This window comes from Gavia stellata, chromosome 2 (genome assembly GCF_030936135.1).
Source record: "Gavia stellata isolate bGavSte3 chromosome 2, bGavSte3.hap2, whole genome shotgun sequence".
Taxonomy (NCBI): Eukaryota; Metazoa; Chordata; class Aves; order Gaviiformes; family Gaviidae; genus Gavia; species Gavia stellata.
Genome location: NC_082595.1, coordinates 75,928,555 through 76,072,733, shown reverse-complemented (window position 1 = coordinate 76,072,733; position 144,179 = coordinate 75,928,555). Strand labels below are relative to the sequence as shown.

The window sequence follows — 144,179 nt, the reverse complement described above, 5'->3', positions numbered from 1 at the left end:
AAGGCTACGGGGACCCGTGGTGCTCTCCAATTCACTAACGGAGGGTGTCCTGGTTTTGGTCAGAAGAAGCTGGCCCAAAGCTTGATCCTTTCTACAGACACGTCCCAAAGAGTCTCTTTCAAGTGGCTCTAAATCAAGCCTGAAGTTATAGCTGTGTAAACCTCCGGCATGGACTCTCGTGGGTTGTAACTGATGTCCAGGATCACTCAGACAACATGGGAGAGGCTGAAGCAGTGAGAGCCAGCCCAGATGTGCAGGTGGAAATGGAAGGGTGCCACAGGACCACCTCACAGGACCCCAAGCAGCAGCCCAGGCACCCTTAGAAAGGGTCTGGACTCTTTCTAGAGCCTGAGTTTTTTTCACCAACAAACAATTTTGCGGCTTTACATGTGTTGCGGTCATTACAATATTCCTGCCTTGTGTCTTGGACCTTAATTATACTTTCAATCTTCCTTTCAATCACTTTAATGAATTCATTATTTATTTCTCTCAGATATTCAAAGGACATGTCTGTCAGACGTAGATAAAATGGAGCCGAGGTACTGGATCGAATCATGGGCCGTGATTGAAACGTGGGTGGGGGGAAAGGGAATTTAGGGAATGTCCTCTGCGAACTCTGCCAGGCCACTTGAGCATAAGGCCAGAAAGTGAGGTCTGGTCCCTTTCATTTACTAACAAAAATATGGCCACTGAGTCCAAAATGGTCATTCTCAGTACCTCCCAACGGCTGGGGCTGGGGATCTGGCCTGTTTGCAGTCACTTCCATCATAAATGTCCGGTGTGAATTTTGGACAACGTGCTTGGACACATACTTCATTTCAGTGACAGTTCGGCATACCAGGCATTTCTGCAAATTTAAGAAGTGTTCATCTTTGGCTGCCAACGCGCATTTCTATAGATCGACCTCTTAGCTCTAAAAATTTCCATGCTTCTTTCTGTGAAGATACTTCCTTATCCCGTGGTGGTCTTGTCTGGATGAAACATGTAAGTGAGCAGAGGTACTGCAGCAATAGGAGGCTCTGTTGCATAACTATTGGCAGCTTAAATGATTTATGAGTGCTAAGATAATGGACAACTCATTTCAGATGCTATCTACATGTCCTGTGTTTGTACACAGTGAGGTAGAGGGGATCTGGGATCTTAAATGTTGTAAATCAGGCAAACCTAAGCAGATTTACTTACACAAGTTGGCCATTTGGGTGAAGGCCATTATGTTTTATTTATGCGTTTGTTTACTTATTTCTGGAACTCATAAACGCTATAGGTCACTCTATAATCATTGTTACAATAGATAATAAGTGGTACTTAACAGCTGGTGGGAAAATCACATCAATACTTGCGTATACGGGGCCATACTGTGAACTAGGCTGAGGAACCAATCTGGTTAATAGTAATCCATTAAAGAAGGTTCATTTAAGACCCAGATCAGGGTCATTTTATGGTCCCAAAAAAGCTGTGAAGGTAAAACTGAGGTGACATTGGAGCTGGGAGCGCTCAGAGACAAGGCAGGACGGGAGCCATCAAAGGGAACCTTTGTCAAATGGCAGCCTGGCAGGCAGTATAGATGGTGCCTTCAGTAAGTAAGTAAGTCAGCTGCTAAGTTATGGGTAATCATTGACCTAAAATGTGTTTTCAGTAAACCTATACGTCTATCTACTGTAGGCTCAAGCAATTTAACCATACCCCACATCAGTATCTGACTGGTGCAATCAAACCTGCCCAGGCACACTGCACTGGGAAAGGATTTGGGGTGACATGTTACAGAGTTAAGAGGCAACATGTGAAAGGGAAATTAGCATTTATTCAGAGCCAACTTTAATTTGTTCAAAATAGCAGAGGTTTTAAGTTCTTAAGGCTTCCCAGCTGTTTAATAAATTTTAAATGCTTGATGATGAATTAAACATTCCGAGATTTTCCCTTTCTCATATTGATGTAGGTCTGAGGGGAGACAAAAAGTTGGATTTGATGTCATTGTTATGTAATTAGACTTATTTGGCCTTTCATTAGCCCGTGCAATTGCTCCCTCGGACCTGTCCATGTAGCGTGATTTGTAATTCAGCACAGAATAGGTTTCCTTGGCTTCACATAATTGCTCAGATTTTTATTTGTCAACAATTGTAGATCCCAAGCATTTTCAGTTCTGCATAGACAGGCAAATGCTGCTTAAAATAACCCACATCCTGCAATTCTTCCCTCAGGAGCTTATCCATGAACATTTTCAGTGTACCGATTAATGAGACCAAGCTTCCCCCTCCCACTCGTCTGATTAAAATATTTAAAGGAATACTAGATAAATTCAGATTGTCTCCAAATACTAGACATGCTCCTCCCTGTATTAGCTGACTCTTGCTCATCTTGATACAAGAGGGAGAGGAGATTTCAATAAAACAGAAGTCTGCTGCTGTCTAAGTCAGGAATGCTCTCCTCCACTGAAGGGGACAAGCTTTAATATGTAACAGATAGGTGTCAGGTTGGACCAAATATTATGAAACAAGCGATGAAACAGGCAGCAAAGCTATTATACCCTGTCAGTTAAAGAAGTATCTGTTGTAACTGGATTTAAAAAAAAATTAATAATTGGATCTGCAAAAATGGCTCAAAAGTCTGTGATTCAAGTGCAAAATGGGAAGTCCCAGGGTGAGAATTTAGGGGTCTTGGCATGAAATCTGTTAACCTCACCGTTTGTATATGATAAGCATGTCTGACGTTCTGTAATGGGATGTTACAGCAGGCATCAGGCACTGCCCGTTTCAGATGCTCGTATGTGAATCACACAGATTCTTCTTGTCAAAGGCAATGATCTCTCTTCATGCGCTCATTGTTTTTGATACCAGCTGCACTCTTAAACACAGGACTAATCTATATATTCCTAGGAGGGGTATAAAATTCATGAGAGTGCCAAGTGAACTGCATCCAAATGGACCACTCTGATGCTGATAGTTAATAATAAAAAACATTTCCTCTACAAAGATGACTTAGGAATCCTAATTTTCATATATATGGACACGAAATCAACAGGCGGACATGTGTGCTATGCTTGGCACATATAAGCAGGTATGTTTGGGAAAGCATGAATACAGAGCAAGAAACAGTGACTTCTGTTACAAGTACATCTCCTGCAAATAAATATCCGTATACTGACTTTAAACTGCCTTTAATTGTATGGGCCTCTGCATCCTTTACAACCTTCAGCCTCTTGAAACTCACTGTGAACCACCATCCCTTCATGAAAGCTGTGAAATACTGTTAGCGACATTTTGGCAATGAGGAAGAGGGAGGTTGAGGACTGAGTTCACAGAAGCAAGCTGGAACTGAAACACAGCTGACATCCGTGCCAGGGGCACCCTTGTCGTGCCCCAGGTTACGTGCCAAGTCTCCAACAAAGCTCAGAAACAACCAGGAGCCTCCCACAGCCAAAAGCACCTCCGTGGCAGAATGGGTACTGCTCGGCAAGCCTTCCTCTGCTACGCTTGCAAGCAGATAGTACAGCTTTGCCGCAGCCCAGGAAACCCGTGTGTGAGGAAGGGCTGGGGCTGAGGTTGGGCTCCAGCCCCTTTGCACCAGCCAAGTAAAAAGAAGTGAGGCGGGGGAAGCAAGTGCTATAGAAAGCAAGAAGTAGACTTTCTTATGGGAAAGCTCTTCCTGTGTTTTAAAAATTTTTATTTTTCAGTACCTCTAGTAAGAAGATTAGTGGGAACTTTAAAAAGAGCTTTCAATCCTACGATTTTCCTCTGATTTTCCTGCTAAGAAAGAAAAGCGGTGTGTGGGAAGAAATGCTGCCGGGAGGTGTTTCTGATGGAGTCAGTGGTGTCCAGGAGCAGGACGCAGTTGCTCGACCACAGTGTAATAATCTCTCTATCAAGAGAAAACCCTGACAAGACAGTATTGACCAAGGAGGGAAAGTTTAAAGCTGTGCTAACAAATGCTGAGTGGGAAGGAGACAGGCTGCTTGCTCGGCAGGACATCCCCGTGGAAGAGGGCACATCAGATGACAGTGACACACAGGTGTTGCTGCGCAGGTCTGGGGCTTCTCATCTCCCTGCAGATACGTCCCCTCTGTGGTAGGTCCTGGGGTCCGCAGGGCAGGAGGGGGTGGCAGGAGGATCATGGGCAATGTGGGTTTTGATGCAAGCGAGCTGAATGTGAAAGTGAAGGTATTAATGGTCCTACCAGGTTTGGGAGCTTGAGGTGTGGACCTCTACCCTGTTACTGTAGCTGATGTGGCACCGAGCCTTTGCCATCCGCCGGCCGGCTGAGCCGCTCTGCAGCACCGCAGGCTGCCCTGGGCTTTCAACACAGCCCACCCACCAAAACGGATGGGAGGAGGAGAAGTGAAGGGAGAACGGAGGGTGAGAAGAAAAAGCCAGGAGAGGTTCATTGAGAGGAGGTGCACGGCAGGCAACGGAGTAATAGGTACACGACCAAGCAGGCAGACCAACCGAGCCGCATGCGTGTGGTGTGCCTGGTACAGCTCCCATCCTCCCGGGTCAGGAGAGGCTGCTCTGATTAATCACTTCGCCAGCACGTAGGAGAGATGCTAAAGAACTTTCTCCTTAATCCGCAAGCAAAGCACAAATAGTTTCTGATGGAAAACAGTATTAAAATTGTTGATTTTTACAGAAAAAAATAACCTCCATTAATCAAACAAATGGCACGCTCAGGAATTGAACAGTGTGGGAGAGTAAGCTGATTGCAGGAGTTGTCGATTCCCCCTACGTCTCTCAGCATTTCAAAGTGTACATAATACCCAGCTTTATTATTTGCCGTCCCTTTAAGTTGGAATTGAAATGCAATTAAAATAGCACTTGAGAGAGCCATACATTTTAATTAATGGCCTACATTGCTGAGAAACTGGAAAACAAAGAGAGCATTGCCCACTTGCAATGAGTAAATCAAGACAGATGCGTTCCTGGGCGTCCATACATCAATATGACGACATAATCTAGTAAAGCGAGAAACCCATCTCTGCTGTAATATCACTCGTTTTGCTTCAGAAATTCAGCCCAACGGGTGCATATGATAAGTTGAGTGCCAGCTAAACAGCCTCAGTTTTTAAAAATGGGACAAAATATATCGAAGGGGATGCGGTTCTCCCGCAGGGCTCCAAAACCAAAAGGAGCACCCTTGAGACTCAGCCTGCCAAACTCCCCTCCCCACCGTGCTGCTTCTCCTTGTGATTTCCAGCTCCCAGAGCTTTTCCCCTGAGCTGCCAAATTGGTGGCTCTGATGCAGCAACTGCAGACGGGGGTGACACCTACGAGTGCTGTGAGAAAGCTGTGAGCACCGTGGTGTGAAGTCTGGGGTTTGCCCCAGCTCAGCAAGTTTGTTGGAGCCTGGGACACCACACAGGTTAAGTATCCTGGCTAATCCCTGATGTTCCTAGCAGCACTACTCCCACAGACAGCTTGGATGCAGCATCCCTCTTTTGGAGGGTACCCAAGTTATACACATATATGTATGTGTGTGTGTTTGTGTGTGTATTTATGCCAAAGACTGGTACCAGGCAGGTTTGCAAGCATAGGTGCGGACTTTCTCTCCCAGTCCTTAAGTTCACGAATATTGTATGTGATAATCGTCTTGTACATAGCATTTACCTGGACATGTTGACACACTGAAAAACAAATAATGCCACTAATTTTGCTAAATAAGTAGTAAAATGGGAATTGGTTCACATGATGTAAGTCACAGCGACTTTCAAGCGTATGTATAACCACCCACACATCACCCACCAGTTCTGATTTTGGCTAAGGAGCAGGGGGGACATAGAAGAGATTTCTTCAGCTCTTTACAAGGGGAAAACCAAACCCAGCCAAAACAAAAAAGGTCAAACTCAGTAAAAGCAGAAACTGAAATGGGAGCCTGCAAAAAAGCAAACCTAGCAACCATTTAAAAACACATTTAGAGACCTTAAAATTACAGACCACAGAGGTAACAATTTGCAGTGGACAGCATTTTTTTAGGTAAATCAGTCTTTCCTGGACTAGGGAAACTCCAGGAAAAAGTGGCAAAAGAAAGGCACTTACAAAGCAGGATGACAGAGGAAATTGGCTGTTGTCAGTATGAGATAATGAGGCTTAACAGAACTAAGCTGAGCTGTCCTCTCCCCTTGTTCATTTCTCAGTTAAATCTGACCATTTTGGAGAAGACGTGGACAGCCTTCGGGGCTATAATCCAACAGCAGGCTCCGATCTAGGCACCCTCAGCAAAACGCAGAAGGGACTGGGATAGAGAAGTGAGAAAATGCCACTTAACAAGTCAGTGGTCCTCCTGCATTTCTAATGCTTTAGCCAGTTTTGGTCACCTCATCTTAAAATACATGAGGCTGAAACTGATGGGCTCCAGAGAGGGGTCAGCAAACAAGTGAACACAGGGAAAACCCTTCTCACTTCCGACTCGAGGTGGAGGCAGCTGAAGGCTTTCCTTTCGTCTTGAAAGAGCAGTTCGGCTTTTGACACTTGTTCAGTGTCATGGAGGGCTGCAAATCACAAACTGACCTACCATCCACCTTTGACAGCAGTACTTCCTCCCCTGAGCAGCCTCCTAAGACACACCAAGGCAGATCAGCCAGCTGCCACAGCCAGGGACAGCAAGGGGTTTGCTTGTGCAGCCTTTGACAAGATCGTGCGCTGGTAGAAATCAGCTCAGAGAAGAAACTGCAATGCTCTGGATGTAAGGAAATGTCCAAAAGCTACCAAGGACACCTAAATAGTCCTTATTTTATATCCATTGGTTGAGATGTATGGATTTTATGGTGAGCGAATGTGGAATATCTGCTCCTCTCCTTAACCATGAAGCTACAAAGTCAGGTTTTATTTGTGCATGTCCTCTTCATTTTTCCCTTCTTGGGAATACCCAGACAGTAAGTTGCCAGTGTTGGCTGATGGGACCATTGCTTCTTCCTGTGGCCGCTGCTTCTTCAGATGGCTTACACCGCGTTACTGAGCAATCCAGCCCAGTCAACCCATTTAGCGCACATATCTACAACAGATATCTACATCAGAGGAGCCGTGGGCAGGCATAAGCATCCCTCTGCCTGGTCTGCAGGTCTTGAGTAGGCAGGAGACAGAGATCTACGTGTCCAGATCAAAGAAGTCCTCGGCACAGCTGTGTGTAGGAGGGGAGTTGCATGTGCATTGGTTGGGGGGATTGGGGAGAAAGAAGAAGCACCCTTTTGCCAGCCTGGCTTCTATCAGCTCTGCCTTTTCATTAAATATGGTTGGAAAATATTTCTCAAGTGGAAAACAGTTGTTTGTATGTTTTGTTTATTTTTTTTGTCAGCATTTAATAGCTCTTTTTAAATGCATCACCAAGGCTTTCTAACAACTGGCAGTCATAGTAACATGTGCCCACTTCAGAGTGCATGATTTATCCCTGAGATCAGAACAAGGTGGGTGGCCCTGAATCCACACCTGCGTATTCACTGGGGAAGCGGGAAGCAGCAAAGCTGAAGAACTTCATCTTCTGGGAAGTCTGCTTGAGGATGTAGATCTCCTCCTGAGAGCACCTTAGCAAAAACTGGAATATCATATTGTCACTCAGACTTGTGAAACGAAGCCCAAACAGGCCCCTTACCAGCCCCATCTTATTTTCTGAGGTGTCAAAAAGCCGGAATGGGGGAGATGCACATGAAAGGTTACTAGTGGCTGAAGCAAAGGGACCTAATTAGAGGCCTAGGTAAGTGCACTGAAGTGAAGGCAGGGATTTTGGATGAAACAAAAAGACACTGATTAATTATTAAAATAATTAATGTGTTGCTTTATAAACCATGATGAACCACATATTTAGGGTTATGCTGTATTCTGAACTTTGATTGACTCACACAGTTATGTCTTAACTGCCAACTTTTATAGCAAGACAAAACAAACACAGTCGATCTGAGTCCCCAAATCTATGTGCTATCATTGACACCAAGGAGAAAATCCCCTTCTCTAATGATCAAAGACTGAAGGTGAACTTGAACTTTCCAAGCACCTGAGGTGCAGTTTGAATAAGACTTCGTAATGAAAAATGGCATGAGCCTTTGGATCAGGTGATCAAGATGACATACTAAAAATAAAGGAGGATATCTTCCCTTCTTTTGTCATCTGTCCACACTGCTGTGGGCACTCAGACCTGACTGCTTTTCACCTTAGAGCACCATCCCACTGTCTGTCTTCCGCACGTTCGCTGCTTTTGTCCTGCCTATTCTGGAGGTGAAAACCGTGAAAACCAGCTGGGGGTGTGACTGGTAAAGAAATGGCAAGTTCACCCAGCTGGCGTGCTAGAGACGTGGGAAAATTGCATTATCCCGAACTGAAAGTGGATAAAATCTGTTCACCTACAGTTACCCTTGACTATACCTTTGCTTTGTTCCTGAGTTTTGAATCCAGTCTGCAGGTGTATTTAAGCAGAGTGTTTGCAATGCAACATAATTGGGAACAAGCTAAATGTGGGGAAAAAAAATAAATTCCCCAGGAAGCTACTGGAAGATCTTCACTTTCAGGATTTCAGCATTTAAAAGCTTTCCTTAAGAGCTACACCGTGTTTTCTGGCAGCAAGTCCTTACAGTGCTCCCTCACCCATGCTCATAATTAGCACTGGTCATTTTTGCCGCCGCCACCTCCAGCCCTCTCAGATATTCTCCCCACCGGTGTATTCCCCAGAGGGGGCTCTGACAGAGATGTAGCACAGGTACTGGAAACAGGTAAAGCCATTTTACAGTTACGTCTCTGAAAGAAATGATCCACACACCCAAAGCTACTCGTAGTTATTAATTGGGGCTTGCTAATTAACAATGAGAAGAGTAAATTTTTTCAGGAATTCATCCCTCTTTTTTGTTTGTAAAGCCAGACAGCTTGAGTGCCTATCCTTTAAAGATAAGCTTTCAGAGGACAAAACAGGTCCAAAAACATGAGCTTCTCAAGATTCAAGATCTGGTACAAAAGAGAAAGCCATCGCTAGACTCAACTGGCAGGACAGTGACCAAAAATGTTTGCATCCCTCCCCACTACAGCCTTCCTGTGACTAAAGCCACTCGTGGTTATAAGGCACCATGGATCGGATCCAGCCTCAGGAAGTCCCAATGCTATTGACTGATTTCTGGAAGGAGAGGATGGATACCCTAAATGTGCCCTTTTTATACACCTTCCCTACAGACATGCTGTCTCTTGGCAGAGCCCGGGCACTGAGCTAGGTGGACCTTTCTCCGGTCTTTTCTAGGTTCCCCTCTGGTGTGGCAGTACCTATGCTGCTGTAACGACCCCCAGATTTTCTTCTTGCTGAATCCAAAAGTGGCACCCGCTCTCCTAGATGTTGCATGCTAGTCTATGTTGGTCTCAGTTTTGCCTTCCTGTTTGCTTATTGCTAAGAAGGATTTCAGGGGTGCAGGCAAGCCTCCTGCCACCCATCAGGAGCTTTGGGCTTGGTGCCCGTGACCCATGGCCACTGGCAGCACTTCTTCTTCAGCATACTGCAGGTTAACGGCAAAGCAGCCAAGGCTTGGGCTGCCCCCGGGAAATTGGGACATCCAGGAAAAGAAGAAAAAAGAACTCCAGGAGGATTAAGGCAAGACCCTGCAGGACTGACCCACTGCTGGGGCGGAGGGTCCCTTTGCAGAACTCCGAACGACTTTGATAACACCTGAGGTTTCCCCGTGGGGCAGCTGAGGGGCTGAACAGGTTAACTGAGAAATACCACACTAGATCTTTAAAAACCGTATTGGTGGGCAGCCCTGCGCTGTGTAATAGAAAGAAAACCCAGCACACGGCTGGGTAATCCTGTGATATTTTTAAGAAATCATGCCCCCTGCTGATTTAATTAGATTTTTTTTAGCCTTGGCTCTAAACCTGGTGAGAACATTCAAACATACTGATTAGTGTTCAAGGTCAATAACTCAGATGTCCTGCTGGATAGTAAAAATCTTCTCTTTCAACACTGAAATAAGATGCTTATTATTGATTTTTTGGAAGCAGAAGGCAAAAGATGAATGGCATATCCTTGCAGGGCCAGCCTTTCTGAGACCATGCCTAGCATTTTACATGCCCTTTGTAGCATTTAATGGGGAAATAAAAGCCTGGAATAATAATAATATGAACAGAAATTTATGACCAGGGGATTTGCTCGGTTTATAAAGCCTCTGTCGATGTTTGTGACTTACCTGCATGGTAAAATTGTCTCATTTTCTAGCCTGCCTACAAAGGACAATAATTGGCTGCCCATTTAAAATGATCATAAGTGATCAGCACAATAAAAATAGATCACTGTGGAATAGCAATCACTGTTATGAGACGGTTGTTTATACGCCAGTATTCCACATCAACTCTCTCAATGGCCAGCAGTATAAAAAAATGCACATTTTTTCAGAAAACCTCAGTGATGCCTAACCAGCTAGCATAGAGGTCACCCCCAAAGCAGGTCAGACAGCAAAAGCAGGAAAGAAAGAAAACCCAGCAGTGTGCTGTCGCAGAGGTTCGAACTGGGCTCCCAGCCAGCCCCGCACTCCAACCCCACAGCGGGACTGGGCACGGGCTCACACTCCCCGCTCCGCTCCTGGGGAAAGGGCCACCAAACCTCCATTTCCCATTGCCCCATTTCCATCTGGCGGTTTGGGGTCGCTGGAGGTGTGGTACAGACATGTTCCTGTTGGATTTAAGCTAGTCCAACATTTCTTTCCCCTCAAATCCTCCTTACTGTGTTTTCTGGTCCGGTATTGTGCTCTGCTATTGTTAATGCAACTATCAGTGACATTTTCTTTTGGCTTTCCTCTCCCAGTCACTACACTGCAAACCTGTCTTCACTGGAAGGTCATTGAGTACCCTCTAGTGGATATTTTTGGAAAACATAGCTCAGCTCCTTATTGGTCTCTGGACACTTAGCAGCAGCTCTCTGGAAAGCCTTGTGTTTATAGCTAAGATACACAGGGGATGGATTAAAGTAAGTACAGCACGTGCTAACGGTTGCAAACTCTTACAAGAGCTCCTTCTCTGTAGTTAAATCAAACATGAAGGGCAAACAGGATGAAAAATCAATACTTCAGAAAGAAACTGCTTGAGTTTTTTGAACTAGTAGATGTGGACAAGGGCAAAAATACCTGTAAGGAAAAATCAATCTGCCAATAGCGTTCATTTTCAGTTTTTGGAATAGCCTGGGATGGCATTGGGCCTCCGCCTTATGGCATCCAAGGGTAGGCTGGAAATCATGGCAGGAGCTCCTGAGAGGAGCAAGGATATATTCCCATGATTGGCCTCCTTACCCTTTATTTATTAGCTTTATTAATCATCCCTTTTTTAAAAATTAGCTAATGCATTTGCTCTTTGCTTTCCCTGAACTGTTTGTGGCAGCTTAGCCTTCACAAACAGCCGCTCACTCACTCCCCCTCCTCAGAAAATGGGATGAAAAAGGTCTTGTGTCAAGATAAGGACGAGGAGCTCACTTTCCCGTTACCATCACAGGCAAACCAGACTTGACTGGGGGAAAAATAGTTTAATTTGTTGCCAATTAAAATAGATTCAGATAGTGACAAAGACAAACATTAAAATGATACCTTTCTTCTTCCCCTTTTCCTAGGCTCAACTTTGTTCCGAACTCCTCTACCTCCTCCTGTCCCCAAGGCTGCACAGGAGGATGGGGAATGGGAGCTGGGGTCAGTCCATAACAGTTCCTCTCTGCCGGTCCTTCCTCCTCATGCTTTTCCCCTGCTGCAGTGTGGGGTACTCCATGGGCTGCAGTCCTTCAGGATAAACCTGCTCTAGCATGGGTCGCAGAATCACAGAATCACAGAATGATAGGGGTTGGAATGGACCTCCGGAGATCATCTAGTCCAACCCCCCCACCAGAGCAGGTTCACCTAGAGCAGATTGCACAGGAATGTGCCCAGATGAGTTTTGAGTATGTCCAGAGAAGGAGACTCCACAACCTCTCTGGGCAGCTTGTTCCAGTGCTCTGCCACCCCCAAAGGAAAGAAGTTCCTCCTCAAGATTAGATGGAACTTCCTATGACCAAGTTTGTGCCTGTTACCTCTTATCCTGTCACTGGGCACCACTGATAAAAGACTGACCCCATCCTCCTGGCACCCACCCCTTAAGTATTTATAACCATTGATAAGATCCCCCCTCAGTCTTCTCTCCTCCAGACTAAAAAGACCCAAGACCCTCAGCCTTTCCTCATAAGAAAGATGTTCCAATCCCTTAATCATCTTTGTAGCCCTTTGCTGTACCCTCTCCAGCAGTTCCCTGTCCTTCTTGAACCGGGGAGCCCAGAACTGGACACAGTACTCCAGATGTGGCCTCACCAGGGCAGAGTAGACGGGGAGGATAACCTCCCTCGACCTGCTTGCCACACTCTTCTTGATGCACCCCAGGATGCCATTGGCCTTCTTGGCCACAAGGGCACATTGGTGGCTCATGGTCACCCTGTTGCCCACCAGGACTCCCAGGTCCCTTTCCACAGAGCTGCTCTCCAGCAGCTCAGCCCCTAACCTGTACTGATGCATGGCGTTATTCCGCCCCAGGTGCAGTACCCTACACTTGCCTTTGTGGAATTTCATAAGGTTCCTCTCTGCCCAACTCTCCAGCCTGTCCAGGTCACGCTGAATGGCAGTGCAGCCTTCCGGTGTGTCAGCCACTCCTCCCAGTTGTGTGTCATCAGCAAACTCGCTGAGGGCACACTCTATCCCTTCATCCAGGTCCTTGATGAATATATTGAACATGACTGGACTCAGTACTGACCCCTGGGGAACACCACTTGTTCCAGACCTCCAACTAGACTCAGTGCCACTAATCACAACCCTCTGAGCTCTATCAGCCACTTTTCAATTCACCCCACTGTCCGTTCATCTAACCCACACTTCCTAAGCTTGCCTATGAGGATGATGTGGGAGACAGTGTCGAAAGCCTTGCTGAAGTCAAGGTAGACAACATCTATTGCCCTCCCCTCATCTATCCATCCAGTTATGCCAGAAGGCTATCAGATTGGTCAGAAAACAGTCCTCAACAGCATGATGGATATCTGCTCCGGCTCCTGGAATACGTCCTCCCCTGCTCCCTTCCTTCTCCTCCTCTGACCTTGGTGTCCCCTCTGCTGTTTCTCACTTTTTCCCTCCTCTTCTACCCATCCAGCATTTTCTGCCCTTTCAGATACAACTTACTGTATAGTATTTTCACTAAAGTGTTGTATGGTACTGAATCAAAAGATTCACAGAAAACCAAGTATCTGCCTATGTAGAATGCAGACAAATAGTCTCCATGCCGAAAAACCTTCCATGCCTTTCTCCTTTTCATCACAGCAAGCAGCATTAGTTTCTGTTCCTGTCATCTATCAGTCCAATCCCTCTGTCAGCAGTCTCATTGGTTCGCCTTGGGTTGATGTCAGACTAAGTGTCGTACAATTACCAGGCTCATCTTTATGCCTTTTTAACAGTGGCTTAATGCTAATACTCAGTAAGGCTTCAGGAATTTCCCTGGTACACCAAGATGTATTCAAAATGAAGATGAGTGGGCCAATTATCTCCTAGGCAGATCTTCCAGGCCTCCTGAGTATGTAGCAAGACTTAAAGCTATTTATGTCTAATACAGATTTTTAATGTCCTCAGTTATAACTTAGCAGCTAAAAACCATGACTTCTCTCATTTTGCTTGAATGCTTCTTTCTAAATGCATAACAGAAATATTTATCTGGCTTTACCTTTCCTCCCCCATCTCCTTCATAGGGAGTTGCTGCAGCTGCTGCCCGCTGTTTTTCAGGGATATCCGTCAGGCTTTGCCCTTTGCATGTCTCATTTCTCCCCAGGACCACAAGCTCCATGCTAGTCTGCTGCATATTTCACAAAAATACAGTACCTCTGCTGGCTTAAAGGGCTTCTGGACCCCTCCTGGTCATACGTTGTTTGTTCACCTCCCTTTTTTAACGTCATCTTTCCTCGTGGAGCTTTTGGCCATGGCTCCTGAAGCTGAACCTCATGCGCCATTCTTACGCCAAATGTTGGTCGCTGTTGAAGCTTCAATTTCTGAACCACCCTGATGGGTGGAGTTTTGCTTTTGCTGGGAATCACCATTATTTCCAGCAAGTAGCTGGCTGTCCATTTGTCATGATTTAACAGTAAATCAGACTCTCTCTATATACATGTAGCTAAAAGATGGGCCAGTTGAGCCCTGAACCCTCTCTCTAACCTCCTACTTTGGATCCTCCATAGTCCACCCTCTCCACTAGCAGTTGAGACATCTCCAGCTTCCTTCTGCCCCATCCCTGGGTTGGTCAAGGTTTCCAAAGGGTCTGTGACCCCATGGAGAGGAGCCCATGCCGGAGCAGGCTCCTGGCGGGACCTGTGGCCCCATGGGGGACCCACACTGGAGCAGTCTGTTCCTGAAGGACTGCACCTGGTGGAAAGGACCCATGCTGGAGCAGTTCGTGAAGAACTGCAGCCCGTGGGAAGGACCCACATTAGAGAAGTTCGTGGAGGACTGTCTCCTGTGGGTGGGATCCCACGCTGGAGCAGGGGAAGAGTGTGAGGAGGAAGAAGCACCAGAGATAATGTGTGATGAACTGACCGCAACCCCCATTCCCCATCCCCCCTGTGCGGCTCGGGGGGAGGAGGTAGAGAAATCGGGAGTGAAGTTGAGCCTGGGAAGAAGGGAGGGGATGGGGGGAAGGTTTTTTTTAGCATTGTTCTTATTTCTCATTATCCTACTCATTGTTAATTAGCAATAAATTAAATTCATTTTCTCGAGTTGGGCCTGTTTTGCCCATGACAGTAATTGCTGAGTGATCTCCCTGTCCTTATCTCGACTCATACGCCTTTTGTTATATTTTCTAGCCCCTGTCCAGTTGAGGAGGGGGAGTGATAGAACGGCTTGGTGGACACCCAGTATCCAGCCAAGATCAACCCACCACACAGGGATGTGCCAGCTCAAGCACCTAAGACACAGTCTGTTTTACAGAGCAAGCAGAAGTGTTTGCTTCCGCGTGATTTCAAGCACAAGCAGCAAACACGTCTAGCAAAAAATAAATGGGCTTAGCCAGCGCCTCAAAGGGTGTGAGCTGCCACCCATGGTAATTTCAATGTGATCCCTGCCGCCTTCCCCTTTGCAAAAGGCCACTTGAGTGATTCACGCAATTGTCTACCGACGTTCCTGGCTTCTCAAACCACACCAGTTAGTCTTTGCCTTGGACCCAAAATTTTCAAATCGTTTTTAAGAAGCTTTTTTGTGTGTGTGTTCACAGAGCCTTCTTTTGAAAGAGAGGCGCTCCCAGCCTGCGCCCCGAGAGTCAGGGCTGGCAGCGGGAAGTGGTCCTCCTCCCCTGCCTTACTCACCTCGCTCACGCTTGCTTTTCCCCGAGACCGCTCCCCGCGAAGGGATGGAGCCGTGTCCTCCCTCCCCACGGGCGAGAGTTGAGACACTGAGCCGCCGGGAACTCTCCGGCTCTCCCAGCAAGGGGTGCCTTGCCCTTTTCTCATTAGGCTACAAAGTTATAATGCTGGTATGCAGTCAGGCCGCAAAGTTACAATGCTGATCCAAATGGAAAGCCAGGACGTGTGGGCACCTCCTCCCTCTGCTTTATTGCCATGTGGAGGAACGCTGGGGGCTGCAGGAGCATCATGCTTCCATACCCTCCCCTTCTTTGTGCTGGATCCCCCCGTGCCAGCCCAGCCACTCACCGTTTCAAAGAACCTTCAAAATCTCCCCTAAAAAGCATTACGATTTTTTTTTTAAATTAGCACAGATGGCAGTGACTGCTTTTTAAGAGGAAGAAGGAGCTCTGCATCTCTCCAGCCCTGCGAGGGGAGCCAACGGGGGCTGGCACGGTGGGTGGGCACCGCGCTCAGCGACACTTTCCCAACGCCTCCAGTGACTGATCCACTTGGCAAAGCAGCTCTTCTGGTTACCTTCAGCTCCTTAATCCTTTTTCTTTCCCCTTCTAGAAGTGACAACTTTTCTGTCTGCACCTCCATTGCATCACCACGCCCCTCTACAGTTGCCCTGCATGCTTTTTGCCTAACAGCATGTAGTTAATTAGCTCAGGTTTGTAATAAAATATGACGCCCATTTAATAGACTGAGTCACCGGTAGAGCCAAGCAATACTAGCCGATGGGAAGGATGGCAGGGGAGATAACGCAGGGCTGTCAGCAGGCGAGGGGCAGGCCTGCCTTGCACAGCCAGCGCTCTGCAGCGGCCGCCTGGGCGACACCAAGACCAGACCTGTTCATGTTTCCTCGTAGCTTGGCGAGGTTTTGGCACGTCTTCCTGCCTTACCCAGTGTTTCTGTGGTGGGAGCCAGATCGGTCAATCCTTGCCACAAGCAATGGGCATGAGCGGAGGGTTAGGCTGGGAATCAGGAAACAAACAAAATGGGTGGAGCAGAGAGGTGACTGCCACCCCTGTGGGGACACCCATCTTCTGGATGACGGGAAGGAGGCGGACCCCACTGAGTGGATGAGCCTTTCATGGGGAGTCACCGGCCTTGTCCCTGAGCTGGTGCTGGCATTTCAAACATTGGGCTGATTTCTATTCCTAGCATTTTTCTTTGCCAGCTGTGATGCAGTCACATCATTAGTCTTCATTAGGGGGTGATAAAATACATATGTGAAACCCACAGTAAAACCAACTGATCACCAGCACTGTGCTTTATAAGCTGGGGAGTTACAGAACAAAGCAATTGTGTGGCATTATAAAAAAAAGAAAAAAAAAAATCTCCCTCTTGTGGCTCAGAGATCCTCAAAGCTAACGAGTTGTCCTTATGCAGCTGATAAAGGCTTTAGGGCTTGCATACAAAGAGCTAAACTGATGTATTAGGGACCGCTCCTTAGTAACACCAGGAAGATGTTGGGGGTTGTACAAGTTACTTCGCAAGAGTTGCAGAAAAATACAGCAAATTAGTTTCATTTTAACATTAGAAATACAGAAAAGAGCCTGTATAGACTCAACTTAAGAGATGATACATGCACCTTGACATGTATTGATTGACAAAAGTGAAAACTGCAACATCATCATTTCAATAATGGGGGTGTCTGGGTGTGTGTATCCAGACACACATAGCAAAAGTAAACACTCTCTGATTTTATGGTTAACACAACTGCAGTTGTGGTAGAAGCTTTTTAAGCAAAATCATTTTAGCTTTGTTTCATACAATTATGAATATCTCCATATGACTGCTTTTCAGCAGTTAGGAAAGGCTTATCTAGAAAATTTTTATGATGTAAGCTAATTACATCCCAAATTAAAGAGTTTATTGTTAATGAACAAGATAGTGGGAGTTGGCGTTTGCTTTCAGCATTCAGCAAAATTCCTATTTAATGCTGCGCAAACTAATTTGCTCTCTTATCCCAGACCAGAAACTGCAAAAGTTGTGACAGTAGAAATGGCGCATTGCAGGATATTCATTGCTCTGGGGACGGGCAGGAGTGCAAAAGCTATGCCCGTTCTCTGTATGGCCATGCCCAGGGAAGCAGCAGTGGCCAGGAGACCTTGTTTCCAGTCCCTCAGTGCGACGAGTCCCGTACAGAGCTTGCAGACGCAGCAGCAGCCTTGTGTTAGCCTGCCACGGCTGTGGAAGGAACAGGATCAAAGGAGAGAGTCATCGCTGCCCAAGTCCTTGCAAGTCTTGTTTCTGGTTGTTTACCATGTATTCCAACCACTTTGTGAACGACTTATTTTTTATTGGAAAAATTATTAACAAAGAGCTAGCACTAACACAAATTACCTACCCCACTTTTTATTGTTGAATAATCTCCTTACTTTATAGTGCTGCCAGGAGGAATAACGCTATTGTTAAGGCATGACACTGCACTGCAGAAAGGGTGTCTGCTCAAAACCTGTTCAGTCCTCTCTCATCCTTGCCTGTAGCCACTGGAAAACATACAAGCCTCCTGCAGTTAAACAGCACAGTAGCCATTCCAGGTAAACTATAGGTCTTCTCTTTTGGTTTTCTTTCACTGTTAAAGTAAAAAAAAACCAAAACAAACACCCCAAAGCTAAAAACCTGAAAGGGGCCTTTTACTGATGTTGAGAATCTCCTGAAAGAGCAGCTGAAAGCATTTGCTTTTGGTGGTAGGTGGACACTAGAAAAGCTACTTTAAGATTACCCATCAGTGAAATTTTTAAAGCCAAGGAGGTGGAGCCGCAGAAACGCCCTACCTATTGTTGTCAGAACATTATTTAGCTCTTCCTTAGAAAACATCAGCAGTTAGGAAAGGCTCCAAGTTTTCATAAGGAAATGCTGTAGTCAAATGCATCATCAAGCTGGCTGTGCCTTCACCATCGCTCACCTGTATCCGTCCCTATGGAGTGTAATCCTCTAACAGCTTGCAGGTTGTGCAGAACCTGCTAAATCCAAGTGCCACCTAGAAAATGTCTTGCAAGTGGGTGCAGTGTCCAGCTATGGGAATTTTCACCTTCTCCACTAAATCACATATAGGGGAAATTCAGCACCTGCTATTTTTATTTATTTACATATTTAAATCACTGTTCAGTCAAGCCAGTAAGTCTCCAAAGGTAAACCAGTCCCAAGGAATAGGAATGACGAGTGACGAGAACATTGTAATTTTAGAAGGGGGTCAGGGCCAAATATTCCTATGATTTCTAATACTTTCAACTTCCATGGGACACCAGGGCAACCCCACTGGGTGTGTATGGATTCCTCCTTGCTAACGTAAAATGCTGCTTCTGCTCCAGAATTTCCAGCTTCAGGAACTGAAATTCTGGCTCAAGTGTTCAGACTACATTATAACAGCTGAAAAAAAGAAATCAAGAACTACAATTAGCCCACCCCTCATCTCCGATTGAGTGTATCATTTAATCTCTTTTCTAAAGCATTCTTCACCACTGTAAAGGCTACTTTATCTAAGCAACAAAGAGAAACAGGTTCCAGCTGGGGCTTTAAGACCTGAGATACTGCTTTTCTCAAAATAAATAGCACTACTAAGCAATAGTGATGACATTTCTTAATTTGGTTTCTTCTGCTACAAAAATAGCAGAGGGCACAGAAAGAACAGTAAGTAATAACCTCAGTGAGCACACTTCAGGGATTTTTCTTCTTTACCTTATTCCTCAATGCTGACGAAAGAGATGACAAAGTTGTGTTGAATGTAATGACTTAAAAAAAATATTATTTACATCAAGGATTTAGGACACAAAATAGCTGTTGGTTTTTTTTCTGAATTCCTGGTTCCTAAACATAACTTTTGACGCTAATAATGGCATATATCTCTATATCCTGGCCTAGCCACAGGGATGGAAAAAAGCTGTTGACTGTATCTACTTTCTGGCAGATTATGGATTTTTTTAAATTTATAATTCAGATCCAGAATACACTGCTCACCAGGTCATAACAATGTCGATAGCTAATCTTGGTGTCTAGCATTATGCTTACAAAGGGAGTTTTGCTCAGTGAAGGAGATACTGTACAGCATTCTGTGCCTGTTTTAACAAAGAACCACACTGCCTCAAGATGTTATGCTGCCAAAATTGCTACACCAAAATTTGAGAACAGAGCCCAAAAATCACTTGTCCAGCTAAAACAATGTGTTATTTTCAGCACCCTTGCAATTCAAAAGCAAGCAAACCACTAACCCTTTGTGCATCTGTTTGTAACCCAGAGTATGTTCCTACTCCCCGTGAAAAACATGCATCAAGATATGATGCGAAGAAAATATCAAGAATATTTTGGTCAGATTAAGATACCTACATAGGCCCCAGTCAGTTGTTAAAATTCCAAAGAAAACACATTACAGACAAGTAAATGAATTCCTTCTATTCAACGCATCGCCTACTAGAGTTGCTCAGCAGCGATCTTCTAACACCTGCAGTGAACCACTGAGAGCCCAGTGCTGCTCCCTGGTAGCAGGACCAAACACTCAAAAAAAAAAAAAAATAAAATCGAAAACTCAAGGTGTTGAAAGGATGAGAAATTGCCTCAAACAGGTGCTAAAAAATGAGCTGAACTATACTTTTGCAAGGTAACATGCGAAGTATATAAAAGAAATACTACAGGCTTGCATAATTTAGAATTCAAATTGTCGTCCTAATGGTCCAGTTCCTGACAGTGCAAGGATTACAGTAAATTGGTACCTCTATAGCTTTCAACGGGCTTTAGATGAGACCTTCGAGATCCAAGGGATTTATAATCCTGTGAGACAGAGAACTTATGCTGTCTGCTTATCACTATTGTACTACAGGTGTATTCTGTAGTGCTGGTGCAACCAGATGCATTCAAGAGTTTGAGCTACAAGTGTTGCACATACAATCTCATATCTGAGCCCTTATCAAAAGCATAGGTAATAAAGTGTCAGAAAGCAAGGGAAAAAAATAATCTTCCCATGCACTTATCTGCAGCACAAAGTAGGTTTTTCTCAGTAAGGGATCTGCCACAGCCAACGCTGTTTAAGTTCAAAATACATAGCCACTTCTCCCAGTGTTTTACTAAAATAATTATACCTTCTTTGTAAAGTCATAAAAAAATCTAAATAGAAAAAAAATTAAATTTTTTGGTACTTATTTTTCTATTATTCTCTGAATATCTTAGCGTGCAATGTGAGGTCTACATGTTGAGTGAGCTCTTATAAATTCTTCAAGCATCATGGAGTGTCCTTAGCTAGTGAAAATTCTCACTGAAATAAGTGAAACTCACCTAGAGAACACCAAAAAGCATCAAAAAGTCAGGATGAGAATTTTTACCTGTGCAAGAGAAATATTTGTACTAGTTACCTGACTTTGAAATAAAAAACAAAAGTCAGATTTATATAAAAATCCATTTTTTATTAAACTCTGATCACAGAAGAGAATAGCTCAGTATAAAATCTCTAACAAAGTGATTTTATAGCGCTGTAAACTCTCCATCTCTCACAGCCATGAGCTCTGGTTATGAGTGTACAATACGCCTTCGTATCATAGAATACAAAACTGAAGTTTGTCCTTGTAGCCCCGTTTTTGTCAAGCAGGAAGACAAAAATTTAATAAAAGCTGATCCTTTTTCTAGCTTATTGTATCCAGAACACCCAGTTTGTACTGATGCTTCAAGACCATTATACGCCAAGTATTGTTACTAGTCAACCTGCTCACACTGTGCAGCTGCTATTAGGTATTTCAGACTGTAGGAGAAGTCACTTCAAAAGCCCCAGTGACAAATCCCAACAGTAAATTATTTCCTGAACACGCATAGCAATCTTCATCCAAGGAGCCACCCTAGCAGGGCAGAAGAGCAGAAAGGCATGTACCATGGTTAAAGACAGCAAAGGGGAAAAGAAGGAAGTTTTCAGTAAAAAACTAGCTACTACATAAAGCCTCACTTTCTGAAGAGATCCTAAAAGTTGTTTTTTTTTTTTTCCTATTTAACTAGAGTACTTCCAGCGCATTTCGTTTATGTCAACCAACTAAGAAGAACTGAAAAGCATGCTAGGCTTTCTACAAATACTGAATCCAGAGCCACATTTTCTTCAAACTCTGTAGCTCAAGCTGTCAGTGGAAAGCGTTCAAAGACACCCTGCCAAGTTTGGTGATTTGAGAGTAGGCCCAACTGCAAAAAAAAATTCCTCTTTGGCCCAAGGAATTCTCCTGCCCCTTCTGCCAAACGTGTGGAAACCAGGTCAGACACCAAATCCCAGATGAGAATCTGCTGTCCAGTAAAGAAAATTTGTAATGGGCTAGATGGACCCAGATTGCTGTTCCCTGTGCCCAAGAGCAGCATTTGAGAAGTCAGTTTACCAAGGGATGCCATGGACTTGAAATCCTTGACTGTACAACACCCCAGAGTCCATTTTAACATTTTACTCACTTGTAACTACTACAAGACTTTTGTATGAATTACATCCCACTCTGGAATAATTTAGTAAGCAAGCATCTGACCTGAAGACACATTTACAAAAAAGAAACAAAGCAATAATAGGAGCTCTGAAAAATAGCTGCTTTATAGTAATTTTCATCTTCACAGAGCTTTGCGTTATTGCAAGAAGCTCCTCAGAAGCTCTGAAAAAGATTATTAAACAGAAAATACAGAGTAAATATTAATTATTTGTGAGTCCTGCCAATGCAGGACTACGACATTCGTCATTACTTCCACTACAAGCACTTGTGGTTAGATAAATAGCTCTATTTTAATTTAAGACAAAGCAATTTTTATGTACTCCAGAATGTACTTATGCACAGACTACTTGTATACTGTTACAGCATCTATAAATAATAAATACACAGCAGTAACAGTTATAGAGTGGTCATTAAACTCCTGCAACATCTAGAGGCAAGGGCAAAAACTAGAGGAGCAACTACACATGTTCTCTAGCTTTTGGGGCAAATGATTTCTTGTATTTCTCTAGTTTTCTTTCATAAACACACTCCAAAAGATACCAGCATAAAGGTGGTTTTCTCATAAAACAAGTTAATACGATACCACTGCAAGAATAACAGTTCTTAATCTAAAGATAAGGACAGACAACGTTTATCTTTGAATCATTTCAAGAATCAAAGATTTCTTCTCATTTAGCAGACTAAAACCTACCCGATACTGATTTGACAGACAGCAGTGAGCCATACGAGCTCGTATCAATTCCCACATATTGAATCAAAATGCAAATAGCTTTTTTCCCCTCAAAGCTGTACTGACTGTATGGTGCTCTGGCAGAAACTACTGGCACTGTTCTAATACTATCAGACCAGCGTGCACTAATCAGGCCCTGGACAACTGGCACCGCAATGATCAAGAGAGCCACAATCTTGCCCATCAATAAGCATCTTTGTAATTAAGTCAAATGTGATGTCACTGATGCATCAGGCAATCAACAGAAAAGTGTGTGCACATTCATTAGGATATGCTTGAGACTTGTAGGTAAAAAGACACTGAAGGCACTAGTCCACAGAAAGAAAGTACTGCCTTCAAAACTGTCTTTGTGTACATACTTCATTTATGTCTAAGACTACAGTGTGTGTTCACCCAACCTTTTGTGGTAACTCCAGTCATTTGAGCTGAGCAAACAAAGCAGTAATAAAACCTTTCCCCCAATCCCAATTTCCTGGACATTAAGCAGCAAGTGATACAATAAAGAAAACCAAACATGAAAAACAAAAGATCCAGTCTATTCTATCCAATCATCTGATGAATCTAACTTGATCACGCTCTTATTTTTAATTACTGGTGGGGAATAAGTATTATGGAAAAGATGCCTGGACAGAGTGCCTACCACCAGCATATGTTAACCATCTAAGGGACAAATCCTGCTCTGAACACATAGTGTATTTTCTGATTCCAGGGAGGGTATAAGCAACAGATTGAAGCAAGAGCTGCAAATTATGCAAGAGATAACTGACCACACCATATTTTGCTACGATGGCAGACTTGATTCTCTACTACCTGACATCCAGAGTAGCTATTTGCTTCAGTGCTAGGAGTGCAACATGGGTGGAACTCAATATTACAAGGTTGATTACAGAGATCATGCTTGGTGGACTAGCTATGAAGGAACTTAGTGTGCACAGCAACATGGAACTGTGAATTACAACTACTGCCAAAAATGTTCCAGATTCTCTGGGATGAGAGGCATCACATTAACACAACATGGTGTCCAGCAAAAACTAAACCACGTGGCTAATTGTATTCCTCACTGTTAATACTTTCAAGACCAAACAATCTAGAGCCTTGAGTGGAGCGTGCAGAGTCTCTTAACCACCACCTTCTCAAAACAGATTGATCGAGAAGGCATTACATCCATTTTTCACTTTGCTGATCCTTCCCTCCCTCTCCTGCATATCCAAGGCACAAGCCATAATGGGAGAGAAGCAACGGCCAATTCCATCCAACGCTTTCAGGTTATCCCAGCCTTAAGATGGCGTTTGGACCAAATCTGATGCCAATACATGTGCTGTACAACCAGAATATATTCCAGGAAACTTGTTTTCTGTTTAAGTGGACATACTATTTTCAGTCAATTCCCTAAGGGTGACTTCAAAGCCACTTAGACTACCATTTTGAGGCAATATCCAAAATTAGAAAGTCCCCATAACCTTAAAACGGGAGGATGTGCCACAAAAAAGTTTTTCTCAAACTTTTGGGCTACATAACAGATTACACCAACACAACCTGTGCAACACGGTAAAATTAGCAAGCATCTTGAAGCAAGATGGGACACAGAAGAACATTCCATGGAATGTATAAAACCAAACTCAAACAGCATGAAAAAAGTAATGTTTATTTTTACTGTTTACAAAAGCATGAACACCTTACGCAAAAGCAGCATCCTGAACCATGCATTTCCCTCATCCTCCTGGGATATTGGCAGAAAGCAAGTATTTTCTCTGTTCTTTAGGGTGAAACGTACTCTGCTGAGGTCAATGGGAACCACCCCACCTATTTCCACAGAGCTCCAACTGCTTACGTTAGCAGAGAGGCCGACTCATCAGACCACAATGCAATGAGATGTCATATGTGTGACTTGCTTTAGGTGCCAAATTGAATCGGTCTGTACTTCTAACCAAGATAAATACACTATCCAGATACTTAATAAGCTCCCCCTTCTCTTCAATTTTAACTGAAACAGATCTAATTTTAAATACCTGTTTAAACATTATGACTCTCATCCCACACTAACTTCATGCAAGGTTTAACTTTATGCACCACGAACAATTTTACTCAAGTTTTTAAGAGACGGCAAGTATGCTCATAAGCTATTTTAGGAGTGAGACCTTTCAGCACAATAGCTATCTACTCCTTTCTTACCTGCCTCCCCAGCACACGGAGGTCAAGCGCTTACTCTGAAGAAACGTGCCCTAAGGTTAACCTGAAAAAAAATGTGCAGCATTTTTATTTTGCCTTCATCTTTTTCTCCTGATCTGGAGCTGGAAGTAGTTAACGGTCATGTAATCAAATAGGCCATGCTTTTCAACCTACAGACATTTATTTATTTAAAAATACATTTATTTAAAAAGTGTTTTGTTAAACAGAGAATTTGATTGCAATGACTTCAAAGACTTACCTGAAGCAAGTTACTCGTACTGTTTCCTAAAATGATCCTTACTATAAAGCAGCGTAATTCCTCAGCTCCTCTGAGTTGAGGTCCCTCCCCTCAGAATCTACAACTGATGCTTCAAAATATTTATTACACTGGGAGAAATGGCTCTGGCTTGTCTGCCATCCTACATCTAAAATGACTGACAAATACTATTTATGTCTGCAAGACTGACATCGGATCTATGGATCAATGAAAACTGCTTCATTTTACTGCTTGAGCTGTAGGAACTGTTCTATTAGCTCCTGCCAACTTCACATTAAAGAAATATAATTTACTTCACATATTGAAAGAACCTGCTAAGAACCCATATATATATACACACACACACAATGTATGTGTACGCATATACACACACATATATAGATAATTTGTATTTATTTTACACTGACACAGGGCTAAAAGAATCCAACAACTGTCACTGCTAGAGATGAGGCTAATGAAATAGTATTACTTACATGGCATCAAATAATTATGAGACTCTGGTCCAAGAGCTTCAGAACTGTTAGCTAAAAAGTATCTTTCATTGGCAAAAATTTCCAAATGGTTTGAATTTCACTTTTAAATAAATTGGAAGCATTTAGAAAAAAAATACCATGAAAAGTAGATTTTATAATTTAAATTTCAGTTCTGTGTATAGCAAACACACACATTATACATATATTTTATTACTTTCATGGCAAAATTATGAGTTGCCTTGGACTCGATGACTTTAATGAATCTGGCAGTATCTCACATATGCATCATCGCCTCAATTTTGAAAAAGATAAAGCTGTACAAGTTCAGCCCTGTATTTCTGTATTCTGTATTCAGAAACAGAAGTATTGCACTCAAGACCACGCCTACAAAAATGCACATTTAATAAGGCCATTATATTCAAGATCATAATGGGACTCAAGTCACATGAACAATCACCTAGAACATAAATAGACCTAGGAAAGCCATATTGCAGAAGATGGACTCAAAATAGCAGTGTTCCAGCAATTTAATAACTGATTTTGTTTCCATGAAATGCCAGTCTCTCAAACTGGTTTTACCCACAGGGCCAGGCCACATGATGTGTATGAATGTATGCATTCTCACAATGCATTGTTTCATTTTTTCCTAAAAGTTACCAAGTGCCCCAGAGTTTGAGGGTAGGATTCTACTCAAGTTCTGCCAATAATGTTCAAGTTGTTAACAACTTTCAGCAGCTTCCATGCACGATGAGGGGAGAGAAGATTTGATTTTCAGTTATTTAAATATTTGCCAACATGCACGACATAATTCTTACTTTACAAGGTGTAGCAAAGACATAATTGAACCTATACTGGAATACTTCTCAGTATGCTCTTTCAGAGCTAGATCACATTAAAAGTATCAGTTTATCTGATCTGGCTTACTGAAGGAAAGACAGAGCAAACAACCGATTTAACACAAGACAAGGAATGATACAGATTTACAAGTTAGCTGCCCACATCCCATGGCAAATAGAAAGAAGCTACCCTTTAATCAAAGTGGGGTAAGCTACCTTGAATTTACAGTAGGGTAAGTGTATTCACACCAGCCATTACCTTGGAGTAGCAGGTGTGCTGTAAATCTGCTAGCTTGCTTTGTAATTATTTGCTCCTTTAGCCATTCCAGAGTTACCTAGTCAGCCAGCATTTTGGCTTGGTTAAGGGTAGTGGTATTTGTCCAAGAAGGAAGGGTAGACCACCATCCCTATTCCCCATGCCACACTACATAAATACACAGTTATGCAAATGCAAAAAGCATCAGTACAAAGGCTGGAAGAATCACAAGATACAGCAGATAGGAAACTTAATTGTCACATGCACAGCAGTTCAGCAGAGACATTCTTTCACAATCCTATATCCTGCCATAAAATCCACAGTGGTGGAGATTATGGATGAACTATCTTCCAGCTGAATCACCTCCAGCATTAGGAATTATTTCTGAATAGAACAGATTATATCCACCTCTTTTTTCTAGGACCTGTTTTTTGGGTTTAGACAGTTTTTAGTATAAAGACAAGAGACAAACCTGAGATACAGATGTGACCTGTTTGCATATTATAAACAGACAAATGGATAATTGAGATGTAAAAACTATTAAACATGTCACACACTTTACACCTACAGCTCCATGCACTTTTTTCCTGCAACAATGATATCACTTGCTAGATGCAAGTTTGTCACTAAATATTAATATGTTTTTGACCAGAGCTGGGAGGAATGCATTTAGACAGCAATAACGCAGCTCTTGCAGTGATGAGCAAGGAACATGGGAGTTCAGGTATATGGTTTCTAATTCCACCCCGTCTTATATTCATTGCATGCCGAGCAGCTCAAAACATCTCTCTTAGTAATCACATTATTTGGAAGGAGAATAACTCTTTTCTTATTTTCTTCACAAAAGGAGCAGTAAGAAGTCCATTAACTTATCACATAAGATGAAAAGCCATCTAAAAGGCTTCTACTTATTTTAGCACTTTTGACTAAAAAATGATTAGCAGAATCACTTTGTCAATTAGGTTGAAAACAGCCAAGAATATTTTGTGAATAGTGTTTCAGAAGCCCATCTCTGACATTCACATTAAAATGGTGGCCTGACTACTAACAATACTTTGTGTGCAAGTGTCTAAACAAGTAGAGTTTTGACGGGTATCAAGCAGTAGCAGCATTTTCAACATTTTGTTTGCTGCATTCAGTACTTTTGAACTGAATTCTCTCTCCCAATAAAGTGACCGTCTTGTAGTTAGCATGACTATGCATACACACAGCATTTCTAAATGGAATTACATATTGTTGTTTTCTCTCCACCGTAATATTATCTCACCATTTTCAGTATCAGTCAGCACCACAGGTTTAATGCAGGTCACGGACAACAAGCCTACTTTTACTGCTTGCTTCAAGCAATGTATTGTTTCATATTTATACATTCTTAAAATGTTTTCTTCACTTAGCTATGCTAAAAGTACCACTCCAAAATTTAAGTTTACATTGAAAAAGGTTATTGATGACTTGACCAAAAAATACCTCCAAAAATCCCTTTTACTCCCACAGGAAATCATATTTTCTCCTGAATTAGTGTTAGCGGATATTTATATTAGAGGACTCCATATTTCAGAAACCAGTTATTTAATGCTCAATATTCTTTCAGCAGATGAAGAGGTAGGTATATTTCCACAAGAGAAAAAAAAACACAAAAAACCCTGTAACAGACACTCGAGTAAATCAAGTAATGTCTGAAAAGTCAAACTCTGTTCTGACAGCACATAAACATAATGTGTCTGGAGATAGTCTCTAAGGAGGGCAAGAAAAGTTGCACGTTCTGATTAGATAATACATCATAATTTGAAATTTAATAATTTTCTGGAAAGAAAACACAACTATCCAAATGCTACTTCCTTACCCTCCCTCCCCCAAAGAAATGTGGGTGCCAACAAAACTGCCTGTATCAATGGTAGTATTAATTTTTGGACTGCTAAACACGGAATCAACTGCAATTCTTCCTTACATTCACCAACACCAGCAGTCTACAAGTTTACACAGAGACCAGATGCATGATAATTACATAATTACAATACAAATTCAACTTTAGTGTTGTTCTTAAAACAAACTTCATAAATAATGAAAATATCTGTGTTCTAGCTCTTCAGTAACCTAAGGTTAATTGGTACAGATAGGGTTTTTTTCTTCCTTTTATAAACCAAACTGGAGGTTCCTCACTGCCAACAATGGTTAAGGCCTGGATCAAGTTACTCTCCTTTTGCTTTTCCCTTTTTCTGCCTTTTTCCATTTTCCACCACTGCATTATTTTCTGGTTTGCTTACTCCATTTGCAACAGCACCATTTGCTATTTTGCCATTCTTTACAGGTTCCTTGGGCAGCTTATATGTCCGATAGTAGAAGTTACCAAACAGGAAAATGAAGGTGACAGCATAGAAAATTACACTCCAGTGCATCCATTTAGGGAAAGGACAATCAATATAAATAGACAAGGCTGTGTGGCCAATAGTCACATGGAACTGCACCTGAAAGACAGAAAATATAGAATCAAAAACGTCTGGATATATTCTGTAGGTTTGACTGCACCAATATATGCCGATGCATTAAGTTGATGAAAACTGCTAAATTGGGATGCAGTAGGGAAGATGTATTTGGCTGTCACATCATGCATGCACACATATGCTTGACCAGGGACATAAAATTTATTGCAGTACTTGGCACCAGTTTTCAGAAATAGGAAAATGAAAAGACATTAAGAGATCTGGATTTTTCTCTACCTTTTGAACAGGTTTTTGCAATTCATTTGAACTAACCAGTAAAGTAGTATTAGACTTTACACACACCTCTTATCTATGCTGCGTATTTTTTTAGAAATTAAATAAATACTTCCATCTCTAGGAAATATTCTAACTTGAGCTGTGAATATCAGACAGCTAAGAACTTTTGGAAGGAGCAGCATCTGTTTCAAAGCTCTGCAAATGCAAATCCACTCAGAGGCAATACCTTCTGAGATAAAGACAGAAATTTTACTTACCAATTGCAATATGGTCAAGTATCGTTTCCACCACAGGTATTTCTGAAATTTAGGGCCACAGGCAGCTAATCCATAATACATGTACATAATAACATGAATAAATGCATTCATCTGAGCTCCAAAAAAAGCTGTCCAGGAACAGAAGGGAAGATTATCATATAATTTTGCAAAAGAGAGAAGTCTTTCTTAGTATTATTCATATGATAGTAAAAATTACAAAGCACAGGACGTGCCAGGATTCCATTTTTGAAATATTCAATAGTATAGTATAAACCTGACTGCCAACATGTGCTGACGCAAACAGCTGTTCATGGAAGCCATACACCACATCTTTCATGGAACTACTTATGCAAAGGCTTTTCACGAGATTTTTGTTGAACGGACATAAATCACATGGATGTAGTGTAACTACAACTGTTTTGCTAAAGGATTATTAAAAGCTGTATTTGATAATGTAAAGTATGAAGTACCAGGTTCTGAACTTAAATCCTTTAAACTGTATTTAAATCCACAAGGTTCACTTCTCAGCAAGAAGTCAAGGAAACTCATGTGGAAGTCTGATTTTTTTTTTGGCCTATTTAATCATACAGAGCAAAACTTCACTTGTGGGTATAAGACGTTTAAGGGCATTGCTGAGTGAATTTGTCTAAATTGCTCATCTTTAGTTTACTTATTTATGACTGAAAATATCCAGCATTCTTAAATATATAAATGTATACTGTAACTTTTTCCAGAATGATCCATGCTGGAAACAAAGATGACAGTTCTCATTTGCATTAAGATCTCTTTGCTCTGAAGAGAGTAGCAGCCATTTAACAGAAACAAATTATGTCTTGTTAAGTATTCTTATACTGCCAGAGAGGTTCAAAAAGGCTCTAATGTATAAGATCAGGGCAATACAGACAATAGCTGCTGACATCAAACTGCTCAGATGCCCCTGTGGTCTAGACCCAGTTAGTTATAATAGGGTCTAGTTTATAATAGATCTGTCTATGTAAGCAATGTGCTACCAACTAGAAAACAGAAGAACATAGATCTACCCACATTTATGCAGTAGAGCAACTGTTGCTTTTCCTTTTGCAGGGACTAGAAACTAAAAGGCAGTGCAAGAACACCAAAACTTGAAATAAATTTGGAAATAGTTGCAATTGTATTGAAAACTACTGATATTTAGCATGAAAAGGCAACAAGTGAGAAGTCATTTTGAGATATCCAGGGAACTTCTAAGCAAGACTACAAGTAAGCATCCAGTTGCCAATAAACTTATTTTATGGGTGCAGTAGCCAATAAAGATCATGAAATGTCTGGTTGAGTACCTGCATTCTGCAGATTACTTGGGAGACACTCAAGGATAGTTGCAGATACTAATTTTAAATATTTCTTCTTTTGAATATAAGTAACCATTCAGTACAAGATATGTATAGTAAATGAAAGCATAAAACCTCCATGCATTAAGTATTAGTGTGGTTTGAGAAAAAAACCCAAAATATTACTTTGGTGTGGTGTTTACTATATGTTACTTTCAGTGTCTTCAGCCTACAAAGCACATTACAAACAAAACGAGATATTTTCCCTGAACCCTCAGCTCTGTAGAGCTTATAATTTGAGAAAGACAAGGCAAAACAACAGGAACAAGGGTATAATGCAGGCAAGGGAGGATGTGGCAAGTACAATGGAATAAAATTCTTTGATGGGGTCTTTAGAAAGGAAGCAAGGAAAAAAAAGGCTGATAACAAATTATAAACTTGTGTCATTATGAATAGGCTTTAAAAGTTAATTCACAGATTTATTAGCTCACCTTCAAGGGAAGGTTTCAGAATTTTATGCATGCCTCTTTATAAAAAAGAAAGCAAACCCCAAACTCAGATACAATGCCAAAATAACGCCTCCATTAACTTCATTACATATGCACACAGATTGTGGCCTGTAATTAGATTTTGCAGTTCTCCGTATCTGCAAAAATTTAAGTTAGGCGAGACATGTTCATCTTTCTATTTCATACAGAACAAGGATAATTTTGAAGACATAACATCAGGCTTGCAATTGATGCCCATGAGGAAAAAAAAAAAAGTTTTGCAATTCATTAGATTATTGCCCTGTTATCTTTTCCTCCCCCATGTTTCCCACAGAGGAAGACTGTATGCACTACAGCTACTGCACTGCTTCAGTGCTATTTAAACAGTCTTGTATATTATAGTATTAACTCTACGAAAACTTTTTCCCATTGCTCCCAAACAATAATAATTCTCCCTTGTGTCCAGTCAAAAGGGTATGGGAGGAAGGGAACTCACCTTGTCCACCTGCAACCCACTTAATACCAATCCACCACAAGGTGAACATGGTGAAATGGTGATAGACATGAAGGAAACTAATTTGGTTAAATTTCTTCCTCAGGATGAAGAATACTGTATCCAAATATTCAATTCCTTTAGAGACATAATACCACCATAAAGCAGCAGCTATCTGCATGAAAAAAAGAAAAGACAGAAGTTTTAGTGAGTCCAAGCTGAATAGAATCAAGTTATCTCCACCAATCTTCTGCAAGAGAAGGATACCTCTTCCTTCCCCAAATCCTGGTATATGCTGAGGTAGAGTCATCAGACATCTGATGGTATGAGAACAACAACAAAAACAATACTCCACTCATCTATTCTGGACATTGAAGTATCATTCTGAATCTACTGCTTACAAATCACAACTGCAAAAAATGTAATTAAAAGCTTTGCCATCTCTGAACAGTTTACCAGTTAAACATAGGGAGTCTGTGTCCTCATTCTCTATCCTAAGCTTTGCGGGAGAAGACTACCACAGGACTTCCCATACTAATGAGGCAACACTTTGATGTGGTCAGAACGATGAGGCAGGAACATTATGATAAAATGAAGTTGCAAAGGTTGAAACCTTATAAAAAATTCTTTCAATACCACAGGCATATGTGTGGGAAGATATCAAATCACTTTTACAAGCTTGGTGCGGTACAGATTTCACATCCCTTAAAGAAATATTCCCCTCAGCTTCTTCTGGCCTGCTCAGTAACCCTCTCCAGAAAGCAGCATTCCCTCAGTGGCTCTGTGCCATTCAGGGAATAGAAGAAATGAGACCACGTGAGTCACACAAGCTGCAGAGATATAACCCATCTACCCAACAGGGCAGTGCTACACACCCAAAGTCTTTTTCTAATCCACCCATCACAGTGAATCTTGCCCAAGATGCAATATAAGTATGGCTTCCTGCTGAAATCAGGATATTGTTGTACCAGGTAAAGCCCAGAAGCTCTGTGTAGCAATTTGCTAATACTATGATACGGGGGTATGGTGGTGGTGGGGACTCCCTTCCAGATCCCAAAGCATAGCAGCAAGTCTAGTTCCTGGCATCATAAGTCACCTAGCTTGTAATGCAAGGGTGGGACCAGAACATATTCCAGATGGTGAATCACATAGAGAATGAAAAACAAAACAAAAAAAAAGAGTTGGAAATGGCACCACCAGCAAGGAGAGCAGGCAATGTCACAACACATCTATTTGTAAGAAGCTCACCTGGTCTTTCAGGACTCATCTGATGGCAAATCAGACTTTCTTACCTTAACATGGTGTGAAATAACCACACCAGCCCCCTCAGTCCCCAGGGGAGACAGAAGAGGAAAAGTTAATACAGCAGTAGTTTCCCTTCCCAAATACACACATACTGTTAGACAAGCAAGAGAAAGGGGAATCAGGAGAACGAGCAGTACAGAGCAATGCTACAGCCCTGCATGGTGTTTTTCTCCACCTCTCCAAACTATTGGGGAAATGAATGCATCTCTCCTCAGAGTAAGTTTGTCACAGCCATAATTGGACCGGTCAACATTTTAGGAGAGATTACAGCAGAAGCAAAAAAGCAGCAGAGTAGCAGAAGAGTGCCGCAGATCTGCATTGCAGACTCTGCAGTTTCCCAAAGGGACTGCACAACTTACTGTTGCCAAACTGCAGACTTCCATGTATCCATTAATGAATACCCTTCTCAGTGTCTGGACGTGATTTAGCCTACTTCAGGTCTCAAGAAGAGGAGGCAGATTTTGTCAATTTTATATAAAAAGATACTAATATCTGTCAAAGCTGGAGAGAGGCTTAATGAGAGAAAAGTGACTCCCACAGATCCTGGAGTTCCCAGACACACAGGCAAGCTGCAAGAACCATCAATACGTATATGTGTTGCTCAATAACCAGTACAATTCTGTCTCTGGGACAGGTAGTCAGGTGTTTAATAACACCCACATCAAGGCTTCGTCTCACACCCATGGATTAGCGTAACAGTCCAGCATCTTTTGAAGATCTTTGCTAAAGCTGCATCTCTTAACTAAATTAAGATAAGCATCTTTTCATCTCATGAGTTAACAATAAACACTTTGGACTGTGTCCATAAAATGACAAACCAGCACTACAATATTCAAGCTCTTTGGAGGTCTTTCCTTCTGAGAAACTTTTAAAGAATCAATAGGTCAGCTAAAGCAAACTGCCATAAAATCTCTTATAAAGCTGATGTGCATTTTGTTAAAGAAACAGTGGAACAATAAGCCAGATAGCCAATAGGCAAATAGTCAATTTACTGTATGACATAAACCAAAATACAAGTGGAGAAAAAAATCCAACAAAACACCTTATGTTTTATGCCTAAGATGCCACAAGTTCACTATATGCTCCCGGACAAGTCATTTAACACACCTCGTTCCTCTTCTTTTGAATTCCACCTGCCTTGCACAGAAAGCAATTACAGCCCGTGGATCAAAATCAGCTCAACTTTTGATCAAAATGCTTCCCATCACTTAAGAACAAAAAGAGCCTCCATTTCTTTGCAGGATTATACCTACTGATTTTTGTGTTCCTGGAGATTATTTTGCCTGACAGCTCTTTTGCTCTCTTCCTATCATCAATTTTACTACAATTTATTCTCAAACCTGATAGGTTTCATGTACTGACGATCTATTTGAGTGCACCAAATGACTTCTGCAGATGTTTTGTTCATTAGATCATAGGTGCAGAAAAAATGAAACAGATGTTAAGTCATTTGCCTGAGGCCAGGCATGCAATCAGTGACAGAGGGCAGAAATAAAGTAGAACAATACACCGATATGCAAGCTATGTCAGAAGCAGATGGCTACTATTAAATTTCTGCAAAGCATCAGAAGTTAGGATCTAACCTGTGGCCTTTCTTTGGACACAGCATGAAAGAAAGGTTTAGCTTAGAAGAAAACATGTATTAAAAAGGTATATTCCTGAAATGAAGAGTACTAGTCACAACCATACCTTTTCTGGCAATTTTCATATGCTCCAATCTAAGTCTGTTAAAACACCATATGGCACAGAAAGATTACATTACAGCCTAGGATTAAGGGGGTCAACAAGAGGTCCAATCCCATGACCTCTGCCTGCTGAAGGGTTTTTGAACAGAGGGCTGTTTCAACATGGGACTCCATTCCTGCACCCTCCTTCCGCATTTCAGGTTGGAGACAGTTATCCATTAAGGGGTTTGAAGGGACAGATACTTCTTGGAAACTTCTTGGAAGTTAACAGTAACATGAAAAATTAAAGTGGCTTTTAAAGAGAACTCTTTTCCCTGCTTCAGTTATAGAATTTTGTTTACAGGACCATGAAATCTATTTTGTTAAGTCAAGTTCCCTTTTCATAGAAGTTTAAAGTAAATTATTATTATTATATTTATTTCATAAGAGGAAACTACTCAACCTCTAGACATAAATACAAACAATACAGATTACAATTACAATACAGAAGAGAACCATAGCTCAGTTTCATGATTACAATCAGCACACTTAAAATTAGGAACTAACTAATTCACACAGCCCTAGACTCCTAATTCTCAGCTCTTCAGAAATGCTAATAAAATAGATGAACCTTGACCTGAGAAACAAGGACACACAAATGTAAGCAGAGGGGCAAAGTGACTAGTCACAGACACTAACATGCCTTAAGTTAGACAGTGTTAGGAAATTGTTCACTCCAAATACTGGGGCTTCCAAATGAGTACTACAAAGCATGGATTTAACACCTCAGCCCTTTGCATTTATTATTTTGACTCCTAAGCTATAACCAAAAAAGTTCTTCCAAGATGCAGCTGCAGCTCCTTCAAAATCCCTTCTTGGGGATTTCTTCCCCCTTTTCTTTCTTGTCTACTATGAACATTTTATTTTTTTATATAACCAATTACAAAACACACTCCTCAACTTCCTGCCAGCAGCCACTAAGGTGGCTAGTTACTACATCCAGGAGATAAGTCCTTTAGAAAGGAGTTTATTTCTGCAAATATTTCTGCAACTGTGGAATCTAATTTCCATCCCTGCTCACTCCAGTCATCCATTGCCTCTTGTAGAGCAACAGCCAGGGGAGCATGGATGAGATGAACAGGTGTAGGTAGGTTCAAAACAGTAAGTAAACTTCTTCATACTATGTGTAAACTACCTACAGAATTAATTGTCAGTGAAAGCCGGAAGCTTGATAAAGATGAAGAAAACGTACAGACAAATTCATGGAAGAATATCCCCTTAGAAACTGGCAAAATGAAAGAGGCTATGTCTGACTTAAGAGGTCTGTGAGCTACAGGTTGCTGGTGTTGCTAGACTATACAGGGGAAGTGCCACCACACGCCCTCACACTGTTCCCTTGAAATCACCATTGGCTTACTGTCTTGACACATGGTGAGGGTTGCAGAGGAGAGGAAAGACATTCTCTGGCACCCAAGATAGCCAAACTTTTGGTTTTGGAACTGTTTACTAGCTCCCTGTACTCCCTTGAGGAACAAAGGATGGTTTCTTGACCCCTCATTTTGAGCAAGAGCTTTGGTCAAAAGGGGCCACTACATGGCAACATCACAGTGGCACATTCCCAAAAAGATAGAAACAGAGGTCATACCAGGGCTTTTATGTTGCCATTTAGATCACCACGCGCAATTAGTTTCATGTTTCTCAATATTTGTTCTAGCTTTCTGAGCCCCACAAGGAAGTCATATGAAGCCCATTGCCTTCCAGAGCATGTTCCATAATGCTTTCCGGGCTCAGTCCTGTTTCCATTTGAGTTAGTCCCAATCTCCTTTATCTGACTAATACAGGACTTATGTACTCATTCTTTTACAAACAAAGTTATTGCATTTGTAATTCATTCTACTGTTGCAATGCAGCATTCCTCTTTAGAGAAAACACGGTGCCAATAGATACGAGACATTTAGTATCTAGATCTGTTAAAAGGGTGTGAGAGATGTGCTACAAGGTTTATCAATTCTAAACTCAAAACTACAAAAAGAAACCCACATTTACTTATATTTTAAAATTGCTTTTGCAAGTTTATATTATGAAAAATGATGGTGAAAGCAATCTGGAGGAGGTTTTGTTTTGTTTTTTTCCCTATAGTGTGAAAAACCAACAACATACCTTCTAAATGCAGAGCATGATGCACTGTAAAGCAGGCCAGAAATGCATCCCAGACTCCTTAGTTAGACAAAGTACACTTGTGGAAAATCTAGTTTTCTACTTGCAACTTATTTACCTAAATTGAGAACTCATTCAAAAGAACTACCAGATAATGATCAAGATAAGGGTCTTGACTCATAACATACTATACAGTTGCTGCAACAACTTGAGAGAACTCAATTTTCCCTGCTTCCTCAACTCTCAGTTGCAAACTGAACATGTTACAACTTAAAACTTTATTTCTAAAGTTTATGCAAATCCACAAGTTTTTGCAAAAAACTTAAAAAGTTGGGAAATCCAAAGAGTAGATATGGCTAGAGCAACCTTTCTTTTCTGGACATATCACATGCAATAAATACATTGTGCAGGTCATTTTGCCTTTATTTAATTGTAAAATAATGCTTTGTTTGTCGTAATGAACAAAACAGAAGATAATTCTTTTGAGCAGGTCTGACCCCTTCACAGCCTCCCACAAACAACTGCACCTAAAAGCAAAGCTATGAAACAGAATTTTTCCATACTAAAAGTCATTACCTTTTGTACTTAGCTAATATAAAAATTCCTTCAATATATGCCATACCAGTCCTCAATGTCATCCAGCTGAGTACAAGGGCATTCTATTTTGTTTATCTATTGAAGAAAAACCCTATCAAGCATTTGTTATACTTGGCTAGATTTTGTTTTTAAACAAAATTATGAACAGAAATATTCTAGTGACTGAAATAATGAGTGCACAGTATTGGCAAAGGTGAAAGATAGGCGACTACCTTAAGGCCAATAAAAATCTACACACAGAGTTGTTCTGCAATATCAGCCATTATACGTAAGGTGTAAGACTCAAACCTATCTTTCTCACTACCACCCCTGCCACACGCACAAGCTTGTGAGTAATACTACCCATGAACAGTCACCTTGTAGACAGACATTTTTCGAAATGTATTATGAGTATTAAGTGTATTTAGGACCATAACACACTTTCATTACATTTTCAGGAACATGTTCTAATCTGTAGATGAAACTTGCAAGAACAGCTGAGAGTTTCTCAGGTGTCAGCTCTGCTGGAAGATAAGGTTTAGTACATGAACTAATCAACAGCGTTACGGAAATTAACGAGCATCTGCACTTTGATTTTAATTTGAATGCCTTCCAAAAAATACACATTTGAAATCTAAGCTTCTGCAATGAAATGTACTGATAATACATTTGCCAGAAGCCAGAAAGACCTCATGAAGCCAAATATGGCTAAAGGAGACAAAAAGTTGCCTCACCAGTATGTGTGAAGTGCAACCACAGTATATGCTGACAAATCTTACTTGCTTTCACCTACCTAGAACACTACACCTTTACTGTGGTTACCTTGGTATCATAAACTTCAGCAAGGTTTAGGATCTAAAGTATGTATACAAAGTTTATCCTGGATTGTACAACTGTGGATGAAGCCAAGGATGCTATCTTTACTACCCTTACTTGCAGCAGTCAGATGAAAAGTTAATGCAAATACTCTGATGCACTTTGATTAAATCTGCTATGTGCAATGTAGTCAAACTTGAAGCGATCTATGAGAATATAACGGGATACAGTCATGGCTGACAGCAGAACTTTGGAAACACTATTTTCAGACAAGACAACCATTATGTAGCGCTATATATTACACACATTCATACACAAATTCAAAAAAGGAATACTCACCCTAACTTCATAAACATTATCTGAATAATCCACAGTCTGGCAGACATAGCTGTACCCTCGAGCTCTTGATGACAAAAACAGCTGAAAATATTAAAGTCATACATGAGGGGAAAGATGCTACAGAAAACACATTCATAACAATTATCAGCAAATTTCTTGCTACATCAAACTTACCTGAACAGAAATATTTAAAATATCCTTATCAGTCCTGAGAGTACTACTGAAGAAAGCCAATATTTAGTTCTAACAACCTGTTGTTACACAGTACCTATTTTTTTCTTGTAAATTAAAAAGGAAGTACTCATTTCTCCCTGCATGTATCTGTCCAGATAATTAGAGCCCTGTACAAATTGGTAAGAATTCCAGTATGACCTTAAGCTATTCAAACATGAGTATTCCCTCTGACAGCTGTAGCTTCAGAGACAGAAAATAACCAATTGCTTTCACTATGGATGACAAAAACACTATTCCCATGATGGATTAGAAAGAATTCTCTCCCATAGACTGGGATTAGATAATTTGGATCTACTATTCTTAAAACAGTATACCAATCAAAATCCAGAAAAAAAATCCTGAACAGCCAATGCTGAGCACTCATAAAACATATTGAGAGAAACTGGATGAAGAAAAGTTCCCCATTTCATGCCAACAGAAATGGACTAAAGCACATGAAGTGCTCCTGTAGGGCCACTCCAAATAAAGCATGTTGCAATAACCTGAACAGTAGAAGATAACTTGACATTTGAGCAAGTTCCCATAGGAAAGAACACTTGCCTAGCACTGTACAAGTAATACTTCTAATCTTGCCATTCCTAAATGTAATGATCCAAGGTTGTTTAAAGCCAGGTAATCCCACCCTGTTAAGGATCAAAAAAGACAGTGGAGCAGACATAACCTGTAAATTGTGATCTGTAAAAGTAAAGAAGCATGATACAAAAAGATCTCTGAAATAAACATGGGTAGGCACTAACTATTCTTACTGCTAACCTGACTTCCATCTCATTTAGACTGAACTCAAGTTTGCTTCAGGATCTCAACTTGCACACAGCACTAGGAGTGCAGACATATGCCGAGACAAGTGTTATCCAGATAAAACCAACATACAAAACCTTGCGAAACTCTGGACTTCACACGTCTGCTAAGGAGGGAAGTAAAAGAACTGTCCAGAGAAATGATCCTAAGAAAGAAATTGAACTACTACTGCATCATCTAAGTCCATTTACAAACTGCTGTAACACCACTACTCTCCAGTGTGGTCCCACACAGGCACAAACACATTTGATAGTATCAGAGAAAAGCAGGGAACAGTTTAGTCCACACTGTTACAGAAACTAACCAATCTCTACTGCGACGTACTGGGTAATTTGACCAAGGTTCACTTGCCAAAAGGCAGTACATTTAAATAACATTTAAAGGCATTTCACATTCAAATTCTGTTCTCAGCAATACCTGGAAACTTTACAGTCATTCACAGAATACAAGCTGTGCATCATTTTACCCATAGCAATTACACTACTCATGTGAATTACAACAGTGGCATACTGGTATCATAAACATCACACAGACTGAAGCAGAAGTTGCCCGGTTAAAGGGAACAATTGAAACTTGAACATGTTCTTCCTATCAGTCTCTAAGATCAAGAAAAGACACTTCCTGTAAATGTTGTATCCATAGCCTTAACATCCATTGAATAACAACCTACCATTTGAAATAGAAGGAAACTAGAATCTTTGTTGGTGTCTAAAATTATGAGCTTTCAGCCTATCAGCAAATGCATATTTGCAGTCCCATTCATTTTTATGTTAATTCAGTGATTTCGAAATGCCATGCAAACACATGTGTTATCCTATAAGCAACACAGGTTTGAAAATTAATTGATCAGAAGTCTGGTATAATTCAGCTTATGGATAAAACAAACCAATTTAAAAGAATAAGTGATAAAGACAGACATGGCAAAACCACTGCAGAATTCGTTTCAGAGGAGTTTCAGTTTTAACCTGCCAAGATGATTGGATTTCATCCATTCCCACAACTATCCTTGGGTGTCAGCATTAAATTCTGTTGTACCTGTAGTATTTTATTACTTAGTCAAATAGTGCAAGGAAACAATTTAGACAAAATGATGACTGAGGTGTGATGGCTAAAATTTTACTGAACCATGTCTTAAAAAAGGCTGAAATCAGTTAATGATTTTATTATAGAAGCTCTGGGGAAGGGTCAATATACAGATCATCATCAGATATGCCATGCTTTCCTGGCAAAAGTACAGAACAGAACGGTCAGAAAGAGTTTGCGATGCTGTAATTTTAATTGCTCTGTTCATTTACTTACTTCTGAAAACAGGTTTTGCAAATTTATGATCCGAGGTCTTCCAGGAAGAAGGCTCTCAATCCACATAAACTACTCCTTACCATCAGCTATATTCTGGACAGCTATCCTTGAATAATGATTACCAAACTGTTAGAGTAATCCCACTTAGCTACTGCTAAAGAGTTGATCCACTGCATTGTTACTAGTCATTTCCTCTGTACAGAAAACCTAACAAAGGAGAAATGCAGCAACACTGAAATTTATTAAAACTAACACACTCAGAACACTGCAAACCAAATATTAGAAGACTGTATCCTTTTATTTTTATTTAAAAGATACAGTTCACTTCATTTTTATTCTTATTCCAAAAGATAACTTACAGACAAAATACTTTTTCTCGCTACAGACAGTGGACATCTGAATTTCTAATGACAAACACACTGAAGGCACCAAACAGCTCTATTTCTAACAAGATACATTCTGACACCCTTTAGGATTATTAAAAAGAAAAAAAAAATCAGTTACAAGTGTTAAATCTCTATGGATTTTAGTTAATCTGTCTAGTATTTACAGTAACATAAATCTAAGAAGAACTTGGAATAGCTAGTACACAAATTCTCTCTATAGACTAATTTAGTGCATTTTTCTCAAACAAAACATACCTAGCCACAGAAATGTATCAAAGGCAAACTCAGCTTTAAAAGTCTGTGCAAAACATTCACCCTCAACAGACATCATGAATATGACAGATTATTTTCACTTTGCAATCTGTAGACACCCTCAGACTTAAATAGGAATTCCCTCCTGCAAGAGGGCATACACACCTCTTTGAAAATGAAGAAGTTGAGTAGAACCATTCCAAAGTTGTAAACAACCAACAGGAAACGTAACTGGAAGGGCTCTCTTGTCTTCATCCATTTGGGGCCCAGCCAGACAGTGAGGAGATAAATAGTGCTTATAGTCAGTGTTGGAAATGGAGACTGCATCAAGGGCCAATCATCAACACGTTTGTCTGGGGGGGGGATGAAGCAAACAGAAGGGGTCAACAAGGTCTGAACAAAATACATTTCATCATCATTTTAAGCATTGCATTTGTTAAGTATTATTCTCTCCTGGAATAGCTGCATCAGATAGTAGAAACACAATACACTCATTCTTTCCAGGAAGGTGAAAGAAAATAGTTTTAAAAAAACCAAACACTATATCACATTACCTCACAGAGATTCATTATGTCATGCAAGTTCTATTGTCCAGTTTCACAATCCAAAACAATAAAGCAAACAGTATCACATGAGCCCAAACCCAACCCACTAATCCTCCAAAACCCAATTTTGCTTATGATGAACAGTGACTGCAGAGGCAACATAACCAAATATTTAACACCACTGCAAATGAAAGGTACACAAATTTGGCAAAATACTGATAAAATTAATAGCTTTAATTAGTTTAAAATTAGGCACTAAAAAGTCTCCAATTAATTTTATACAGGTTGTATGATACTAACCAACTACCTTTGCTATTTGATGTAAGTCAGTCTCACTTGTTTCAGACAGAATACTAACAATGTTACTGGAAAACAACTAAATAAAAGAGTTTAAAAGGAATGGTTCTAGTTAGAGTAATCTGTGCTGCCATATGGTAGACAAAGTTTTTATTTACAGTCTCCTTCAGTCACTCATGGGACCCAGAGTTACACATACTCTAGGGCCCAGAATATGCTATATTAAGTCCTGGACCCGTATCAAAAAAGCACTCTTAGCCTGATGAACCAGTGACATCTAGGATTAAAAGATGGCTCTGCTACAGAGGAGGGAAGGGAGAGACTACAGTGACACCTCCTTACTCAGTGTTCCCTTCCCACCCATAGGAAGGCTAATCTCTAGTTATAGCAAGAGATAAAAGGTAACTATTCCATAACTATCAATCCTTCAGATACTGCACAGCTCTACGATACTAACTGGATTATTTGCCAAATGCTTAGGCCAGTTGGAGTTCAGATGGAAATCACACCACAGGGCTTCTTGGGAAGCTCAGACACCTAAAACACCTGCCTTCAATCATTTGTGGGCAAACTCACAAATAGCAATGCAGTTGCGCACAGGCTTACCTAGAGGACAAGTTTCTTCTGCAGAACTTGCTTTTCTTCATGGTAACCCAAAGACAGTGAAAAAAACCTATACCATAAATTAATTCCTGATCCCAGGCATACTAACAGGTAAGTTCGAAAACGCTTCTTATCTGCAAAATAAAGAACTCTGAGGCAACGAGGAAAGTACAGAACAGCACTGCCATTATTCCTCCTCCACCTTCTTGTTTCCTTAGTTGCCCTTAAGATCATAAACTAGAACCCCATTTTAGAAGCAGATTTCATGAGACCCTCTATTTCTAATAAACAACACATACTGTGATCTAGCGAAAGACAGTGTGCGCAGCACTAACTCTTCTTGCTTCCAGCTGATTTAACAATACTTGATCTGCACATTGCAAGTAAGATGCTTGGAGGCCTAAAAAGAAGTGGAAAAGGAGAAAGAGATACCAGCCTAGCTGCTTCCATTGTGGCTGTTAATATCAGAAGAGAGAAGTCATCCTAATGCATGGAAGTCTCTAGCAACGCTGACACTGCCAGAATGGCAGGAGTCAGCCTTGCGACTGCAGCCACCAACAGAAGTCAAGGGCAAGGTAGGGCAAGGAGTACAGGCAGGAGTGGCAAAAAATTCATATAGATTGGCTGTAGAAGCACAGGCAGTGAAACAGAACTGAAGAAAATAAGAGAAGACAGTTACCTCTTACTTTTCAGGAAGTCCCTGGAAGAGACCCTTCTATTACAATATAACATACTCTCTGTAAAACACGAGAACGATTGCTTATAGTACAGTATAGTGTCTTGGGATGTAAAGGAACAGCCTCATTTTCCAGACCTCACGGAATGCTACCTATTGAAGCTGAAATCACACTGCTGCATTGCAATTGTTACACTGCTATCTCATCATCCACCTGATACAAAGTAACAGGCAAAGACTCACCTCCATCAAGCAAGAAAGGTGTCACACTTCTTAATTAAGAGACAGCTCTAGAAATAGCCAATGTATGACATGTTTTAATCAAATCCACATCTCGCTTCAGACACTAGTGTGCAAAGAGTTAAGAGTAGTTGAGGCAAGAGACCCAGTTGCTCTCCCAGGCTTCTTGCACTAGGCAATATAAAGAGGCAAGGACATAGTAGAGAATCTGTCTTCCATTTTCTAACCTAGTGTTTCACGGTATCCTGAATGCTAAAGTGACAGTAGAAAAGATGTGAAAAAGGAAGAAGATTTGTATTTTACCCAGGAGCTGAATGTTACCACCCACTGCAAAAATAGGAAACCCTGACCTATTCCAGGTTTCTTTTTGTGTCAGGAGACAAAGATTTCTAGAGGGAAGAATGAGGATTCACTAGAGGGTGAAAGGAAAGACAAAGGGACAACTTTTATGAAAGCCCAGCTGCAAGTGAGCTTTGCCTCACACTTCATCAGTAAACAATTCTTTCACCTACTTTCCACAAATACAACAAATTGAAGACCTTAACTGGAGAAAACCAAGAGGTATATTTAATTAACTGTGACAACAACATAAGAGCACCTGGGCAGCTGCTATTACACTTCTATACCTGTGTCACAGTTTCAGCCTGTTTCTTTCCCTCTGCAAAAGGTTTCTGGACAGTGAGCCATCACATCTCAGAGACAAGTCTTGAAGTATTCGCAAGAAAAGCATAGCTTACTGATACAGACCGTGTAACACACTGCCCAGGGAATCTATCTGATTGGGATTTTGGGGGCCTGACCTCTCCTAGGACAATTAATTACACTTTGAACACAAAATGCCTGTACGAGAGGGAACACAGTAGGCGATTTAGTTCTGGAATACATCCTGGCCAAAACAGAAGCATATCAACAGTCATAAAGTTTATTCTAATTCCTGCTGTGCCAGCTAATAACAACACCTTGCATTTATTTTGAGGACACTTAGGAAACTCTGCATATGGTTATTTTTTACTAATACTTTAGCATCAGAAAACATGCCTCTATTATTCATCCCTGAACTTGCTAGATTTAGAAACTTGTTCATCACAAGATCTCACCTAGAAAATGCAAACTAACTTGCTCAGTTTTAAATCAGCTCCACACACCATTCTTATTGCACAGAAGGTATTACAAAACCAATTTCATTTCAGTTTACCAGGCAAGCCTGCTTGTCCATGTTCTACATAGAAAATACACAGTTACATGCACACACTTGTTCCAAACTTTTCAGATACCTTCTTTCAAACCAAGAAAAATTCACTCTTTTAAATCACCTGCTTAAGTGATAAACCTCCCAAGCTCCTCCAACACCCTCCTCCCTCCCACCCCCCACCCTGTTTTAGCAAAACCAGCGTAATTTTGTGTCCTACTTACTAGCTGGTGCTGATGACCACAAATTATTTCTGCAAATTACAGAGAACTGTGATAGCTTAAGGGGACATGAGTGTATTAAATCCTGCAGTACTTCACATGCAATAGGTACATTATTACCTGAAAGATGAAATAAGCTTGAAATAAAAAGGCCAGCTCCCTGAATTAAAAAATCCCTCCAACTGCTTTGAAGCAAAATGACCAATGCCTTTACCTGATTAGAATTGACAGAGACTGACTGAATCTTTCAGGGGATTAATGCATCTGTCTTTCAAATCCTAAGACCCAGATTCTAATTCAAACACAAATAAAATGTCTGTTGTGATGGCACAGCCTGTAGTACAGCGCTTTTTTTGTGAGGTGGGAGCAGTTTTAGAACAAACGTTTAAAGCTGCATTCAGTCATAGAAGTGAATCCAGAGTAGAATAAGGCATCTGCTGACATGTTGCTGATAGAAAGTTACTGTTATATAAGGAAAGAATATTAAATGTTTATATACACAAGGTTTTCCTGTCATTTTTTGTACATACATTTTAAAGTTCCACATTGCAAAGACAAGACAAGAACTAGAAGAGCATATATATATTTTACATATATAAAAAAAAATTTAAATTGCCCTGAGGCACCTACCCTTGAAGGATTTAATTCTTTACGTGTGGCAATTAACAGAAAATAACACGCATAAAACCCTCTGATTTCTTCCTCCAAAGCAAGAACAAGAGCAGGACCAGTGAAAAGGACTGAATATCCTACCCAGTAATGTCCAAAGAGGACATAATTAACCTATATTGAAATACAGAAGGCAAATGAAGATGAATTTCAGTAAGTAAGGCTGCACTGATGGTGATACAGAGTTAAAAATCACAAGAAACTTCTGTGAAACATACTGTAAGTGTTTTAATATGCAAATGCTTCTGTTAAATGTGGTTCAGCATGTCCTTTCCAATAGAAAGTATTTTAGATGGTTAAATTTCCTGCATATCCCTGAGCCTATGATCCATTTTTTTTCCTATCCTCAAGAAGTACAAACTTCAAAAATAACCAAACAAATGCATAGCACAGTCACTCCTACATTCATCAGGAGAAATACTGAAACAGTACAATGATGACTATCTCTATTTTTAATATTACTTTTAGAGAAAAGATTACATAACTAAAATACATGACTTCTGAAATTCCCTGCATTCATTTTAGATTAAAAATCAATACTAAGTAAGTCTTTCTTTAACAACTTATGTATTCCTCGGCTATAAGGTTGCTACACACTAATTTATCTGGAAAGCCTTTCAAAGTTATTAATAGCTATTGATACTATTCTCAGCGCAAAGACACTTAAAGTGCCAATCCAGCACATCCATCTGTCCAACTACATTTCTAAAGACACTGCAGAAATGATGGTGACTGTTTCAAAGTGGTTCTTAACAGCGAGAGCTCTCTGCAGATCACGCTGTTTATTCTAACGAGAAGTCCTCTCAAAGCCCGATCTCAAGTTTAAGAAAGATTTCCTTAAACAAGTGGAAGTTTAAGTCCACAGCATAAGGAAGGCAAACCAGTATTATCTAATTGGAGCATTGTTCCATGAACTACACTGGTTTAGTTATTTAAGAACTTCACGCATCTTGTTAGCTCCACTAGCACTATAATTGAAGGATATTACAAAATGAAAATATGTATCACGTAAGAAAACACGTGAGAAACGTAACTTCACACACCTTAAAACATTTACAAAGCTTTCCCAGTAAATTCCTTTGCAGTATTTTAGTGCCTCCCTCTCCCCTTTTTCTTTCTGGTTACAGATTAATATTCTATAGAACATACTTCTCTTTCTGCATTTGTCTAGAAATACTGGCTCAGACCTGTAAATATTTACAAGTGAATATGAGGTTCACTGTGTCTATGCAACCACTGCCGACTAGCTCTGTTGAAAGCAAACTCAAAGAAGCATCTGCATGATTAGACCCTAGGCTTTTAAACTAAATGGAGTAATGTATCAGAATCACTTAAAAGTACATTTACTGTTACCAGTTTGTAGAGATTCCAAGAAAAAAAGCTCAGTCTTTGACTAACTAAAACCTCAGAACATGCAAATAGAACAACAGCTGAAGCTATAAACTTAGCCTTTAAAACAGTACACGACTTAACTACATGGGCTGCACAACTTGAGGCTGAAGACTGTTAGAGAAGTACCACTGCAGAGGCAAAATTGAGAGGCCATATATCTTTGGACTGAATACCTGCAGAAGTTAAAATTTTCTATTCACTTATTTATTACAATTTTAATAGAGCAGTTTATATGACCCAAAATGAATGATTCTTTTAAAGGTCTCCAGCACTTGAATTAACTTGTCTGCTTTGATATTGAGTATTCATTGCACATATTGCACTCTAATCCTCAATTATCTCAGTTTATCAAGTTTCTTTATGATAAATCCTATGACACAGGATTGAAGCTAGTGCATGAACTAAAACAACATCCTATTGCGTCACTCCTGTTTCAATCAGAAAAAAGTATATGTCCTCCTAGAAGGGACTGTGCAGACAAATTGCTGCAGGAAAGCAAGAGGATGGGGACAAGGAATGTCAAAGTTTATGCTTCTTTCTCACCTTTATCTCACCTATCATACTTGGCAACATCTGCAGTCTTCTGGCACTATGGCTATTTCTAAGGAGTCTGAGAGGGTCAAAGATACCTGAAGCTAACTCAGGAACACTGCAATCTAGTATAATCTACAAAAGAAAGGCCATGAAACTTCGCTTGATGCACACTTTAGCTAAGACATCTTCCTTAGAAGAATTTCCCATTTTACTATAGGATACATCTTTTCAGAGGCAGAGGACCCAGTAGAACATAAAACAGCTTGCTGTAAAATGTTAACTAGATCCACTGCATAAATTTGCTCCCTAAATCCAAAGGAATTAGGATTAAACTTTAACCAATTTGTGATACTTTTCTCTGCTAGACTGAAGACCCTTCTTTTATCTTTTTTTTTTTCTCTCCTCATTTGAATAGTTATAAGCAGCTATCAGGTTACTCCCTAATTGCCCTTTTTTTTTTTTTAATTTTATTTAAAAGAAACACCTTCACCTGAAGGCATATTTTCCAATACTTTAATCAATTTCATGGCTCTTCTCTGGGTACTCTACAAACATTTAAATCAGTCCTGCACCTGTTTGACAGGGAAAATTAACTATACCAATCAAGTCCCTGCCACTTTCCCTCACAGAAGAATTCTGTATTATCACAAGAATGTCATAGCATCAGCGGTGGTTATGATTAGCAAGAAAACAAAGAGATGTTACTGGTAAAGCTAAGGATGACATGCACACAATGCTATATGGACAAAGGTTCCCAAAACCTAACGCAAAAAAAGCACAACAGCTGGCCTGATTTAAGTAATTTTTTTTGAAGTACAGAGCAGTACAGAGAAAAGGTGTTTCCTTTGATCTTCAAGAATGAATGGAAATATCTGAGTTAAGTATTTTGTCTATCCTCAAGCTTTAACTAGCCAAGAACAAACTAATTTGTTTGGGCTGAGAACAAGAGACACCAAAATTTTATGGCAAAGCACTGTTGTTTTAACAAGCTATGAAACATCAATCAAAGATGCAAGAATAAAAATATTCAGTCTCAAGCACAATGAATAATGAAAGCATATACTGTGAAAAACAAAACAACAAAACCCACAGATTTTTAAAGTTTGCAGACGAAGCTGTACAAATTCTGTTGCACTGAGAAATGAGAGATGCCTGCCCCAAAACCAGAAGGACTAGAGACAAGACTAACATGTAGTACCTATAACCAGCTGTGGCTTTTTTTTAAATTTCAGGGCTTTGTAATTGACTGTTTAGTCTTCTTTAAAGCTATATGCAGCAACATAAAATCAAAATACCACACAGCTAAGAAGAACATCCCCTGCAGCTAATGAACACCTGTGTAATATGCACGTGTTTCACAAACTCCCATTAAAGTAACAGGAATGCCTAATCCCAATTTGTTGTTAAAAGGTCAGATGTATTTTAAGTAGTATTCCCGTTATTCTAACTAGCATTCTAGTCTTCTTGGGACTCCCATCATTCAATCACTAATACCATATTGTCTTTGTGCCTGTACACAGCAATTACAGAATATACTTGTTTCAAGACCAGGATAATAATGGAATTATTATGAAGTTCAGGAGCCATATCAATTCACCATCAAGTCTCAGGATTTTCAAGTCTAAGAGACTGCCTTGTTCCAATTATTTTCTATGTAACTCCTCTGTTCATTATGATTATTTGTGAGGACAGTGCAAACACTCTGCTTCAAGGAATAATAAAAATGTAAATCCTCATTGAAGCTTACACAAGATTCACAAGATAGTAAGCTCTTGAGGCATGTAGCATTCTTCTCTTTGTCAAATCTTAATTTTCCAAACATCACAAAAGCAAGATGCATTCCCAGTGCATTGACACCTGCATACCTTTTCTTAAACGTTACAAGTTAGAGTAAACAGATGACGAAAAAGGATGAAAAAACCAACCAAACAAAAAACCAACCAACCCACATGATGCAAGTTTATGAACTAATTGCAGAATTCTATGATCCAGCCCATGTCTCTGTATTTCTAAAGAAATAAAAGTGCTGCATAAAACACACTTCAACAAGCTTTCCTTCTACAGTGTTTTCTTTACTGAAACTTTTATTCAAACTTCTCTGGTCTTAGCCAAAACTGTATTTCTGAGAGCTCAGACTGGAGATGTCATTACTTCATGCAAAGTGGTGGGTTTTGGTACTATGAAAATAGTTCTAGGGGTATCAGTAAGCAGTAATACAAACACAGGATTTATGCACATTCAATGTTGCAATAACAGATTAGACTATTGGCCCATCTAGTATGATTCAGGGTTTTATAATGCCAAAGGGAATGATCATAGAATAAATCTGCTCCATAGACAGATTTTTTTTTTATTGGATTCCCTCAGTTAGAAGCTAACTTCCTTGAAAAATGTGAAGGATTATTAATAACAGTTTAATAATAACTCTGCAAGGCCTTATCCACTGTAGAGAGACGTGTTACATACTCAGCATACACGGGACATTAGGTTCGGCACTGGTATGTGTCTTGCTAATGTGCTAACACAGCAGAAGGATACCGATGCTTAACTACACAGCAAATGTAAACAATTTATGTTGCTGCTCTCATAACACAGAGTGATTTGGGGTTGCAGATGAACATTTAGAGACTCCTAGATGCAGTGATTGAACATGTATGAAAACCAGCAACGGCAAGTGAAATCTACCTAAAAATAATACCAGAAAGCTATGGGAGAACATTTGCAAGGAGCTGAACAGAAATCTCTCCGATAAACTACCTGTTTTTTCTGTTTGCATCAGCATAAGGATGCTGGTCATCAATTTGGTTTTATAGAAGGATGAATGAGGTGGGAATTCTGTTTTGAGTAAAAACTACAAAAGGAGTTACTGAAATATATTCAAAGTTCAGGGGCAGAAGTAAAATTTACATTTTTGAGGTATATTAGGTCTTCTGTTAGCCTAACAAGTACATCAGTCAAACCCTCCAAAGAAAAACAACACTGCAAAACATTTAGAACTTATTTTCTCCACATGCCTTCAGTATCAGCAAAAATGACAAATCTAGGGGGAAAAAAACCCCACACGCCCAAAAGAGTGTCTAATTTCAAAACGTTGATTTTTAAAATGTGAACTTAATGAGAAAATGTTCTTATACTCAAAGATGACCAGAAGAATGATCAGTGTCTGAATCTTGCACTCACTGAGTATACAACAGCAAAATCATCAGTCTGACAGCTAGATAATGCCATACCCAAATGACTGCTACAACTAAGTCTCTTCACTTCTACAGTCATGTTACCTTTCATGGTAACATATGGCCCCCAAATCTGTTTCTCTAATGGCTTCTGCAATACAGTTTCTCACTGTTGATCAAAAATTCACAGATCACTGAAACTGAGATTAGACAGAGTAGAAGAAAATCTGACCTAAATATGAAAGCATTTTGGGGTAATCTATGTGTAAGTATTTTTATTGGGCACATCTGGTCCTGGTAAATCACTAAATATTAAATGCAAACTGAGAAAATATGGTTATGAAGTCTTCTATTTACAGCCCAGCTATTCAATTTAGCACCTGTATTTCCTACTTTTTTTTTCCCCCTTTAGAATATCTTAAACCATTTAAAAACAAGATGTTACAATGATGCTCTAGGAATAGAAGGACATAAAATCTTGTCTAGAGAGATAAGTTTTACTGGCTCAACAGAGAAAGTGAAAGACATGGCTTATAAATTCCCTTGTTCCAGCAACATTCTGTGAGCATTCAGAAAGCAATAAAACAATCTTTCATACTTGCTCTAACTGGGAGAGGGAAACAAGGAGATGATATCTATAAGCAGATAAAAAAAGAAAAAAATAACAGAAAAACACCATGGTCAAGCATGCAAACAGAAGCATAATGTATACAAGAGCTAGAAGACACTTTTGAGATACTGCAGAAAGCGGTAAGAGGAAGAGGAAAATATGATGGAAACAAACCAAATAGTCAAGAGTCCACGATTATGCCGAAACAGAGGAGTACGTGTGGAAGGTGGATGGATGGAGTGAAACTAGGGAAGAATCTCATGGTACAAGCAGACACAATGCCACGGAGAGAGAGAACACTCCAGGGCAGGAGTTAAGGATCAAACCACTGAAATTATTCAAATACATAAAGAAAGGAGTTGATTTGCAGGCACATAACTGAGTTAACCTGACAACCAAGAGCAGTTAATGCCCACAGGCGTGCTATTATCTTCCATCGAATGCAAGCCAAATTGAGGTATTTATTTCCCCTCACCTTCCAGAAGAGAAAGGTAAACTAGCTCATGTTTATCTTGAGATCCAAGCACACACAATGGGAGTTAATACAAAACACGTTGCACTCAATTCACCTCTAGGCTTGCCTTGGAGCTACTTACTGCTTTACGTACAGTCTAGGGTGCAGTCCTGAAAATCCCCACAGAGCTGACACCTAAGTCTCCGCAGGCCTGAAGTTCACAGCTGCCTTCATTTGTGTCCTTAAAACGCCACAAGACCTTGAAGTCCATACGCTCAGAAGCACTTGAGTCTTGACAAAATTGAGCACAGTTGTACCCACCTGCCACCTAAAGAAGATCCAGAAACTATGTATCCACCACCTGCATCTTCCTAAAGGAGATGTCAGTCAGATAGTCCCCCACACAAGAGTTCCTTATGAAATGCAATGGTAGCTTCAACTTTGTTTTCAAATACAGCCTGAGAAAGCAAAGCCTTGTCATACAACAGCTTACTAGTCAGAGAAGTCCTACCTCATGGATCAGATCTGCCCTTAAAAGCACACTGTCCCAACTTCTGTGCTCCAGGCACACTCCACTCATACCAACACTCATTAAAAAGAATGAGCGCTTCAGCTTTTACGGCCAATTCTTTTTAGCTAAATGAACTCTCATTTAGCTCTAGTTTTTCAGGCCAGTCATGTTTAGGCCTATTTGCCTTAGCTCAAAAAACTCTTTACACACCACAGCCTCCCCCCCCCGCCCCGGGGTCTTGCATCCTAGCAAATTCTTCATCCCAGAGTTCTCTCCATGTCCACTTGGAGGCTTTTCATTCATTCACCTTTCATCTAAGTGCTCCTTTAATCCTTTCCATGTGAATCAACTAACTCTAAAAACCCTTCTGGACTGGCAAAGGAAAAAGTAGAGTCTTGCCTCACCAACTTCTCATGGCTCCTGATCTACAAGACCTTAAAGGGAACTACAACCTATGTTTCCTACACCTTCCTCTACTAATTGTTCTTACACGGCCTTTAACAATCTTTCCTGGTTGCACAGGACAGTACAGCATAGCTGCCTTGAATACAACCTCTTCTGGTCTTCTATAGCTATAACCATAGCCCTGCTACATGCCTTTTCACCCTGAGCACAGAATAAATACAAAATGACTACCACGATCAACTTCTAGTCAAGTTTCTCCATCTAGAGACAGCTACCTACAAACAACAGTTCAACCACTATGCTCAATCAATTTATGTAACCAGTGCAGTCCCCAGGATGAATGCATCTGTTTCATGCACAGATATTTCAGCTGCTCAAGAATTCTTCACCTTTCATTGCAGTATGTGGCTCCAGGACCACATGCTGATTTGCACCTCACTAATGGCATGCAGCCTTAGCTGAGAAATATGATCTGCGGAGAACTCCACAACAGTAATTTACAGTGTGCTGCAATTTTAAACATCCAGTCATTTGGCCTTCTGCAGCAGGTACTAAGGTCATGCCATCAGCTTGGTTAAATTTTGTATAAAACAGTTTCCCAACCTTTTTCCATGGAATCTGCTTTAAGTGTATTCGTAACATCTTATTTCCTCCAGAGATTTCAAGACAGGCTATCTACACAGCCTTAAAAGGAATTTTCAGAAGTTCAGTTATGTTCTCGCCATTTTGTCCCAACATTTTCTTTTGCTTCTGGAATATGCCAATGAGTGCTCTAATGTAAGTTTGTATCACATTCTTGCTGGTGCTCTTCGAAGACTTTTTTCTGTTTCATCTCTTTGCTGGAGCTGAGTTGCAAGTGATCACCTACAACGCCTTCTCCTTCATTTTAGGAAAGCGAAAAGTCTTCCACTCAAAATTTAGCTCTGCATCATACGTCAGCTTTGCTTCAGGCTGCTCCCTCAGGCTTGTGTTCTTGAAGCTTGGTGATCCAAAAATCTCTAAGCAGACATTTCCACTTCAGTAAAGTGCTTTTCTCATTGACGTTTCCATTTCCAAAGGTGCTTGGTATCTGGCTTGTTCTGATTATCTGTCTTTTGAGTTCTGCAATCTGATAAAATCTCATGGTGATGAAACATGGGTGGAATTTCCCTCAAACACCCAGAAAATCGTCTTCAGTACTGGCAGCTGTTTTTTCTTCACTAATAAAGTCCCTCCCTCCACTGGCACTTAAATGTGGTGCTTAATGAAATGCATCAAGGAAACTGGGATGCTCCTATTGCTCAGTTTGCTTGACAATAGACTCACATAATCTGGCCTTTAACATTCTTTACTTCTGTAATCAATTTCTCCAAGTGCTGCTTTTGCCACAGGTTTTTCTTTGTGTTTCCGCCACAAGACAGCCAAACCCAATTACACTAGCTTCTCCAGTTTCTGGTGTGTTTCTTCCTGTCTAATCCTTGTGTTTTACACATTCATGGTCACAGATCGAAAAAACTGTTCCCTTGAGAAGAAAATAGTATCCGCAAGACAAGTATCGTGCCAAATCACCAAATCTGATGCTCAGCCAGCTCTCTGAAAGCTTAGGAACACATTCTGCTTTGCTTCTGCAAAACAGGCTTCATGAACCTTCGTCTCGCCCTTTGTTCTCTCTCCCCATCGTCACCCTCTGAAGAACTTCCATCGGGATTCTACTTGCCTCCAGCTTTGGCACAAATCCTTAAATACAACAAGGTACTACTTGCGCTCAGGCTGCTAACCAACCCAATGAACTTTCCTCAAGCATAAACATTCAGGATCCTTTGGCCACACTTGGTTTCTGCATGGGGGAAAGAATGAGGGAATAATAAGAAAAACTGCGTTTCCTTCCAGTTCTGTTTCCTGGACTGAAAAAGAAACTGAACCTGAACTTCCTGAACATTCGTAACTTAGTCCCAAGATCTTCCTAGCAAAAGTTTTTACGTCAATTTGAGTTCCCATGGACACTGCTCCACCTGATGACTTTTAAGACAAGCAGCTGCTAAAGTTTCTTGAGTTTCCCATCCTCATTGCCTTACACTTCTGAACCACCTGATAAATGCTATGATGGATATTGCTCTTGAACGAGATGCTACTTAGAAGACTACCACTAAAGTGAAAGTTTGCATCTTTTTCCTCTCTCCATTCCTCCTGATGGAAAAGGTCTGTAATCTTATTAACCGCAACAGCTGTAAATAGTTGCTGTTCCAAAGCAGTCCCACGTGGCCTGGGATGGTCCTGCCTTCTTTTAACTTTGAGCTCCAAGAACAATCATTCTCACCCAAAGTGGGTAAATCCTTCTGTTCTTTAGCTCAAGACGTTCAAATTAACTAGTTCCTCTAAAATAAATCTTTTTGATATAGGGTTTCAGAAACTTCCTGCTCAAGCCACAGTCTCCTACTCCCCCTCCCCAACTGCCAATGGTCTCTTCACCCATGTTTTCAGATTTCCACATTCTTCTTGCCTGGACTGTGTCCTGAGTTATTCATCTTAATAGTTCCCCTGGACTCAGCCTGGAACCTCCCTTTAAGTCACTTGCTCAGTCATCTAATCATACCCTTAATCCTTCCTGGCAGATCTAACCCCAAGCAGCTACCCGAGCCGAGAGAAAGAAGGAAGCCCTGCCCTACCTGCTACATGTTACCAGTCCCATGCCCTTAGAGAAATAATGGCATGGAATTCCTAGACCATCTTTCCCAATAGTAACTGTTCCACTGACCACTTTTTTTTTTCTCTCCTGATGACTGCTAAGACCATGTTTTTGTCCCTTCTACCTCTCCTTGAGGTTTACAGCTTCCTAAATTATCTCCTTCAGCCTCTTCAGGTGAACATGTGGTTACAGTGGATTTTAAGCTTTTATGAAAGGGGTCTAAAAAGATAGTCAAGGAAGGAGCGGAAAGAACAAAAGTATTTCAACAGATTTACAAGGAAAAACATATTAAGCTAAGGCTGAAAATGTATTTGATACTATATATGGGGAAAAAGTCACAGAATACTGCTATTATTCCCAAATGCAAGTTTAAAAAACACAAACCAAAAAACAAACAAAACCCACAAACAAACTAGCTTTAGATAGCATTCTTAATGCTAAAAAAAATTGTGACATCATTGAAAAAAAAATCCAATTAGGCTCATCATATACTCGGTCTTTTGGGGTTCTTTTTGGTCTCTGAAAAGGTCGGTTGCTTTTTAAATAGCACAAAGCAGGGAAGGAAAAACACCAAATCTTTACAGCGCAAAAATAAAGCGGCCCAGGACTCTGTGGGACATTCTGGCACAGTTCTACACAAGTTTCATCAGAGGAGTCTGGGGCAGCATTAGAAAACACCTGCTGACAGGACAATCCCACTGAATACTAAGAACAGGGCTAAAGACAGACTTGGGTGTCCAATAAAAAATGGAAGCAAACTCTGGAGAGAATAAGCAAATTTGGTTTTATATGAATGAGAAGTTTTTGTGTAGGAGTAGTAGTGGGAATAAAATTTCTTCATATTTTATTGTGTAATTTTGCTGTGTAGTAGTGTTTCAGTATGATTTATTGTGTAATGCTATTGCATGGCATCATTTGTTGAGCAACTTTGCTGCGTGGTATAGTTTTTTATTTAATGATATTGAACATTAGGCAATGGTCTTGCATGCCATAATTTGTGTTTTCTGTTGAGCAACTTCACTGCCATAGTTCTTGACATAAAGGTGAATTGCATGAATTCACACAACAGTGCTGAACTGATTTTAATGTATATTCACTCAGAGACAGCAAATGGACACTATTTTTTTTTTTTTCTGAATGAGGACACATGCAGAAAAGAAGCAAACTGAGCAGGTATTAAAGCAGAATTTAGGACATTAAGATATGATTTCCTTAAATAGCTATGCAGCGTTGCCTCATAAATGACACTTTCTTATCCAGAGCTACATTGTAACTACATTGTGTTATGTTCCATGTTTCACATATCCATACCTGACTGTAAAAACTACAGGAGGACCTTGTTTTACCTACTACTGGGTATAAATAAGAACAGTAACATGCTTTTGATGTGACTTAGGCTCTGTCCAAAACTGTACTTGCAGGGAGTTGTTGAAATCGAGAATCTAAACAAGAAACTCTCCACCCACATTACTGAACTTACAGCAATAATTTAAAATTTGCATTAGTAAATTAGTAAAAGACTTAAGCATGTTTTAGATGCCATCACTATGTCATCCTACTACCGCCTAAGATTCTCCAAAGCAGAAGGAGGAAGACATAGAAGTTTGCCTTACATGTAACATTAAAGTAAGTTACTTATCTTTACATTCGTTACATAAACTTCCCTTTTCATCCCTCTTCCCCTCCCCCCAATCATTTTTGCTTATAAACAAATGTGATCCATCTATAGACTTAAATAACATGTTTGAAGTTCAGGGATGTATCAGAACTTGAAATATTTTTCCAAACAAATCAAGTAATCCATAAGGATATCAACTTTGTACCCACATCCATTTTTATATCCATCTGAAAATGCTATTGATTGGCTAGAATAGCATCTCTTTCATGCATTACCTGGCAGCCTATGAACAATTGTTCGTTGCAAGAGGCAGAGAAAGAGAGCAAACACTGGTAGATAAAAATGCTTGCAGCAGCACTGCATTGTAATTTGATCTCATACTCTGGCAGGTTTTAAATACAGAAGAAAAAATATGCATGCAGGCCTAATTTTTAAAATATGGCAAAAACCAGAAGATAGACTGGGAAGGCAAACTGTGGAAAAAAAAGTAAGCTCCCTCCATCTATAGGGTAAGATTAATTTATTATCTGACAGATGGCAGAAGAGAGGGGGGCGGAAAAGAAAAGACTGCTGATGCAGTAGTGAGCTTCCCATCTGTAATGAAGGCACCACATTCTCACTTATCATACTGCCACAAAATACTTCCATAGTTGCATTCACTCCAGAGTTTTGCTCCATGTATTTCTAGGTTTAAATCAAAAGAGCCATCGTTGTGTGGACAACTAAAAAAAAAAAAAAAAAAAAAGAAGAAAACATCCAGAGAAGTGATTCTTCTGCCAACTGCCCAAGGCTATTCACAATAGCAACTATGAAAACTGCAACTCTACCCTGCTCATTTCATTTGACCAACAAGAGAGAGCCATTCATGCTGACCAATACTTCCAGAGCTACCACTCATTGCAGCAAGTTACCATCTCATTTGCTGTCCCAGCACTGAAAGCTACTTGTCACATTTCTCCATATTCCAAGACATTTTCTCTTCCTTCAGCATCTGCCACATTGCAGTCATGGGGTGCCAATACAAAAACGTAGCATATTGAAAATGGAAAACAGCAGAACCAACCCAAATGCACTTAATATAAAACAAAAAGCTTCCACGTTGACAGTAACAATCATTTCCTCATTTCGTTTGCTGAACTCCACGCGATGCTGTCACAGGACTCCCACCTGCCGCAGAAGCCAAAGGCCACCTGAGCTCCGGCACGAATTACCGGAGGGCCTTGCTTACCTCAGACATCCGATGCCCGTATGACCACCCCACAGCATGCTGCGGCGAGAGGGAACGAGGAGAGCAACGGCTCTGGGAAGCAGCTTTTGCTACGTCCGGCCCGCAGGCGCCCGGGGGACACCCTCACCTTGCCACGAAGAGATGCCCCGCGCACCCCGGGCCGTTACACGGGATTAAGAGAGATAAACAAACAAAGCACCCAAGCACACCCAGAAGGACGAGGAGGAGGAGCAGGTGCGGAGGGGCCTGGCCCCCCGCCGCGGTCCCGGGCCCGGGGACCCAGGCCCAGGCCCGCCCGCCGCCTCAGCCCCCGCGGCGCGCGCCGCGTCTCCCGGGAGACGGAGCCATTTTGAACCGCTGCGCCTCAGTGACAGCGGGCGGGGGGCGCCGGGCACGGCGATGGCGGTGCCGGGGGCCGCCCTGGCGCATTACCTCGGATGCTCCAGGTCCAGCGGTAGAACTCGAGGGTGTCGTTCACCATGCTGGACACCAGGCCCATGGCGCTGGGGGGCTCGGCAGCAGCGGCACCCATGGTGAGCAGCAGCAGCAGCGGCGGCGGAGCCGGCAGACCTGTCTCAGCGCGTGCGTCCGTGCCTCTGCACCGGGGCTGCTGCTGCTGCTGCCCTTCTACAGCCGGGGATGTGATTTAAATCTCTATCTCTCGGTAGCTTCCCTCTAGACTCCGCCTCGCTCCCGTCACCGGCTCCCGTGCCCCGCGGGCAGGGAGGAGGGCGAGGAGGCGGAGGCGGGCGGCGCGGCGTCCGCGGCTCCGCAGCACCGTCCGCAACGCGCGGTGCGGTGCGCGCGCGTCACGTGACCACCGGCCCGCTGCCCGCCGGCAGCTGCCCGCCGGCTGCGTGGCTCCCCGGCCCGGCCGCGCAGGCGCACTGGGGGCGCCCAAACGCCTCCCGACTGAGGGGAGCGCGGCGGGAGCAGGTGCAGGGCGGCTGCTGGCTTTCCGTTGGGGACCGCTCGCCTCCCTCACTGGGCGGAAAATTATCTTGATTCGCCTTTTTTTTTTAAATAGGTATGTTTCTACCAGACGGGGGAATAAATATTTCAGTCAACTTTTATTTCCTTTCTTCCTTTTCTCTTTTTAGCAGTTTGGATTTTTCTTCTTCTCTCCTTCCCCTCTCGCTCCCCCTTGACAGGCAGGCCGAGGCACCTGCGTGAGCGGCACTCACTTTACCTCAAGCTGTGCATACTGAGGTGTTGGCTTTTCAGCTGACCACACTGAGAAGCCTCCGCTAAAATGCCTTCCCCTCCCAGCACTGATAAAACCCGCAATCGCAATGGGATCTTGCCATCTCCCTGCCCCACTGGCAGCAGTTGGTGGCACTTCCCTGACCAGCAACTTGCCCAGCCTCCTCTAGCCGCCACGGAGGTGCCTTTCGAATGCGCACGCTCCCCGCTCCATCTCTTGAACCACAGCCTTTATAGTTCATGGCGCAGAGAGGTTCGCCTGCCTGGACCATTGCTGGGGCTGCAGGAGAAGAGGAGCCTCTGTGGCAAAGGCCGGCAGGACTGCCGATGCAGTCCCGGTTCATCCGTTCTGCACCCTACGTTTCAACCCCAACAAACCCTCTGCCTGGTGTGGGCGCACCAGGTGCTCCTCACACCCTTTGCCTCTTATCTACCCCTGCCAGCTTGTCTCTCACCCTCCCTCTCCCACGATCTGTGTAGTGTGGATGGCTGCATGACACCCTCAGGATCGGTTTCCCCACTGAGGGACAGGAGGGGAGCTGCTCCACCCGAGTTGCGAGCTTTCCTCCTGGCAGACAGCAGATTAGATGGTATCTACCTCTCCCTCCCCCAGTGCACCAGCACCTGTGTCACTCGTTGTCACTTGGTCTTGGTAAGCACAGCTGGCACTCCTCCTCCTGGCTGAGTCAGCGGTCCAGCCCTGGGCTGCTGCGATCCCAGCCCTATTGACGGGAGAGGCACACTGGCCATCACTAGTTACTCCACCGCAAGCAGAGCCACTGTGCCTGGAGCTTGGAAACCAACAGGTGTTTGGGAGTAGGGATCACCTGCACTGGGAAAAGGAAGAGGAGCTATGTCAGCCCCTGGAGGCCTGGATGGACAGGGCAGTCCAACTTATCCCGCTGTTGCCTGCAAATCAGAGTTGAAGCAAGGTTACCGCATGCTGATGGTATGGACAGGTGCTACTTCTCTCACATGAGAAGAGTCAATCAAAACTCTGCATGAATTGCACTGACTTGAATTACATTTTATTTTGATGGCACTGATCATGGCAGGAGGTCCAGTGAGAGCTCTGAAATGGATCTGTCACTGGGTAGGGCACAGTGAACCCCAGCCTGCTTCCCAGGTTGCAGGCAGACAGCATAGTGTTAGCTGTGGTTCCTGTGCCTCCTTCAGGTGAAACCACTGCAGCGGATAGTTGGGCAGTTAGAAACTTGATGTGTGTTTGGCATTGTCTAAAGCACAGCTTCAGAACTTTTTTTAACGTTATCATTTATATCAAAAGGAAACCAGAAGATTGAGTCATACTCCTCAGATTGGTAAATGGCCATTTGCATTGGTCACATGTTTGAAACAGAATGGGCTACTGAATGAATCAACATGACAGAGGATTGCACTCCCCTGCTGTCCCTGATGTCAGGCAAGATGTGGACTAAGCAGAGTGCCACCAACACAAGGACTAAAGATCCACAGCCTACCCAAGAATAAAAAGGAGTAAGACATATTAGCAATATTAATACATATTCATAATAATTATTATTTGTATTATACCCTAGATATACTTACTTCTTTATTGAAATGATTATTTATTTTTTCCATGGAAGTCTTTTTTGCACTATCAACACTGATAATTATTGTTTATAAAATATTTATACTATCCAGTTTACTGTTTCATCTATTTTAGATTAGATGACTTTTCCTTGATTGCAATTAATTCCTTTATATTGGCAATATGATTGTACATAGATAATTTTACAGAGCAATTAAGTCTTGAGAACAGCCACAACAGAGCTGCAGAGCATGGAGAACAGGGAGAAGATGAACAATCTAACCAGAGTAACTTCTTCTGTGCTTCAACAATTGACATTGGCTTTAGAAAACGTGATTAAGTTTATCACAAACTATTCTCATTGTTTAACTTTCAGCCTGCAAGCATGCGGAGATGGTTTTAAAATTAGGTCTGTGTCTGAGGGCTTCCAAACACATCCCAGCTAGGTTCCTACATTTGTGCACCCAGCAGGATGTGCTGGTTCTAAGAAAGCTGAGACCCATGTCTTCTACTTAAGGAGAGCAGAAGGAGGAAGGTGCTGGACATCTCAGATGGGCAAATTTGACCTTGGAAAAGGCAGGCCTGTGGCACGTGACCCCAGAGGAGCACAAGAATTCCCAGCCGTGCTCCGGCCATTTGTCCGGCGCTCCAGGGTGCTTGTGCTGGCAGCAGGCAAGCCTGCGTGCTTCAGGAAAGGTGCAGAAGGTAACAGGAAGTTGTGGGACAGCCTGGCCCAAGGAAGGTCTCCTCCCAGATCCCATTCAAGGTTTGCTTATACTCCAAGATACAAACTGTTTGTATTCCTTCCAGACCTTTTTGTAAAAAAACAATTAGATATCTCGTTTCAGAACTATTTCAAGCCATTTTCTGCTTCTTCATGACACAAATAAATAGCAGTAGAAATGTTACAAAGTTCAGCTGATCAATGCATTTAGTAATGCATGTGAAAGAGCATTTATTCATTAATTTCAGTGAGGCATATTCTACTGTAATGGTTGATCAATGAGCAGATGCTTTTGCGCCAATTGAAAGTATTCCCACTTGCGTTTTGCTTCAGGTTAGCAATGAGATTGTTGTATGGGGAAAGTGAAATACAGGTATGCTGGATAATATTTGTGAAGTGTAGTAGGAAGAAAGCAGTTGGAGCATTGTGTGTTGCCACGAGTAATCCCTCCAGACAGCTCACCGCAAGATAAAACCAGCAGTAAATAAACTGTGCTTAGCTACAAAGAGAATCACAACAACCAGGAACCTTCCTGGTGGGAAACCATAAAAGTGCTTGAATCAATGCATTTGACAGAAGATCTAAATGTTACACCACGTGGTAAAGGACAACCTATTCACTTACCAGTAAAGAAGGCCTAAAAAGTATTATATGCGCTAAGCACGACCAAATTAAAATTGTTCAAAAGACCCTAACTTCAGAAATGTATGTGTTTTGATTACTTTAACTATTGAACTATTATATTTTTTCATTTGATTCCATCAATGTTTTAAGAGAGAAAATGATGACATAAATCAGCACATCAATTTGCAGTGTATGGGATTTTCTTGCACAGCCTGTCAAATTTATATGGTCCTTGCACTGAAGCTTTCTAGCCGATATGCCTTATAAAGACTGCTAGCTATGCCAAAAAAGCTTGTCTGATCTTTGAATCAACATGTACAGGCTTAAGTATATGTATATGCAATAGTACAACTGCTATCTGCTTCAGTACAGAGGCTGGTTTAAGGTAGCTTTATACTATACTTGCTTGAAAGAGGCTGTTTTCAAACAACCATGATTTTTTTAAAATAATAACATTAAAACCAACAGTGTGTCTTTCAGCACTAATTAATTTTTTTTGTTTGTTTATTACGTAACATGTTGTTAATTCCATAATTTGAGGTGGGGTAACTCAGGCACACAGGGATTACACAGCTTTTGCACAGGGAGTCTTCTGTAGGATCTGAAACAGATCCATCTCTTTTGTCTTCTAAACGGTCTGCTAGATGCCGTCTGTCCTTTCATACATACTACTGCATCAAAGCAGTTTTTTTCCCCAACCAAATATATTGGAATGATGCATCAGACAGTATCCAGAGATGTTAATACTCAGTGCAGGCTTTGGCCAAAACTTACCTTTGGTCTAAGTTCCCACTAGGTTCCACCTCACTTGCATCTGCCAGCACCAGCACTGAATTTGATTTCTGATCTGTACCAACTTCATGTTTTGAGCATCAGCCATTTTTGTTGTGGCTTTATCTGAAGTATCAGAATTTAAAATATGTTTAATATCCTGGTTTAAATGCTCAAGGGCCAGATCCACCAGAGAGAATTCCTAGTGAAGTAAATACAACTTCTGTTTCCACAGGACTCTATATACCTATTGACATTTCTTCTCTATCTTTTTACCCAAAAATTTGGTCCCGAGAATAAGACCAGGGAAGTGATGGACAGCTTTCTCCCAAGCTACATAAGGTTTTATTCCCAAGTAAATATAACCATGATTTGACTCCAGACCATTATGTTTACCGGTTTTAAAATGTAGAACTAACCCCATTTACTGCAAATCTGAACAGTGACTGGAAGTGTTGGCCTGCAGTGCTGGGCTGCATCCAACTTAAACTGCTGCTGTTCTGTACTGGTCCAGAAGAGGAGCCCTTAACTCAGTGCTTCCCAGCGCCATTCTGAGAGATTAATTAATAATTAATTCCTCTGTGGGAAATTTCTCCCTAACCAAGAAGCCAATGTGTAACACACAGTATATGAGATGTGTTGTATACTCAGCAGGTACACATTCATAGCTTTACTTGTGTTTCCGTTTCCTTTTAAAAATGAATGTTTCGCGGACACAAGGATGATAAAAACCTGTATGCATAGTGTCTCATTCTGCCTTACTGATGCTTTTCTTACATGGTTTCTCATACTTTTATACAGCTAAGATTTTTATCTGCAGGGATATCTGTCACAGCATCTATCATTTGTGAGGTGTGGCAAGCACGCTTTTGCAATGAGGGCTTCGTATGTGTACATGCTGCAGAACAGCTATGCCAAACTATCAGCTGATGTTTTGAGGGCACTATGTTGAAACGACAGCAACATGTATAGTCAGATCTGCAGCACCTCGCTAACTACCAAATCCAGCCTTTTCCATAGGCGTGTGTCACTGCTACTGCACCCACTTCACTGGGTGTGTCAGCCTCCTGAAGGGGTGTAGCTGTTTGTAGGGATGATTTTGCACCTTTGCTTCTGTGCTAGTAATGGCCTGAAATGTAGGGCATGATCCCCTGCAGAAGCTGCTTATAGCAATATAGTTAGGTGGAGGGGTGCTGATTACGCAAGCTGTGTGCTATTACGCTGTCTCCAGCTGCTGCTACTGTAACTGTGTGAATATGGGTGGTAACAATGGTGCTGGGCATACCCTTTATCTATGTGATGTGTGGAGGACAATATTGTGGTAAAGGGGTTACACAAAGGCTGTGTCAGCCTCTGGGCCTCTGAACTGGTGCGACCTGACACACATTCCGCCTTTCACTCTGCCAGGGTAATATTCTGTAGATCCGTACGCTCTTGACGGACAGCCCGAATGCCAGTCCTCACTACAGGCTCGCATTGTCCTATCCCCAGAAGATCATGTGGAAGTATTTGCCACAGGGTTATACATTTTATAAACAGCAGGTTAGCCATATAACACGCTACTGAAGTAAGCGGGTATTATTAACTTCATTTTATGTATGGTGAAATCAAGCCTAGAGAAACGCAATGACAGTTCCAGCTCTTTGGAATGGAACAGAGCAAAAATGTTGGGATGTCCCTTAAGTTAGCGAAGTCTTGTCCACTCACTAGTATAAACCCATGGGTCACTGGTCTTTCCAGCACCATATTCAGGCATGATCAGTTAGGGCGTGAGACCCAGGACCCTGCTTTGAAAGAACCTGAAGACCCACTAGGTAGTTGTAGGCCCGCCAGACACATATAAGACAGACCATTTCCTACGCTGTATAGTGAAATTCCAAATTTCTCACAAAATATATGAGTTTTCTTGTACATTTTCATGCAGTTGCTGCTCTAAAGCTTTTTAGTTGGCAGGGTTCTCAACAGAAATTTTTGTAGTAGGGGTGTGCGTGTATAACACAATGGTGTTTTAAGAGAACAAAACGAGCAGAACAAGGTAATACAAGATAAGAATATTTAGTGTTGAAATCAGAAAAACAGCCATTACCTTGTAAAGGACCTTGAAACTGTCTTCTATGAGCTCCCATCCACACTCAGCCCAAGTTGCCATACATCCATCTCTCCGACCTGGGGATAAACAGGGAAATCCCCAGGGAGGGCTTCTGTGCAGGCACACTGTGCTTCCTGCTGGGGTTTGCACTGCCCGTTGCAGGGTGTTGTGGTGCTGGGCTTGGTGTTAGCCTGTGAGCCATCCATTTTTAGTGCAAGAGGCAATTAATACTCAGGAAGATTTTACCAGGATTACAAAGCTCTGGTGGGAATGAAGTCACCTCTCCCCAAGGTAAGTCACAGCTCTACATGGCAGCTAAATGGACTCCCAGAAGGGAAGGTGACACCCTAAACTGTTGTGCTTTTTAAAAGGCAGCTATTGCATATGAGTAGGTGCACAAAATACGCACATTTTATCTGCTGTGCATATTTCATCAACGTCGCATCTAGCCACAAACTTTTATTTTGCCTCAGGTCTTGTCTCAAAATTTTAGGTCTTATCTACGTAATGGAGCAGGATGCTTAAAACCAAAACCTGGGAAGCCTGACACTGGAAGAGGATCTATCTGTTAGAGGCAATATTAAACTATGCCCAAATGACAAAGGCCAACCAGATACTGTAATACCTGCCCAAAAATCATAGGAACAGAGGTGCTCATGGAGGCAGAATAATAGCTCTGTATCTGAATTACTTCAAGATTTCACAAAGCAACAGTTGGAACAGATCCTCAGCTTGTATAAATGAACAGGACTCTGTGGACTTCAGTAGAGTCTTTAGAGACACCTATTTTATGTCATTTACAGGCAGAAGCACCAACAGAAATATAGTACTTGCCTTTTCATTGAGAAAGTGGCAAATGAAAATGTGAGGGAGGCCAAAGATGCTGCACTAAAAGAGCACAATAAAATGTTTATAATTATACTAACGTACTCTGAGGATCAATGTATTAATACATGTCAACATTAAAAAAATCTTTATTTTTTTTAAATAAAGTTGTTGAATAATAAAATTTGGTTTTATTTCTTCCTAGCTGATTCTAATAACAAAAGAACTGGGCTTGTTTGGTCTACTCATAGTAAGCCATAGGATTTGAAGATGGAAAGCAAAAGAGGCAAGGAGCAATAACGACTCTGAACTTCAATAGAGAGGACTTCAGGGAGATTCCTGGTGTGTTAGTTCCCAGGGGCTGCTGCTTTGAAAGACAAAGGAGCCCAGGAGAGCGGGTTGATATTCAGGGACAACCTCATCAAAGCACAAGAAGCATCCACTTCTATCTGCAGGACATGATGCAAGTGTGAAGAGGCCAGATGAGCTGAATGGGGAACTCCTGATTATGCTTAGATGGAAAAAGGAAGCCTACAGGACATGGAAGCAGGGATGGGCTGCTCAGGATGAATAAAGAAGGAATGCCTAAGCGTGCAGAGATTGAATTAGGAAAGCCAAAGCTTAGCCAGAGTAAAAACTCGTGAAGGACATGAAGGGTTACAAGAAGGGCTTCTATAGGAACAAAAGCAGCAAGAGGAAGACTAAGGCCAAGTGGACAGGTGACCTAGTGATGAAGGAGATGGAAAGGGTGAGGTTTCTATGCCCCAGTCTTTACTGGCAAGGTCTGTTCTCAGGCTTCCCATGTGTTTGGTGGAATACAACCAATGTTAGAGGATGACTGAGTCAGGGATTATGGAAGCAACCTGAACACAGAGCCAAACAGGATGCATGGCTGATACCACTGCAAGGCTGTTCTCTATCTCTTCAAAAGGCTGCAGTGATCTGAAGTTTCCAATGACTGCAGAAGCAAATGGCACACCCGTCTTCCAGAAGGCCAAGGAGGAAGAGCTGAGGAAATACAGGCCAGCTGGCTTTACTTCAGTCCTTGCAAAGGTTATGGAGCAAATCCTTCTGTAAGCCATGTCCAGGCACATAAGGGAGAAGAAAGTGATTGGGAAAAACCAGCATGGATTTACCAAGTGCAAATTGTGCTTGACCAACCTAATTGCTTTCTACAATGTAATGACTGGATTTGAAGATGAGGGCAGAGCAGTGGATGTCGTTTACCTTCACCTTGGCAAGCTTTTGACTTAGTCTCTTCCAGCATCTTTGGAGCTAAAGTAGAGAGATACGGACTAGCTGGGTGAATAAATAAGTGAGTAAAAAACAGGCTGGAACAACAGCCTGGAAATATCGTGGTGGCTATTTATAAGTGGTATTCTTTGGGCATTCATATTGGGACCAATATTGTTTAACATCTCCATTCACGGCTTTGATAGTGGAACAGCATGTGCCCTCCACAAGTGCGCAGATGATCTCCAACTGAGGAGAACAGTCATTGTGCTGGATGATATGGCTGCCATTGGAGGTACCTTGACAAACTGGAGAAATGGGGTGACAAATGTTTTATGAAATTCAACAAGGAATTCAACAAGGGAAAATGCAGTCCTGGGATGGAATAACACCACGCAACAGTACAGGCTGTGGAATGGGCCAGAAAGCAACTTTGCAAAAAAAGACCGGGAGGTCCTTCTGGACAACAAGATAAACATGAGTCAGCAGTGTGCCTTTGCAGCAAAGTTTGTCAAACACATACTGGGCTGCAATAGCAAGAATGTAGCCAGCAGGACAAGGGAGGTGCTTCTTCCCTCTGCTTAATACTTGTGAGACAGCATCTGCAATGATGTGTGCAGTTTTGGGCTCATTACAAGAAAGGCTTGGACATACTGAGCCCATTGGAGGACCACCAAGATTGTCAGGGGCTGAAGCACATGATGTAGAAGGAAAGACTGAGGGAGCTAAGTTTGCTCAGCCCAGAGAAGAGATGGCTTCAGGAAGAACTTACTGCTGTCTACAGCTACCTCCTGGGAAGGTGCAGAGAAGACAGAGCCAGATGCTCCTCAGAGGTGCACAGAGGAAGGATTAGAGGCAATGGGCAGAAGTTGCAGCTGGGAAAAAGATGTTCAGAACCCAACCAAAGGGCCTAAGCAATCTGCTCCGACTTCACAGTTGTCCAAGGTTTGAGCAGAGGACTGGACTAAATGATCTTGAGCTCCCTTCCAACCTAAATTCTCCTGTGATTTGCCTTCAACTCCAGAAGTTAAATCTTCCCTCTCTTAACTCCAGATGTTAATTTTCATCACTTTTACTAAACTTCAGTGCTCCAATCTGAGCAGACTGATGGTGAGCTGAGGTTGGTACTATTTCTCACATCATCCCTTGCATAGACTTGTACAACTTTCTGTATATATTGTTAATACTTTTAAACTTGTTCTTAAGAACATGGCCTAAGGAAGTGCTAGGTAATGCATGATGACGTTACTATGAAGTAAATGTAAGTACAACCTTGCCAGCATGTAGCAGTTTCATTTTATTGTTTTTGTCTGTGCCTCATTGATTTCAATTTAAATTTCTGAGTTTCCACACTTCACATGGCAGCAGCTGAAACAATCACAACCATGGGGCTATTCATGCTGGACAGGAATCTGGCAGTTGGACTAGATGATCATTGTAGGTCCCTTCCAACTGAAATATTCTATTCTATTCTATTGAAAATAAGCTGTCTGCACATCCCATTTAAGTTGACAACTAATGAAAGGGACTGGAATCTGTAGCTCCTGGAACAAGAGTAAATATTGTACTTATCGTAGGAATGTAAAAACGTCCAAGCAAAGGTAGATTGTGTCTGGTAGAAACCAACAGCAGAATAGAAAGTAACAACAGAGGAAGCCGCTAGCAATCTGTGACTATTTGATCTATCTTTGAAATGAGTTTTATGGGCATCCTTAAACAACAGAATAATCAGCCTTATTTCAGCACCAAAGAACCCTATCTGAAACATTAAAAGGGAAATTAAAAAAGCATGGAACAGGTCAAGACTGTAGCTACTTGGTAGCATAACCTTCCGGGGAAGGAAAATAGTTTCTTTGCTATTCTAAGAAATTTTTTAGCATGTCCGAGAAACTATGGATGACTCAATTTATCTGTATTTTCCAAAATCCTTTAAAGAGATCAGTTAAAGTACATTGAAGTATGTAAAAGTATGGAAAAGTTGCTGCAATGCAATATAACAACATACATCAGACACTGGGTAAGAAAAAAAAAGTAATAATGAACAGTTAAGTCTGAACATGAAGATGGCTATCATACAGCCAAAAGTTAATAGATGTACATGTATATAGTAGCATTCATTATACCAGCATGCTCTAGAAAGGGTATCTGTAGGTACAGGGCTAGCCCCAGGGTTGTATTGAAAGTCCACAGAGGCTATTTAGCTACAGAAAGGAAATCATACTTCCAGATTTTTTACAATTTTACACAGTACAATATTGGTACCTAAAGAACAATGCCCTGTAGGAAACTATCTTATTACAAGGGGATCTGTCTCCTTTCTTTTACTGATGCAGGGGTAAGGGAGCACACCAGATAATTCTGCCAAGGTGCAGGTCAATGTATAACCCAGTGCCAGCCCAGAACTGGTCAGCGGCTGCAACACAGAGGACATGGTCCTCAGACCTGCTGGCTATCGTGTCAAGAAGCAGCTGAAACATCTGTCTTGGTTGCTGTCACCATCTCCACTCTCTTTTCAGCCCAGTCTGGCTGCCTATCAAATAACCTCCACTTAACTTTCTGAGGGAAAGCAAAAGGAAAGTCCTATCGTTTATCTCTATGGCATACAAGAGTTTCCATTTCTCTTCTATTTTGAATTAAGTACTTACGAGTTGTTATTTATCATAATTTTTTTCTTCTCTGAATGTCCCATTGCCGCTTTTAACTATCTGTTATACTTTCTCTGCCCTATTGTATAGACCAGTCTACTGCCAGCAATCTCTTCTCTATGTAGGTATTCATATGTCTTAATTTAGTAACCTCTTGGTTCTTTATTGGATTGCGAACCAGATTAGTCTTATTTTGACTGTTATTGTTAGGCATATATTCCAGATGTTACAACATTCACCAAAGTTCTTGCAAGTTTTCAGTATTTTTTTAGAAGTGTGAATGCCAGATCTGTCCACGGTATCTAAGAAATGGTCTTACTACTTACAGCTGAATGGCTCCTATTTGCAGTTACCCTTTTTGTTCTGTCACTTGCTTAACTACTTGTTAATCCATATAATTTAAATTAAGTAATTTTTGCATCTCTATTTTTTTTCATAAACTCCTTCAATTCAGGTGCCTACAGAAGCTTTATCTTATATACTAGTACCATTACCTTTATCAGTCAGACTTTTGATCTTCATTCAAATAGCAAAACCTATCTGACAAAATCTCTATTTCATAATACCACACTGATGGACATTAATTGCTTATGTATTTTATTTTCTTTCTCATGGCATCCTATTTCTACCTTTTTGATTGAATCCTGAATCCATGTCATGTTAATGAGCTACAAGTTTCTGAAATCAATCAGTTTAACATTTGGACACGTTTTCTCTAATGCATTTGAAATTCATGAGTGGTTCAAGATTAGAGAAAAATCAACTTTAATCTTTCAGAGAGTTCTTAAATAATGCCAGCATTGTCAGGCAGAAAATGAGACCTGCTCGCATATTATTGGCTACTGCCCTGCGGTGCAGGATGCTAGGATTAAGAGACACAACCAACTATATGTGAACTGTTGGTTGATGAGGCTAAAAAGAAAGACTGGATGGTATTCCAGGAACCACTGCTAAAAGATGAACAAAATTAATTTTACAAACCAGACCTGATACTTTAGCATTTTAATAGTCTTGGAGGGTGAGTTCTTCACTCCTATGTTTCTTTTTTAATATTACCAATATAATTAAAGATCTGTGTCCAGTTAATGATAATATTATTTCCCGTATTTCAAGTGTGATAGCTTTACTTAGTGACTTGTGAAGTGTGGCTAGGTGGGATGCAAATTGTATTCTGTTCTATGTGTATTGCATTTAATGTGACAGAAATGACAGAAAAGTTTTTGTATGGCAACTAAGAATTACATCTATTGCTAGCTGTATTTTGTCTTTTTTTCTGATACGTGCAAAAGTATCCTAGAACACAGGTTATAATGTGATGTGTCCTGAGCTATACTTCCAGTATATGCTATCTCACAGTACGTCATACAGGATTTATGATCTGTTAATGTTAATAATCCCAAATTTGCTCACATTCGTGAATAATACAGATAAGACATACTGTAAAGGAACATTTGTGAATGTACAGGTGTGATAATAATCACAAATATACTACTGTATAGCAATTGCAATACTGTGATTAATAACAACAGCAGCCAGAATATCCCTCATGATCATCACAGGGGTGTTTGCAAGACTGCTTTATTTAGAGAATCAAACACTAAACCATATATAGCATATATAGCAACTTTTATTGCCATTTGGGTTCAGATTCCCTATGAATGTATAGTGTTTTTTCTTGCATGACAATATTAAACATGTCAGAATAGCATCCAGTATATCCTAAAATCTGAGTATTCTGTATGTCTAGTTCATGCATGAATGGAATTTCATCCATGAGTGGAATACATCCAGTGTATAACAACTATGAATTACAGGAGGTTTAAAAAATATTCTATTAATTGCAAATAATAACAGTTTATTGGTAATGCCATAGCAACGAGAAACTCTGGAACTTATATGCTAGAAAACACTTACACCTACAGCAAGGACACAGCCCTTACCATAAAGACCTTGCAACATAGGCTTGGATAAAAATATCTTATAGGCAAGCCGGATATTGACAGTTTCAAAACACTCTGACATGCTTGCATGAAAAATGCTTTGACTATGGGAGGGGAGGCTAGGGAAAATGGCATCTGGTCCATGTTATGGGTAGAGGCTGCCAAGAAAATATTCCTATATAGGTATAGTGACCTATCATAATGATTCATGGATCTTACTGCTGTTTAAATAGGTACCTGGGGTGATTCCACCTCCTTCACCTCTTCCTACCTTTCCTTTTTCCAAACATGAGCTCAGCTTTGATGTTAAGTTTAAATAGATTCTTGCTGCGTATTCAATTTCTGTGGTTAGGGCTTGCCATGCATTGAATGAAGAAACCCGAGCTCATGCCTGCAGGACTTGGAATTTACAGGTGATTCTCCCATGTTGTGTCTGTACACTCACAGCACAGTGTAATAACAACCCACATGTGCAATAATAGAGCTGGGTACACGCTTGTATAATTTTTGTTATGTGGCTGTCCAACTTGACTTAAAGCATATGGTGGGTACAATGCATATTATCATCTTATATAGGTGATATATTAGCCATATCATTCTTATGACTAAATAATACATAGCAGCAGTTGATCAAGCAAAATGGTAAGTCTGTGATTAATCTCACTTTACTTTGTGTGCCTCCATATATTGTGTGAACTACTCTAGGTTTTATAGCCAATGGGGAGAAATAGACACTTGTAGAGGAAGAAGCATCCTGCCACCCTTAGATAAAACAAGCCATTGCCTGACGTTTTCTGTCTCTATCAATAATACAAAGAGCCTAGGATGCTGACTAAGGTGAGATACCTAAGTGTTAGAAGGCTAAAGAAAATGAATCCCACCCTTCTATATAGTGGAGGTAAACCTCACCCATTCTGAGCCAGTATGTATATTCTCTATGTACATACAAGCAGAATGTGCTGTCCTATTATGAATAATAAGAAAACTTTTCATGTATCTATCTCATTCAGCCCCAGGATATCCTCTGTGTACTTTATAAACATTAATTAATATGGCTTCATAACAATCTCATGAGGAAAGAATTGCCCCCAATTTAGAGATGAAGAAATGCAGCTGTAGCATGCTTAAATAAGTTGTCCCAGGTTCCACAGAAAACCAGTGGCATAAATGTACATACCAGAGGATGCCTCACAAACATAGCCCAAAGATAAGTTAATAATAAGGTGTGGCTCCCAAATCAATACAAACAGTGTAATGTAGTGCTTGCTTCCGCCCTGTTCTAAGTAAATAGGTTGAGGCGTGGTGTGCACAGGGTAATTCCTGATGTGTTCACATCGGTCATACATTAAACTTGGTACAGATGTAGCCAGACTGACTAAGAACAGAATGACAGAGCAAGGGTCAAATACTTGTTCCACATACTTGAGGCATTTGTGTGTCTGTACGATTCTACAGAATCAAACCTTTCAGCAAAGAAACACAATTTGAGAGCAGCCCCGTGGAGAAAGACTTGGGAGTACTGGTGGATGAAAAGCTGGACCTGAGGCAGCAATGTGCACTTGCAGCCCAGAAGGCCAAACGTATCCTGGGCTGCATCAAAAGAAGCATGGCCAGCAGGTCGAGGGAGGTGATTCTGCCCCTCTACTCTGCTCTGGTGAGACCCCACCTGGAGTACTGCATCCAGCTCTGGAGCCCTCAGTACAGGAAAGACATAGACCTGTTGGAGCGGATCCAGAGGAGGGCCACGAAAATTATCAGAGGGCTGGAATACCTCTCTTACGAAGAAAGGCTGAGAGTGTTAGGGTCCTACACCCTGGGCAAGGCTTAGGAACAGCTGGGGAGAAGGCTAGCTGGTTCAGGCTGAAAGTGGGACAGGGAGCATTTTAGGAGCTTGCTAGTGTAGATGGTTTCCGTTCAGGATCGTGGAACATTCCCTGATGCCAATTTATTAGGGAGGACATAGACACTACTGATGCCAGGCTTCGTTCACACCTTCAGTAGGCTTCACGTCATGACTTCCAAGGTTATCTTCAATATGGATTTGCTGCATATTTTTGCCGACACCACCCCTCTCCCCTCCTGGCTTCATCCCCTTACTGCCATCCTTGCCCAACACCACTTATGCGCATGTCTAAACCGACCATCATCAGTGTGTGTATGTCCAGAGCTGCAGGACAAATTGGGTGGTAAGGTCACCTGTCTGCTTTGACATATGGAAGCAGCAAACACATGGGTACTTCAAATGCTGTTAAAGTAGTCTCAAAGTATTATTCACACAATTGCCTTTGTGTTTTTATTCTTCCTATTTTTTTCCTTATCACTCTTCCATGTACTGGATAACTTCCTGATATGTTGACATTTGTACAATGTTTCAGTCTCCATTTCCATATGGCCCTCTCCATTCGCCATACAGTTCACCTCAGTTATGCCAGCCAACAAAATTCCAAGTCACCTTCCCTGCTGCTATCTAGGTCATGGTATCGTTTGGGTTAACTGCTGGTGTGAGCAACCAACAACCAACTCCTTCAGCCACCACCATCTGCTATGAGCAACCAACAACCAACTCCTTCAGCCACCACCATCTGCTATGACACAACTTTGAACAGAGGCGCTCTCATCCTTTTCCTGGAGGATACAGGTGAAAGTAACTGAGAGGTTGCATGTTAATGGCAAAGAGGAGGGAGAAGAGACCATGATGATCATGGGCCTCAAGGTCAGCCTCTGGAAGTGGGTGCACTGGAACGCGTTCTGCTGAATGCTGGAAGCGCCAGACTGAGTAAAAGTCTTAGAGAATGGTCTATGGCCAGAAAAAGGTCCACTGATCCTTTTTACTGTTGCACCACTTCTTTTTTTCCTACATCTGGTAATCTACAGAGGGTGGAAGGGAAGTGATTTAAAAATACAACTAGGGCCTCTTTTAAACTGTCTTTGCAATTTGAAGAAATATAAGGGATATAGGTATAGTAAGGAAGAGTACCTATCTTTTCCAATATTTTTGTAGATCTATCCTAGCAGTAGATTGAGACAGATTAACACTGAAAAATTGTTCAAATGGATGGACTGTGGATCCCAGTACAGTTACAGTCTTCGGGTTGTGTCATTTCTTAGCAAGATTTTTCTGATTGAGAGGGATGGGGAAAGGCACGTGAAACAACTTGCTTTTTGGAATTCTGCTCATAGTTCAGCTTCTTTTCATGCTTGCCTAAATTCTCCCTTTAGCTGGCAAGTGACACCTCAGAACACTTCATACAAGTGGAATTGCAGGTGGTCAATGAGATGCTAGTGAGTGCATGTTTTCAATGGCAACTTCCATAACTAACAGATATTACAGTCCATAATACACTGTTGACTCACCAGGTAATGAAGAAATCTCCTTTGCATTAACAGGTGGAATTACATGTATCTTTCCATAGCTGGCCTTTTTTTCAGTCTCCAATACTAATGTATTCCAGGACCTACTGAGTATGAAGCAATAGTGAAACCATTTCTGGTAACAAGATCATGATGCTATACTATGTTATATTATTATTTTCCCTAGCAAATCTTCCTTTCATTTCCCCAGTTGTTAAAAGTTTTACTAGTTAATAAAGAAAAAGAAATTCTTAACGTAGTTTCTGGTTGGTTGTTTTGGCCCAGGCTGCATCGGCTTTAAAGACTTCCAAATGCACACTATTTCAAATGGGAATAAATGCATGGCATGCTGATAACAAATCCTAACTGGGCTTTTGTTTTTGCCTACATAAGAGGAGGACATTTTTCCCCTCTTCTGTTAAAAATATTTTCAGTTGTTCCGCACATACTTTTGTTTTTGCACATACATTTGATTTTGTTGATATATTGGCTGAGTACCCAAAAAAATGGGGTTATGAGCTTGGAAAATGAAGGAGAAACATGTTGTTGCACCCAGAACTTTTATTGTAGGTAGAGTCTCTTAAAATTCTGTAAAACCAAAAGTCTTTAATGCACAACATCGAATCAGTTCATAACAGGAGAGTGGATATGCATACCACACCAGTGCACAACACACAACAGGACATATGGTCACCTGGCATTCCTTCATTCCTAAGCCACATCACCCTGCAATAAGGGATGTGGGAGCAGGAGACATCCCTCATTTTCCCTGGTTGCCTCCCCTTAGCCTCAGAGGGAGGAGACAGGATTTCTGTCTGTGTGTGCCAGATCTACAAGCTGAGCATGTATTGGGATAATGTATGCTGCCAGAGCCTGCCATTTTCTTCTCAGATAATGAGAAGATAACATAAGAAGTACGTAAGTGTTCGCTATGTAAGCTGCAGCATGGCCAGGACCACATCCAGGTGTTTCCCTACACAGTGACATTTTCACTGCAGCCTGCATTCTTCCATCGTCCTGAAATCACTAGGCATCATGGTAGGAGCAGGTCAATGGGATTCCTTGCAGCAACAGTGAAATCACATGTTCTGTTGACTACCTTGTCAGTAGGAGAATAAAGTCTCTGTTGTCCCAAAAGGCAAACATCAGATCTCTTCAACAATATGACAATATATACCTTTGCCAATACTTCTTGTATATACACATACAAATACACATGTTGAGTACCACTTGAGAACGATGGAATAGCAGCCTCAGCAATTCACTTTCCACATGTTCATTTGATGGGCAAGTAATGTACACGTGAGTACCACTGATGACTTTACTGATACTTGGGAAGTCCAATTCCAGAGGTCTGCTATTTCAGGAATATTTGAAGAATTGTCCTATAACTCAGAGGTGTCATTTCAATGTCTGACTTTGTATGGTGCTACACTAACGAATTAATCAGAAAAGCAAATAGGAGTGAAGCATGTGGCAGTAGAGCTGCATCTTGATGCAAATAAGAAGCAAGATGCAGATGAGGAAATGGATAGACCTTTCTGTTTGGGAAAAATGATGTGAAGACAGATAGTAAGAATATAATTTTATGATGTGGAATTGGGAAGGCATCCTCCCGATATGATATGATTGTCTGCGAAGATGTGAAATTATCAAAATAATGCAAGCTGATGGGGCATCAGATAGGAGTGTGTATGGAAACCTGATGAGAATTCAGTGTGGAAAAAGGAAAAAAGGTCTGCTAGTGGTGAAGTTATCGGACCAGGCTCCAGGACTACAAGTGTTATTATAGACATGTACATGTTGTTTTCCTGAAGGAAGTGAAAAGGTATGCTATTACACTTCCATTTCAATGACTTTCAGAATCTTGTTAAACAACCAAAACCATTTGCATATGTGGGTCTCACTGAAATTGAGTCTCTTTAGCATTATTCACCTGTCACAAGAGCTGTGCCCTTTTGAGCTGTTCCATCATCAGAGAGGTAGGGCACAGGTAAATCTAACTGTAGCTTCTCTTATGAGTGCAATACAACCCCCTTTCTTAGAAGAATGTTAAAAAAGGACTGTAACTGAATATGCAGTTTATTCCTTTGGAACTGTTTTGGAGTTCTTCAAGCTCTTTGAGTAATTCTGTAATGTAGCTTATTTTCTTCTTTCTTTTTGCTCCTTATGATACAAGTACATTATTACACAAAAAGTTGTGTACGCCTTGCAACACTTATGTATTCACTATTCAACAGAATGGATACTTCTGAGAAAAATACGTCTCAGAAGTCTCATTTTAAAGTTATCTTTAGCAAATCCACCATTTCAACAGATGGACTAGAGAAGAGATGGGACTAAGGTACATAGTGGTGGAAACAGGACTACGATGCAAAAACGAGTTCCCCAAAATATTCATGTCATATGAATAACACCTCCTGTAGAAACCAGTCACTCAGCATATGGCAAGTCATTTAGGAAACAAGAAGTAACTAATAAAATAAACATGACAATGCATTTTATAGTTCTGGAAAATTTATTTAGAACAAAATTGATCCCATAACCAACGCTGCATTGCTAAGAATGCAGATTAAGGTACATACACAAATAACGAGCCAACGATGACAAAAATGGACATAATTCCATGGTAACTTAATTAGTACAAAAATTAGATTGAAACACTGTTGAGTAGTAGCTCCAAAATGTTCAGTATTTAGTGGGATCTTTTCTCCTTCTGGTAAAATGGCCTCATGTTTTACTAGATTGTTTTTCCTGATCTATCTTTCATACACTACATGTTTTTAATTCCCACCTAATTTTGGTGTCCATGCCTCAAAAGCGACCAGAGATGCCTCAGCCTGACTGGTATTCTTCAGGTGTACAGCACCAACTATACTGACCAGCATAGGCAGTATTTTTTGCCATCCCACATTGGTTTTGGCCTTCAAACTCACTGCCAGGACCTCTGAAATTAATTATTTCATACAGTTTTAAGTCAGACAGGACTGTGAAATGAACATCTGTGCTGATATACCACAAGTCACTGCATTTCATTGTATTACCCTTGTATTGAGCCAAATACATTTTTGACAAAAACATTCATTCAGAGAAAGTAAATTTGATTCAAAGATGATTATTCACAAATCCTGTTGAAAGCCTTATTTCAGTGGTTATGCTCAGTGCTGTGCCTTGCCTCCAGTTCAGATGTGTCCAGTTTCATCTTCCAGACATTAGTTCCTTTCAACTTTTTCTCCACTAAAATAGAGACCACTGTAATGCCTACTTTTTCATCCCAGCGAAGATCAACACAGTAATCAAGTTATCTCTCAGGCCTCATTTTCTTTGCTCTTGAAATAACTAAGAAGGCATTTTGTTCAGCTCTGAGGTATTTTTGTGGCTCTTTTGTGCATGTTAATGACTCATTTTTTGAAATGAGGATTCTTTGCTGTTGTCTAATATGAGACTCACCAGCACCATATATGAAAATAAAATCGCCTCTCAACTCCTACTCACTAATCATCTGATTTTTATACATGAGGACTGAATAATTTCCTTTTGCAAGAACATCATAGTTTTGCATTTGTTGTCCTTAAAATCTATATAAATCTCAAAGTTTTCCAAGATACATCAAGGTTCTGGAGCAAGGAAGACGTTCCCTCGGTGGAAAACAATCATATTAGGGACTATTTAAATAAACTGGTCATACACAAGTCCATGGGACCTGATGGGATGCACCCACAAGTGCTGAAGGTACTGGCCAATGTCATTGCAAGGCCACTCTCAATTATCTTTGGAAGGTCATGGCAACCAGAGCAGGTAACTGACGACTGTAAGAAAGCAAATGACAGTCGTGTCTTCAAGAAGGACAAGAAGGAGGATCCAGGGAACTACAGGCTGGTCAGCACCACCTTGATTCCTGAGAATGTAGTGGGGCAAATCCTCATTGATACTATTTCAAAGTATAGGAAGGATAAGAAAGTGTTGGGAGCAGTTAGCATGTATGGACAAAGGGGAAATCAAGCCTGACCAACCTGATAACCTTCTACAATAAGATGAGTGGCTTGGTGGACGAGGGGAGAGCAGTGGATGTTGTTTACCTCGACTGTAGTAAGGCTTTCAACACCATCTTGCATAATATCCTCATTGATCAACCAATGAAGTGAGGTGGATTGAAAGTGATCTGAACTACTGGGGCCAGAGGGTTGTAATCAGCAGCATGAAATGCAGCTGAGGCCAGTCACTAATGCTACCCCAGGGGTCGATACTGCAGTCAATACTGTTTAACATCTTCATTAATGACCTGGATGATGGGACAGAGTGTACAAAGTAAGAAGCTTGGAACCTTGACGTGTCTTGGAAAATGCTGAGATTTATATGGATGTTAAGGACAGCAAACTCAAAACTATGATGCTATTGCAAAAGGAAATTATTCAATTCTCATGCATAAAAATTAGCAATGCTGGTGGTAGCTCTGTGATAACATATTTAATAATCATAGAACCATAGAATCATTTAGGTTGGAAAATACCTTTAAGATCATCAAGTCCAACTGTTAACCTAACACTGCTAAGTCCACCACTAAACCATGTCCCTAAGCACCTCATCCACACATCTTTTAAATACCTCCAGGAACTGTGGCTCAACTACCTCCCTCAGCAGCCTGTTGCCATGTCTGACAACCCTTCCAGTGAAGAATTTTTTCCTAATATCCAATCTAAACCTCCCCTTGCGCAACTTGTGGCCATTTTCTCTTGTAAGGAAGGGTAAAAAAGACTGCGCAGCAGCAGCTTTGCGAGAGGAGTGAGGAAAATGAGAGAGAAACAAAGTCTGCAGACGCCAAGGTCAGTGAAGAAGGAGGGGGAGGAGGTGCTCCAGGTGCCGGAGCAGAGATTCCCCTGCAGCCCGTGGTGAAGACCATGGTGAGGCAGGCTGCCTCCCTGCAGCACATGGAGGTCCATGGTGGAGCGGATATCCACACTCCAGCCCGTGGAGGACCTTGTGATGGAGCAAGCAGATATGCCTTGAAGGAAGCTGCAGCCCATGGAGAGCCCATGCAGCATCAGGCTCCTGGCAGGCGCTGCGGCCTGTGGATAGGAGCCCACACAGGATCAGGTTTTCTGGCAGGAACTGTGGCCTGTGGGGGACCCACACTGGAGCAGTCTGTTCCTGAAGGACTGTACCCCATGGCAAGGACCCATGTTGGAGAAGTTGATGAAGGGCTTCAGATTCAGCTCCTAACGGGTTTTGGCTTTCCTAATTCCATACCTGCATGCTCAGGTCATGTCTCTATGCTCCTCCTGAGTCACCTGTCTTTGTTTCCACCTCTTACATACTTCCTTTACATGTTTGAGTTTTGTCAGGAGCTCCCTGTTGATCCATGGAGGCCTCCTGCCACCTTTGCTTGACCGCCTGCCTGTCAGGATTGACCATTCCTGAGCTTGTAGGTGATCCTTGAATTTCAAATAGGTCTCCTGGACCCCTCTTCTTCCCAGGACTGTATCCCATGGGCTTCCTCCAAGCAGGTCCCTGAACAGGCCAAAGTCTGCCTCCAGGGTTGTGATCCTGCTTTTTGCCTTGTTCCCTCCTCATAGTGTCCTGAACTCCACCATCTCATGGTCACTGCAGCCAAGCCTGCCTTTTGACTTTCACATGCCCAAACAGTTCTTCCTTGTTTGTAACCATCAGGTCCAGCAGAGTACATCCCTTTGTTGGCTTTTCAATCACCTGTGCCAGGAAGTCAACATCAGTGCACTCCAGAAGCCTCCCGGATTGCTTGCACCCTGCCGTGTTGCTCCTCCAGCAGGTATTGTGGTAGTTCAAATCCACCATGAGGATAAGGGCTTGTAAATGTGAAGCTTCTTCCAGTTGTTCAAAAAAGACCTCATCTGCTTCTTCTCACCAGGCAGCTTGTAGCAGACACCCACCCCAATGTCACCCACGCTGGTCTGCCCTTTAACTCACCCATGAGCTCTCAGCTGTCCCCAGGCAGAGCTCCATGTATTCCTGCTGCTCTCTCACGTAAGGGGTGACTCCCACTCCTTGCCATCCTGGCCTGCCCCTCCTGAAGGGCCTGTATCCATCCATGGCAGCACCCAGTCCTGTAAGCTACCCACTATGTCTCTGTCATCCCAGCAACATCCCAGCCCTGCAACTGCCCTTTTCACACATTATGCAGAGAAGATTCTGATGTTAATATGTAAATTTCTTTTTCTTGCTACCATTTCTTTGTTTAGTATTAATAGGCCTTCCATTCAAATTTTATAACTTTAAAAATGGCATGGTGATGGGAGAATGTGGTAAACTTTCATATAAAAATGCACAACAATCCTGTAGCTCCATTTAAAGGCAAAGTGTTTGAGACTGTACTTGTAATCTTATTTTTAATTGAAGAAATTTGCCAACTTGAATCACTTAGGAAACAAAATGTATCCAGTAAAAAGACTGTTTTAGCCATTCTTCTTGTCCTTCGCCCTACTGAGGACAGCAGATTATAGCTGACATTTCAGTAAGACACTGCAGCTTCACAATAATGCTGTGAGGCATTAGATACATTATTTATAAATGGCACACCTTGGTTATATTTAAAATTCACAGAGAACCAGATTTTAAAATAAAAATGTGAAAGAGCTGACCTATTTCAGACTTGCCTGACTTGCTGGTGGGAAGCTGTGGGCAAACGAATAAAGTGATGCACTGTAACTGGGTTGTAAAGGGGGATGCAAATGGGGCCAATGCCAAATGGTTCTGCTGATACTGTGTTTGTTAGTAGGCACCAAGTTAGCATGGGTGCCTCTCTACAGTGCAATAAAGCAGTGCTCCCTGGGGTCTAGTAAAGCCTTGCTCATGAATCTAATTATTTTCTCTGTTCTTAGGTATGCCACTACCTTGAGTAGCTTTAAGTGCTTGCATTTCGATTTCCTCCATATACTGTCATTTAATTTCTTGGCTTGGCATTCCATTTTTATCCAGATCAAACCAATAGCTTGGCCACATCAGGGCAGAAATCTTAAGAAAGGCTCCTGTATTCTGTTGGTTTTTACATTTATGTCCCTGGCTTGGCAGTGAAAAAAATTGGCAAAATCTTGACCCTGCTTCCAAGTTGCAAAACTACTTATAGAATAGGCTGGCTGGTAGATTTGATAGGTTCAAGAAGTTTTGCATTGCCAAAAAAAGAGAAAATGGAATGGTTATCTCTTCAAACATCCAAGCACTGCAAGAAAATGTCTTTTCTGGTTTTTCCAGGATTTTCTGTAACACATTTTCTCAGAAAAGAGATACAAAAAGTTAACCTGAAAATCTTTCTGTAGATAGTATTAGAAAGTATTTAATTTTAAGTCATCTGATCCTGCAATCTTTAATATGTAGTGGCATTCACAAAATCACAGGTTAATATGCTATCTCTGTAAATAAGCAGCGAAGGATTTTATTTCGTGGAGGAGTCTTTAAATACACCTTCCTGTTTCAAGCTAGATACTGCAGGTTTCCTGAATGAAAATAATTACTCTTCTCAAATGCAATTACTGTCCCTGACCCATAAGCAACCAAACTTAGGAGAACAGCAAGTGGACAGACTGCCAGGCGGTAATCTAGGGATCTGAAGACTCCACATGTCAGCTACTCATCAGTATCTGCATATGTGCCTACTCTCACCTTGTGGTAAAAGTGAGTTCACTGAGGGGTGATCTATTTGCCACATTCTTCAGAGATTAAAACAGACAGTAATGCATGGTAACACAGGCAATTAAGGGACAGGTGATGCATTGTAAATTCACACACCCCACCTTAGCCCACAGTAAATGGCTGATACGTTTATCTCTTCAATTTACCTTCCTGGTATTAATATGAGACCACACATGGTTTCTTCTCAGAAAACATGTAAGATAAAGACTAGGGCAAAACCAGATGTGATGTTACTGGTTGCTCTGCCGGTCTTCTGGCCAGATAGTTTAAACCATTGTGGGATTTTTAGACATGGGAATTCAGATTCCAATGAAACAGTCAACGTGGAGCATAATTCTTTGGTATGTGAGAAAATTTTGCTATGTCTGTCTAATTTTGGGTGAGAACTCAGCAGATTTTTTTAAGGTGCTTTGTGGTTTCTGTGAAGAAATGCAATAAATCAGACACTCAGCTACCATGCACTTCAGAAAGACAGCATGCACTTTTTTTTGACAAAACTGGACTCAATATTTCATTGAGCGCTCACAGAATAATATAAGCTATAAGGCATTGGATTTGTTCAAGCACAAATGCTTGATTCTTTCAGTTTAACACGGAGAACAAAAATCTTCCTCCTAATTCACGCTACAGTGAATATTCACTATTCCTGCTCTGGTAAGTTTTTAAAATTTAACTTCTATTATCTTAAGTTAGAATTTATTTTTGGAAGGAATAACACTGGTGAATAAGACACCTTTAATTTGTAATGTGCTTTTCTAAGGCATCTTGAAAGTATTAGTTTACATTTTTGTATGAAAGAGTTGGTGCTGAGGCATGAGACATGCTTATATTGGTTAGTGACTGGGTAAGTAGGAGTACCTGTAAACACTCAGGATGTAGGCTTTATCTCTGTTCTCTTTACAGAAATAATAGAGATCATCTGCCGAAACTACTTTCAATATCTGTAGGGTAGTTTTCCTTTACATCACTCATTGATAGGTCAGATTAATTGCCAATTCAAACATATCCCCGTCATCTCTGCACACTTTTCCTTTACGTTAGCTCAGTCCTTAATCTTTGCTGCTACCTTGTTCAACACTCAGGCCATGTTCAACAGGTTCAGTACTTTCTAAACATCCACTGGGATTTCAGATATGAATGGCTTGTAGTTTCCAACGTAATTCTTCAGTGTTAAGCTTGACGGGTTCCTGACAGATTTCTCTATTTGGAAGGCAGTCCTTGCAGTGCTTTCTTGGTTGTACAGGATCTTTCTTTTTGACAATCAAGATATTTCATTTCGTCATAATTAAATTCCCTTCTCACTACTGCAAACAGGCACAAGCTTTTCAAACTAGTTTTCATGCAGAGCCTACATAAGCATACACTGGGGCACCCTTGGCTACATCAGCATACGGAACTATTCACTGAGAATGAGGCTAAGTGCCAATGTCCTACCAAGTGATTACTGTAGCCAATAATCAAGTTCTCCTAGTATGAACTGGCTGGCATAGGTAGGGTCAAAATGTCAACAACTTTACCTACCTGTGGCTGTACTTCAGTTTTGAAGTATTTCATATCAGCAGTTTTAAGATCATTTGCTCACTTAAGACAATGGTCCTAAGGTCCTCTAAGATGTCATCATCTGAATTTCAACATTCCCAGTGAATAAGGTAATAAACTGGACAAGTGGAGTAGTTTCTCCCCTAGACAGCATCAGAAATGTGCACTGCCGTGATGATTCTGCTTCTTTTGTTCTTGTATTTTTCTCCCTGGGGACAAGTCCTCTTGTGACACACTCTAAGTATCGAATAACTGGTTATTCTCATGTCTTTGCTTTTAAAAAGATGTTTTGTTTTGTCTTACCTCTGTGTACCTATTTCAGACGAAGTGAAAACAAGTGTTACTGCGAGACTACAGGAAGTAGATCAGCCCTTCCAATGAGCCTGGCGTTGCCTTGGCAAGTTTAGCCCTCTGGGTAGCGTACCCCACTGTCTCCACTGGCCTCTCCGCATGTTCACCTGCAAATGGGATGCACAGCAGCAGCATTAGTAAGTACCACTCTGTGAGCTGTAATCTGGCTAGCTCAGTTAACCACAGCGTTGATAATCATGACATCAGCAGTAGCCAGGGCTATACAATGAATACAGAATACATTGGTTACTGGCCCGCACCGTGCTGCCATGTCGTCACTACTATGTTACCTCTGCTTAATGGATTAAAGCTAACTTCGGCGTGTCTATTTGTGCTGCTCACACATCCAATGGAAAGCAGCGTGGACAAAGCCTTCTAATCTCTTTTTATCAGTATTGTGTGTCTGGACATTTGCTAATTGCTAATTTCAACTCTCATACCTCTGATTAAATCACTCTTGGTGGGTGGTTGCTTTGTGCCATCAATCTATGGGTTCCTTTTTGAGTAACCTTCTTCCTTGAGAAACCTTGGGAGGAGGTATTGCTGCAGTGAGTTAACACAAGTATAGTTTCCTACCCAAGCCATGGTTCCTTTCCCAATTTTCTGCTGCTTTCATACCCCATCAATTAGAGAAGTGTGCAACTCAGCACGCAAGATCTGATTCCCTAGGAAATAACCTGATTTTTCATTATCAACCTTCTGGCAAACCTGTCAGGACAGAATAGAGGAACTGGCTCTGTGCAAAATCACAATCGTCTCTTAAGTTGCAGTCAGATTCTTGTGGAGCAAGCAATACTTTCTATCAGGCAGCAGGCTGTACTGTGCTATATATTATAGGTATTCCTTAAAAATTGCTATTTGGGTACCAGAAGCAACAGTGACAGCATGGAGAACCATGCAGGATAGAGCACGGCTTCTCAGCTTGACAGTTCTCAGCAGCGTATGGGAGCCCACGTTGCTCTCTGTTGCTGCCCTTGGACTGCTTCCAATAACCAGGTTAGCTCGTTTAAGATGAGCTAAAATGAAGACCTCTAACGAGGATGTCCTGAGGGGGATCTTTTGGCTTTCATGCTGCTATTTACAGCTGTGATAAAAATCAGTTACATATTTATTCCTAGTAATAAGATCTTAAAATGCATCTCATGTTTGGCAGCCTTAGATAATTTTTTTCTTCTAAATATCTCCTGAGGCTCCATTCTGGGCAATCTGTCTAGTAGCAGCTTCCACTAGCTTTGCTTCATTGTGTCATCTTGAATGGCATTTTTGGCTGGAGAAGTCAGTTCTTTTTTGTGGGAAAACATCAACCAATATCATTATTTTAGCCCTTTTTAATAACTTAGTATTGGGGACCAGACTTTTTCCTTCAGCTTCAATTTTAATTTCTTTCATGCTTTGCAGAAACAGCATTTCAATCAATTTTGTGTCTATTCTAAAATTTCAGTTTGCTTCTCTTTTGCTGAAGTTTAAAATCTGTTTTTTAATTTCAGCAATGGTAACAATCCTGATATTTCAAATCTTAACCATTCTTCACTGCTTAAATGGTCTCATATTATGAAAACAAAAAAGCTTTTTATTTCCATTTACTGGGAGGTATCCCAAAAATAGCCAAAGAAACATTCAGTCCCCTTAAATCCTTATTCTTCAGTTGATCAAAGTTTTCTTTTTTTCATTAAAAAGATGTACAAAAATAACCCTTAATTTAAAATCTATCACACTTTAAAAACTTGTGGAGAAAATATTTATTAATTTTCTTGATACATTAAAAATCAAACCACAAACTTCAACTCAAGGGAACTAATGATTATGCTGAAGAAAATAAATTGAGAAAAATAATTTCACAGCAGAGAATATGAAAGAAAACAGTTTCTACACTGTGCATTTTGTGGAGAGTGTTGATGGGATTATTTGGCTGTATTGGTAATTAAAAACCAATCTACATAATTTCAGCTTAAGCAGTATCCACAAGCAGGTATTTTTCTGAGACTGCAACAAACAATTTGTATCTCAGGTTCTATCTTCCTCTCTGGTAAGGTCTGATTAATCCCTATTTCCTCTATGATTAGAAATAACAGGGTCCACTTTCTCAACAATACTGATGAATAGTAATTACAATGTACCTCCAAAGAGTGCTCAAGACATTAACATCACGATGATGCAACACAAAGCTGACCTATCTGTATGGTACTAGAATCTGTTGCTTCTGCATATAATTTTAATTATCAGTCCAACTGAATATTCTAGTATGACACATTGTTACTTCTTGTCTGGCTTCACAAATAAAATTAATTCAATTTTGTCCCCGTGTAATTTTTTACCAACTTCCTGAATTTTTTAATGCTTTTCCAAACTCTTTCCAATTTGTAAATAACATTGTGACAACATAATAACTTTGTGATAATGTGGTAATTGGGAGCCACCATGATGCAGTCTGTCCAGGGCTGTTAATCAAAGAAGACAGGAAAGTCTGAATCTGATCTCTCTGCTAATTCTGGCAGCAAAGGTATTTGCATTCATGTCCCTGCCATCCTGGCTGAAATGACAGGCTTCTTTGTTAGCAGATCATTAATTTGTTGTATAGCTGAGGTTTGTGCGTGCTCACAGTTCATCTACCACATCAAAATCTGCTGAAACGAGCAGATGAATGCTTAGTGTCGCTGGAGTCTTCTACTAATGCTAAGTGTGAAACAAATGTCAAACGTTGCATGTTGTTAACATTTGAGTTGTTTTCTCATTATTATTGGCAAAAACAGTGAGAATTTTCAAGGTAGAAATGAATTTATCCATTTCCAGGGATAGGAGATGATTTTGAGAGTAATTGGCCTGAATGTTTTGATCATACTGCTGAGAAAAGAGGTGAACCAGTTTGAGAGGCTCCCTTCACCCCACTGCCTGAGGTTACTTTCCCTGTAGCAGAGCGCATCAAAAGACATGCATATTTGAGCTGCGCCATTTCAGTTGAACATCTGACTTTCACTGGAATTAAAGAAGTACGCTGCATTCTTTATTTGCATTATAGAAGTAGTGACCTCCAACAAAAGAGGGAGAGAACAGGTAAGGAGTGAAAAGCAAGATTCATGAGAACTCTGCCGGAGTCTTTAATTGCTTAAAACGGCAATTGCTTTTGGGGGCAGTTATGACATACTTACGTCCTTGTGTAACATCATCTATACTTCCCTTGCAGCATTACTGATTGCCCACTTAGTCATTCTTTTTGAATACCTGCAGGGTTTTTTTTTCATAATTTTGTTTTCTGTTCTGGTTCTATTTTGTATTCTCCTGAGGTTGTTCTATGTTACTCACTTCTGTTCCAACTCCTCCTATTCACTTATCAATTTCACTAATATTTTATTTACTTCCTTCTTATGGTCATTAATAAAGATGGGTCAGAAGTGTAATCTCTGTGGCATAATAATACATTGTTTGGATGCATTGATAACTCAGAGGGTGGAGTATTAATGATCGGCTACTTAAATAAATTTTGAACCCTACTTCTTCTAGTCATGAGGGGACTCTTCATTCCAGTACAAATACGTTATTATTTATGCAGTAATAAAAATAACTGCATTTACATACTTACAATAGTATCTTCCACATGAGGAACTGCAATGATTACAAATCCATTATTATCATCACTTTTCATAGATAAGGAAGAAGAAAAAAAGCAAAGCCTTAATCCTTAGCTAAATGTCAGTAAGATGGTGGAAGACTCATAAAGAAAACACAAGTCTTTTCCCTATTAGCTTTTTGTCAGCTCAGTTTTTATAAAATTGTTGAAAAGGGATGCTGGGAAAAGAAGCAGCTGGCAAGTAAGAGGTGGTGTAGATATGGGGTCGTACTTACTCCTGAGGGGCAGAGGAAGTGTTTCCATCTGTTGGATTTAGTGTCTGAAGGCCTGACCCTGTCTAGGCTTGTTGGACCTTGATTGTGCCTTCTTGGATGTAGTCATCCTCAAAGACCTTCTGTCTCTCTAGGTCTACTCTTTTTCCCAGCAGATGATTTCTGGAAAATCAACCCATCTGTTAGTTTTTTTTGGTTTGGTTTTTTTTTCTAAATTTCATAGTTACATGGGCTTATAGAAGCTGCATATGAAACCATATGAACTGACTTCTTGGTTAAATACTTAGAAGTCACTTCATGCTCTTCTAGTTAAGAATATAATTTAGATTACCCAAATCTAGATCTTGCCACCACTTTTTCAGGACCAAATTCACAATTGTATGCAGTAACTTTTCTTGCTTTCACTGGTTGTGGTAAAGGAGTCATCAAAGGAGACTTTTAACAATTGTAATGGTCTCAACAGTTATACAGTCTGTGGAGCAGCATGCCCAACATTTTGTAGATCTCACAACCTTCTGAAGACCTCACACAGTCACATGGACTAGTGAATTAGCAGAAACAAATCTGTACCCTATTTTCTCTGCAGGGTCCTACAATCTGACAATAAACAAATGTGGTTCAGTATTTATCTTATTTTTTTAGACAATGAAACAAGAAGTGTCTGATACCACAGCTGTATGTCATATTACAGCTATAGTGGTGATTGCTGTTTAGATGCCTGTTACACCTCTTTTGAAAGGTGTATGTTAAAATGACTGATGCACATTATTGCATTATGGCCCCCTAATCTTTGAAATACTCTAATAATGCACTGAACAATGGTAACATGTTGTAATAATTTTAGGCCCTGACCTGTTATTGTGAACAAGTGCATCTTTCACCCATGCACATTCTTAAATTTACTACTTTGAGCTGCCCAAGTAAAACTACTTTTACTTGGTTCTTTCTGATAGTCTAAGTATTTTCTCCAAAACCTAAAAATAGCAGAGTCTCAAGTCAGTCATTTATGAGGAAAGATGTCAAGAATAGATGTTGAGCAAACTCAAGTCTCAGATTTCTTGAAATGGAAGGCATTCACAGATGATGTCCCCCTGCCCACATCCCTTATTTTCATTAAAAAGTAAATTGCAGTCTCTCAGGACTTTCCAAGGGAGAGGTGAAAACAGATTCAAGTTTCTCTGGCCAAGCTTAAGCTAGTCACATAGAAACTACATGCAGTCTAAGGGCTATACAGAGAAATGCTACGCACAAACTAACATGTGCTGCTTCTCAGGCTAGTTTCAGAGGACCGTCCCAGTACCATTGTGTCTTTTCTGAACTGGACCGTGTCCATGTCCAACTGGGCCACAACGTGGGCAGAAAATATTGTAGCTTGTAGCTATCTGACTAATTGCTATTAACTGACCATTTCTGCCACAGCTTTAATCACAGAAGTAGTAGTCAGTATTATCTACAGTTTTACAGGTCAAAACTGATTTAAAATTTCACTAAGGAACTGATTAGCAGCCAGTGTAACAAGTTTGATAGGTTTTATTGCAGTTAATATATATTATCTGTCATTTTTAGAAATATTCAAGCATGCACTTAAATAAAATGTACTGCAGTAAGCATGGCAACTGTACCATGCTTAGCTGCTGTAAGATGGACACTCAAAAGGAAATTTCTGACAGCTATATATACAAAATATGTTTTCTTCTGTTCTTGTAAGGACATCCAACAGAACCTATGGATCCAGCATGACCTGAAGTAGTGAACCTGCACAAGACTGTTCCCATGATTTCTCAACTCCATTCTTTTCTAGTTATTTCCAGCCCACATGTATCTGTAACTCAGTTTGGCCATATATGAAGTAAGCTGCTGAACAGCACCAGCTGGATCTGATGAAATCAATATGTACAGCTGGGTATTATCCTCCTACTGAAGGTACCACAACTCTCATATCATCATGGATTTCCTGTGTGGCCTCATACCTACATTGTACTGGCCAGATAACAGGACAAAACACAGCAGAACTCCAGCTGAAAAGTCATCCACGGCAGATTACTAATTATTTAGTATGCAGGTGAGTAATCACCTACTATTTGTTGTACTCAGTGCCAACCTATAGAGGCCGACACTATAATAGGTCTACAATTATTATCGCCGTTTGAAGTGGGTATATATAATAATATACTTTTCCTCAGAGATTAGTGCAGCTATTGAGTGCCAGAGAAATCCTCAAATGAGAAAGTTCTCAACGTGCTGGAATTGTTATCAGGATCTCTGGGGTTGATCCCTAGATCTGTTTTGGGCATCCTGTATGACTTAAGGTATGCCACTCACTTTCCCATGCCTTAGCTTTCCAATATAAGCTGTGAACAATACTTCTCAGTCTTACATAGGTGCTGAAAATTAAATTCTCAGGTATTTTCAAGGTATTCTGATGAGATGCAGAGAGAAGCATCTGAAAATGCACTGAAAAGGCATTGACAGGATGAAAATGGATGTTTGGACTGTGTAGCAATTCATCATTGAGATATACAGGCTGCCTTGTTACTTCCAAGGGGAGTAAGTTAAAATCTGGAAAGCGGGTGATCAGCTGAGATAAAGCCATTCAGTTTTTAATTTAAAAACAAAATACAGATCGTCCAGTGAAAAAGTCTATCCATGAAGGCAGGAAGCTAGTAACAAATTAGGTTAGTAGATATAGCAGAGGACAGGATGAGGAGAAATGTCATTGTTTATTGAAGGAACCAGTTTAGAAAGAATTAACTTTATTTTTAATTGACTGTGAGTTACACATTTAGGGTAAGACAGCTGCAGACATTCCCTCAACAGTCAGCTGAGAGGAAGAAAGACACCTCCAGAGAGTCCCTCACCTCATCTGCGGTGTGAAAGGACGTAGGGTCAGACAGTCTGCCCTGCACTGGCTGCAAAGGGAACATGGATCACTAGCTTTGTCTGGCTACCTCCCTTTCAGATTGCTCAGAGGACGTAAAATTAACCCTACCCTCCTGTTTTGATTTTTTTCAATAGTAGCCAAAAGCTTAATGCTAGCAGTTATCTCAAATTGTAATAATGAACAGACATTGCACCACCACATGAGTAAAGATGTGTCCTTATTATAAAAGAAGTATCAATAACCCTATTTTCTCCATAGCATTCTCCTTTGCAACTGCTAGCTGGTTTTTGGCAAATAGCAGAGGTTTATATCCAGATTAAGCATCTCTTGTTTGATAGATTTTGAATATTATTTCAGACCAGTATTCCTTAAGCAGCAAAGCAGAAAGAGAAGAACAAAGAAACAAAAAGAACAGAAAGTGGGAGAACAAGAAACATCATAGATTCATACAAGGGGTAAGAAGATTCATCAGAAATTATTTCTCTGATTCCCCAGGAAGCAGATGCTGTGAAGAAACAAATCTGACTGAAAGAAACTTTGTAAGATGAGACCTATACTTTCCAAGTGATAAATACCAAGGATATGCCTCTCCCAAGTCTTGTGGCTTCACAGAGTGGAAATCACATCTTGTCCTTGTTTTTGTGATTCACATGTCACTTCTGTCATTCAAAACAGAATCACCTTTAGGTAGAGACTTCCATTGGTATATTTCTTAAATTCCCTATAGATCTATGACTTTATATGAGTAACAAGCATAAACATCTATAAGCAAATAAATGATGGTTCTACCAACAATCCAAACACCACACATATTTTATGTTTTGTTGAGGAATACTAAAAGGAGGTTCCTTTATTTTTTCTAAGGGTATTACAGCCTTTCTTTCTTTCCTTGACCCTTTTCTCTTTGCTGCTTTTTTCAGAGGTCTACCCTGTCTTATTCCTCCCATTCATTTTGGTTTTGCCAGGATTCCATATGGTATCCCGATTTCTTGTCACAGCTACAGAAATCAAATGACAACTCCTTACAGCATTATTCACTCACTAGTACAATAAAATTCTCTTCTCCTTTGACATCACCAAAATTCCTGCTAATAAAATAATTTGTGGCTATGTCCCTCAAGTGAAAACAGATGCAGAGCAGGTTCATGCAACTTGTGCTGCATCTTAATTTTTTTTCGGATTTTGGAGGAATATGAGAACTCCAACACAACAAAACCATCAAAACCACAAAAAAATGTGTATATGCAAGGAGGAGTAAGGTAATGTAGAAAAAAATATAATCTCACTTAATCTTACATAGGTAAAGGTTAGAATTGCTCTATACTTAGTAGAGGAACACTGAGACGTCCATGGAATGATCCATTACATTCTAAAACAAGTGTTTGGACTGAATTTATCTCTTGAAATGCCTGTTTTCCTTGACTGTAGAGTGAGCTTGTATGACTAGATAAGATGAGATGATACTTAAATTCTAGTTGAATAAAGATGAGTAAGATAAATCTCAATGAAAGGCTGGTTTAGGTATCATATTACTAATACATCATGTGTGGTGTCTATGGAAAGCTAATGATCAGTAACTTATCAATTTAATAAGGCATATATATGTCTCACTTTTTTACAGTGTGTTAACAATCTTGAAAATCTTATAAGCAACAGTACCATACCTGCTATAAAGAACACTAACTAGTATGTACAGCCAGAACACAAACTGACAGAGGCTGAACTGTTCTACTCAGTGCGTTTGCATTACTATAATCCAACTCCAAGAAGAAAGGGACAGCTCAGAGAAAGAGCTGCTTTTAGCTGCCTTAGGCATACTGCAGTTATGGGATCAGCTTATCAAGAATCTGTTAGAGGTAAAGAAGTAATCTTAAGGAGCTGGTCAGGACACACAGTCCTGCTGCTCTGTTACAGCTAAGTGAAGCATCAAAAAAATAACCAGTTATCGCTTAAAGAGGAAAATACTTTCAGATCTGTTGTAAGAAAGTTTGCATTATCTCGCGTTTATGCTCTGCACTTTGTAATCAAGAACTGAACCCGGGCAGCTCACAGCTCCCTTCCCCTCTCTGTGGGAATCGGGAATAACGACTAGAGCCGTTCCAGCGGCCCGGGCGGCAGCGACCAGACGCTGCTTCGGCCGCCCCTGACCAGCGCTCGGGTGGGAGCCTCCCCTCCCCGCTCCGCTCCGCAAAACCCGTCAGGGAAGAGAGGCCTGAGGCGAGCCAGCCCGCTGGGGAAAACCCGCCACTGCCGCTGAGCGAAGGCCTTCCCGCGCTCCCGACACTCCAGCTGGACAGCGAAGCGCGGTCTTCTCCCTGCAGAGCAGCGCGGGGGTCCTCTCCTCTCAGCTGCAGGGGCAAAGAGCTACCGGACCGGGCGGGAGGCCAGGACTCCCGTCCCCTCCTCAGCGGCTGGGGCGGCTAAGGGCCTCCCCGCCCGCCCTACCACAGCGCGCCTGCGCACAAGCCCCCCTCCCGCCCCGAGGCAACTGGGAACGGCGGGAGCACCAAGAGGACCCCGAGGCGCTGGGCGGGGGAAGGCGCCATGACTGTTATGGACAGCGCTGCCGCCGCAACTCCCCCCCAATAGGCAGGCGGGCTCCGCTGTTTTTCCCTCCTCCAGCCAATCAGCCCTCGCTTCCTCCCCTGCCCTGTGAGCCTTTCTGACCAATGGGAAGTGGGCTTTTTGGGCGTCGGTGATATTCAAACTGAGAGCGGCGCGGGCGCTCTTGGCTGCCTGCAGCCTCGTCGCCGTCCTGAAGCAGAAGCAGGCGGTGAGGGTGAGTGCGGCCGGGCCGCGGGGGATACCGGGGGTGCGCTTCTGGTGGTGAAGCTGCTGAGCGGTGGTCGTGGTGGTGGTGGCGGCGGAGCCCGTGCGCCCTGAGCTGCTTGTGGCGGTAGCGCCCGCGGGGCTCGCCTCCCGCCGGCCCCGCCCTCCGCTCCCCGCCGCGGCCCGGAGGCCAGCGCTGCCCCGCGTCCCGGAGCACGCCTGCGGGAAACGGCAGTGCGTGGGGCGGGCTCCTCCGGCCCTGCGGGGGGGGCTGCGGCGGGGCGCTTGGCGGAGAACGGGGCCTGCGGCGCTGCTGCGCTGCCGCCCCTGCGGGTGAGGAGACCTGGTGTCTCTCTCTCCTCATCTCCCTCACCGCCTTTTCTCACTGCCTTCCTCTTCTGTGATTTTGTTATTTTACCTGAACTTGATGAGGGCTTTCGAGAGTGGTGTTAGTTTCTTCTTCTTTTTTTTTTTTTTTCTTATTTAAGTTTGGTATATTACGAAGTTAAAGGAAAAAGAAATTCTGGATAATGCAGCTGGCTGCAGACTTGGCAACACGTAATAAGATGTAATTGGGTGAGGGTATCAATCCATGGGGCAAGTTATCCTCAATTAGGCTGAGGAGTAGCAGTTTCTACAAATAGACACAAAGCAGACCTGTGCTTGATACTAATTTACTCAAATTGTTTTGGAAACAGGAAGGTGTATGTGGGCAAGGAGAAGGAAATGGAGAGAAAGATCTTGGAACGCATATTCATTCAGCTCTGGCTAGTGCAAGAGATAAAGCAATAGCTATTCCTGAAGTGATACCCTAAATTAAAACTACTCTCAGCTATGTCCCTTTTTACTGCTTGCTATATGCTTAAGCCTTCAGAACTTGAAACTGTGTCTCAGTGGTTTTGTGTGCTGCTCTGTTCTCCACTGCCTCTTAGTAACTCTTACCTGCAGTACAGCCTTCGGTTTGTTTATGCTACAGTAGCTCACCTGCTTCTCTGCTGTTGAGCCTTTTTCTGATTAGCCCTGTTTTGTATCTTTCAGTCTTTTTTAGAGCTAACACTAGAATTTCTATTTTTCCTATTTATAGTCATAGTTAATGTTGCTAACTGTTTAAAATAATGATTTTTATTGATTATTGGGTGTTTTTGTTTCCCTTTAAGAAAATCCTGATTTAGGCTTTAGGACTTGTAAGCAAAACCAAACAAAGATTATGTGCATATACAGTTTTTTTTAAAGCCTGGGTAGAGGCTTCAAAAACATCACATTTCTATGTATTTTTGGGAAATAGTGTCTGGGTAAAGTAGAGACTTCTACTAGTGGCTGTACTAGGGAACATGTTAGAAGTGAGTTAATAAGTCTGTCTATCTAATTAATAATCTTTTAATTAATAGCTAATTACTAATCTTTTAACCCAGTTTTGTAATCAGGGTGTCATATGGGACATGAAGGGAGCTGAAGTTGAGAGTATTTGGAGGGCTTTGCCACTTGCCTGAATTCAGGTTTTGGTGACCGCTTATGGAACAATTTAGCTTGATGCTTTCTAGTTACAGCATTTTTTTAACATCTGCCTGGAGTAAGTAAAAGTTGCAGGATTTCTTTTGTGTCCCTAGCACTGCAATTTGCTCTTTAGACTTTAACCTAAAAGCTTGTATGGTTTAGCAAGCAGATCTGCTTTCTGCTTTCCCATGGGTTTTAAAGAAACTTACGGGAAGGACATGGTTTAGTGGTGGACATGGTGGTGTTAGGTTTACTAACTTGATGAACTTAAAGGCTTTTTCCAACCTAAATGATTCGATGATTCTATGAAAGCTGGTAGCTGTTCTTTCAAAGGAGTAATGAAGACTAGTGTCTGCTGTAATAGCTACAGAACAATAATTGATAACTGGATGAACAACAGATAATGCCATGTGTTTCTGAAGATAGTTGTGTGTTGTTATTGTATGTTTCCATTCTTACTTGCCTTGAGTCAAGGTGGCAAGATCTCAAAGGCAGGAACTTTTAAACACTTATATGTCTGTGTAATAGATCTCAACATTCAGGAAGAGTCTTTGGTAGTACTGTACTGTGTTTGGGCAATGTTGATGTAACTGCACTTGGAGATAGTTCTACTTCCTGTAACTGACAGCATTTGTTGTATTACCAGCAAGCATGTGCAACTTTGCTTAGATGGTGACCACTGTTAAATAATGAACTGAATACATCAGCAGAATAATGCAAATACTGTAGAAGATGAAGGCTACAGTTAGTTTTCCCCTCTTGTTTGTGTGTGACCTTTCTGCATAGGAAAGGAAGGCACCAGAAAGCATACGCATGGGTAAAGTTCCTGATCTAGTGGTAGCATTTTTACCTCTTCTACACAGAGTAGAGGACTTAACTCAAAGTTCTTCAGCGTATAGTCTTTTGACACTAGTAGACACTTTAATTAGGCCAGAGGAACAGAGCTAAATAAATATCTGACATAACTGTTGTAGCCACAATTGTCTGGGGATATAAGGAAAATACAGGTAATAGGATAATGTAAATATATTTTACTAGGCTGATCAATTCACTTGGAGGGAAAAAGCCAGGCAAGCTTTTGGGCACTTGCTTAATTTCTTGTTGCCCTCTATACTCCCTTAAATAAACAGAAAAATAAATGGCAAATGCTTTCTTTAAAAGTAATCATGCAGCCGATTAAGCCAAAATGAGTCTCTGAATACTTGCTTACAGTTGGACTTTGGCATGAGTAGAAGGATTAGTTGCGAATCATGACAATACACAGGTGATTATGCCCATAGTATATTTTTTTAATCTGTAAATGTCATAACAAGCTAACACATTTGGAAGTGCTTGCCCTTAGTCCAAAAGCGATCTTTGAGCTTTTTTGTACTGTTTTATTACTAACTAGGAATAGTTTTATTGATTTAATGAAAACTGTATTTCTGGGATGTCATGAACATGAGGCAAGCTTACAGGGTATACTGATATTCATTTACTTTTCAATGTCTAACCAATCAATTTTTGATACACAGGAACTTCTTCAGGATGGAAAGCTACATTTCTTGCCTTTGCTGGATTCTTGGGATCATCTGAGATAGTCTGACCCTCACCCACGTTATCTTTTTGGCAAGGCTTATCCTTTCTTCAGGAAAGGTTTTCTCCATATAGTACACACTGAACCTTGAAGCATCACGTCAGAAATGTAAGTTTGACATGTATTGATGAGAGTTAAGATCAAATTTATGCAGAAAACTTTTTTTGTCTACTACCTTAGGCAAGCTATCACTGTAAAAAGGATAATGAACCTTTTACATTGGTGAGAAAAACATAAAGATTGTGTTTAAAAAAAATCCACTTGGGAATTGTTAGCAATTACAGCTGTAATGAGAGATCACGGTATTATTACACCTCAGGTAAATTTCTTTTGATCTTCTTGGTGCTTCAGGTTTTGGAGAAGCTGACTTCATCCATACTTTGAGGGAATGGCTACAGTTCAAGGACAGATCTTTAAGGATATTCTCACCCATAAAGAGGAGATTTGGAGCATTGAGTTCCTATAGACCCCTCTACTGTATTTACCAAAGGCAAAACTGCAATATGTACCAAAATCTTCCTTATAAAGAGAGACAAATGTTTTTTTTTCCCTATGAAGTAAATAAGTATCATCTTTAGAATGGCATGTGAACAGTCTTTGCTACAGTAATCACCTATGTAATTTTTAGCAACATGATCTCCAAAAGATGGGACAGTTTACAGAGCCAGTCTCAGAACAGCCTAAGATATTTCCCTATGCATTTTTGGGAGAAACAGATAGTAAAGGAAGTTCCAAACGAGCACTGAAATTAGAATTTATTCAACATACTTATTTTTTTAAGAAAAATGAAGGGAGGGTTCTCTTTTATTTAGTTTCAGCTCAGTGAAACAAAAATTATTTTTCAGATAGCACTGATTTAGCATGCTGTCTCTAGTTTTCACAGTTTTTCTTCTGTGTAGGTCTTGCTTACAGCCCTACTTGGGGGAAGCTTGCTTCTACTTTTCTTAGACCACTGACAATATTTCATTTTGTAAATGAAGGAAGGAACTATTTTCAGAACTTAATGCTTTTTTGCTTTTCTGAAAAGATATTATGAAGTCATGTATTGAGTATCTCGCCAGACTCCAGAAGTTGTTAAAATGATGCTGAGACCTTTTGATAGTGGTAACATACATGATGCTTTTGCCAGACTTTACACAAAAATCCCTATGTTTTGAACCTACTAAAACAACACTATTATATTGACAAGAGCAGACTTAATATTCTTGGTGGGCCATTTCTAATACAGGAAGAACATGGAATATGCGTGCTTCTGCTGTATAAGCAAGCTCTGTAAATGTGAAAATCTTTCTGGCTTATGGTCTCTGCTTAGGGAAAGCTGAGACTCTGCTGCTTTTAAAGAATTGCAAACTTGGAACAACTAGTATGCTAAAAATTAATTGTGAGGCTTCCTGAAAGTGGTGCCAGATTTACTTTAGATAATAGAATTAGAGGTGGATGAACTTACTTATCCCATTCAATTACATCGCTATCAATAATTCATCTAAAATCGATCTAATCTCTCTGGGCCTTCCAGCAACTTTTAATTGACTTGTTATACCTGAGTACAAAAGGAACGAAGACTAACAATTCACTGTAAAAATAAACTTAGTCTTTCTTTGAACCTATTTAATCTGTCCAGAGTGTGTTACCTCCCCTGTTTCTGGGCCCAACTACACAATAATCGGGAAGTCGGATCCCCTGGATATGCACTTAATTCACCATAGTTTTTAATACTAAAATTCTCCTGTTCATTAGATGCATGGAACTTTGATTAATGTGGGAAGAGCTGTGGTCAGGGTGTTTCATGAAAACATAAAATATTTTTGTTGTAGGTAAAAAAAGAAGATATCATCAGTTTTATTTCAGTTTATTTTAGCACGCTTGCCCTGCTCAGATTGCCTAGATTCTTATTGCTCAGCTATATCCATGTATTATATTTCAATTGATAATAAACTGATACAGCATTGAAGATTTGGCATAAGTTCCTTAAAAAGAGTCTTCAAACCTCTAAATCCACATCCTTTTAGAAACTTAAAAATAGGTGTCACCTGCCTTTGGCAGTACCCCTTTGAACAAAGGAACATGTCAATTCTTTTCTGCTTACCTGCTGTGAAAACTAATGGCTGTAACCTGTGGCAAGGAGATTAGATTAATATTGTGTGCTAAACTTTTAGACAGAATAAAAGCAGGGTGGTAATGAGATCATAGCTTGTGTTGGCATTGTGGATGTGTACGCTTCTGGTTTTAGGCCTTTCTCCTTTTTGCGAATTGGCTATAGCAACTCCTGTGGAAGAACAGGAGCTGTGAAGAGGAAGGCAAGACTAATTTTCTGGGAGATAGACTCCCAGGGTCTCTCGCTCTGTGAGGATTTTTGTCCTGAAGCTGTTAGAATTTGAGCCCCTGGCTTTTGTTGTAGTCTGAACTTTTGCTACTTGCTGTATTTTAGGCATGTACCACTTGTTAAAGCATAGGGGAATCTCCTGGAGGAAGGGCATAATCAGGATGGGGTAAGCTTGTGCTAAACAGAGGCGATATAGGAGTTTGTTTTCTTTTGGTGTACAGATTTGGCTACATAATGTAGGAAGTAACTACATCTCTGTAGTAGATTGCCAGATGTGCATATACAGTAAGGAATATGGAAACTTGTGCTAATGGCTTTTAGAATATTGATCAAGTATTGTGATGGGAAGGGGATGTAAGCTGGGAAGGTGGCTGAAATGTGAAAGTATCAAATAAGAGGAAAAAATGCCATTTTTCTCACAAGCGCTTGCCTGTGCTGCATCTATTGAAATTGATGAGTGTGTTTGTGTGTTCACTAGCTCTGCTGGAAAAAAACTCCAAGCTTTCTCTGTATCCCCAACAGACATTTTACTATAGCAGTGGTTTTCAGCATTTATTGATTGGTGGAGCTCTTAAGTCTTCTAATGAACTGTTGGACAGTTACAATTTCAATATAGTTTAATTTGCTGTGTCTTTGCTAGTCTGTGTTGATCTGAAAGTTAGACCCTTATAGTTGACAGATCCGTCTTGAGTACCACTGTGCTGAGACTTGAGGGTGAGGGGCTTAACACTTCTTACATTTATTTAGATGTATTATCAACTGCAAACCTAGATTTAAATTACCAGCTTAATAAATGATTGCAAACACTTAATATAGCATTTAATAGCTAAGCTACTGTTGTGAAAGATTAAAAAAAATCTTTTAACTTTTCCAAAATACCAAGTTCAATGATATTCACTGTTACCTTAACTTTGTTTTTGTTTTTCCTGCATTCTTTCTTTCTTCTCTTTCAATGCACTCTAACAAACCTGTGTGTACCCTGCCCTGATTTGTACTTAGATAGGAACTTGTAAGCTCTTGCCTAGTTAGCTTTTTCTTTAGAAAGAATCCCACTTCTGCTGGGCTTTCCTTTTCACACTTCTACGTGTCTATTAAGCTAAAGCTAAAAGATGGGTTGTAAGTATCTCTTATGTCTTGAAACTTATTATTTCTACTTTAAGTTATACCTGTGATGGAAAAGATTAATATTGTTAAAACTTCAGGTTTATAGTATCAAGTTTTCTTTCCATATGAAAAATGTTTACGTTTAAGGGAGGTGTATGTCTGGGGTGACACATGTAAGGTAGTCTAACCCAGCCTTACAGGTGTCATCAAATGAAAGTTTCTCCTTTCTGCCTTTACTCTCTCTGGTCCATCTGGTTACACAGTTGAGAAAGCAGGAAAAACATCAAGCAGAAAGGTAAAAGCTCTCCCCCTTTTATAGGTAGTTTTCTGTTGGCATTTGTTCCTGAGCCAGGTCACCATGAAGTCTGACAAATGCTTGGTCCATTGCTCTTTATTCAAGAGAAGTGGCAGGAGTTGTATGGCTAAGAGGAGGACTGCCTCTTAGCCATCCTAATCTATGGATTCAGGATGTGATTTAAGACAATAGACTCATAGCTATTCAGGCAACATATTCCAACCCCCATTTTATTCAAACATTGGATATACCCTGTTGGAACAGGCTACTGTGAAGCATGGACTAGTATTTGGGCAGATCAGTTAAGTACTGATTCCTTTTGCTCATCTACGTTGGCTTCTGCTAAGAAGTTTACTTGTGTAACTACATTGATAAAGGCTTAATAAAGTACTTATGTTACATAATGTGGTTGAGTCTCAATTAATCTGCAAAATATACATGAGAGGCTTTCCCGTGGTAATTCCAATTAAAGTGAGCTGCAACAGGGTTCTTCAGTAACTTCACTGGTTTTTAACCTTGTGTCTGCAGATGGAGGAGGAGGACCTAAGTGAAAGAGGGTTGCCACAAATTGCTTCAATCATGAATAGAGTTAGAGACTTGAAAAACAAATACAGAAATGAAGACAATATCACAGATGAACTTAACTGTACTAAAATCTCAGCTGATACAACAGGTACGTGGTTTTGTTACTCTGTTGTCACTTATGCAACTGATCTTAAAGGCTCTTTCACTCTCAATGTAGGTTAACTGAAAGGATTTAAGGTTTTGCATTTCTTCAGTATTAATGACCACAAAATACATTTCATCTCTCCTTGTTTCTTTAGTTAACTGTGTGGCTCTAATCTTGTGTAAAAAAACCAACCAAACAAAAAACAAACAAAAAACTAACAAACCCCCACAAAACTACAAAAAACAAACACCACCAAAAAAACCAGTCTCCTTACATGAAAGATTATAAAAAGTGTTTTCTTCTGTTCATGTTTGTTGCAGTTTTAATCAATCTCCTTTTCTTATTTTTCCGACAGATAACTCTGGAACTGTTAATCAAATAATGATGACAACAAATAATCCAGAAGATTGGCTGTGTTTTTTGCTTAGGCTAGAGAAAAAGGGTATTCCTCAGATGGATGTTAGTCTACTGAATAGACTCATCGGTCGTTACAGTCAAGCGGTGACTGCATTACCTGCAGAAAAGCATAGTCAAGATGAGAGCTATGCTCGCATCCTTGTGAGATTTGCGGAGTTGAAAGCGTAAGTATAAATTTTCAGTTTTCAATATAAGAACTTGTCATTCAGAATTCTGAATTTGAATGATAATAAAAATAGTGTGTTTTCATTAGTAGTTTCTGCAACAAATGATCATTTTGAGTAGGGATGTTTACATATCGACTCCTTGAAACTGAGCAGCTTTGGCTAGTCAGCTTATCTGTTGTCTCCACAGTACTTGCATTTTTTTTTTCTATAAGCTAATAAACATGATTGTTCAGAGCTATTTGATTTAGCAATGTTAGCACACTTTTTTCTGGGTTCTGTGTGTAAGGTACATGGGGAAAATAGCATGAGACCCTTTTTTCTTGAGTTTAATACTTCAACTCAAAAGGAGCTGCATGGATGAAATCTGATATAACTCTGGGTAACTATAATCTGTGTATGTTGTAAGTTAGGATTAATTTCCCTGTGGACTTCTATAACTGATTTGGCTGTGAAGTAGACAGTTTGCTATTATCTAATCCATCTAGTCAAACCATAATGGTCTATCCTTGTCTAGTCTGCTTTCTCCCTTGCTAGGAAAGATGCATCCCAGCTACATTGAATAGCTGCCTTAGGGTAGGAATAATGTCTCAGAACATCATTCTAAACTTTCATACTTAAGAAATCAGTTTTGATTGTGGGCATTTATTGCTTTATTCAATCCAAATTTGAACAGTGTTGTTGTTCAGACGTTTACAGACATAATTTGGGACAGGGTTATAGTTTGATTTTTTTTGTAAGGAGTTCTTTTGTCACTTGAAATACCATGACAGCAAATATTTTGATGAACATTGCAGCAATCCTTAACAATTAGAGTTGAGCAGATGGTCTTCCAGTGACTATAGCTAGTCTTTTTCTGTTTCTTGTATGTCCTCCCATTTGGCTTTTTGGCAGGTGGCTTGATCTTGCAGTATGATATGGTCTACTTCCTTGTCTGTACTGTCATTTGTGTGGATCTTGCTGCATCAATGTTTACTAAAAGCATATAATGGAAGTAATCTGAATCTACTGTTAAGAAACTAGCAGGAGTGAATAACGACCTGCTGTGAATCCTTAGTATCTTGAAGAGGTAAGGTGTTTTTGTGTAAGTAGAGTAAAGCATATCTTCCAGAAAGACCTCCTGTCTTTAAAGATACTGGGAGATGGCATTCTTGTTGAAAGGTTAGTTGTATTTCCTCAGAACAGAAATTGTGTAACATAGGCTTCCAGCTCATACTTCCCAGAATTTCTTTTCCAGAATCGTGATTGGATGCTATTATCAAGTCACATCTGTTATCTCATTACGTACAGTAGGAGTTTACGTTCAGAAAGATTACTTCCTACCTCCCTAATAACTTAAACTCTTGGACCTCTTTCCACTGGAAAATATGGTTTTAAAGGTGGATACTTCTTAAGTAGAATACTGAATACAGTTCTAGTATCTGTGTATTGTATTGCAGAAAGCAAAACTGAAGGCACTGTCAGTAGCCTGTTAATGTTAGAATGCGTGAATATTATTAACAGTTTCAGTTGCGGTGTCCCACTGAAACGTCTTTAGTTGCTTCACTGCTACAGCCTTCAGGGACCCTCTTGGAAGAGTAGTCTATCTTGTTTCACTAGTAAAATGCACTCGCTATAGCTATAGTAAAATACCTTCTGCTTTGGTAACGAGCATTACTGTAGAATCTACCTAGCTCACCGGGTAGTTCAGATCTGCTCTTTTTGTCTTCTGCTTCATATTTTTAATTGGCAAATACCATCAGTCATATGCTTCCTGACTTGCTAACGAAAATTATTTTTAGAAAAAGAGGAACAACCCACTCCCAAACCCCTCTTAAAAAATGTACCCACCAAAATCTGACATACAGCAAAATTCCATTGGGATTGATGCTAAGTATCTCCCTAAATGGTCCCCCATCTGAAAATTACTTTCAGAGATCAGCCAGTTCTTAATAATTTATTATAAGCTAATGCTTTCTCATGCATTGTGGCATATAATATAAAGTCAATTATTTATATGAAACTACATCTATGAATTACATTTGTAATCTCACCAGAACATGAAATGGCTTTTGACTAATCAGATCTGAAAAACAGTGTTGCTTGTCTGTAGTTTTTGGAGATGAATGTTAAGTTAATCAGTGAGTGGTTACTTGGATCTTTTGTTTGGCATGTTCGCTCATTGCTCGCAACTTTCTTGGTGTTTGATATTTCCCTGGTGTTTCAAACTCACCTTCTCTGATCCTGGCTGTCAGTTTGCCTAGTACTTGTCTTGTCTCTGCTCAGTTTTACCTTCTGTTAAAGAAAATCCTCTCATCTCATGACTACCTAGAGTGCTTCTGATTTATTTTTTTTAGCTATTGCAAGTAAAGTAACACTTTGATACATAAGTGCTCTCATGATACTGCCTTTGGTGGGAGAAGAAAGGTGGTCTTCAGCAGAGTTCTGTTTGCTGCTCTCCCAAATGTTCCACCTAACAGGAAAAGCAAGTCAGAGCATCACGAACTTCAAAAGCAGTGACAACGGCTTGAGATTTTAGCTTCTATTGGCATCAACACTGTTTTATTCTGATCAAAGCTGGATTATTTCATTCTTGACACTGGACCTGTCTTGTCTTGGTATCTTCTCTAGCTGGAGCCTGACTGTGCCAAAACCTTTTGACCTATTATGATACTGAGGTTGTTTGAAGAACCCTTGAATGTGCTGTGAAACAGGCAAAGGTGAACAGCCAGCTGCATCTATGCTTGATTATCTGTATCGCATATTAACAATGCCAGGCCTGCTTTCATGTAATTTTTCTGGCTGTAGCACAGTGCCACCAGGTGTGTGGCACTTGAGGCCTGTTGCATATTGCTATCCAAGTTGTTGCTGCTTTCTCTGGGAACTTAAATTTTAACATGCTTTTTGAAAGGGAATGTAATTCACATGTTACAGCTTAATTTGTGTTACTCTGACTTTGCCTGCAGAGGGGTTATTCTGTGCCTGTCCTATTGCTTTGGATGATCGGAGCTGAGTTTATTAAACTTACTGGAGTCCAGTAACATGCCTAAACTATGATAGAGACTTCTCTCATTCTTAATTCCACATAATTCTACTGGAAGTATGTTCTCTTTAGTTTGCCATGTTGTAGTTTTCTGTACTTACCTTTTAAGCCATTGTGATAAATTTTTCACCATCCCTACTTCGGAGTGTACTACCTTTGCTTACCTGTTGAACCAGGGTGGAATTTTGGAAGAAATGCCTTTATTTCTTGATTGTGGATTTTGCTAATGAAAGTGTTAAAAGAACTCTTTCTTTAATATTAAAAAGGGGGAGGGAGTCCATTGAAAGGTAATGTTAATTTATGTAATAGTGATATAGATTCAGGCCTTTTCTATCTTGACAAGTATTTACTTAAGCTGTAGATCTTCTGGAATATTTAAATGTTGGTGTACTGTGTGGAAGCATCTCAGTTATCCTACTTAGCAATCTATGTCTGAATGTTAAAACTAGGATTAAATGTGAAGTATCGTGTCTGGACTTCGTGGCACAGTCTCTACATTTTCGAGGTATACCATGTTTGCCATTGCTGCTTCCGGTGTGTCTGCAGAAAACTGACTTAAATCTACCTTGTGCTACCAAATTCAACTGATAAGACTGTTGCCTAGGAGTATGGGGAAAACAGAATGAATTCCCTACATCTTGTAAGGAGTCAATGTTCCCATAGAACCCTTGATAAAGGTAGCTATTGGATAAATGCTCTTGTCCTAGTTTTCTACAGGTATGGTATTATAGATGTACCAACAGGAACAACTGCCTTCAGTGACCTACATCTTTGCTAAGGGAATCTGAAAATTTGGGTGCAGTCGCAGAAGCTCTCCAATGTAGAAAAGCTCATAACCTCTAGCAAAATTTTGGAGTTCAGTATTGCTTTAATGTAGTGGATTGGAAACTGTGACCATATTGCTGCAGAATATAACTAATAGTGTATATAATCTTTCTTTTGACTTGATTAATATGATACGTTTTTCCACGCTTGGTGTTTCTAAAGCAATCTTCTCTCTGTCCCCCTCCCTTGCAACCTCCTTTGTATCGGAGTGGATGCATTTACAATAACGGAGATTTTTCTCTGGATAGTGTCAGCATGTAGCCTGGAATCCTCTCTCTGTCTCCCTCCCTTGCAACCTCCTTTGTATAGAAGTGGATGCATCTACAATAACGGAGATTTTTCTCTGGATAGTGTCAGCATGTAGCCTGGAAGGGGCTACAGGTGGGTGTTCTGTACAGGTTAGTGGGTGTTCTGAGGGAAAATATGTACATATTTTGAGGAATAATATAAGCAGTGACAAAGAATGAGTCCTTAATCTTTCTCTTCAGGTTTGAGCACATTCTGGCTTTTGGAAAGGGTCAGCTTGATATCTTTCAATTATTACCTTTAAGACTCTTTGCTTATTTGTACTTCACTAATGGCTCTAAGGAATAGGAAAAACTTAAGCTACAGATGGATCGCTTTTCCAGAATTATCTAAAGCCATCACCCAGCACATGGAACTTCATCCTTGTTACTCAGGCTCTTCACCTTGTGTAACTATTGATATGCTGTCTTTACAGTCTTCAGGATCCGGAGGAGGCACGGGACCAATTTCATCTGGCTAGACTGAACTGCAAGAAATTTGCTTTTGTGCATGTGGCTTTTGCACAGTTTGAACTATCACAAGGTGTGTAGAAAAACTTGTTTGGTGTTGCTGTTCTGTGTTGTTCTAGGTTTTGTTGTTCTAAACTTCTGCCCTGTTACATAATTCGCAAGAAACTGATAGGTATTAAATCAGAAAAAGAAATCTGGATTTTCATCTTTTTTGATTGAAATTTAATGGCAACATGTGTGTTCATTTTTAATGAAAATATGTGCACAGTTCTTAATAGGTTTTTTCCTTCTTAGAAATAACTCAAGATGAAAATTGGCAGTGATTTTTTTGGGTTTTTTTAAGCTTCGATTTTACAGTGGGAGGTATGAGTAAGGCTCCTGTTGCATTGAAAAATGATGCTTAAACTTCGGTGGTAATTTCCCTTTAGATACTTCAAGCTTGCTTGTGGAAGAAATTCTGGCTCCTTCCAAAAAGCAACTGTAGATTCTTTGTGTGGATTTTTTTTAATTAAACCAAAATATGCTTTAAGTGTGCAGTTTGGTCCAATTAAATTTTCCCCTCTGCCACTCAGGTTCCTAAGTAGCAATTAGATTTTAATTGATACTTCTGGTTTTGTTCCATTGTTGAATATTCATGTCAGGACAGTGGAGATGGTTGATATTTTCTGTTGTTTCATAAGTGGCATGGACTGACTCTTTTGACAGTATCATCGATGCCATGTTCCAGTCAGTTGAGGGGTGGGGTTTGTCAGTATTCAAAATAGAATGGTAATTTTTGTCATATAGTACCATACAGCAGTGTTTTTGGCAAGCCATTCTGATACGAGTTATAATCTCTTTTAAAAATTCTGGTTTCCTTCTTTAAGGGATGCCTGAACTGTCTGTCTCTGGTAGGATAGTTGCACTGAGAGCAAAGTTTCTAAATTAATTTATCTTGTTCCTTGGTATACTGAGTCTGGCTTGGGTGGGGTTAATTTTCTTAGCAGCTCATATGATGCTGTGTTTTAGATCTGTGACTACAACAGTGTTGATAACACACTGATGTTTTAGCTGTTGCTGAACAATGCTTGCACAGTGTCAAGGATTTCTTTTTTTTCTTGCTTGGCCTCTCCTCTGCCCAAAGGCTGGGGGTTGGCAAGAGGTGTTGGCAGCAGACAGAGCTGGGACAGCTGACCCACATTGACGAAAGGGATATTCCATGCCATAAAGCATCATGCTTAGCAATAAAAAACTGGGGGATAGTCTTTCCACAGGAGCAGTTTCTTGGAGACTGGCTGGGCATCGGTCTGCTGGTAGGAGGTGATGAATGATTAACTTCGTGTCACTTGGCTTTTTTTATTTTCCTTTCTCCTTCACTTCTTAAACTCTTTATGAGGATTTTTCTTGCTTTTGCTCTTCCAGTTCTCTAAACTATTCTAGACTCTGTAAGTTATGCTCTAATATATCTAGAACAATAGGTCATCAATACTTTGGGCCACAAAGTTCACCTTGGCTTATGTCACTTCTTTCCTATTGTGTGTAGTGGAGGCGGCCCTGGTACTTGGTAGCAGGGTTGTGCTGCCTACCCAAAAATGTTTAGTGTGCACTGCATGCTTATTAAAAAAATATAATAAAACAGTAATACTTCAATAATAAAGATATTGTCAAAGAAGTGTAATAAAGAAAACCTATTGTGTAATTTAAGTGAAGTGTAGAAATGTTACTAGTGGTTACCAATGCTAAATTTATCTTTCTGTCACAATCACTTGTGAGTTTAATTACTGCGTAGCGATGGGTTGTGTTAATGCAATGGTTTCTTTTACTTTGTTGGCAAATAGTCAACATGAAATGAAATCCTAATCCGAAAGGAATAAGCCATTTACGATTGGCTTTGTTTTATCTCTAGTGTGCTCACTGATTTATATCTGTCGCCCTTGAGCTGGTCTGTTTGACATTTGGTAATGTGGACAGAGCTATAGTGTCCCTGCTGTGTGCTTCAAAGAGTATTTATGTAACATGTGAGTTGTGTATTGTTAATTTAAAAGCACTGTTACTTTTTCACTGAGTGTGTCCAGCTTAGGTCAGAGGGAAAGGAGGAAGGCAGTACATTCTTACCTCCTCATCCTGGTCATTTCAGCAGTGCTTTGGCACACCTGGCAATTGCTTCTGGATTAATCTGTGTTTCCCTTCGTATTAAGAAGAAAAAAATTATACATTCACTTCCCTGTCTTGAGCAAAATTGTGAGCTAAAGCTCAAGTCAAAATTCTGAAATTGTGGTTGGCAAATTGATATTGATTTCCTTAAATTTAATATTCATGACCTGAAAATGGAGTGACACAATAAAGGTGACATTCTGTTTTGTTTTTATTTAAATGCTGAATACAACTTCATTTAAATAGGTCAGATGAGGAGCTGTCTCTTTGTCACTTTTGGTGTGCCTTGGGTAGTGTGCTTGAAAGAAGATGTGCTGTGAATTGGTTGGAACTCATGACCATAAATAAAACTCTACTTTTGGCTGTATAAAATGTTATGCTTAGGTGGATCATCCAGTCTTTTTGTGTGTGAAGTGGACTTGATTGAAACTCACAGATACTTTCTGGCTTCACTTTTGTGCATCATCTGCTAAGGGGGATGGAGCAGTTAATTTTTCACATAGCTGTTTTGGTATCATGTTATTTCTTATTCAGTGAGGCACATAATCCTAGGGGGAATTACTCTTCATTTTGAGTAGCAGGTCTTGTTGAAGCAATGTGTGGTTACTAAATATAGCGAAAAGTAGAATGCTGGTTAAGGATTCTAAAAAAGAATTACTAAGCCCATCCACTTGCGAAGGATTTGGGAGAAAAATAGTATTTGATTATATTGTTAAAAACCAAGTTATAACAAATATGTACAAAATAGATTTAAATGAAATCATAGCCAATCTTATTTTGGTGTTTCCTTGCTTCAGTCTCCAACATCACTTATTTAATATTTTTATAATAGGTTAGTTAAGCATAAGTTCCTAACATATACTCCCCACTCCCCCCTCAGTCTGAACTGCAGGCAACATTGACATCTAACTTCAGTTATTAGTGGAGTTTTGAGTGCTGGAGACATCATGGAGCTCTGAAATATACTATTATACAGTATAAGAAATAATTATATATGTATGTGGCACCTGTAAGAACAAAGTGGTTTACATTTTGCTGCTTTGAACTGAGGAAGAAGGGCATTTGGGACTTCAGGGGCATTAACAGCTGTAACAAAACATTGCATCATTTTGCCCTGATGCTCTCTTAAACCAAGGAAGATTTTGATTGCAGTGCACTTCTTTCCTTATTTAACTCTTATGATTTTTTTATATAGCTGTATGTGTACATGCTTATATATGTAAACGGATTGCTTTCAATATGTTTCGTTAAAACACCCCCTCTTCCCCCCAGTTCTTTTCAATCTCTGTTTATGGCATTTAGTAACTTTTCTTAACTGTAGGGCTTTCTGGAGTAATGATGTATGATTTGTTGTATGAACAACAGCTGCTTTAAACTTTGATTTCTATTAAATGCATTAAAGATGTTTTATAATGTATATATAATAAAGTTTGTACCTGGTCAGATAAAAATGAAAGTCCATAAAGGTCGTCTTTCCTTGCTGATACTAAAGAAAAAAGGATTTTAAAATTTGTGTGGTATTTCCATACAGTTCCTGTAACTCTAAACGAATACTGTGAATGCAGTTTTGTGAGTTCATAAAGCATATTTTGTGACTTGGTGTTCAACTTCATGTGAAAAAGGGATTTACATGATTCACTTGTAACTAGTTCCAGGCAGTATCCTTAAAGTGGATATCTAAGGTGGGGGGGGGAAGTGCCTAATGAACAACGGCTTCAGAGGGTGATGCAAAGTGAATATAAGACAGCATGAATGTAGTCACGTCTTTAAAAAAAGACTATGTTCCCCCAGTGTAATTGTGTTCTATCTCCTTGTTTTGTAACTCTGTTTCTTACTGCTTAGGAAATGTGAAGAAGTGTAAGCAGCTCCTTCAGAAAGCTGTGGAGTGCTCTGCTGTTCCACTAGAAATGTTGGAAACTGCTCTACAAAACTTTCATTCACAAAAAAAGCAGTTGCTTTCAGATGAGGAGAAAGAGAACTTCGCAGGTAATTGCAATTTCTTAAAATATTGGTTGAGTTTATGCACGTGGTAATTCTAGATTGAAAAACTTTGCAATGCTTGTCCCTTCTAGATATGAACTCATAATTTGCTGTTGTCTAATAAATGGTCATATTTATATTACCTATCTTATTCCTTTAATATTTGGTTCCATCTTCAATGCAGTAACTGTAGTTTGCAGGATCCCTAGCATGGTAGATTCTCTAATTCTGCAGAGGGTGTTCCTCTGACTGTCATTAGGTATTTGTACTTTGTAAGAAAGACTTACAGCTGAAAGTTTGAAATAAGAGCTACTGGTGTAGAGAAGAATTAGAACTGAAACATACAGACTAAACTATACAGATAGCTTACTTTGAGGTGTATCTTGTGACAGACTGGTGAAGTTCTGGCAGTCATTTCAGTGATGCCAAATCTAGGAAAAATAATCCATTTCAACTTTATATTTATTTTACAAAGGGACAAAACCTGTGTATTTATCAGTACAAAATTGAAGTGCTTGGCTATATCAAAACATAACTGATACTGGTTGCTGGGTATATAACTTCAATAAGGGAACAGTTACCTCATGAAGTTTTCAAGAGATAAATTTGTTTGGAGTGGAATTGAGCAAAAAACACGGTTCAACTTAAATATTTAAGTGCATGTAACTAACTCGTCCAGAGTGGTGTCTAACACTTCCATATTTTTGCTTTGTATAAAGACAGAATTAGTGAAAAATAGGTCTGATTTAATTTCCTTAGGGGTATGTCTTCAGGAATGTGGTTTGAGATCTGGCTGGCTCCTGTTGAATCAACCTTTGTGTGAAACACTAGTTGTGTGTGTGTCGGGTGGGGGGGTGGGTGAACACAAACATTTGGCAACACTAGCAATAATATTCAGTTATGGTATTAATTTTTTAATAAACTTTATTTTTGGTCCTATTCTGTTTACCATTAATCAGATACAGACATTGTAAGTGCCACAGCTGATGTACTGTGCCACAGGAGAACATCCTGTGGAATATCCTTCAGAGATTGTACAATTTCTGTCTGATATTATTTGCTTTACTTGCTGCAAAGCTAAGGGAATACCTATGAGAGAATACATGGCAAAAGCCTGTCTGCCACTTAAGAAGCAGTGAACTTTGAGGGGAGAGTAGGCTTGTTTATTTTTTCATTTATATGAACTTCTAACATAAGGTATTTGAAAAATGCTAAATATTAATTCAGTTATTTAAAGATAAAAATTTAAAAGGCAAATAACACTAGACTTGAAATCTCAAACTCAGGGACGTATGTGGCCTAAATCACTGAACTTGGCTTTAAGTGAATTTGTATGATTCTTCTGGAGCAATAGAGACTGTTTTAATGTGTAGACATTTAAGTCTTGCCTCATATTTCCATTTAAAGAGCTGCTTTTGAAAGCTTTTTATTTGAAAACAGGAGTGCTGTATATGGCAGTGTATTTCTTCACAGCTTCAAAAGATTGTTCAGAAAGCTTTTGACAAGTTATATGCAGTTATAGTATAGTGATGCAAATATAAAAACTGTGCAGCAAGTCTAGAAGCCTTTGGTTTAATTCCTTTTTCCCCTCTTTCATTCGTGCACAGCAATCTAAAGTATTTGACGTATCAGGTGCAAACATGTTTAATCGGGGGGAAAAAACAATTTAGTACTTCAAAAATGTAGATTATAAAATAATTTTAGATTCATTTAGGTTGGAAAAGATAGAGTCCAACTGTAGTCATGAGTAGTATGAGGTAGATAGGCTGTCTCAGTATGTGAAGGAAGAAAAGTATTGTAGATCACCAACTGAATGTGAGAGTCCAGTGGTAAGCTTGGGCAAAAAATCTTTGTGTGGGGGGCGGGTGTGAGGTGGTGATGGGACTGGATTGGTAAACTGCTAATTCAAAACTATGTTCAGTGTTATGTAAACAGAAACTATGAACTACATTATACACTGAGGCACTTGTCTTTTATTTAACTGAGTAGTTTAGTCTATTGGCATAAGTAGTTTATAAAAAAATTAAGGCCTAGAAATATCTAATACTTCAGTGTTCATCTGCCAGAAGTCTGGCTTCTGCTGGCTGAAGGTAGAAGGGAGACATGGGAGGATTGAAAATAAACAAATTAATTTTAATGAACTGATCCAGAATTTGAAAATGTTAAGAGAAATTGAATATAAAAGTCCTTAAATTGTGATTTCTTGAGGCTGTGGGTACCCATGAGTGCTTCTGTTTATTGGTCAAGCAAATAATTTCCCATACTGATGGAAAACAAGGCCTATGTGATACAGAAGATCACATTATATAGTATTTTAGTTGTCTTTAATTTTTTTTAAATACATGTTCATTGGTGTCTGATTATATTTTAAAAAATATTTTGTACTGTGGAAGAGATCTTTCTATCTGAATAATCAGATACTAATTTCAATTTTTAAAAGGGCTTGTCAGGAAAGTAACAGAATTTAAGAGGTTAGTGTATATCTGAAGGCTCTTAAAATAGCTCGTACTCAACAATGTTCCCTAAATGAAGAATTAAGCTACCTTTTCTATATCGTAACACATAAACACAACGTGTTCCTGGGCAGTTACTAAAGTGTTGATATATTTGCATTAGTGTGTTCTGACTTCTTGTGGTCATTTTGTTCATCTCTAAGAAATGACCTTGCCTTCTTCATGTCTAGGCAAAAATAGTTTGGATGATGACCATGTTGTTCTGAGGTGTTTATTTGTGGTTTTGAGGTCCTGGAATGACTTTTCAAATAACTTGATTTTGTGTTCTGCTTACTGTAAAGTACACCTGAAATATATACTTTATTTTCACAAAGCTCATTAATAAGGTGACTAGGAGTTGACTTAATGTTTCTTTTTAAGTTTACTGTACAACTTTGTGCAACTCTTGCCAGATCTTCAATAACTGAGCAAGACTCTCTACTGGATCAAGATGTGGCTGGTGAATGAGCTGTTTGCTATTGCCTGCCTTGGTCTTCCTTGACCTGGCAGTAGAGCACAGCTTATAAGACAACTCTCAAATTTGCTATCAGTGAAAGCAACTGGTTTAATTAAACCCAGCCAATTACTTAGACTAATTCAGCTGAAGTTACCTGATAGGAATTAGGGATTACTCTCAAGTGCTGTGTTGGCAGGTCAGTGAGGTGGAGGGACCAGCAAAATGTCTTTGGTAACAAGTCACTGAACTAGTAAATTCTTCAGCTGGTTAGAGTTGGCTCTAGAAGGGAATGTGTCTAACTCTGTCGGGAGGTTTGGAGGGGAGTGAAATTTCTTTCAGCCTAGGATTTGTCAGTATGAAAACCATGTTCAGTAACTGAAATTGGGAAGCTTCTTAGGGTTTTAATGAGTAAAACTGTCTGTATTTAAAGTGTCCCTCTTTCTGAGAGGGGAAAGGAGAATCTGAGGGAGAAAAGCAAGTGTTTAACTAATGATTGGTAATTCTGATGTCCTGATTCCTGTCTTATAACTCTGACACAGTGGGTAGTTCTAGGGATTTAGTATGCAGCCTTCCAGAAATTGTACTGAAAAACCTAAAGGAGAAGGTATGCCTGTGAAAGATTTACCTATTTATGTTGTGATTGCTACCTTTTTTGCAGTCTAGTGAAAATCATAAGGTTGCATGCTTTTGCAATTGCAGGCACCTGTTAAATGCTTTAAATCCAGATGGGTCTACAGAAACATAACAGGTGGCACAAAAATCTTGTATCAAAAAGAAATAATATAAATGAAATTAGAGCCCAAAAGCAGGCGTTCAGCACAAGAACAGGACAGATCAGAGATATTATCAGTATCTTGGGTCTCTGCAGTAGCAGGGAGTTTGTAAGGATTAATTTAGGATTTATTATAGTTATTTAGGTGTGAGTGTCCTCATCACATGTGCTGATAAATAATTGGAATGAACAATGAAATAATCCAAATGTAAGCAGTTTTAAATCTCCTGATGAATACTTGTGGAGCAAGCTTCAGAAGCATCCTTTGGATGATGCTGTTTTGGAGTGGAGGTTTATTCTCAGAATGTAGATTTAGAAAATCATCTTGCTCTGAAAGCGTGGGTTTCTTCCTCATTCCCCCAAGATACTATTTAAACCAATGTTTTTGGTACTTGTATTCTTCCTTTTGCATATAGGATAAGATTAACAGTAAGGTTTTTCAGTTAGAAATTAAATTACTTGGATAGTCTTTGGACATCTCGAATCTCCCTTTTATGTTTTTAAACATAGTTTACAACTATATTAGCTACTTGTTTTCTATATAGGTATATTTAACAATTGTTACAGGCCATTTTGTGCTTATCCTGGAAAGCTCCTTCTGGTTGTAAGTCTGTGTTTGGGTTTTTTCTTTTTTCATCTGAATTAGTGTATCTTACATAATTATATAAAATGTCTGTCTAGATCAGTAGAAAACAGTGATATATGTCATTGATACTAGATTACTGCAAATGTATGTATTTTTAAATTTCACTTATTATGAAGGAACTTTTTTCTTTTGAAACAAATAAAATCTGCAGTATTATCTGAATAATTCTAACTAATTTACCTACAGTATCAAGTACACAAGAGTCTGGACTTCAGAGCATAGTTGGAAATAACAGAAGTGTTAAACGGAATGATTCTGGTGAAAATTCTGCTACTATTACCAGACTTTTGCTTGGGTAATGGCTTGATTTCTTATTTAATTTCTTAAAATGTCATTTAAACTAAAACCAAATACACACTACAGTGGGTTTTTTTTCTTTGCTTTCAGGGAGGAGAAGTCACAGGAACTTGATGCTCTAGTTAATTACCACAATCCATTAAGACCACTAAACAAATCTAACCAGGTAGAACATGTAACATTTTGCTTCAAAATCTTAAAGTTTTCATTCTGCTTTACACATCTGGTAACTTTCAGTTTGCTCTTAGGCCTGCCCTTTTGGGAGGGTTCCTGTTAAACTAGTAACTGATGCTGGTGATGATGTGGAGAAGACGGATGTCCCACTTACAGCTAGTGTTATGAAGAGGTATGGTTATTGGGTTTACTACAGCACAACAGATTTTAATACTCATTTTTAACAGTGTTTTTATTGGATAGTGGGAATGTCAGATGTTAAGAAGGTTAAAATTGATCTTTAGATTATTGACAAATAGTCATTATAATTGCAATACGTATTGCAATAAACTACTACTGACCTTGCTACTCAGATGCTTTGTATGAGAATATGCAAAGATCAATTTTTTGTTCTGGCTGATCGGTAGGCTCAAAAGAAATGGAGACTAAGGCAAAAATAAATTTTGTTCAAAATAACTTTACATTTGTGTATTCCAGTTTCTAAAATTAGATATAAGGCAGTCTTGTAACTTCCAAAAGACTTTTAATATAATCCATACCATAATGATTATATTAAGAAAGTGATGATGCACATTTCATTGTGAATAACTGTTCAGCTGTGGAAGAATCTGCCAACTAAAATAGCACTTTGCTACAGTTAGGTAACATGTAGCATAGCTTGAAAGTAAACAGGAGAAACCTCCCTCCCCCGATGAAGTTTGTTATGCTAACTTTCTTCCTCTATTATTGCTGTGTGATTAAATTCATGTAGAAATGGGAACTTCGGGGAGAAATATGTAACCAAAGAATAAAACCTACATACTCAGCCTCTCAGAAGTTAGTTAAAGCCCAGTATTCTGAATCTGTGAAAGTACTGGGATAAGGTATTTCTCATAGGATGATGGTGGCATTGTTACAGATTTTCTTTCTGTGTTGTTTCTCACTTGGCTGTCAGAGTAGACCTGCTTTTCTGTATATTTGAAACTTGTATCCAAAAGTCTTCACAAAACTGCCTTTTTCATCTGGTTCACAAAAGGTAATCATTACATTATATGTTGGCATGTGATGTAACTAACAATGTTATTTCGATAGGCAAATACCCAGCTCCAAATGTACAGCCTTCATTGCACCTTTTCCACCATTAGAACTGAAATCTAGTGGGAGTGATTCACATGACCTGGGAGACTTAAAGGTAACTTAAATCTTTTAAAAATAAATACAAGGAACTCTGCCTGGCTGTCCTATGGTATTAGGAAGGAAAATAATAATGCTTTTTTCAATTCAAGAAAAGTAAGGTAGAATTTTCCTTTATGTTAAGTAATCAGTTGTGAATAGAAATGTTTATGGTGGCTTTTAAATTTGAAAATTGTTATGCATAATCAGGCATTAAGGAAGAGCTTCCTCTGAACAATACATCTGATGGAAGAAATGAGGGAGGTGTTAAAAATCTGTCATGATTTACGAAGAGGGGATAAACAGATTTGGTCTTGACTACAGGAGCTCTTTCAGCTGTAGTCATGAGTTGTTATGGGAAGTACTCTATTCGATGAAGTCCATTTAACTGAGTTCATTAAGTGTTCTATGGAGCTGTAAATTATGACTTTGGATAGAGGTTGATTTTGAGCTGTGCCTTGCATTTTCATGTCCTGTGTCCCCATCACCCAAAAGAAAATTCAAGAATAGAAAGCATTTAGGTCTTCGTTATAGAAACTGTATGATGGAAATTTAGAGTGTTGATGGATTTAAAAATAGTATGAGTAATATTTGTTTGTGTACCCTGTACTGTTTTCTGAAGGATATTTGCTTTGTGGTGCATCAGCCATTAATTATCATAAGAAAATCTTTCAGACACTACGCTTGGGATCTCCTTTGATTCTTTTTAAGATGCTTTTTGTTTTCTTTAGTCCTTACAAGAAAAAAATTCTTTGCAGTTGCAGATGTTGGATGAGAACAGCTTAGAAACAGCTACCAATTCAACTGTGACTCTCAAAACCAAAATGGATACAAGTCTTACAATGAAAAGAGAAGGTAACTAATATGTGATGATTTAGTAGTTTGAAATAGAATAAGCATTGAAAATTTGATGTTCTGTATTTAAAAAAAAAGCATTGCATAATAAAATATTCTTCAAAAAGTGAAAAAGTTGGTCTGTTTAGAATTGAGGAGCCTTTAATTAAAATTTGGCTTTTGAGTGGTACCTGTGAAAGTAGCAAAACCAAACAAAACCCCACAACAACAAAAAACAAAACAAAAACCCCCAAAACCAAAACCCGCAAAAACCTCACTGTAACACTGTCTAAAAATGTGGAGTGCTGGGCTTGAAGTAAAGTGCCAATGTGCAGTGCTAATTCATTATGTCCTTAGCTCTTACAATACACAACATAAATAGGCATAGAAATAGCAACAACGCAAGATTTCAGATTAAGACTTGCCAGCCTGAGTGTAGAAAAATGTTGCCAGAGTATCAGGTAACAGTGCCAGTTTATACCAAAAAAGGTGGATGTTGGCTGAGAGAAATTCAAACTAAGGATTATAATGTTCTTGAGGGGTAGTCTATTTAGAGTTTTTTGAGACAGACTCAAATTACAGCAGTTTGCTTCTCCTAGTTTGCCCTATAGATGCCATAGCTCTAATTTCTTTTGTTTAAGTTTAATCTGAGATTGTTTTGGCTGAAGTAAGCTTAAAAAGGTGAGACCATGACATTGTCTTTCACTTGAAAAAACTGCAAAGCTCCTGCAGTTCTCTCTGAATGCAGAACATCTGCGTCATCTGTTGCTTTCAGCCCTCTGCTTTCTATCCTGTTTACCCATTAGTACATGAAACTCTAGGTAGCTTTTTCTGCTGCTGTTTACATATTGGAGACTACTTCTCATTTTAGGATTGTTCACATACGGGTGGGTGAGGGTGGAGAGGCACTGGAACAGATTGCCCAGGGAGGTTGTGGATGCCCCATCCCTGGAAGTGTTCAAGGCCAGGTTGGACAGGGCTTTGAGCAACCTGCTCTAGTGGAAGGTGTCCCTGCCCATGGCAGGAGGGTTGGAACTAGATGATCTTTAAGGTCCCTTCCAAACCATTCTATGATTCTATGACATCTGAACTATTTCCTTCTGCTTTGGTCAGGCTTCTCTTGTCTTTTTCTTGGTTTCATCTGTTAGTATCTGTTGTCTTTGGTCAGCTTCACTGCCCCATGCACTTTTACTTGTACATGTTAAATTTATGCCACTTTAAGGCATTTCTTGTTATAATATAGTGTTTTCCTCACCTGAGTTTTACCACAGCATATGCATGCATCTTAATCTTTGGGAAAAGTATAAAATAAATAAGTTTCTTTAATGTCATAGTTACTTTCTTATGAGGTTTCCCAAAAGTATGAAAACACTTTGTTAAAAGGCAAATTGTTTGCCCCTTTTTTCCTATGTCTTGCAAAAACCCCTGAATTCTTTTCACCATTCTTTCCATATAATCAGTGTAATCCAGTTTATGAACTTGTACTGCAGGGATCCTTTGTGTGAATGATACTTATACCAAATGTGTACTTTTCAGAGGCATATTAAATTTCAGTGTCAATCAAATATGCTGTTAAACTTTTGATTACCGTGAATGCTCTTGCTTTAAATGACATGGTGTTTCACCCTTAACTGTATTGTTCCTTGTGCTCCTTGATTATCTGTAAAGATAGCACATGATGATGCTTCTGTCTAATTTCTAGAAATTTTATTTTTTAAAGACATCTAAGTTTTGCTATCATTTGAATGGCTGAGATTCTTATTGTGTTATTAACATGCTTTCGGGGAATGATTTTTAACTTATTTTGGAAACAGACAATTTTGGTGTATTCCAGAAATAACCTAAGCTCTACTTAAGTATTTATCTAATGCATGGAGTTTGACTATTGTGTGAGGTCACCTCATGACATAGAAACAGGGGTGGCGTGAGACCACCTTACATTGTGGTCTTTCTGGGAAATGTTATAAAAAACTCAGATTTACAGCAAGTATTTCAGGGCTGGTAAAATTTAGAAGATCACTACTAATGACTTAGCACCAACACCATGGAATATGGGATAAGTGTACTAATCTTTTACAGTTACCTGCCACTTATGTGTTTCATCAGAAATCTAGTTCCCCAGATGGCTTTCTGATTTCTGATCCTGCTGAAGAAATTAGGTGAAAATGTCTGATAATATTGCAAGAGTTGGATTTAGGATTATATATGTACCCACCTATTGTAGGAGAGCACAACATTTAATTTGAAAAATGGTGATTTTTCAACTTCAGTGTTCCCTCAAGCAAAACCTTTCCCATTGACTTGCACTGTGAACAGTTTGGGTTTCAGGTCGAGCATGTTTATGCTTCATTGAAGCTTCCAGACAAGATGCTGGTTGTAGTAGCTCAGTCCTTTGGTAGCTGAATTGCACTCAACTGCTGCTTAGCCTGGAATACTGCTTTCTAGTCATTTGAAGAGAAAAGTGAACGAGTGTGTGAAGGAACACTTGGGCTATGCTACTTGCAGCCTGCCCTGCAATTTTTCAGCAATTCAATGTCCTATATACCTCTGCAAAAGAAACCATGAGATGGAGCATGCCTTGTCCCTTAATGCCTCTGGCTTCAGTCATTACACTGGTTTATAAGTTGCCTATTGTCACAGACAACAGACTTCTAATTAGAAGTATTGCAATAAGCTTATCTTAAACGCTTTATAAACTGGCTCAGTGTCCCAGTATGTTGTAGTACAAATGACGCATATGATCTTGTTCTGTGTATTGGTGAAGGAAACAGTTGTATCTGTTACTGTTATAGTAGTATCCTAAGATTTTGAAGAAAGTTGCCATGTTACTACACTGAACTGAGTATGAATCCTGAAGATTACGTTAATGCCTTTTAATGCCTGATTCCAGTAAGTCAACTGTGTTCATTTATTCTGCTATAGAAAATGAGGTAAAATTCTTCTAGAAACTGTAGGATAAATCTACTAGAAACTGTTTCAAGTACTAAGTATCAAGTCTTTTTAATAATCTGATTTTTTTTTTTTTTTTTTTTCAGAAAAAGTCCAGCATCAGAAGCTGAAGTTACCAGAGCCAAGGAGTCTGGAAAGTCAACAGCAACAATCTAGTTCTGGTGAAAGCTATAGAAAGCAGTTGGATCAGATGAAACTAAACTGTGTTAACGCCAGAAAAAAATGGCCTATTCAAGAAGTGACACAGAAAAGCTGCTATAGAGAGGTAAAGTAACAGGAATATGTAGTGGTTTTCTAGCTGCAGCAGCTTTCACATGTTGAAAAAGTGATTTCTGTGTTCTTAATTGTGGCTCCTTGTGTGGAATAATACTTGCTTTGCCCTCTGTAGGGAAGACAATCAAGTCTTGAACAATCTGGCCATCCTGTTTCAAGAGGTTTATCACCACCAGATGCTGTTTCTAAGAAAAATGATCCATCACATGTTTGTGGAACACCAAGCACCACATATAATGACTATATGGACTGGTAAGCCACTTCTTTGAGCTGCACTCTCGTAAACAGTAGTCGATCTCTGGAAAGACTTCAGCAGTTTTTAACAGGGTTCCTTAAGCTTTTCTTTTCAGATAGCAAACACTATTTCCAAGTACTTCTAACATTTGATGTCAAGTGCCTGACTTGAAGATTCAGACTGTATTTAGGGAACTTTGTCTTCCCTGTCAGCTTTTCAGCATTTTGGAAGTACACTATCAAATCATAAGTCCTTATTACAGCATTTACCTCTTTCTCTTATCTCTGCTACATGACACTTTCTTTTGGATGCCTTGTTTTTTTTGTGGTTGACAGGCTTTTTAGATTGATAACTATATATTGAGCACTCAAGTCAGGAAATGCTAGCATTTGTTTATCCATACAATCTTAAATTAGGCATAAACCCCTGTGCATATGTTGATAAATCTTTCTAATTATATGATTACTTACTATTTTCATAAGTCTCTAGGATGAATCATATAGGTCAAGGCCGTATGATGAGTAAGCACTGTTCTGTTGGTAGGACCTCTGTCTCTGTAGCTGTAGAGTTTAGATTATATGTAGTAAATGAAGCACATCTCATGATGGAACTTGATAAAAAGGGTCCTTGAATAGATTCTGTTCTCGCTTCTTTCAAACTTTGATAATATGGAAATGTAAAAAAATTAAATTCTCATTGCACACAGTAAATATGCAGAATTGTTGAGTGCTTGTGTTCAGTGAGAGCTGTGCTTTTGACTGTCTTTTTCAAACTTCTGTCGTTTTGTTCTCTACAAGAGAGTCCTAGGTATGTAAATTCTTTTCCAGTTCTGTCCTTAGCATCAATTTCTGTAAATACTGTGGAAAAAACTGTATTTGGTAATATAACTAAATGTATCGTAGACACATCAAAGGAACAAATCAAAAAACATAAAGGATTTCTTGCAATCTTTAGTTTTCTTAAATACATGATCTTTCTGCTCATATATAGCATAGCTAAAGCTCTCAAAAAAACCCTCTCAGGATTGCCTTGAAGTTGTTTGTTTCAATATGCTCACTTTAAAAAAAAAAAGTCTCTCTTCCTCTAAAAAGGTTTTGAATAAAGAACCGTAAGCTAAAGAAAACTAACTGTGGCTCAGACTATGTTGCTGTCTTATGGTCAGCTCTTCTAGTTATATGTTGCTTTAATTTTTCTGGTTTATGGGGAGTGCCAGCTAGTAGATGGGGTTTTAGTTAGTTACTGTTTTAAGAAATATTTCCTAAGTATGTTATAGTTTAAGTGTACTTCTAAAGGACTTCTTGACTTAAAAGATGAGGTGATCTTAATACTAATTATTGAATGTAGCAAAGGCTTGGGCTTTTGCTAGTCAGTAGGGTTTAACTTTCAAGAAGCACTGAAGACTTCAACTTTGTTAGAATAATCTTAAAAAAAAAAAAAACCACAACTAAATGCAGATATTGTTCATAATTTCCTTTTAGTTTCAGAACACCAGTTGTAAAGAACAACTTTCAACCAGGATGTCAAATTTCTACTCCCTACAGTCAGCTCCCATATTTCCTACCACATACTCCAGCAACTCCATTTCAAAATCAAGTTGGCTTGCAGGTAACAATTTTTGGCTGGTTTCTACCATTTTTCAGTATATATTTTCATTGGAGACTACGTTAGGTTAAATATATGCATGTGTGTATATATTTTTTTAATCTAAAGTTGTTGTTCATCTTTCTGGATGAATAATGGAAAGTAGTCTGTATTGCTTATTCTCAAAATAAGTGTTTCTTCATATGTATGTCTGAATTCAGGTTAAATAAGTCAGCTCTTGAAAAATCAGTTTAGTTGTGTCAAAATCCTCAAGCCTTTATGTCTGAAATCTAAGCCTTTTCAGGTCCTACTTCACGACAGAGGCAAGAACTAGAGTCACTATTTTTGTTCTGCTTTGCTTTTATAGTGGTATTACCCACTACAGTGGAGTATCCAGAAAGAGAAGCAGTGCATGTTAGAAACCATAAGAGTCTGAGGGAGGTAAAAGAATGAAGAATTACATTCCTTCTCCATTTTGTTTAGATTTCACAAATTTTAATGCATTTGTAGTGGCCTGAAATCATGTAAAAATGCATTACCTTAGATGGGTTGCACATTAAGGTAGGAGTCTTCCCAACTGTAGATAGCATTGGGGCATAGGTTTAAGCTTCCTACCACAGGTTTAATATTTAAAATTTGTGGCTATTCTACAGCTTGATGTAGCAGGTATGGGCAATACAGGCTGTTTCAGTTTCACAGCACTGAAGTCTGCTAGCTAGTAGTTAGCTTCAAATAAAATAGTGGGTGATTTGAGTACAGCTCTAAGTTAGTTGCATACTGTGACTGAAAGTCTCTTAATAGTCTAGTTTCCAGCATTATCTGTAAAGAGGGAAGTGTCTCTAATGAGCTCAGAAGCCTTATTAAAGAATGCCCTGTTCTTGATTTCCAATATGAAGAGCGTTGGTACCTTTTTGTAAGAGTTCAATGATGTTACATGCCAAGTGATGATTATTATACAAATACTTTTGCTATGTGGATCTTTAGCTTTCAAGTGAAACATCTTTGTAATCTAGCTTCATCACACTTTATCTTGTTCAGAAAGACCAAGACAACTTAAAGCATATTAGCTTAATAAAAAGTAGACTTCTACCATGTTCTGCTGCATGTATACCAATAGTTATTTTCTTAACTTTTTCTGTATGTACACAGGTTCCAGCTTCTATACCTTCACATGAATGTCTTGCCATCAAAGGAAGAGTTTATACAATATTAAAGCAAATAGGTAGTGGAGGCTCAAGTAAGGTAAGATGCTTTTTTGTAAGACTGTCTTTTAGACAGTCACTCATTTACACAGTAGTAGTTGTATTGTAAACATACATGTTGAAGTCATCTAATAAGGAGTGCCTAATATTAACATGTATGAAGTGTTTCAGTGACCCAGAGAATCTAGAAATTTGTTATTTTAATGCTATGCTTAGACTATATCCCTCATGGATGCAGAAGAAATATAGTGCACAGATAGATTTTTGTACAATACAGTTTTATCTGAGTCTTCAGATAGCCAGCAGTAGTAACTGAATTGAGGCATTATTTTCATAATAAGACATTAATTATTACAGGATGTTAAGCACAGTACTGTTCTTTTTAGTGAAAAATAAAGTAAAAACAGTGGGTAGATAAAGGGCGTGTGTGTTGACATAAAGAATAAACAGTGAACAGAAATTCTGAACAGATGTGGTCAGAACACTGAACAGAAGTTACAGAAATAAGAAAAAGTGATCGCCCAACTCATGAGCATCTAAAAATATCACTTAAATCAGTAAACAATGGGGGGGCCTACTTCCTTTTGGTTTCTGCATGAAGGCCTGAAGGTAGATTGTGTATGCTCTTTGAAGGTAACAATTTCTATGGTGGAGTGAGTATTAAAATTCCTAATAAAACCAGCTCTTCTGTTATAAGAGGTGTGCTGCAGTACTACTGTAAATCTTAATTTGAGAGGCTATTGTTTAGGGCAGTGTGATTACATTGTTGGGGAATGTGTGGCTTGTAAGGTTGATTGAAAGTTCCTGAAGTGGACAGACCATTCCTTATTACTGAAGTCTTCTGTAACTTGTGTGAGAAGTGGAATATAAGTATGACTGAAGTGAGTGAGCTGCTTTTTACATGGAAAATTGGGGTCATAGGAGCTTGAGAAACAGTTTTGGCAAAATCTCTTGTTCAGAAGGTAAAGAATTATAACAAAATTATAACAAAAACAAGTTTTGTGTGAATTAGATTTCTCTGCTTTCTTCTGTCTTGCACACCACTTCACCTATATGCTTCTGTCTGTGAAGACTGTCTTAACTAGTCACAGGAACAGCCTAAGAATTTGTGTAAGGGAAATCTGATACATGCACACTCTGGTTAATCCCTACTAACAGCCTATGTAGTACTTACAGTCTGCAGCACATGGAAAGTGAAATAGTTACTTTCAGTTAATCTGAGGCATGCAGTGAAATATAAATTGGATGCTTAAGTTAAATGATAGCATTTCTATTTAAAACTTTTTTTAAAGTATCCTTTTGACTTGCCAAAAATTGCCCAGAAAGCTTAGTTAGAGATAGTTTTAGAACTGAGTATCTCTAATGTTATCCTTAAGTTCAGTCCACTAAATCCTCTTGTTTTGTTTTAAATGCATGGATCTTCCCAAACTGGCTTTAAGTGCCTGAGGTAGTACTTAAGATTGACCTTGTTTTATAGCTTTTCAATTTTTTTAATTAAAAATATTTGATAGTTGTCGTTTCATCGGTAGCTTAATTGAATGGAATATATTCAAGCTCTCATGTTGCAATTACCATGCTCACTTAAAATAGGCTTCCTCTTATGCAAAACTGAGTAGTGCGGAGGTGCCATCTTGAAAGTGGCAAGTATTGTCAGCAGCATGTATACTTTATTGGTTTTCAGCTATCTTACAATCCAGTAAATAGTCACGGAAAATAGGAGTAGAACTTCTTGAAATCCAGACATACAGGGATTTTTGAACAATTTTAAACACATTTATTTAATCATTTATTTAGACTTGACATACTTATGAGCCTTTGTGCCTACTTATTTTGGTTTCATGTTTGCATATGCAGGAACTGACAGAACCAAAGTGGTACTGAGCGATCAAGCTATGTTTTCTAGTGATAGAAGAAACAGTCTGGGTGTATCATAAGAGATGGGAAATTGGTTTTAAAATTTGCATAACTTACTCTCTGTATTAACAGAATCATGTATGATGGAAGGGGCCTCTGCATGTCACTTGGTCCAATGGTCTGCTTAAAGCAAGGCCAAAATAGAGCAGGTTGCTCATGGTCCCTTGCAGTCAAGTTTTGAGTATCACCAAGGATGAAGACTTCACAGCCTCTCTGGACAGGACAGTCAGTTCCCCTGTTTGATTACATGATGATGAAAAGTTTCCTGATACCTAATTGGAATTTCCCTTGTTGTTAACTATGCCTGTTGCCTCTCATACTTTGATGGTTCAAGAGGAGTCTATATTTTCCATACCTTCCCTTTAAATAGCTGAAGACAGCAATAAGATTCCCTGTAGCCTTCTCATTTTAAGACTGAACAGACTCAGTGCTCTCAGCCTTTTCTCATGTGCTATGTGGTCTAACCTCCAAATCATCTTGGTGTGATGAAATGGATGTGCAGTGGCAGGTTAAACCCTTATATCTGTGGGAGGTGTTATTTTGTGTTCTTGATCTTTAGGAACAGTTCAGACTTGTGATCAAATACATCTACTGAAATACAATGTGGTACCAAGATGGTTTCTGATAGAGAGTTGTTTCTGTTGTAACTGGTGGCTTCTTTCTTAATTTTTCTTCATGCTGAATTGTATGAACTTCTTTGTAAATTTAGTGTTGCTTCTTCCTTTTGAAAAGGTAGACTTTTTCTTTGAAATTCCGTCTGTGGTGAGATGAAGTACCATAGTAAATCAGAATTAGGATTTAATGAAGTTATTAACTGATACTGTTTTGCAGGTGTTTCAAGTACTGAATGAAAAGAAGCAGCTGTATGCTGTCAAATATGTGAATCTAGAGGAAGCTGATCAACAGACTGTTGAGAGCTATAAGAATGAAATTGCTCATTTGAGTAAACTGCAGCAACATAGTGATAAGATCATCCGCCTTTATGGCTAGTGAGTAAACACTAATTTTATTAAACAAGTATCTTCTGATATAAAGAAGTTGCCTTAAATTTTAACATAAGTATATTTATTTATTTTTAGTGAAATTACTGAACATCATATCTACATGGTAATGGAGTGTGGGAATATTGATCTCAATAGCTGGCTCAAAAAGAAAAAAAACATTGATCCACTGGAACGGAAGAGCTATTGGAAAAATATGCTGGAAGCTGTTCACACAATCCATGAATATGGTATTCTTAAATAATTCTAGGTATTTGTATAGGTTATATGGCAGAAATAATATGAATGTGTTTTAAATTTTGGAGCTGGTACAGCTCTTCGTTTTAGTGTAAGCCTAGTGATCTTCAAAGATGGGTATTTATTGTGAAAAAAGTTTCAGTGAAACAAAAGAGAGGACTAAATCTTGATGCAGAGGTAGACTTCACTAACTCAAAGGGATCTCCAAGTATCACTGTTGTATAACATTTTCTATTTCCTTGCAACAGCCAGAAAATAATCTTTTCTGTATTAGACTATATTGTATACACCCAATACTGCTTGTTCTGCATTAGACTCAAATTTCAGCCACTTACCCTCTCCAGAGAAGCTTTGACATTAATGACAGCTTTTAAACAGCTCTGTCATCTTTGCTTTGATATAGTGTTTCAGCTTTTTTCATAGTTTTTCAGGCCTTCCTTTCATCTTTACCTATGTAATTGAGGTGCATGCATCTGTATTCTGTTTGGCTGTATAACATAAAGGAGAGAGCAGATTTGGATCCTTTTACTATTTAAGAAAAAAAAAAAGTTGAGACCTCTACGTATAGCAGAGAGCATCGCCTCTGCACAGCACAAGAATGCTAGAACATTGAATAATATAGGAAGACAGCAAAATCTACTAAAACGCAGGCTACATACTATGTGTCCTTGAAACAATTTTGCAAAATATAAAGATGGGTTGGCTGATCATATGGATAATAACCAAAATTCATAATAAATTGTGTAAGTAGGGTTTGTGAGAGGTCAGTCGTGTAATCCTCAGTGAATAGTACCTTTGAGATTAGGAAGCAGAAAACATCAGACTAAGCAATAAAAATCTTTCAAGTACCTGCTTAGCTAATTATTTAAGAGAAAGCTATAGGAGTGGACAGGCCATTGAAATGATCCAGAACAGCAGTTCAGTATGGCAGTGTGCACATACAGCTAGAGGGCCTATCGCTAACTGAAACTGTGCAACTCAAGTCTCTTGGAGCTATTTTGGGGTGTCTGCAGATTTGAATAAGTAATAATTCAGATTATAAACTCATGCAAGTCTTAACTCTTTAAAAACAAATAGAAACACTTTTATCAAATCTGCAAAGAATAATTTGGTTTTTGCCAGGTAAAGCTGATCTGTACCTTCTCTCTGTGCAAGGGTTATGGGAATTGAGCAATAAAACCCCCATATTTCAGTAATAGCTTCAATTGACTAAACCTGGATTGACTTTAAACTCTATTTTGCAGGCATTATTCACAGTGATTTGAAACCAGCAAACTTTCTGATAGTTGATGGAATGTTAAAACTAATTGACTTTGGCATTGCGAACCAAATGCAGCCAGATGTGACAAGCATCATTAAAGATTCTCAGGTGAAATACCTCTGAAAAACTGATGTACACTATTATGTAAAGTGCTATAGTACTTGTTGATTATGTTGATTAATGTAGTAACCTCACTGAATACTGAAATTTTATGTGGAATGGTTTTATAAGTATATATAAATATTTATATGATTTTTTAGATGTTTTTATTAACGGAATAATAATGGCCTTCAGCCTTAATAGAAACAAATTTTCAAGATGCATTTCAGTGCTTTTAGACAAAAATCTAACTCTATCGAATGAGTTAAATTAAGTGCATGCTTTACTTAAAGGAATATTTTTACATTTTTATGGCTAGGTTGGCACAATGAATTATATGCCACCCGAAGCAATAAAAGATATGTCTTCCTATGGAGAAAATGGGAAGTCTCGTTCTAAGGTAATGTGATCTTTTTTTCTCCTATTCCCTTCATGGTAAGAAAGTAATTCAGGCATATATCTTAAGACTTAGTTTTCTCAAAATCTTCCACTGAAACCAGAACACAAGGAAATCCATTATGCCATGATGACGGTGGGCAGAGATTTAAGGTTATTTGTATTTACTCATAAATCCAAAATTAGAATCCTGCTGTTGAACTTGTTAAGGACTAACTTTAATTTTACTTTAAGTTAGTTGTTCAAGTAAGTTGATTTTCAAAGATAATTAATAAAAATAGCTTTCTTCTGGAATATTACTGAATGAAGCCACATCACTGTCTTAGTAGATAATGGCAGGCTGTAAAATAGATATACTGTTAAGTGAAATGACTGTACAGTTGTTATATGATAAATTGACTGAAGGGACAATTCCTTAAGTGAGGAGTAATCTTTTTTTTTGTATTAGATAAGCCCCAAAAGTGATGTGTGGTCATTGGGATGCATTCTGTACTGTATGACATATGGAAGGACTCCATTTCAACATATAACAAATCCAATTAATAAACTGCATGCTATCGTTGATCCTAGTTATGAAATAGAATTTCCAGATATTGCTGAGAAGGATCTTCAAGATGTGCTAAAGGTAACTGTCCCTTGAGATTAATTTTTATTCAAATAATGGCAACTTCTTTATTTAAAGCGTATTTTCCGAAACTGAATGAGTTGTGCTTGAGAAACTTTTTTAGCAAATAAATGCTCACTGCTACTTGTAGTAAGAGGCCTTATTCCAAAAGAAGACATGAAGTAGCTCTAGCTTCATTAGTTTCCATAGTAAAAGTCTATTTTCAGCTCAGTAGCAAATAAACAAGTTAACACTTAAAGCAGTCTGGCCTCACTCGTTTGGCTGAACAACCCAAAGTAAATACAGTAGCTTTTGTACTTGCCGTTCCTTTCACTCACCCTGCATATTTGACTGCTTTTGAAACTTGGCCTATGCTTTTACTCGAGCCCTAATTGTGTTGCTCAGCAGGTAACAAACTGAAATCCAGAAACACCTATTCCCTTAACTTTCAAATCTCAGTGTCATTTTGTGTCATTCAGAATAAAAGGATATTGTAGGTTCTGGTCTTCACCTCTTTCGACATTGTTACTTGAGTAAAACAGGATACCAAACTTTACTCTGAGGATAATTGCTAATGAAGGCAATCAGGTTAATCTGTTGTTGTCTTTTGAGCTGAGTCTTTCTGAGGATGTAGCTTGGCAGTAAGAAGTTCTGACATGTGTCTATAGGGTCTTTAAATATCCTCACTGTTAATTCTTAGGAAAATTCTTAATTTATAGAGAAAGCATTCTTACTCTTTTTTTCATTTGCAGCGCTGTTTAATAAGAAATCCTAAACAAAGAATATCTGTTTCGGAGTTGCTGATACATCCCTATGTCCAAATTCAAAGTCATTGTCAAGCAGGTACACTTATTTTAAAAAACATTTTTATTAAATAGTATTAATAATTCTGTTTAAGAAAACAAAATGCTTTACTCATATGTACTTTCCACTTGCTGGTGTAACAATCTATTTTGTTTGGTGCCTATGTATGTTTCAGAAAAGACTTCTGTATTTTAATTCTTAAACTCTTCATCTCAAAACTGACTTTTTGTACACCTCTTACTAACTGCACTGGTAACTTATACATGGTTGTATACAACTTTAGCATAATTGCAAATTAACTGCAGGTGTTCCAAATGCCAAAGGAACAACAGAGGAAATGAAACGTATCCTTGGCCAGCTAGTTGACTTGAATTCTCCCAACTCTATTTCTAGAGCTGCTAGGGTAAGTAAACTTTATTTTCTATTTTGGATGGTAGTACATGTGCATGCAAACAAAGGTTAGAATGTTTGGTAGTGAAAGCTGAAAGGATACATATATCAAAACTTTAACCATAGCTGGAAAAACATTACACTTTGTAGTTCTTTTGTTTGCAAGCATGCAGAATCTCTCCACATCCTTCTGAATAGTAAGGGTTGAAAGGATGATGGTAATCTTTGTTTTTTTAGCTGCTTCTTTCCTTTCCACCTCCTAGTATGTCTGTATAGCTTTATTTCCAAATCCCCCACTACCCCAGCATCTCCCCTCTGAAACAGTCCTTACTGTGCTGCATTGCTTTTAAGCTGCCCAAAAACTGTACTAGGTATTCTAATTTAAGAACCATCATTATGGAGAAATAATCTGAATCAGTCCGTCAAGTGTGCAAGCTTTTGGACTGCAACTCTTCTTACTTCCTGGAAGTTGCTGAACTGTTAATGCATTGCTATGTGTAAATTAGTCCCTGTATGTTGCGGTATTATGATTCCAGCCTCTCTGTTTACTGCCTGAAAGAGAAGCTTGGTAACTCTTCAACAACTCAGTTCTTTCCACCTGTCTCTCAGAAGAGGTGATGGTGGTCAAATATGTAGTAAGTTCAGATGGAATGCAGAGCTGCTTTCATGGGGAGGAAAGCAAATTCAGTATGCATAAAGTAAATCTAAAATTGTTTATTTACACTTATACTGCTAGTCATACCTGATACTTTTTTTTAAATACGGGGGTGAACAAGAGTTTATACTTTTAATAATATTGCAATGTGGCTATGTTTGCGGCCACTGATTTTCCTATCTCATATAAAGCGTGCTCACCCTGAGCATGCAAATACCTCTCTTCTACACTGGTGTTTCCACATCAGAGACAATTAATGAAGTAAACTTGATTTTAAATCTTGGTAATCTATACCTTTACTCATGCTGCTAAGTCTGTGTATTTTCTTCTAGGCACTACATTGCATTACAACTGGTACAACTATGCTGTCTTAAGTGTGTCTTTATTTTCTGATTTGAGAGAGAAATTCTAGTATGGAGTTTGGAATATTTCAGTATGTGTTGACTTATTTCAAGTGGTAATGTTTGTTATATAGTTTGAGATCATGTGTAATACAACTGTGTTCACCTGAATACCTGTGTTTTTATTAATTTTCAGACTTTATATGAACAGTGCAGCAGTGGTAAAAGTCTTGATGTATCAGCATTTGCAAAACTTGGGAGTCAAAAATCATGGACAACAAAATGATGTACTACTGTTCAGGATGCAACAGAGATGTCTGGTCTGTTTGAAAAAATATTTTGTGCTGCTAGCTTTTATAAGGACACTCAGCATAAAGTTCACATTTTAAAATGTTCTTTGTGTCTTCTGGTAATGCTTGCAGATCATTAAAAAGAATTTAATTGAATGCTTTTCACTGTGGGCTGTTTCACTCTTTGCATGCCACTTGAATGAAAATGGCTAGGTGGTGATTATGGTCTTTTGTTACTTACAAAGAACTACAGTGTTTGGACTACAAAAACTTGTATGAGAATTTTCAAGCTCTTTTATCCCCCTGAAGCTGAAACAAAAAAAGTTCCTAAAATGCCATTTGGTGTACATGAAAAACATGCAAATACCTGTTGAAATATTCCCACATTACACAGAGTATTATGCTGTTCTGTCCTTTGCCGACAAATACCTCTTGTGTCCAGTTTTGATCATAACTAAGGAAATAAGTAGTCTGTTTATATAAGTGATCAGTTACAATACTGGTTGATACATGTAAATGTCACCCAGTTTTTGATCTGTTCATGTGGTGAAGTGACATGGTGGAAGCATCAGTACTGTTCTGAAGAGTTATATGAATAAAATGGCTTTTTTCTATTAAAAATGCTAGTATAAATCCAATATGATTTTCAAATTTCAAAATAATAAAAATCCCATCAAGATTCATGATGGTCAGAAATCACTAACTTGTATTTCTGAAATACTAAGCACTCTTTAAAATGCACTGAATGTAACAGGACAGGTTTTGTTTACATGATTGTTAATGGATTGATCAGGTTTTGTTTTAACTGAGTTATATTTCTGGTGCAAGTGTATGAATTCTAAATTTACTTAAATCATTGAAAGACATGAAAATGATATCTAATAGTTTTAAATTGAAAGAATCTTGCCTTCAGTTTCATGACAGCTGCCATGCTCTCCTTAGAGAGCTGACAAGCTCCAAGTTTTAGAAGGTATCCATCTTGATCAAGCATTTTGAATTAGTCTGTTTTGCCTCTCCATAATAGTCCTGCATATAAAGATCCCAACCTCATTATTAAAGTGGCTCTTTCCTTGTTTATCTGCATGAATTAAAAGAGTATGTCATAGTCCTTGATCAGTGATGGAAAAAGTTGAAGGTCAGCACTAGGGAAGTTTTCCTTGACAATTTCTGCATGTTAGATTACTGAGTTCATGTTTTCTTAGCTTCAGAATATTTTTGAAATATTTTAAAGTCTTTGTGATAGCTTTTGTATTTCGTGTTTAAGTTTGGATAACTCATTGGGAAGAGATGTCATAATGTAATGCTTCACAAAGGCCTAAGTTGAGGTAGGTTTGTCTTTCATTGTAAGCATATATTTAAATATCCATTTCCCCTCCCCTTCTGAGTATTTTTTTCTTCAGATTGCCTGGATTCACAAGATTTCATTGTTTTCTTTTTGATCTCGGAACGTTAGGTTTCACTGATGTCTTACTACCAGTTGATTTCTGTAGCTTTCTTTTCCATGACTCTTGAAAGATTTAGAGGATAAAAAATCTGAGTGGCATGGTGCTACTGGTTGCCTGTTAACCTGAACCTGTAACAGTCCTGTGAAATCTCCATAAAGCTTCTGAGGAGGGAGGTAGTCTAAATTGCCAGGTTTTACTACCTGGCAGAAGTATGATTTATGCATCCAAGTACTGGAGCGTAAATTAAGTGCCTGGAAATTCTTTCTGCCTCTGTGGTAGAAATGCATGTTCATAGCATTTCTGTCATCTGTATGCCATCTGGCAGGTTGATTAGGTCAGCTGTCTGTGTGGGGGAAAACTGGTCATTCTTGCTGCTGGAGGCTTACTTAAGCAAACACATCTTGCTGCCTTGGGAAGATGTGGCTGGAGTCCAGAGAATTGTTATAAATTACTTTGAGCATTACAAAATACTGGGTAGTTGTGTTTAATGTTCTGAGGATGTGTATATTGTTCTTGAACTTCCAGTTTGACCCTATAAAAGGGGAATTCCCACTGCCTTTGCCATGTCTATTAGCAGGGCTGAGATACCTTTATCTCCTCTTTGTCTAGGTAAGCTTATCCTATATGAATAAGCATATTGTACTGCATGCTGTATTCTACTTTCCCTTAGTGTTTATGGGGGAATCACTCTTTACTGAGAACTTCAGTTAAGGAAAATGTGTTACCTTTTATCCCTGCAAGACGTGGCTATTTCTGCAGTGATCCAGATGCAGAGTGACAGCTGTACTTGGCACGATTCTTCAGCTCACAACATAACCTTTTTCCATGCTTGCACACTGAGCAGCAGTAGCTTTATTGGCATCACTCATAGCACTATCATAATGTCTTGATCTGAAGTTAATAGCAAAGAAAAGAGGTAGTGAGTTGTAAATACCTATCTCAATAGCAATATTGGAGGAAAGACCTTATTTCAATGCTGTCTTTCCTGCCATTGATTTATCAGGTTTTTGACTTTCTAGCCCTGTAAGACCTGAAGAATGAGAGACAAGAACAGCATGCACTTTGATCTCAAATGATACATGAAACTCGAAGTATTGTATTTTTCCCCAAACTTTAGTAGCTTTGGTTTTTAAATGAGGCTTTCAGAGCTTGCTAATATAATAAAAGCACCCCTTGATAGGTGAGAAACTTGGTTCTTAATTCTTATATTCAAAGCAGCAAAACAATTATTCAAATAGTTAATTTAAAAGTTCTTTAATGAAGAATAGTATTTCTGTAATTTTATCAGGCCTCTGCTTAATGTCTGTGTTTCAAAACTCTAAGCCCTCACCACCTTCATATGCCAGTTAGGACTATCCTGCTGTGACAGAGCAAGTGCTTGTAAAAGAACATTAATTATTCTGGGTTGTGGTGTTCCTGTGTCTGTTCAACACTTGCCCTCCTTTGTTTCAGGTTAGCAGTGATTCTCTGGATTACAGAGGGAGAGTGACTAGGAGTGGGATCTACTCCTGATACCAGCCTGTCTCCCCTCAGCCTGGTCTGGGACGAGGGCTGAAGTAGGGGGGAGAGAACGCGTACTCACCCCAGTGAGGGGGCACATGTAGGAACAGCGCATCTCCCTTGTAAGGGCAAGCTTGGAATGATAAACTTAACTTTGTTGTTGATCTAATTGTTATTACATGAAACAGGTTGTGGTGTCTCAGTCATCTGCAGGGACAGGGAGAGCTATCCCATATTTCTAGGGAAAGTACCAGAGTATGTCTGTTTGTAATCACTGTTACTGGATACATGTATAGTATAATGCTGTGCCAGCTAATATTGAGATACCACAATTGCATGGAGAGTGGAAAGGTAAATGAGAACACTTCAGTAAGTTCCCTTTAGTAATTCTTGTTTGAAAAATGGGTTTGGAAACTTACAACCTCTAAATCTAATACTGTGGTCCAAAAAACCTTTACTTAGCAGCTAACACTAAGAAAAGCCTAACTGCAGAAGGGTGACTTTGTTCTTTTATTTATGGGTGGGTATAGCATTACTCAGCCTGAACAGCTGTATGTATAGTTGGAATTCAAAGACTAAATGGAGTTTAAGTTTTGAAGGCTCTGCTCTTATAGTCTGTCTTGGTGTGCCAACACCCAGAATTAAGACCTTGACAAATATAAGGATGCTGTTCTCTTTCATAACTTCCTGCTCTCAGGACACTCGTCTGAGGAACAAGGTAAGTTTATCCTCATGGTTCTGGAGGAGTTAGACACCTGCTTCTCATCTGACTTTGTTGAAGGCACTCTAAGCTCCTGCTGCTGAATGTGTAGCGGGGTAGGAAGGGAATGGTTAAATCCCTAACACAGTGCAGAGCAGGGTGTGAGTTAGCCTGAAGGTAAGTGGTCAAATTGTCACTCTATTTTGGTCCCTGTTATGGGTTTCTATTCTTTCTTTAAGCATCTGATAGTGGTTTCATGCTAAACAGATAACTAATTCTATGAGTGGTGATAAGCATCAAACTAAAAATTAAACAGTTGAAGTAAACTTGAGTTCTAGTCTACCTCTGAAGCCTAGCTTACTCCTGAGCTTCTCAGCAAGGATCACAGGCTAATCCTTGCAGGTGCCAGTTACGGCAAGTAAGAGCTGAAAACTATTTGCTGCTTCCTTCCCGTTGTCTACACTCTCATATTGCCTTGCTGTTTCCCTCAGTTTGCATGAGTTCTCAGCAGCAAGGATAAAACAAATACTACTTTTTACCATATTTGTATCTTAGATGCTCTCATGGCTAAGACACATCCTGCTTCAGATAAGTATAAACTGCTAATACAAAAGCATTCCCTTCCTGCTCAATGCATATATCGCCTCACAACTCGGTTATCCATGCCCACCTGCCAAGGGCATAAAGCCTGTCTGTCCGTGAGCTTGCAGAGTATGTCCTTGTTTGCTCACTGCTCCACATAAAGTAATTAAGAGATAAATCTTGCAAGTTAAAGGCTATAAAGCATGAACAGGCAATGTGGTGTGATTACTTGTAGGATATAGAGGTGTACACTTGTATGGAAACAGGAGTCTTTGTACAGCCTGCCCATACACTTTCATGGGAGTTGCTGAAATGAAACCTGAGATAGAAATCTGACTCCTCACCTCAATTCCTTCCCTTGGCAGGTAGAATATCCACAGATAAACAGTGATGCAAATCCAAGATGCTAGCGCTAATCAGATGAATTGCTAAAATCCAGGCAGCTTTTGCAATGAGATGACTAATTTAATGAGGAAGAGTGGTGCCACTGTTTTGAACCCTTAATAAACGCGAGGAAAAGGTCAATGATTAAACGGCATCAGCCCATTAGTCTTGACTCTTACAGTATTGTAAAGATCTCTGGCTTGTCTCTGTACCCACCCAACGTGCATGTTATGTGGTAAGTGCAAGTAGTCTTTGAATGCCTGCTTGTCACGTGTTTTGTCTGTATCTCTGTCTCAATTTTTTCCCTATTTTAATAGCTGTTGAAAACCAATGTAAAATACAATTAAGTAACTATATTTAAGTAAATATGAATTAGTTCCTTGGCGTTGATACTTGCTTCCTGTGTGGTCTTGGATAAAATATTTCTGTGAGTCTTAGCTCTTTATATTCCTTGTCTTGTCTGCTTACAGCTTGGCAGAAAGCTGTTTCGTACCATGAGTCTGTACAATGCTTGTTGCGTGCGGTGACTCTGTGGGGTAGAGCTCTTGATGTTGCTATTGCAGAGTGGCATCATACTTTGAAATATTCTTAATGGGGGTAAGATTTGTCATCCACATGGCATTTGGATGTTCATGCAATGGGGATCTGATTTACGGATGCACAGTTCCGTGCAGCAGAAGGCAGTGATGTCCCCTCCACAGTGCCTGAGGAGTGCTGGGCACTGCAGCAGCTGCCGTGTGGTGGAGGGACTCCTGAGCCATCCACCAGGAAGCACTGACCAAAACCTGCCCCTTAGGCAGAGGAAGGCCTGCAGCCTACATGTTTCACTTCGCTGATGAATGTGCTAGCTATTGCGCTGTAATGCAAAACAAAACTTCCGTGGCCGCCTCTGCTACGTGCCATTTGGACATATCTAGTGGCCTGGGCCCTTCAAGGAACTTAGTTGCTGAGACAGGGTTTAAAAGTTGACAGTGGTTTGGGTAAAAGGCAGCCAGGTGCTCATTTCTGACAAGCCAGTGATGCCTGTTGGCATGGGCAGTGGTGGCACTGTAGTGCTTCAATGAATTTTACAGGTGAAAGTACCCACAGGCAATAAGGAACCTCAGTAATGAGACAAGGAGGAGTTTTGAGTCTCGAGCAGGACTTGGGTACCTGACTCAAAGGTGAGTGTCTGCCTAAATCTCTTTCAGTCTGATCTTGAGACTTAGCAGAGGTCCAGCACTGCAAAGGTAAAGACACTTCCTAACTGTGATGATGCATGCTGGGCAGTGCAAATATGAACAAAGACTTGGTTTTAGGAGGAACAGGTGAAGATTCAAAGAAATCCTGGCTTTCAGCACATTGTTCACCTCGAGTTAGAGAGTGTTCCCATTGCTGCTCTTGCTTCTTATCTTTGCTGGGAAGAGAAGACTGTGACAGAAAAGCAAAGTAAGTTACCTGCATTGGTGTTCAGGACAGAGGAACTTGGAAGATTTTGTCGGAGCCTTGCTTTGTAAGGGATTAGTCCAAGGAACTGTTTGAAATTGATGTGCTAGTAGAAGCTTTTTAGGGCAGTTGATAAAATGAACACTAACGGCTCTCCAGGCCCAGGTGGTATTCACTGAAAGAGTCTAAAGGCCTATGCAATAGCAGTGCTAGACACTGTACTATGTGATTTTTTTTTTAAATTAGCCTTGGGAACACAGAAGTGGAAGGTAGTACATGTGATACTGGTCTTCAAGGATGTTGGAGTTTGTAAATCAGACTACCAAGTATAACTTCTATAGTAAATAAATTGAAGGGAGAAAATACATTAAAGAGCTGAATGAGGGCATACATGAACGAGTATAAACGATTGAGAGAGAATCTTTTATAGAGAAGTAATGTTTACAAATCTACTTAGTTCTTTCCAGTGAGTCCATGAGCATGATACTCGTATATGGCATATTTGGATTTTCCAAAAGCTACTAATGCAAGGTCCTTCAACACTTCTCAAGAGAAGCTAATATGCCAAGACAAAGGAGAAAAATCTCAAGGGTAAACGGATGGGAGAAAGCTACGGAATAAGTAATCAGTCATTCCCACCTAAGGAAAGATAACCAGTAAGGTGAGTCAAGGAGTTGTGGTAATGCACATTCCCAAGCGATCTTAGGGTTAAATAACATTGTTTGTTGGTACAGGAGTAATTGGGAAAAATAAAACTTAGAGCTTCCTGTGGGAAAACAGGTAGAAGAATCTCATGTTATTGATGAAATGGCAGAGGAAAGCCTACTTTGACAGAACACAAAGGAATTCACATGGGAGAAAAGTATCGTAATATGCGTATAACACAAGGGGCATATTTGGGGAATGTTTTTTCACATTATGAATAGTTCTCTGAAAACATCTGCCCAATCCTTATACTGAAGGAGCCAATTAGAATATTAATTATTGGGAAAGGAAGAGAGCAAAACTTAGACATTGATGTGCTGCTATATAAATGTGTTTGGTTTGAATGCTGTCTGCAGTCCTTGAAAAGGATCTAGAAAAACTAGAGAATATGAAGAGAACCAGTGAAGGTGTCCAAAGAGATGGAACAACTTCTGTGCAAGACTGCAAGCTGTATGACTCGCTTAGGAAACTGTATCACTTTGGCAGGGTGCTGGAGGGGAGAAATCAGCATTGCATAGGGCTAGGAGCTGATGAAATGATCAGTCAAAATTTTCAACAGGATGAAAGGAAGATACTGGGGTTTGGTATGCAAAATGTAATTATATTTGAAATGAAGCTAGTGGGGGATATTGTGGAAGCCAAAAAGAGATTAGATACATTCAAGGAGGTTAGGATGATCCTTCGCACTGAATGTAAGTAGTGTGCATGTAATATCTGGCTTGGGGATTCCCTTCAAACCTCTGATCCCGAGCATCTGGGATGTTTTGCCAGAGATGGAACTGCTTACCTTGCTGAAAGGGTTCATGATGGAAAAATATATCATACCATACCGCCTCTTGCTCTGACCCACAGTGGCAACAGTTAGATTCGTTAACTGGAGCCCTATGGTTGGGTTTCTTTGGGTATTAGACACTTGATTTCAATCTCCATGTCTGACAACATGGCAGTTTTTGCAAGCAGTGTTCAAATGTATTTGAATACATCAGTGTCAACTGGAAAGCAGTCATGTTTTAGCAGGCATTTTGAGTACTGGCAGTGGCTTGACCATGTCTATAGAACGTTATCTGGCATTGTACCTTTGCCTTCTACCTGAGCCACTGCCTCAAGTAGTCATGCAGGTTTTGTAACTCCCTGCTGAGATCACATGCCGTACCTCAGAAGTGCACCTGGAAAGCTAGGATCATGGCAGAGACTTTTGCCTGGATGCAAGCTGGGAGCAAGGCTACAGGAAAGCAAGTAGCAGAGTGGTCAACTACAGCACTTTGTGGTAGGAGCGGGGTTCAGGTCTGCCTGATAGAGGTTTGGTCTTCGGGTCTGGCCTTGCAGGTTCACCTTTAGGTCCTGTGTACATGCTGTAACTTTCTCAACTCTGCTTGTAACCACATACTGACATAGTTGGCACTAGATCCTATTTTGCACATACCTTGCTGGTAATGCTGGCAGCAATTCCTGCTGGTAGCTTAGGTCGGTGCAGGTGGCGATGTTCCAATAACCACTTTGGCACACTGGTAGTGGGTTGGTTTTTTTTCCCACATGGGCAGGTCCTGCAAAACTTGTTTAACTAGCCCTCCCTTTGCACAGTTCCCCATGTGCTCAGCCTTCCCACAGCACCTTGCTTCACACTTTGCTATATGCATGTACTTATTCCCTGTTCTAAGGCAATAGCTGGAAGCTTTCCAGTGGTGGTTTCATGGGGAAATGCCAGTTCAAGGAGTTCAGTGTTCCTTTCAAAGTCTTCTGGGTTTCACTTTTGACAGGTGCCTGGTATCATTTTGGTAGACTCCTGCCATGGTTCCTAGCATAAGGCCTCCACGTTCTGGAGTTTAGGTCCTTTCAGGATCTGGAGTAAGCGTGCTTACTCCAGTAAGGAGCCCCACAGCATTTGCTGTTCATTTTGCGGTTTGTTGTTATATTGGAGCATTAAATCTTGCCCCTTCGGCCACTGGTTAAGGATGTCTTTGAGTTCAGGGAGGTTCTGGTTCATGGAAGACTAGTGAAAAATAAACTTCCCTGGATATTGGACATCCTGCTTTTGACTATGTCACCTATATGTTCCCAGAAGGAGTGTGCATAAAGACTGGTTGTGTAATGAGTTAATCCATAAACATTGCTAATGCCCGAGTTGTGCATCCAAAGCTAGTGCATCCAAGCGCATTTTCCATAACAGCTTATTCATCTTAACTGCTTACAGTAAACAGGAGTCATTACAAGTGGAGACTTGCTCATTCTTGTTAACCAAAATATCGTATCTTTCTCTCTTAATTTTGCAATTATAATAATAACTTGAAGTCTATATAGAGATAAGGTATTGCAGAGGTTAATTGATTTTCATCTTAAGTATCTCTTAGAACACTCTAGCCTAATAATGAAGAATTTCCTTTCCCTAAGACAGGCCAAGCATAAAAGAAAGATGAAGCTATTAATGCAGGACTAAGTGAAGCATCCACTTCCCTCTGCAGCAAAACCATACTGTAGTTCCTAGTGTGAACGGATCCAATTTAAAAAAAAAAAAAAACAAAAAAAAAAAACCCAAACCACAAAACAAACAAAAAAGCCCAGCCAGAAACAGGGAGGTGCTGCATCTCCACTGTTCTGCCTTGTGAGCTATCAAGAGCCTCTCTGGGAGGGTGAGAAACTGTCTGGTGCGCTCCTGCCTTCTCCCAGCCTTCCTTCTGCTTGGTGAAGTGAGTCAGGCTTTTCTGTAGAGCATTCTCCTGACCCACCTACTAACCTGCCTTTGCCCTTTTGCACATCCTGATTGGCCACAATCAGAGAAGATGAATTGAAAATAAAACTATTTCAGAAGTCCCACGAGGTGCCTTTTAGAGGGAAATATTAACACTACTTTGTCTTTTCAGAGAATACTTTTCTGAGTACAATCCCTAGGCTGCATCCTTTTTGTTAGCTTAAGTAGTTGTGATTGATAACTCATAAAAAATGACTAATGCAGTACTCTTTATCTTTTTTCTTCCCCTCTTTTACCTCTGACTGCTAAGCTCATAGCACGCAGGTGAAATGCTTTGGCTTTGGTGCTAGGTGCTTGACCTGCTCTTTGTATGATTGAGTTTACTGCAACTTATTTTTATCCCTACCCATGAAGATAACCACGTAGACCTGAATTACTGATCCTGAATTGAGGATGATAGAGGTAATGATAAATTTCAGTAGAATGCTGTTTTTGTCATTAATGAGATTATTAGCTGTGATCCTTAAACACTGAAGGAGCTCTAAGAGCCTATTTCAGCCTACTGAAAGTGGTCTTGCTTGGCACCGAACTCCTCAGGCTACTGATTTCTTTCTGACCAGCAAGATGACATCCAAATTCACATGATGAGCAAGACCAGCGTTAGTACTGTATGTTGTCATCTGTGTTAATGGTTCACTTTTTCTGCATTTTAACCAGTAAGAAGCTGTTAATGCCAAAAGCTGTATGTGAAGATATATGCAATACATCCTGACCTCCTGACTGTCAGGAGGAAAGAAATTCTTAGTAGGGTCTGATTTATCATTAAGAAACCCAAGCTGTGTTTTGTGTCACTTTCCACATTATCATTGTTACATACTTGCCTGAAGTCTAGACGTACTTTTGAGATCAGGTTAATTAGTCTTGCATAGATCAGCACCTTTTTGCCTTTTTTGAATCTTTGTGATCTCCAAACATGTTACATGTCTACCTCACCTGCAATTTCATATGCTAGTCCTTTCAGAATTACTGAAGAGCAGCTTCTTGGGGTCAGAATTAAGGTCCATGTAGCCTTATATCTTGTCTCTGACCAATACTGGATGCTAAGGAAAGAATGGCCAGAGGCAAGTGTGCAGTGATGCTTCCAACATGGTGATCACTGCCTTCCCTTGAGTGCGAATGAAGCTGCCCTTCCAATTCCAAAATGATGGAGTTGTGCAACACCATACTCTGTTTCAGTAGCCGTCCTGCTTTTGCTTCATGGAGACATTATGGTCCTCAGTGAAAACCGAGGCAGAGAATTGGTTTCTTTTGGGGTTATATGTAACTTTAGTTATCTGTATATTGTCCTCATTTTTCCCTGTTGTCTTTTATGTATGAAAGAACATGCTATTTGTTTTAATATCCTTTGCAAGGTCAATCTTAGCTTACCTTTTAGATGAGAAATAATTTTTTTGAGAAGTTTTTCCCCCTATTTTTTTTTTGGAAGGTTCTCAAATTTTTTATGTCTGGAATTCATGCTTTCAGATTTTAAAAATCAAAAGCCGTATTCTTAGGTCTACTTTTGTTTGTTTGTTCAGCCACTTTATTTTAATCTGTGATCACTTGTTATTTCTAAAAGAAAATCTTGCAATCCTTCTATCCTCGTTGCTTAACAAAATGAAACTGACTGGCTTCAACATGCAACAACCCAACACCACACACCATCTCTCCTGCCCTGAAGGACTGTTATGACAGACGGAGCCCAAAGTCATGGACTAAATGACATTTTAGAGGGATAGCCCATAGACTTAGGGAATGATATCTATGTATATATCAGAAGGCAGGAAAGGTGGTAGTAATTAATTCAGATGTATTGGAAAGCGTGGGACCTGGGTGTGACATAGATGGTACAGAATAAGGGGTGGATATTGTCCTGGTTTTGGCTGGGATAGAGTTAATTTTCTTCCTAGTAACTGGTAGGGTACTGTGTTTTGGATTTAGGGTGAGAATAATGTTGATAACACACTGATGTTTTAGTTGTTGCTGAGCAGCGCTTATACTAAGTGAAGGACTTTTCAGCTTCTCGCACTGCCCTGCCAGGTGCATGAGAAGCTGGGAGGGGACACAGCCAGGACAGCTGACCCAAACCGGCCAAAGGGATATTCCATACTGTATGATGTCATGCTGAACAAAACCAGGGGCAGCTGCTGCTCGGGAACTGGCTGGGCATTGGTCAGTGGATGGTGAGCAACTGCGTTCTGCATCACTTGTTCTGTATATTCTTTTATCACTATTATTTTTTTCTTCCTTTCTGTCCTATTGAACTGTTTTTATCTC

At 39.9% G+C, this 144,179-nt stretch overlaps 2 protein-coding genes across 2 annotated transcripts; one reads left to right on the top strand and one right to left on the bottom strand.

The window, feature by feature from the left end:
- Positions 1–28,680: 28,680 nt before the first annotated feature.
- On the bottom strand, positions 28,681–59,161 carry ELOVL4 (ELOVL fatty acid elongase 4). Its single transcript, XM_059835595.1, has 6 exons — positions 59,062–59,161; positions 41,765–41,952; positions 38,631–38,711; positions 31,777–31,948; positions 29,486–29,613; positions 28,681–28,976 (listed from the first exon to the last, which is right to left on the bottom strand). The coding sequence occupies exons 1-6, from the start codon at positions 59,159–59,161 to the stop codon at positions 28,701–28,703; spliced, it is 945 nt and encodes a 314-aa protein (XP_059691578.1). The 3' UTR covers positions 28,681–28,700.
- Positions 59,162–97,741: 38,580 nt separating this feature from the next.
- On the top strand, positions 97,742–132,476 carry TTK (TTK protein kinase). The gene is made up of 22 exons (XM_009814945.2): positions 97,742–97,800; positions 101,943–102,087; positions 102,440–102,665; positions 107,234–107,340; positions 111,243–111,386; positions 115,934–116,042; positions 116,135–116,210; positions 116,293–116,390; positions 117,290–117,389; positions 118,102–118,225; positions 121,240–121,418; positions 121,542–121,678; positions 123,140–123,266; positions 124,392–124,484; positions 127,190–127,347; positions 127,438–127,589; positions 128,841–128,965; positions 129,276–129,356; positions 129,801–129,977; positions 130,709–130,799; positions 131,066–131,163; positions 132,343–132,476. The coding sequence occupies exons 2-22, from the start codon at positions 101,943–101,945 to the stop codon at positions 132,430–132,432; spliced, it is 2,637 nt and encodes an 878-aa protein (XP_009813247.2). The 5' UTR covers positions 97,742–97,800; the 3' UTR covers positions 132,433–132,476.
- The last annotated feature ends 11,703 nt before the right edge of the window (positions 132,477–144,179 follow it).

What these genes read in the sequence shown, in the direction of transcription:
- ELOVL4 (XM_059835595.1), bottom strand. Translation starts at nt 59,161, where the DNA reads ATGGGTGCCGCTGCTGCCGAGCCCCCCAGCGCCATGGGCCTGGTGTCC. An exon ending in ACTTCTTCATTTTCAAAGAG is followed by an intron (nt 38,712 to 41,764) that starts GTGTGTATGCCC and finishes TAATATTTTCAG; the next exon opens with CTGTTTTTGTCATCAAGAGC. An exon ending in GTGGGTTGCAGGTGGACAAG is followed by an intron (nt 29,614 to 31,776) that starts GTGAGTTCCCTT and finishes GTTCCTGGACAG; the next exon opens with CTTTTTTTGGAGCTCAGATG.
- TTK (XM_009814945.2), top strand. Translation starts at nt 101,943, where the DNA reads ATGGAGGAGGAGGACCTAAGTGAAAGAGGGTTGCCACAAATTGCTTCA. An exon ending in AATCTCAGCTGATACAACAG is followed by an intron (nt 102,088 to 102,439) that starts GTACGTGGTTTT and finishes TTTTTCCGACAG; the next exon opens with ATAACTCTGGAACTGTTAAT. An exon ending in TCACACAATCCATGAATATG is followed by an intron (nt 127,590 to 128,840) that starts GTATTCTTAAAT and finishes TCTATTTTGCAG; the next exon opens with GCATTATTCACAGTGATTTG.